General features: G+C 41.1%; 1 protein-coding gene across 1 annotated transcript; it reads left to right on the top strand.

Moving 5' to 3' along the window:
* The first annotated feature begins 58,949 nt into the window (after window positions 1-58,949).
* Nox3 (NADPH oxidase 3) lies at window positions 58,950-121,180 on the top strand. Its single transcript, XM_052751591.1, has 13 exons — window positions 58,950-59,012; window positions 59,594-59,689; window positions 59,804-59,914; window positions 61,633-61,717; window positions 70,744-70,889; window positions 73,370-73,551; window positions 79,128-79,257; window positions 84,515-84,607; window positions 86,679-86,932; window positions 92,389-92,551; window positions 106,242-106,388; window positions 109,775-109,899; window positions 120,985-121,180. The coding sequence occupies exons 1-13, from the start codon at window positions 58,965-58,967 to the stop codon at window positions 121,109-121,111; spliced, it is 1,707 nt and encodes a 568-aa protein (XP_052607551.1). The 5' UTR covers window positions 58,950-58,964; the 3' UTR covers window positions 121,112-121,180.
* Window positions 121,181-121,896: the final 716 nt, after the last annotated feature.

Raw genomic sequence — 121,896 nt, forward strand, 5'->3', positions numbered from 1 at the left:
ACATTTAAAGAAATATTTAACAACCTTAGCCATCAGGAAATACAAATCAAAACTACTTTGAGATTCCATTTTACACCTGTCAGAATGGCTAAGGTCAATAACACAAGTGACAGCTTATACTGGTAAGGACGTTGGAACTAGGGGGATGGACACTCCTCCGTTGCTGATGGGAGTGCAAACTTGTACAGTCACTATGGAAACCAATATTGTGGTTCCTCAGAAAATTGGGAATTGGTCTACCTCAAAACTCAGCAATACCACTCTTGGGCATATACCCCAAAGGACACTCCATTCTACCACAAGGACACACTCAACTATGTTCATTATGTCTTTATTCATAATAGCCAGAAACAGGAAATAACCTACGTGTCCCTCAACTGAAGAATAGATAAACAAATGTGGTACATTTACACAATGGAGTACTATTCATCTGTTTTAAAAAAGACATCATGAGCCGGGCGGTGGTGGCGCACGCCTCTAATCCCAGCACTCGGGAGGCAGAGCCAGGCGGATCTCTGTGAGTTCGAGGCCAGCCTGGGCTACCAAGCGAGTCCCAGGAAAGGCGCAAAGCTACACTGAGAAACCCTGTCTCGAAAAACCAAAAAAAAAAAAAAAAAAAAAAAAAAGACATCATGAAGTTCTCAGGCAAATGGATAGCACTAGGAAAAATATCATCCTGATTAAGGCAAGACATGGTATGTATTTCACATATGGTATGAATACATATTGTATATATTCACTTGTAAGTGGATATTAGCCATTAAGTAAATGATAAACAAGCTATACAGTATCTGTAGACCCAGAGAGGTTAGATGAAGTTGAGGGGTCTGTGGAGGGGGGAAGGTATCTCCATGAAAAGGGGAAATAGAATAGATTTTATAGGTGAACTATAGGGCATGAGTGGGGAAAGGAGCTAGATGGATCAGGTGGGATGGGAAGATGGGATGTAAAGACAGAGTTCAGAGAGAGACAGCTGGAATTGGGGATGGGGGCTTTGGGGGAATGGTGTGGAAACCTAATGCAATGGAAACTTCCTGGAATCTTTGAGGGTGACCCTAGTGAGGACTCCTTGTAATGTGAGATAGGGAATCTTCACTGGCCATCTCTTGTAACCAGGCTAGTCTTCCAGTGGTGGGGCTGGGTTGCATTCAGGTGAGTTTTTGGCTGAGTGGGTCCCACAGAGATCCACAAACAACCCAGGTTGATGCTAGGACAGAGGATTGCTCTCTAAAAAATGACAGCAGGGCCCCATTGCAGACAACATCCACACAGCTCATTGAACATGGAGAGATCAAGCTGGTGCCTGCATGGAACCTTCACCCCTACTTTTTGGTGCAGGAAGGTACTCTGCAGGCTACCAAAAGATTAACCTGAACACCAACCCAGCCTCAAAACCTTTGACCAACAATTTGTCCTTCCTACAAGATGTTCTGCAGCAATGGTGGTGCAGAACTTGTAGTAATGGCCAACCCATGTCTGATTTACCTTAAAGCTCACTCCAGGAGAGAGAGACCTTGCCCAACACTGCTTGGATGGCCAGGAACCAGAGACTCGATAGACCATAGACCTAAGGGTATAACTAAACACAACTGGTCTAAAAACAGAAATCAACGAAATGACACTCTGCTATACTCACAGACTGGTGCTTTGTCCAGAGAGGACAAAGAGGCTTCCTCTGGCAGCAGATGGGAGCGGGTACAGAAACCCACCAGTCAGACATGATGTGGAGAAAGGGTCTAAATGGAAGGATTTCATGAGCTTCTCCCATCAGAGTTCCAGGAATTAGGAGGCAGAAAGATTGTATGAGTCAGAAGTGATGGGGGACACCAGGAGGACACAACCCACTGAATCAACTAAGCAGGGCACATGTGGGCTCCCAGTGACTGAAGCAGCAAGCACTGGGCCTGCATGGGTCTGTACCAGGTCCTCTGTGTATATATTACAGCTGTTAACTTGGTGTTTCCATGGGACTCGTAACTGTGGGAGTGGGTGTGTCTCTAATTCTTTTGCCTGCTCTTGGGACTCTTTACCTCTTGTCAGGTTGCCTTGTCCAGCTGCAAGTGTAAGGGCTTTGTCTTGTGTTATGGTATTCTGTTTTATTGTGTTTGGTTATTGTCTCTTAGAGACCTGCTCTTTTCTGATGGGAAACAGAAAAGGAGTGGATCAGAGACCGGGGAATGAGGGTGGAGGGAAGGAAAACTGTGGGTAGGCTATATTGTATGAGAGAATCTATTTCCAATTGAAAAAAAATCACACTTTGAGATAAGAGACAACAATTTGAAGGCAATTTAGTGTTGTAAAAGCAAGTAAGTTCCAATGCTAGCTAAAGCCAAGTGAATGACCTTAGGAAAGTGATTAGACTTTGTATGTCTGAATTTACCCATCCATACAAGGGCATTCTTGCTCTCTATAAAGAGAATATGCCTTTTAAGTACTGGGAATAAAACACACATAAATATATGTGATATATATGTATACTTATATACATACATATATATATATGTGTGTGTGTGTGTGTGTGTGTTTGGGAAATGGTAAAAAATTGAGTAAATATCACTTCCTTTTGAAATTATTTTTTATATTTGGTATTTTACAAAAAACATCTAGTTTTTTTCTCTGAAGAATTTTGCATTATTAAAGGTACAGAAGGCAGATAAGAATTATGACTATTTCTAAGAATTTTTTAAATCATTCACTCTTCAGACAGGCTGACAATTACACATTTTAAAAATACCTTGAGCTTATTTTAAAAACACATCAGAAAGTACAATCCCTATGGGTATTTTTTGTCTACTGTAAGGCAACATAAATTGTAGGTATCCCATTATTGTTAGTACCAGAAAATTCCACATATACCAGCATGACATTCTCACATTTACTACTTAAAATTCTTTATTTCTAGTGAGAATAAAACAAAAATGTTCAATTCAAATAGGCTTTCAGGATGAAGAATTCATGTAGATGCTACTACCTTGATTTCAGAAAATCTGGTAGGACCAGATTATTCTGTACTATCCATCTTCACTCTTCCCCCGTACATAGTACTGGTTCTGATTTTAACTGAAGAAGCTGTCTATTGTCACTCATATAGCTCTGGATGAATGGGTTTTAATTTGACCCTCAAGAGTCAGTCTAGCCAAATAATAACAATGAAAATGCATGAGAACAGCAATTTCAACCTGGCTATTTCACAGACAAGCTTATTTTATGCATCAATAGCAAATAAATCAAGAAATTGGATGGACTTGCTGAATGTCTTTCACTGCTGTAAGTAAATCCATCTAGCTAGCGTAACAAGCAGTTCCGAAGATTGGAGTGTAAGCAGAGAAGAAATATTGATTGATTGCTTTATTTAGAGTGGAGCTGTAATACCCCCTATGCAAGGAATTTAGCATAGCTAGCCAGGCGGTACCATCTTGCAGCTATAACCTTAACTGCAAGGTAGGTGAGACTTGCATGTGTAGAGTCCCATTCCATAACTTCAGCCCATCTCTAACAGCACAACAGCTCTTACCAAAGCTATCAGCTTTGGGTAGATGCAGGTGGCAGCAGCCCACACTAGATGTCCACAATGCCACACTGCAAAGTAGCCTTGGATCCATAGGAATGTCAAAACCCACCCCTAGGAGCCAGTTGTGTTCGGCCAGCTTTGCAAGCATTTAAGCAAGGAGAACGTTTTCCATGGAAAAAAAAAAAAAAAACTAGTTCCAAATCTGTGCTCCATGTGGAAGACACCTACTCAAACAACCATCCCCTCCTTTGCTGGCCAGGCATCATCTTCTTACTGTAAATCATTATTTTCCAAATGAAACAAAGAAGCCATGTTCTATAGTCTGAGAACCAGTAGATGTCTTACTGAGGCAACCAGAACAGGAAAGGTTTAGAGAAGAAACACCCAGGTTAGCAGTTTATTTGCCCTGGTGGAAAGCCCACTAAAGCTGTTGTTTCGTGATTTGATTATTCTAGGAGCCACTTCCCAAAGGAAGATAGTTATGTAGACCCCCTTCAGAAGTTCTTCAAGTGTGAAGAATCAAACTCTAAACAAAAATAATACTTCACATACCTACTGCTAAGAAATTAAAATGTCCTAAGTTTATTGATATTCTGAAAGGGAAAGATCCCGAAAGCTTTGTGTATCCACAGAGAAATACACAGGGCTTGTGCTTATGAGTTCTCCTATAACATGAAACAAAGCCCAGTGATTTCTGGGATCCTTTCAGAGAAAGGTGACTCAATTATTACTGGCAACACAGAAAAACACCTTCGTGCAAAGGTGGTGTTCTAGTTTCATCCTGTGCATAAAAACAGCGTGACCAAGAGTAACTTATGAGGGCCGGTGGTTTATTTCGGCACACAGGTCACAAGTCCATCCTGTCAGGACAGGAATGCAAACAGGAACTTGAATCAGAAGTCTTGGAGCAACCCTGCTTGTTGACTGGCTCCCAAGCTCAAGCTTAACTAGTTTTCCTGTACAGCCCCAGACCACCAACCCAGGGAATGGTTTTACCCACAGTGAGCCAAACCCTCCCGCATACATCAACCATTAAGATAATCCCCTCCAGACATGCCCACAGGCTAATCTTAATTGGGAAATTCTTCCACTGCCTCTCTTTTCTCAGGTGACTCTGAGCAATGTCAAGCTGACAGATGAAGCTAGCAACACTCGGCCAACTGGACTCACTTCCTAGGGGCTGGTTTTCTCTGCAAGGTAGTCTTACAATGTACGAGATGCAAAGTGCCCTTTAGAAAGGTGATAATTGCTGCAGGTCCCACGTCTCAAATGGGGGTCCCTCGAAAAGATGCCAATCCAAATTTATTCTTGCGTAAAGCCGTATTTGCATTCTTATCAGAAGAAAGTTGTCAGTCCCCATGAGTTGATTTAGTGAGTTGGATTGGGATTCAGAGGAGCAGAATTATTGGAAACGCTTAATAGAAAACCAAGGGGGAAGTTTCAGTATGTCATACTACAATCAAACACAGGTTTCAGAACTTTCAGAGATGAATATGAGTTATCAGAATAGAACTATTTCTAAAGGCTTGGTTTTTATGTACCTGGATATGATGTCCCTCAGACACTTCTGTGAAGCTGACAATTACCTGCTCCTTGGCAGTGACACTGTGACAGCTACACTATGGCTGTGTGCCTTCTCTATATGCCTCAATCCCTACACTGGAGGGCTGCAGAAATAGGTTACACATCTCACTCCTGATTTTTATAGCTTCCAGTGATGTCAAGAATTGTTTCCAAGGGTGCTTTGTAGCTGTCTGGGGTATCGACTTCCTCTGACAGGTCCTTCAACTCCTGGGATGGTGCATACCCCACTAATCTCATCTGGGTCCACGTGACCAGATGACAAGCCTCTCGAGAGCAGAAATACATAGCAGGTCTTCATTTCCTCATCCACACAACCATGTGTCTCACATAGAAGGCCACATGGCATGCGCTCACTAGGTAGGCAGAATAATGAAGCCACCAGACATTTGACTAAGCCGCTGCCTCCAATAGTTCATCCTTCCCCCCATTTTTTTCTCATCTGAGGCCCCAGGAAACATAACCAATGTTTGGTGGGAGCGCCTAAGATTGTCTGCGTACAAAATAAAAAAGGATCCAAAATGGGAGGTTTGCGTAGAAGGGGAGTGCAGTTCCAACCAGCCATGCCCACAGGCAATCAAAGTGCATCACTGTGAGCTGTGGAAATGGGAATAGTTTATCACCTAGTAAAACAGGGGGAAATGAGCGCAAATGCTTTCATTTTCTTACAGTACAGTGTGAAAAGAAATTGAATAAATACCCTGGTTGCCCAAATCACTAGGCTTCATACTTGAAATGATTGAGTGAAAAAAAGAGAGTTCTCAGAAAACGCTTTTCTAAAATGGCCTGTTTAAGCAGCTCGCTTCCTCAAGCAAAACCACAACTTTTTGATTTATAAAGTGTATGTTGTGGTGGAAGTGCCATTGAGGAGGCTCTTTAGACTCTTCAAAGCAGGGGACTGACAATGTCAGCGGGCTGTGTCTCTGGAGAAAGAGCTACCTCCTCCAGCGTGTGGGGCTTGATGCTTGCAGGGGAACACCTTTCCCCATGCTCGGTGAAAAGGGGAGGGAATGCAATTCTCTTTAGCCTTCTTTCTGCCTGTTCCAGAGAAGAATGATCTAGAAGGTGGTGGAGCTCATTGCAGATGGGCTGGGATGGGACAGCGTGAGGAGGCTCTTGTCATATGCTTTTCCCAGTGGCTATTGTGATGACAGTACCTGGCTGTCACTCTCCCGTCCTCCTGGGGCGATGCACCCAACAACTTTCTCCTGGCTTTGTCCTTCCACACACATGAGGATGGACTCTGCCTTTTCTATTTGTGTAGCAATGACTTTTCCTGTACTTTCTCATTTGGCTTGCACAGCCCTTCAATTTCTTCCTAACGAACATCCAAGAGACAAGCATGCTGTTTACATCAAAAGGTGGTTTGGATGACTGGGTATTTTTTTTTTTTTTGCCCACTTCACACATGCATCCTATTTTACATGTTTTACTAGCTTCTGTAAAAATTCCCCCAAAGATGGCTGTAGAGATAACTCAGTGGTTAAGAGCACATACTTTTCTTGCAGACGACCTGAGTTTGATTCCTAGCACCCATGTTGGGTAGCTCATAACCACCTGTAACTCAAGCTACAGGTGATTCTGGCCTCCATGAGTGTGTGTGCATGCACACACACACACACACACATTAATAATAATAATAATAATAATGTCTTTTAAAAATCTCCCAAAGAGTATTCTTTGTTCCTTAAGTTGTTTTGTAAATGAGAAAACAATTGGTTCTAAATCTTACTCTGCAGATGTCAGAAACAGCAACAGAAAGTCCTCTGTGTAATTAAAAATTAACCTAACGAAGAACTAATTAATGACTCTAGAAAATCTTTGTCTACTTTAAATATCTTTGTCTTGAGAAAAATCTATAGTCTATGAAATTCATTTTGTCTGACAGTTCTTCACTGAAAATAAGTAAGAACTGGAAAGTGATGTTACTTTTTTTACAGTGGAGTGGGGGGGGCCTACCCATTTCTCTGTGGGAGGCCCTCTCCCACTTTTCCCCAGGGTACTCTTGAGGAGGAAGGAGGGAGAAATATTTAGGTAGATAGAGGGGAGAGAAACAGATAGAAACACAGGACAGCCTCGGGAGGGCCTGGATCACTATCCACTGGCCTCTCCTGTATCTTCTAAAGGGCCTTTTATAGGAATGCCAAGGGGTGGAGTAAAAGACCTTCCCCTAGCACAGCCAAGTGTAGACTCTTCCAATCACCTGGTAACCACACACACATAGTCAAGCCATCCCCTTATGCAGCCCTGCTGGGTAAAGCAAGCTCAGATCTCACTAGGAAACCTTTGTGGGCCTACATACAGTGGGGACAAGTTTCTAAGGTGAACACCATCCAGTCACACCTAAAATCCCACAAGAATTTTATATGGACAGAGTCTACTGCTATAGAATAAAGAAGGAACTGGCAAAGCTGTCTCCCATGAAGGACTTTCTGATACAGGAATTGCTACCTGCTATAAACAAACATAAAATTAGCAAGGCACATGAAATGAGTGTTCCAATATTGGGGAACAAGTTTAAGCTAATGAGTCCGAGAGAAAGGAGGAGGTGAGACACTCCCTCTAGTCCCCACTTACAGCCTAGAAGCAGTTTTAAGGTCCAAAGCAGTTAAAGAAAAGGCAAAGAGGCTGGAGACATCCATGTGAGGAACAAGTGTTGTTGTCTGGAGAGATCCGAGTTCCAGACTCTACACCACAGAATACTGGAGACGGGATACTGCTCAAAGAGCCAGCTACGACCACAACAACCTACAGAAGTGTCCACTCAAAGCACTGCCAGAATACTGTTCTACATGTGTGAGACGGAAGAGTCCAGAATGCCAGGGCAAAGGTAGCAAGCAGCGTGGCGAAAACTTAATGAAGAGAATGCAGGGGGCAAAAAGATGACACAAACAGATGACAGCTAACAAGATGTACATACTTAAACCAAAACATATGGACAACTGAAATTAGTATCAGTGGTCCACGTGCCAGCTGTATCCACCTCACAGCCTGTGGAGCTGCCTGTGGACCAGGATCACTGCAAACAAAACTCCACACAAATTCCTAATGTTATTTAAAACCTTATATTTGTTGCTATGTTTTTATATACGTTGCATGGTCCTCTGGTATGAACACTGTAGATGACAATGTCGTGTCACAATGTCAAAGGCTTGATCATGTCTGGAGTCTAGTAAGGAGACAGAACTGGAGAGATAATTACAAAAATAAAGCCGTGCTGTATGTTCACTCCAACACATGTCAATATAAGAGTTGTTACATGTTTTATTTCTTATTATATTTTTATTACCTTAAACAACTTTTAAATTTAATTATATTTTGAATACATTCTTCTCCCCCATCAAGTCCTTCCAGATCCTCTCCTCCTTCCTGCCCATCCAACTTTAAGTTCTTTCTCAAAAAAAAAAAAAACCCATTATAACAAAAGCCCCCAAAACCAAGAAAACAAAGTAAAGCCCCCAAAAAGAAAAAGAAAAAATCTGCAACTACATAAAAGCACACACACAAAACAAACAAACAAACAACAAAAAAAAAAACCATGGAGTCCATTATAAATTGGTCAGCTACTGAACATGAGGCCTGTCCTGGAGTAGTTGGTATACCCAACATCACTCCATTGGAGAAAAAACTGATTTTCCCTCTCCCACAGGTATAAGTGACAGTTAGTTGTTAACCTTTACCCTAGTGGCTAGGTTTCATTCATTTATTTTTTTAAAAAAATAGCAAAGTAAGATATAATAAAAATAAAAACAAATAAAATACAATAAAGCAAAATAAAATTAAAAACTATCACACCGAAGTAGGACAAGACAAACCAACAAGGAAAAGAGCCCAAGAGAGGGCACAAGAGTCAGAGTCACACTAGTTCACACACTCAGAAACATCATTAAAAACACTAAACTGGAATCCATTATATAGATGTAGAGGACCTGGTGCAGACCTGTGCAGACCCTGTGCATGTGTTGCTTTGCTTGTGTTGATGTAGAGAGCCTGGTTCTGGTGTCCTCCATCCCCTCTGGCTCTTACACCCTTTCTGCCTCCTTTCCAAGGGGTGCCCTGAGCGCTGAGGGGAGGGATTTGATGGAGACATCCCATTTAGGGTTGAATGTTACAAAGTGTCTCTCTCTCTCTCTCTCTCTCTCTCTGTCTTTCTCTCTCCCTCCCTCCCTCCCCCGCCTTTTTTCCTCCATTCTCCATTACAGGGCAGCTACTGAGATTCACAGCCTGCCTGCCTGCCTGCCCTGGAATTCTTCTTTTAAACTCTAATAAAATTGTCTTCTTTGGCTAAAAGCACAAAACAAAAACAAACTATTAAAATCTCAATTGGCTTTTGGGTAATAATGACAAATTGACTCTATGGAACTGAAAAAGTCAGACTATTCAAATATATTTTTAGAAAGAACTAGAAACTAATAAAGAACTTACTAATTAATTTCAGGACACAGATGTAGCTCAGTGGTCGACTACATACATGCACAGATGGCATTAGGCCCTCAGTTCAATCTCTAGCATTGAGAAAAGAAAACAAAAAAACAAAACAAACAAAAAAATCTCTCACTACTTTTAAAACTTTTGGGGAAATTATAGTAATCATTAAATGAGTCTTGAATGTCAGACATACATAACCAAGAAATAAATTAAATCCAAAAGTATAGTCCATGAATAACTGGCTGACTTTCGGCACAAACACCAAGATAATTCAACAGGAAAATGATTTACCCCTCAATAAATGATGTTAGAATAACTAGAGATCCATATGCAAAAGTGAAACACTTTGAATAAAGCCTCTGGCTTTACTCAAAAAGAAAGCATACACCAATACATATTTTTGGAAGAACTCACAAGAGAAAACTTAAGTGGCCTCAGGCTGGATGAAGATTTTCTAGAAAACGAAAAGCACAATTAAAAAAGAAAACAGCCCAGCCCCAGTTTGGGCCAAGCCCCTCTGCTTCCCGGCTGCTGACATAATGTCCCTAGCCTCCCAGTGCTCCCAAGGCCCCAGCCACCATATGCTCCTTCAGCCTCGCCTTCCTCAGCATGATGAACTGCCCTACTGAACTCATGAGCCAAACAAATTTCTCCTCCCTGTTTCCCTCAGATTTTTATCGTAACAATGAGAATGTCAAGACTCTGTGTCTTGACATTGGAAGGGATGCCACTCAGACACAAAAGGAAATGCACCACTAACAGCCCCAAGAGTGTAACTGATATTACGTGAATATCACACAGGAAAGGAAGCAGACACATGGTGCTTCATATACAGAGGTAACAAATATATCAGTAGCTACAAGAATCCAGGGCAAAGGGACAGCCTTTCCCACGCAAAGGACTATGGGAAAGCCTTTGGGGTTGATAATAAAACATTTTGTGTTTAGTTTGTGACGATGCTTGCATAACTTTAAAATTTTGTCAAAACCAAACAAATAAAAAACTCAAATGGATTCATTTTATTGTATTTAGAAAAGCCATTATCCATCCATTGCACAAATAACTGACCCCCTCCCTGAAAGGCTCTAGTCCCAATGACTTTATATGCCTTCTCTATGCATGATAAACCTCAATGAAATGTATTACTTATTTATTTAAATATTACATTTAAAAATTTATGTGTATGTGGTATATATCTGTGGGGGTGGGGGAGTGCAGGTACCAACATAGGCTAGAAGAGGGCATCAGAGTCCCCAGGAGTGAGAGTTATAGGCAGTTGTGAGTCAACCAATGTGTACATGCTGAGCACCAAATTTGGCTACTCTGCAAGAACAGTAAATGCTCTTAACCTGTGAGCCATCTCTCTATTCCCCTGAAATTTACTTCGTAAAACAGAAAGCCAAATAAATATAATTAAATGAAATTATCATTGTTTATTCAAACATGAGCATTAAAAAGAAATGTCTCTTGCTTCCTACCACTACACATCATACGTTTTGCAACTTTGCAAACCTAGAACTCCAGATCCACCAGTATCTGCTCCCCTGGAGTTGGGAATACAAGTATGCATGTAACATCAAGCATGGCTATGCAATACCTGATAAGTTTTTAACCAATGGTTATATTTTAGAATGCAAAGAAAACACATAACTGTAGCTCCATTGTGGAATTAGTAGTTTGGTATGCACACAGAAATGGCAGGGTCTTTAGTACCTTATCTGAATTATAATTTCATTCATAGCATTCTAATTTTTTAATCAGTGTCATTCATTTTCTATAAATCATAATGAAAGCAGCATTGGGATAATATGATGTTTACCCTTTTGAAGTTTTACTTCTAAACTGATTTGTCAAAATTTGAAAAACAAATTCATTGATTGGAATAGATTTTCCCAGCTCTGCTTCCAAACGTGTTGTAATCTATCTTGTAACATTGAGCACATTTCCTCGTCAATATGAAAATTAAACTTCAGGGAATGACCTTATAAATAGACCAGAGGAGCAGAAGGATGCTGAGAACCAGTTAACGACACTTTCAGGTAATCAAGCCCTGTAAAAATGTACTATTTAAATGTGTGATGTTCAGAATGAATCAATGTGAAAGGTCCATTCCAAAGCTGTAAAGGGGCTGTGCTGGATAAGAAGGGTACACCAGCAAGTCCAGATCACAATCACCTTGAAGTGGCCTCTATGTGTGTGTGTGTATGTGTGTGTGTGTGTGTGTGTGTGTGTGTGTGTGTGTGTGTGTGTGTGTGTGTGTTCTACAGGTTTAAATATTGGGCATAAAGGCACAGGGAGATACACACATGCACACGTGCACACACACACACACACACACACATACACACAATTTCATTATCAAATCAATTAGGACAGTATTGAATTAAACCAAGTAAAAGTGCTTTCCCCTGTCAGGACTTCTCAGAATCTTTCATGTGCAGATCTGTGTTGTGATTCTCATCAGAGAGAGGTATATGTTAAATACGGTGTCCCAAAATTATTAGTCAATGACATATTTTATCACAGATCAGCAACCAGCAGTTGTATTTGAAAAACAAACCCTGAATTATATGGCTTGAAGCATAATTTATTTTCCCTCAGAATCCTTTTCTTAAATATGTGAGCACAGCTCTCCAAGCTGCGTCTCAGCCTTTGAACGGGTACCTCCTCCCATTTATTCTGCTTCATAAATGTTAGAAGCAATTATTTTCTTGTTTGTTTTCTAATGGTTTCTTGGAAAATTCAGGTACACAGAGCAGGACAGGAAGTGGACATGGAAAAGAGACCCTCCCAAGAGGACGGGCTCCCAGTGACCTTACATTGTTCCCACTGCATATATATGTAATTTGTTTTCCATAAGTAATTATAAAGTATGTACATGTAATTTACCTTATCTTAAATGATTAAAATTTATTCTTTAAACTTAGGAAAATTGGTCCAGTACAAAGATACAATACAAAGATACTGTTTTTTTGTAAGGTGAAGGTAGGGCTGATTTGCTAGCAGCAAATCAGTTAAAAGAATGGTTCCTGGACACTTTAAAACATCAAGGTTGGGCTGGAGAGATGTAGAGAGTAAGAGTACATACTGCTCTTGAGAGGACCTGAGTTTAGTTCCCAGTGCCCACATCAGGCAGCTCACAACCACCCATAACTCAGCTCCAAGGAGAGCTGATGTCTCTGGCTTCTTCGAGCATCTATACACATATACAAACATAATAAACATGGAGTAAACTCTAAAATGCCAAGGCTACCTCACCTTGACCTTAACCCACTTGTATTAATAAATTTGGCATTGTTGTGAGCTCTATTGTTTAACAAGAAAAAAAATGAAAGCAGGCATCATTTCTTTTGGCTTGTGGTTTCTGCCCACCACACTGGGGAAGGTCTGGTGGAGCAGATCATGTCACTGCAGCATATGGAGGAGTTTGTTGACATCATGGAAAACACCAGGAATCAGAGAGTAAAGAAAAACCAGAGGTCAGATATCACCTTCAAAGACCCACTCTCAGTGACCTTCCTGGACCAGCTACATTTTTATCTCTGAAAGGATCCACAGCATTCCAGAACAATGCCACCAGCTTGGGAACACACACAAAACATGAGCAAGTATGGAACATTTCCAATTCATAACCCTACTGCATATGGCATGTGATACGTGTCACACTCATGGTTCTCAGGGTGATTGAGGGACATCGTACACATGGAGTTTATGCTTCCTACTAGACTATGAGTAATGATGTCCTTTGTCTATGACCCAGGAGTCTTGTATCTTTCTGAAGGCATTCATGAAACTCTAACACACATTCTGATTAGTTTGCAAACAGGATAAAATCTCAGGCCCCTCATATTTCCTTGACAGCTGTAACATTTACACTGAGATGACATTTTCAGGTAAATATCTTCCCATGTAGCAAGAAAGGTTTGAAGATGTCAGTGGAGGATTGAACGACACAAAATGGAGATTGTAAGGAGACTTGGCCCTTGCTCACATAACCAAACACTTAGTATGGGTTCCCAGGGGCTGCCCATGTAAGGTACGACAGAAATGTCAAAAGAATGTGAGAGAGGTAGAATTTCAGAACACAGTATTTTGACTTCATGGTCATGCTGTATGTACCTTCTTACACTAACGACTGTAGGTCTTAAAAGAAGTTGGCAGGAAGTAACTGGGAGAGTTGGTGTGAGTCTATTCTCCAGACTGGGTAGACAAAGAACAAAAAAGAAAAAGGGAAGAGGGAGGGAGGGAGAGAGGGAGAGAGGAAGGGAGGGAGGGAGGAACAGTGTTCAGAAGTTAAGTAGCTCTATGTGCAAACTGTTCTGTATCTTTATTTGAGATACCCTGAAATAATCAAAGTGCCTGTAACAGACCTATGATTCTAGAACGAAATGGGGGATTAAAAAGGTACTTTACAGGAACAAATTGCAAAGCACAAAATTCTGAAAAAATAAGTTCTTATAAAATTGGAGAAATACACACACAATGTCATTTGTTCCTTAAAAGAAAAACAAACAAACAAAAACAAGTTCTGTGTAGTGCAAATTCCAATTGGTCTAAATAATAAAAACCTAGACTCAGATATCAGGGTGAAAGCTAAAAATTAGAGAAGCAGAGCAGCCAGCCACTAGAAAGACTTCCTGCCTCTAGGAATCCTCAGACTGAAAAGGGCCAAGCTCCTATCTCCACCTGCCTTATCACTTTCTCTCTCCGTCCAGCCATATCACTTCCTGTTTCCTCCTCCCAAGTCCTGGGATTAAAGGCTTGTGCTTCCCAAGTACTGGGATCAAAGGCATGAGATCCCAAGTGCTGAGATTAAAGGTGTGTGCCACCACTGCCTGGCCTCTAGTGGCTAGCTCTGCACTATGACCTCCAGGCAAGCTTTATGTGTTAGAGCACAAACAAAATATCACCACAGCTCTGTCTTATTATTTAATATTGCCATAGGCAAGATAATAGTCCCATAAAATGGCCGTGTTTTAATTCTCAATAACTGAAAGATGATGGAAACAAGGTAACAAAATAAAAATAAGACCTTGCAGATTTAACTAAGGTTATAGCTCTTAAAATGGGGGTGATTATCCTGCATTATCTGGTTGAAACTCATCTAAATACAGGAACTCTTAATATAGGACAGAGACACATCAGCAGGGAAGGTAGAAAGATTTGTAGCAGGAGAGGGAGGCAACCCCCTGCCCCCGATCCATGGCAGCAAGAGAAGGATATCACCCACCTTTGCTGGAGGCCCACAAGTGGTCCACAACACACAACCTGTAAGAGCAAAGATTGGCTCCCAGGTCACAGTCAGTAAGGAAAGGGAGATCCCAGTCCCACAACTACATGGAACAATATGTGTGAGCTAAGGTGGTAAATTCATTTCTAGGGTCCCCAGAAAGGGTCAGCCCAGGAAACTCTAGACAGTATATCCAGCTTGTTTTCAAGTATCCCTGGACTTGTGACCCACAGAACTACATGACTCTAAATACTGGCATTGTTCTAAGTACTAACAGCATGGCTATTTGTCATAGAAGAAATAGAAAATTAACAGAGATCCCATATTCCCTCTGTAAGCACAGGGGGATAATTTGTATGACTACTTTTATATTTGAGGGTTTCAGCAGAGATGACCCAATAATAAAGCTAAGAAAATGTTGCCAGTTATAAATTCAGGTGTCAGTTATTTGCCTACAGACATTAGCCAAGTAAATAAAATAACTTGATAAATAATTGAAACTTTGCTATCTGATACCTTTTCAATTATTCAACGACAAAGGATAATGGGAGGCTCATTGCCACAGAGTTTAAATAAATATTCTCTTATGAATTTACTTAACTCTTATACTGTGACCACGATGTCAAGGCTATGACAACCGGCAAGGATGAGAAGACTTCTTTTGGATTAATCTTCAGTCACTGAACAGGAGGCCACCGTGGGTTAGCGGATCGAATAGGTTAATATTTGCATCTTGCCCAGCAAATGACCTAATCCCTCTGAAAGGATTTCTCTTCTTAGAGTGATTGAAGTTAACTTCTCTTTGAGAATAAAACCCATTGACTAGTCTAAACTTCAGATCTGAGTACTGTAATTCATGCTTTGGAAAAGTGATAATATAATAATATAAATGACTATTCTATAACTCACAGTAAGAACTTGAGCAAACTCTAAAAATGTTAATAAAGAAACAGGAACTTAGGAGAAGAGACCCTGTGGCGTACAGTGAGTGATATAGAACGACCACATCTATATGACAGCTTTGGTCAACACTCCTAAAGAGGAGATTCACTCTAAGGTCATTATGGGAGAATAGCTCTTCACACAATCTCTTACGACCTTTCTCTCTTAATGTACCTGTACAGTGGCTGGTTTGAGGTTACAGATTGTACTATGCCAAATGTCTCTATCTCAGGAGCCAAAGATTCTCCAGATTCAACATTTTTACAGCCTGCTTGTCATCAGCAACAGTAGCAAAACCAGGATAGAAAAATGTACTGGAAACTCTCTAAGAACTCGTCTAGGGCAGGCAAGATGGCCCAACGGGGAAAAGCACCGGCCTATGGATCTGACAGCCTGAATTGGATCCTGGGAACCCCTGCCATGGTAGAAGGAGATGAGAAAACTATACAGTTCCCCAGCAGCCTCCATACACATAGTGTGGCATACACAATCACAATGCATAAAAACAAGGTCTAAAACATAAATAAATAATGTCGTATCAGAGGTACAACCTATGGATGCCACTGAAGAGACACCAAGGAAATTTCAGAGAGAAAAAAGTTATTTTCTTACTGAGTTCGGCGTTTATTTCTTAAATTGCACCCAGTGCTCATAAAGGGCAAACTCAGAGTGGAGCTTTAAGGCTAAATGTCATGGACTCTTTCTTTCTATTTGCAAGAAAGACAACAGCAAATTCACCTCAAACAGATATAAAAAGAAAATTTATTTGAAAAAAGACCCCAGAAAATGGGAATTGCACATGTCCCATGCAACTCAAAGCAATGCCTGTTTTCAGAATATTTCTTTTTATACATGATTTTTCTCCTGAAAACAACTGTATCATGCACTTTACCATTCATTTGGCTTCTATTACAGCTACCCAACTCTGCCACTGTAGCATGGAAGTAGTCATTGCCTAGTATCAACCTATAATGACTGTGTTCTAGTCTTTCAAGTCTTTAAAGACACAATATCGTTTAAACCTATAAATTCTATGCTTTCTGGGATAGACGTCAATAGAAAAAAAAAAACATGATGTTTATGTCTTTAAAGACTTTCCTCATGAATCAGGTGAGCATATCGATTTGGCCACTACACAGTAGTTAATAACCTCTGTTCTACTATATTGTATCTAGAACACAATGCTGCCCTTATAGACATGTGGATATAAACACCGTGGGCAGGATGTTTCCAAGACTAGTCTACCCCATATTATAAGCTAGAGTCTCAGGTACATCTCCAGACATTAAACCAATCTAAAAAAAATGATGGGACCTTCCAATTATTTGGCAGCAACTCATGTTGGAGGGGGAGAATCACTGAAGAAGAGCAGAAAGCCACAACAACCCAAGACTTCTATACTAATCTGCTGCATTTGCAGACAAAACATCATAGACCAAGTGACTTAAACAACAGAAGTTTGTTTGTTATGGTTATGTGGTCTAGGTCTACAGGGAGAATATTAAACTATTGCCAAGACCTCTCTTCTTGACTTGTGAGTGATCTCTTCTCCGACATCTTCATAGGGAATTTTCTTTTTACTTCTCTGAGTCTGTTTCTAGTTCTCACAAGCAAGGACATCAGTCATACTGAGTTATAGCTCACCTGACTTTAACTGTGTCTTTAAAGACTCTTTCCAAATGAAATCTCATATGGTGGGACTTCAATGTGCACATTTGGGAGAGAGGACACAATATAGTCCCTAATAGCTTTTCTCAGAAGAGACCCCACAAAACTCATTCTAAAATTGCCCCCTAAAGCCTCCTTATCACCAGTCCCCCTAAGCTTTACTATCCACTCCCTTCCCCATCAAAGTTCACCAAAAACTGGTAAACCTCCCAGCTTTTCCCTTATTCCTCTATCCCAGAAAGTATGGCATTTGCAGGTTTAAAAGATAACAGAAAATATCCCTTCCCTCTTTCAACACCTAGATCTTGTCCAGAAAGACGTAGTTACTCTCAGAGATGTCATCGTGTAGATGATGAGCCAAAGAAAGAGTTGTCTATTTTCTTAGTAACTGAAGCTAACATTTATGGAAATTTACTACCAAGAAATCCATATACACACATATGTACACATACACATATACTACACCATTGCTTTGCAGCTATGGTTTAGGTGAGGAAAACAGGAAATCTTTAAATTAAACACAAAATCTCAGCTTCAGAAAGTTTCATGGATTTACCTACAGCTGGGCTTCTCAACTCAAATAGCCAGTGCTCTGGTTGACTAAGGTATGGTTGGTCCCAGGTGTTGTTCAGAAAGTTCTAGCTGCTACCTCCTTGTTTTAAATAAAAGATGGTCTGAAATACCATTTTGGTTCATAGTTTCAAACATCTCAGGAGGAGGGCTTTGGCTCCCATGACCTTGGACCTGGTGCAAAGCTGAATATCATAGGACTGTTGGAAAGGAAGACAGGCTGTACTGTGGGATGGTCTGTATGTCAAATGTGTTGCTGATTGGTCAATAAATAAATCACTGATTGGCCCGTGGCCAGGCAGGAAGTATAGGCGGGACAAGGAGGAGAAGAGAGCTGGGAAGTGGAAGGCTGAGGGAAGAGACACTGCCAGCCACCATCAGGATAAGGAAGATGTAAAGTACCGGTAAGCCACAAGCCACGTGGCAAGGTATAGATTAATAGAAATGGATTAATTTAAGCTGTAAGAACAGTTAGCAAGAAGCCTGCCACGGCCATACAGTTTGAAACCAATATAAGTGTCTGTGTTTACTTGATCGGGTTTGAGCGGCTTGGGACTGGCGGGTGAGAGAGATTTGTCCTGACTGTGGGCCAGGCAGGAAAACTCTAGCAACAAGGCTGCCTTCTGGAGTCAGAAGCAGACGGTGAGGGAGAGACTGAAGCCCAGATACCACCTTCAAAGAAAACCCAACTGACTCTCCTCCATCTAGGAACTACCTCCAAAGGTTTCCTCAACCTCTCAAAATAGCTCCACTACCTAGGAACCAAGAGCTGGAACGAGACCATTTTATATCCAAAAGGTAACTTCCCCAAGGTATGAAAAACAGATCTGATCCAAGGATAATGGAGAGGAGATAAGGCCAATGGGATGAATACACAGGAAGAGCTAAACACCAATGGAATTGAGAAAGGCCAGGTTTCCCTGTGTGGTGGTTTGAATGTAATTGGCCCCCATAAGCTCATAGGGAATGGCATCACTAGGAGGTGTGGCTTTGTTGGAGTAGGTATAGCCTTGTTGGAGGAAATGTGTCACTGTGTAGGTGGGCTGTAAGGGCTCATATATGCTCAAGCCACACCCAGTGCCTCAGAATAATTCCTATTGCCTACCAATCAAGATCTAGGACTCTCAGCTCCAGCACCATGTCTGCCTGCATGGTGCCATGTCTCACCATGATGATAATGAACTAAAATTCTGAGCTGTAAATGAGGCACCCCATTAAATGTTTTCCTTTATAAGAGTTGCCATGGTCATGGTGTTTCTTCACAGGAATAGAAACCCTAACTAAGACACCCTGCCTATTCTTACCTCTACTGATTTAATAAACTCCAGACAAAATTCAAAGTACCAACTTATAGGAAAAGGTGATGGAAACAATAAAGAGGTACCCACACTTCCCCCAAAACCAGTTCAAAAAGAAAAGAAGACTAGAGATGATCCCAAGACATGGCTGGAGTCACCCCCACAGGAAGAAGGCTTTGAGAACCATTTCAAACATGCCTAGTAGACTTTTCTTAATATACTGCCTTTGTGTGACAGACACCAGTAAGCTTGATCTGCCTGCAGACTGTTTATAGACACAATGATCTGTAGGGGATAAAGCTTAAGAAAAAAATCCTCCCATCAAAATATTTTGTGTTGAAAAGAAATTGTCCAATCCTTCCCCTGCTGTCCTCTAGAAAGGCCTTTTATTTCCTAAAGGGCATGTTGCTTAAATCATTCCAACCAAGACTGTGCAAAGCTCTTCAAAGGCCCTTCTCCAGCTGCCCTTGGGAGAGAATGCCAAAACACATTAGGTTCTGAAGCTCTGAATTGAAAAAATGTTTCTAATTCAGATCCCACAGTTTCCTTGACTAAATTCCATGGCATTACTTCTCATTATATTTCCTCTTGGCAAAATATATATCCCTACCCTTCTTCTTACCCTTCGGATGGCAGTCAGGAGTTATAGTACCTCTCCGATTCATCACTTAGCTAAGACATATACAGCGTATTGAGTTATTTCAGCCTCTTTCTTCAGGCTCAAATCCTTAATGTGATCTCTTTATTGTAGCCAGCATTCTTCTGTGTAAAGATCTCAAAGTGAGGAGGTATTTTTAAAAGTCACTTTAATCCTGCCACACAAGTGATATCCAAATCTTATCTACCCAGGAGGCCCACAGACAGAGCTCCAAATGGTCCCTCAGCCTTCAAGAGACTCAACACCTTACTAGTTAACCCTTTTCATTTGAAGAGCAAAATCTATTTTCTTATTATTTGGGGTGTTTTTGTTTGTTTGTGCTTCTGTGAAGAAAAAAAAATGTGACTTCCAACTCTTTTTCTACGCTCTGAAGGTCAAATGGAAAGCCGCCTGTTGCAGACACTTCCAATCAAATGTTGAGAACAACTTCTAAAGTCCCCGGGGATCCCTAAGACCCAGCTGACGTCAGGAAGTAAAAGCATTCATTAAGTATGGGATGAGCAACTCGTTTAAGTGCCGAGATAAGGTATTGGGGATGGGAGACAGAGAAAGGGTGGTTAAAAGACAGAGGAGTCCAGTGGATAAGATGAACAACTTTGAACATTCTATAGCACAGTAGGGTAATTATTGTGACAACGATTGATTATGCATTTCAAAACGGCTAGTTGAGAGGATTTTGAGAGTTCCCAACATAAGAACCAACAAATTCTTGAGGTAATGGATATATCAATTCACCTGACCTACTTGTTATACCTGTACACACATATTGAAATGTCACACTGTACTCCATAAATACTCATAATTATTGCCAGTTAAAATTGCAAGGCTATAGATAGAGCCCTCGCTGGGTCTAACGTTGAGAACAACAGCAATATGTCTAAGATTCTAAAATAAACCTACATTTCAAGAATGACTTCTGTTGTTTGTTTCTGGAAGATGACTCGGCGTGTTTGGCTGGCTCTGCAATCAGCTCCATGAAACTGCAGTTGTCTCTAGGAAGTAAACGCCGACCATAAGCACTAAGTCCTAGGAGTCCTCGCATGCTCAAGGACAGGAAACTTTTGGCTAATTCTTTGTACTTGTCTCTACAAAACCTTTTTTCATGTAGATGGAGAAGGACCCCATCAGCTGACTATGAAGAAGGGAAGGCCACTTCCTCCTTCTTGACTGATGGGAAATTAAAGGTCTCCCAGAAAGGAAATGACATTGCTTCCTGTGTTTACCTCTGCCAGCACAGCCTTTAAGATACATCCAGTGGATTAGGGATACAGTTCCATGGTGAAACATTTGCCTGGTAGGTACAAAGCCATGGGTTTGATTGACTCCAAGCATTCACCCTCCTGCCAGATTAATCCTTGGCATGCTAGCTCTGACCTGCTCAAAGAAACTCCAACAGATGCATTCTCATATAGAATGAAAGTTGAACCTTCACCTGGTAAGCCAAATTCTTTATGAGCCATCTTGAGCCATCTTAAGCCTGCCTCTTTCCATCATCCTCCCATGGTCTCTTCGTAGATCTCTAACACAGACAAAGATGACCATTATGCCTGGTCCCATATATACAGACATTGGCACAGTCACTGCTGTACTCTCTACCAGGATTGCCCCACACCACTTACTCCCAAATGAGTCAGTTCTACCTGTTCTTCAGAGCCTGCACAGGCTCCTCTCCAGGCTCTCTGCTACTGCTCACAGTATCTCCTAAACCCTCATGGAACTGGGTTTTGTTTTTATTACATTTCTTGTAGTACTTCCATGGCCCAATTTGCACTGTCCTATGATCCTCCCCATTATACTGGTCTCTTACACAATAGACTAGTTCTAGACCTTGAATCATGTAATGCTCAATAAATGTTTATCAAATAACAGCCAACACAGCCAATAATGGGAGGTTATGCAGGAATTTAAATTCCAAGAGAAAGGTGATCGATATGCATGTAATACATATATATATGTGTGTGTGTGTGTGTGTGTGTGTGTGTGTGTGTGTGTGAAATGTCATATTTATGTATGTGTTTGCATACATACATATAGTATATATACATTATAGATACATATATACATACGCATATATATGCATGGATATATACCATATATATTATATATATATATAATATACATATAAGCTTTTTAGAATATTGGCTCTGGGTGGGTGCTTGATCCAGAGATTTCTGTGGTGATATGACTGTATCTTTCATTACACACACATTTTGCTATGAGAAGGAAAAGAAAAGAATTCATAACTTGCTGTCATTGTGCTTCTGAGCTGATAAGCCAGGCCAGACACTGCTTCACATCTGTCATGGCTTCCTCCATTGGTGGCTTTGCATTAACTCCTCTTATATTTCTATCCTGTCCTCTTAACGGTTTGGGGATTGCTGCAAAGCTGTCATTATGCTTTATAGCTGGTGAGAAAAATGGAACAATTCAATTCCAACAAAGATAATGCTAGGTGACCCTCCTTTGCTTGCTAATTCTATGAAAGGGCCAGAAAAAAATGCAAAGAAACATCAACATGCTATTTCCTGAAATAATTCCACCCCTCCAATGCCCTCACAAAGGGAACAGCCACAGCAGAAGAGGCAAGGTGAGCTTCCGGAAACGAATGATAGGGCCACCCTCCAGGATGGCAATAATTGAGTTTTAATGTCCTGATCCATTGCTTGCCATAAATCCTCTATATGTAAAACTTGAGCCTCCACTAGCCGAGATTAATGGTTAGCAGTGTATATAATATTTATTAAACTTCTTTTTATGTTGCTTGGCAATCTGTGCTACCATCAAACAAGTTGAAGTAATTGACATTTAGTGCATCAACCTGCTTTTGACTGAGGAGCATGACATTCATGTAGATAGTAAACATTTGGCAATTGCTGTAAATGTCTCCAAATTTAACGTCATGACCTTTTCTCAGGTAAATGTTTTTGGATAAAATGTAAATAATGATTCACCGGATGTCAAATACCACAGGATGTCAGATACTGTACAATGTCAAGTTTACTGTCTTGTTACCCTCCAGAGGTTCATAGATTGCTTGGCTTGTTGCATCTCTCCATGAGTCTCATATTAAAACTTGCTTGCTGCTACTTATTATAACTCCCTACCCCCTCCCCACACACATACACACAATATTTCTGATGAAGAAATGTGGCTCAGTTTCCTTGTGTAATTAAATGGGACTTGGCATTTTAAAAATCCATTCTCCAGCATGGAAAAACTAATTCTGTTATAGAGGTCTCTGAGATCCAGCACATGAAATATCCCTCAGAATCTCTGGAAGTACAAGCCTCCGATTGGAAAGTAGGGCAAACAGATTCAAAGGGTCCACCCTTCCATCTTCCAACATCTCTATCTCTTTTCCCAAGATACAACGAATGCTCATGCTATCAAGCGTAAGGTAAGTGCACAGAATCACAGCACTCTGCAGAAGTCCACCTCACTCATCAACATGAAAAGCATCTACCCAGTAAATATCACAACCAGTCCTTCTGTGTTTACATATGTCTCCCCAAGAGTTAGCCTGTCCACAAATGTTTCTTTAGTACACACTGAGCATAAGAAATTTTGACCTGCACCTTCCACTCATTTCATTTTTAATGCTGTTGTAATTGTTGCTGTCTGGGTTCTAGGGAAGAAGGGATGATTGATGGGGGGGGGCGGAGGGATTTTTGTTTGTTTTTTGAATCAGGATTTCACAGTGTAGCTCAGATTATCTTTGAACCCCAAATCCTCCCGCTCTGACTTCTGGGTGCTGGCAGTACAGGTGTATATAGCTGGCTCATCCTTTTAGTTTTCAAATCATCCTAAATAGAATATTTGAAAACTGTTAACAAATTCAATAAGAGTATTACAATATTGCAACAGAAATAGATATATGCTGACATGCTAAACAGTAAGTTTAAATCTATGTAACATTGTTTCTGAGGTTCAAAGGCAACCAGGTATCTTGGTCAGATTCCTAAAGATTCTTTCAGTATGGAAGTCAGATGATCAGCTACAGAATAAAAGACTGGGACCAGTGAGGGCTGGGGACCAGTGATGAACTTGCTATCCATTCTTCTCTCTGCATCACTCTAGACAGTATGACTTAACTCTGAATAAGGCATCAAGACCCTTCCCAAAGAGTGCTTGCACTCTGAGGGAAACAGCATTACATGTACATTCTTCTAGTGTCCATGGTACCAAATCACCATGGACGCTATTGAACTCTTAGAGACAACATTTCTCTACACCTTCACTGTAGATGTGGAGAACCTGGGTATCAAAATATTTACACAACCTATTCAAAGTCACATTTCCCCATGGCCTCATAAAGTCAGAGCATCTCCCACTTTCTAGGGGACTTTTCTAGACTCAAACTCATCCACTCTCCTGTCCACTAAAGTGGTAAAGGTCTCAAAAAAAATGATCTGATCCTCACACAGTCATCAGGATCCAAAAATACCAGACAGTCTGAATGTACTCTTTAATATCCCTCAGAAGGACTGTTTTGGATTGTGTTCAAAATCATAACAATGATAATCATTCAACCTACTTTATAATGCCTGTTACCTTCCAGACACATTACTAAGCTCTTTGCATATATTAACACACTTAATCCTCACAACAACCAGAGTGAGGTTATTATCCACACTTAGAAGATTAAAAAAAAAAAAGTACAGCCCAGAGAAGAGGAGGATAGGTCTTAAATAAAATGTTCTTCGAGTTAATGAGTCAGTGCAGCCATCAGAGAATTAAGCTCACGTGCTTTAATGCTTTGAAATTCCCATGGTGTGCTCTTAAGTAAAAACCAATATATACACATATGTTTACACATGCATGTGTTCTTTTGTCTACTTTCTTTTACAAAACACAGTGTGCAAGGTCTTAGCCCTGACCTATCAAGTCAGAATACCCCTGACTAAAGTCTGCCCCTCTGTGTTCATAAACAGATTATTCTGATGGTAGTTGTACTATTAGTTAAGACTATCTGTCCTCTACTGATACGTTCTGGGAGAGAGGTGGAATCATTGCCTCTAGTTGCACTCACTCTTCTGAGCCTACCAGGCTCCAGCAGATCGCTCTAAACCCATGATCACACAGGGTTTTGGTCAATCTTGGTAAATCACAAAGCAAAACTAATAGAGACGAATATGAATGGGAGGGAGATTTGTAGAGAGAGGGAAAGGTTGGTGTGGTAGGTGAGAGTGTTCAGTATGCAAGGTGTACATACGTGAAATTGTGAAAATAATACAATACTAGTGATTAAAGTTAAAAATTGTTGACTGTCCTTATACTACTGGATTTGGCAAGGAAGGTGTCCTAAATAGCGTACAAGATTGGAGCCTACAGTGATAAAGTGAGAATTTTTAAATCCTCGAGGCATATTTAAATGATCTAAAAAGGAACAAAAACATTTTGTACCAAATGCAAGGAAAATATACCTGAATCTCAGCAGAAGTAGGAGTTTGTAGCCCTGGCTAATACTGGATGTCCATACACTGCCTCATGTCACCATCTGCTAGGAAAAAAAAAAATTAGAGTTGGGAACTTTAATTGTTAATTCCTGATTTAGACCCTTGAACCCCAGTGCCCTTCAGGCTAAAGTAAATTTTAAATTCAATTCACTTGAAGGAGTTCATTGGTGACCTTTGAGAAATCAATTGCATGGTGTACCAGGATAAAAGACGATCTAACTTGCCTATAAATTGGTGATTTAAAAAAAAAATTGTGTGTTATCCCTATCAAACACACTGGAGAACACTTCCCTGTTCAAAGTTCAATGATGGTCTGTTATGTCCTAATGGGAACCTTTGAATCTCTACTGTTAAGTGCAGTTGAAGAAATGAATACTGAGAACCAGGTCTCTGCACAAATATATAATGATTTTTATAAGCTTTCTTTGGGGGCTTATTCTTTGTTTTGACTATTTGAATAAAAATTGGAGTAATTGTTAAATTGCAATCTTGATTTAAAAAAAAAAACAGTGCACTTCTTTTTTCTGTAAAAGTAAAGGTAGTTTGTACATAAACAAAACTTTAGAGTTAATCATACAAACAAAATCTTCCTAAGGTGTACATGGGGATCGTCACAACTAACCAATGAATCTGCCTTTCGGGATTCACATGCTCTCTCTGTTAGGAATCCACAGGTGCTGAATCTCAAGATTCAAGACCCAGTAGCTGAACTTATTTCTTATCAATGCTAATAGACATACCCAGATAACCTGCAGCTCCCCTCTCTAGAGACTACATCCCAAGCATACCTCCTCCTCAAAGCCAGTGCATCATGTCATGTGACTCCAGTACATCGGTTAACAGCAATAGCTCTTTCAAATCACTTGTTAACTAGCATCACTACCAGTTTCCAATTTTGGTGACATTTACCAAACTGTCTTAATTACCAAGGCAACTTATACATGAAAGCATTTAATGTGGGACTCACAGTACCAGAGGGTTGACATCCACAACCATCATGGCAGGAACACAGTCACAAGCACACAGTCACAGCACTAGAACAGTAGCTGGGAATTTACATCTTAAGACACAACCACAAGGCAGAGAAAACTGAGAATGGGTGGGTTTCAGAAACCTCAAAGACCAGCCCCAGTGACATACCTCCTTCAACAAAGCCACACCTCCTAACCCTTCCAAAATAGTTCCGCCAATCGGGACCCAAGTATTCAAACATATGATCCTATGGGGGCCATTCTCATTTAAACCACCACGGTAACTTAATAGATCCACCGATGGAGTAAACAATCAAACTCAGAGGCTAGACCCAAAGATACCAACAGTCCTTGTTTGGTGAGGCTAGCATAAAGTTGGGGGAAAACTGAGAACAGGTCTGGCAGTTAATGACAGAGAGGTTAAAGTGTCCCAAGTTTCTTATCTTTTTGGGAAGCACTTCACTCAGTCTGTGGATTACCCTCAGACTTGGTAAACAACCACTCAAGCCCCATCTCCTGTCTGCCGAGCCAGCAGTTAAACACTGCTTCTCAGGGCAGTTTATATAAATAAGTTATGGACAATATATTGCGAACCTCCACCACCTAATAACATCATGTATTTTTTATGGATTGTTGGAATTTGCAGGTTGGAGGCATATCCATTGAGATGGATAATAGTTGTGCACATTTATTTTATGCACTTAGCCTTCTCATTGAGGACTGCATTAATCTTGTGTTTTACAATGGTGAATGCCAAAGAAGTATCTATTCCACTCAGGAAAAAAAAAAATCCTGTTTTGGCTTATAATGTCCTTGCTCCTTCCGCTTATCTTCTGTTTAGACATTTTTATTAGTATAATTGTTTTTTGGAAGCATAAACCAAGCTCTAGAATCTAAGAAACAGAAGTTCCTATGCAAAAGATTTATGACCCAACATGAAATTTTCCTGCACTTTGAAACTCAGATTCCAAAGTCAAGAAGAATTTGATGTCAGAATGTTTTAAGTCATTTTCTAGAAGAGATGTAATGCAAGAGCCTAGAGACACTAAGCTTCCTATAAATGGAGTTAAATTTCAGATTAATATGCCTGGATATCAGGCAGCATTAGGTGATTTAACCATCATTAGCTTCCAATTGCTACGCAGATTAAATAGCTATTTTATTCTAAATGCAAACACAAGAGCACAACACAGACCTATTATTTAATGGTTTTAAATAGACTACAGTCTTGAATATTTCTAGTATGACAGTTTTTCTTAACCCCACTGCAAAAAGCCAGTGCATGAACATAAACTAGTCCATGCCAGACATCATGACACTATAGAAAAAAGATCCAGCACACAAGAGCTTTGGGGTTTTGCATTTTCAAATATCTGTGTTGACATTCTAGCAATTTCCCTACTTATAGAACATGGGAGATGGAGGGGACCTAAGACGTAATATAGCCCAGCACATGTATTTCACATGGGACAGTTTGAACGGGTAAGTGAAGAAAAGACTAAGGCAGAATGCAAAACTTTTGGTTTCTACTACAATGCTCTTTTCTCCCATGCCGCATCATATCTGCATGATCCAGGAAACCAAAGAAGCAGTGTACACAGTAGCAACTTACATCTGTCAGTGTATTCTACGAAGCTCTGTTTAGCTTGAAACCACAGACAGTATCAAATCCTATACATGCAATGCTGTGGGATCCTGCTCTTGTATACTGGTTTCATAAAACACTGATTGGCCAGTTGCCAGGCAGGAAGTACAGGCAGGGCGAGCAGACCAGGAGAATGCTGGGAAGAGAAAGGGCAGAGTCAGGAATTGCCAGCCAGACACAGAGGGAGCAAGATGACAAGGCAGAACTGAGAAAAGGTACCAAGCCACGTGACTAAACATAAATATGAATTATGGGTTAATTTAAGTGTAAGAGCTAATCAGTAATAAGCCTGAGCTAATGGCCAAGCAGTTATAATTAATATATGCTTCTGAGTGATTATTTTATAAGCAGGTTGCAGGACCACAGGGGGCCAGGCAGGACCAGGCGGGACTTGAGAAACTTTCTGACTACAATGCAATATGTTGTTTTCCTCTGTATCCTGTAGTTTCATGGTATGGTAATAGATTTAATCTCTTCAATGTTTTACAATCTGGTACCTCCTTTTGCATTACAACTCTTGAACATTGGGACCATATATATGAAGCATGGGTCACTTGCACACATGCATAGTGATTGCAGGACAGTCAACGTGGTAAGTGTTAGGCAGATGCATATGATATACAGTGTGGATATGCTGGCCAAAGGACTTATTTATATACTGGGTAAGACAAAGTAGGACAGTGTTTCCATTATGATATACAGAACAGTGTACAGTTTGATAGTTACAAACTGTCTACCTTTTGAAATTTCTATTTAGTATTTTTGTACTACCATTGACTGCAGGTAATTGAGACCTCAAAAAGCAAAGCCATGTGGGGAAGACTGTTAGATGTGAATTATTTTATATCCTTCTGTGATAACTTGAATGATTCCATGATCATCATAATAAAATTCTTCTTGAATATTTTTTTCAATGAAACCAACCAACTGAAACTCAAATTGCCTTGTTGTAATGAAAATATTAGCCATTTTCTTTTCCTTGCTTTTTTTTTTTTTGCTTTTTTTTTGGCTCATTCATGGGACTTTCTTTTACAGCTTCTCCTTCCTCAAAATTATCTTTTTGAAAGTGCTGTTTTTGGAAGCTTGTCTGTTGTTTTCACTTAAGGTAAAAAGTGTGAATGCTTCGCTAAACTTGATTTAGAGTTGTTCTGTCTCAGCTATGCATGTAACAACTCCGAGATTTGAAAGGTCTTGTTCGAATACCCTGAATCAATTGATTCCAATGTCTTATGTAAATGAATCTACAGATATCTAAATGCCAACTCACAGCAGAGAGGGAGACCTGATAAATCCTTAATGAATGCAACCCTTATTAGCAGTCTATGGTCCCAATGAGAACTCTCCTTGTAATTTAAAACAGCATTATAATTATTCCACTTCCCATAAGCAGCTACTGTAATGACACCAAGCTTGCAGTCCGTCATACGGGTTGCAGCACCAAGTACACATGTAGCTGTTCACTTTTAATAAGTCAAACACAGTAATGGGTGTCCTCCAGTAATAACAATACAGTCTATATTTATGAGTGCTCAGGAATGTTTACTTATAATAGCACACATTAAAACATTAAATAAGAAGTAAATATGGTAGGCAATGAAATACTGCATCCAGATAAACAAAATGTTCTTAGACAACTTGCAATTCTTGCCTTTGCTACCTCCATTATTGTGCAGTTGTGCCCTGGTTTTGTCAAATGACGAATGACACCATGGTCTACACCGTGAACAGAGTTCCTCCTACTCATGTAGAAGAAGAAGTCTCTTGGTATAAAAGCAAGAATGGCACATCCAAAATTGGTAAGTATGTGTGCATCTGGAAATGCCACAAAACAGTATGACGTGCCAAAAAGTGGCTTAATTATGCAATGCTGTTGCTTTAAGTCATTTCCAATACTTCACATCACAGCCTGAAGTATTGATAATGAGGTGATTCGTGGAGAGTGATAACAGTAACCTTTTACCTTTGCTATCTCTTCAAAGGTCACTTGGTTTTATGGACTTTTATAGGCTCTCATTTGAAGTAATTGTGTACTATATTTCAGTGAAATCAGATGTTTAATGTCAGAAGAAAAGATGCCCCAGCCGAATTTGCCCTACATCTTCTAGACTGAAGGTCACCATGATGTGTTCTTCACATTAACAGTACACTCAAAGAATTATATCTTGAATACATGTTGAATGACAGAAAACTGTAATAAATCTGGTTAGTGGTCTTCATGTTGGCCCTATAACACAGTGGGTTTTCTTCTATCAAACTACTCTGCAATTGTCTATTTACAGGCCTGAACCCTCCTCTATAATGAGCAGCTTAAGACTGTGATGGTAACTTATTCCTTATGATTCCTTCAGCTTCTTATTTAGATTTCCAATTGGACATAGTACTTTGCACACACTAAGCATGTGATATGCACTTGTGAATTAAGGGTCAGGTTAGGAGGACAGATCCAGAGTGGAAAGAAGGAATAAACGAAGAAGGAAGACAAGAGGAATTCTTCCCTGCCACCCCTTTTTTTTAATTTTTAACCATTTATTTTTATTACTCTTTAAATATCTATATATGTGTGTATTTGTGTACAGTGGTTCTCAACCTTCCTGATGTTGTGACCCTTTATTACAGTTCTTCATGTTGTGGTGACCCACAACCTTAAAAATATTTTCGATGCTGCTCCAAACTAATTTTGACACTGTTATGAAGTGTATTGTAAATATCTGTGTTTTCTGATGGCCTTAGGTGACCCCTGTGAGAGAGTTGTTTGACCTTCCTCAGAGGGGTCTCAACCCATGGATTGAGAACCACCAGTATATGTGCAAGCATATGCAAGTACAGTGTCTGCAGAGTCCCAAAGAGGGAATTAGATCCCCCTGGAGCTAGAGTTGCAAGCAGTTCTTAGCTCTCTAACGTGGGTTCTGGAAACAAAATTCAGGCCTTCTCCCAAAGCAGTGCATATTCTTAAGCACTGAGATACCTCTCCAGCCCACAACTTCTTGACAAGCTATGCCACTTTATCCTTTGTGGGGGGCCCACAGAAGCTCCCTAGTAAGGCCTCACTCAAGGTCAGAAAGTCTGAGCTTGCTTTGCCCAGCAGGGCTGCATAATAGGATGATTTGGCCAAAGATGTGGTTACCAGGTGTCTTGAAAGGTCTACACTTGTTGGTACTTTATACCTCAACTTTGGAAAGGGGAATTCTTTTGCCCCTCCCCTTGATGATGTTTAAAAAGCTCACCATGAATAAACTCAGGGCAACAGGGTATTGACCCAGGGCCCTCCCGGAGCTATCCTGTGTCTCTGTCTTTCTCTCCATCTATGTCTATATTTCTTCCTATTATTTCTCAGTTCCTCACTCCTCTCTCCAAGAACCCTTCAACAGGTCGGGGCTGGACCCTGACAATCCTTGTAGTACTAGCAGTGTTGTACCTGTGAAGGAAATGGCAACATCTAGATACCTATGTTCACTCAGAAAGTAACTGTATCAAGAAAAGATGCCGACATAGTGTCCTGCTGCTATGAAATTTAGAGAAACTCTCTCTGGTTACAGTATATTTGGAGTTCCATTCAATTAAGTTAATCAAGCATGAGACCATACACATCATTTTTTAATAATTTCAAAACACTGAAGTAATGTTTATGAAGTGCCTGGTGTGTATCTGATAATATACTACCCACTGAAAGAAACGCAAAAGAAGCTCACAACCATCCATTCACTCAGCATTTATTGGGGATTTAGTAATTTGCCAGATGTGCTGAATGCTTTCCCTGCCCTTGAGATAATTACATTGTTTCTGCAAAGCCAAAGCATGCAAGTATGAGAAACACTATGAGAACAGGAGATAAATAGAGACATTTTCTAACGAAGGTAATGTTACCCAACATCTGATAAGTGCTTCCAGCAGCCAGGCGAGGTACTAAGCATTCTACTCATATTATTTTAGTTAATGTTCACTACTCTATACTTACTGAGCTGCCACATTATAGCTGAAAAAAAATCTTAGCTCAAAACAGTTAATTAGCAAACTGTCTCCATTCAATCGCACTGCTAGAACAAAAGATCATGGCCCAGGAGTTTACAGGCATTTCTTACTGTTCTGAAGACCGAGACATCAAAAACCAAGGCCCCAACAGACTGAATGTTTAGTGAGAGTCTTCTTTGTATGGATTGTCTTCTCTCTTAACTTCACATGATGACAGGCCCAAGGGAGCTCTCTGGGTCTCTCTTATAAGGGCCCTAATCGCATTCATGAAAGTTCCACTTCCTTGAGCTGATCAGTTCTCAAAGGCCCTACCTTCTAATACTATCACTCGGGGGACAAAATTACAACATAAGAACTCAAGAGAGGGGCATAACCATTCAGACCAAAATATCCCCCAAGTCATCAGCTGATGCCTCCAGCTAATGATCTTCATAGCTCTAAAGTCCATGTAGGTAAGCCCATGCTCCAATATTTCTGGTTACCTGCCTAAATTTTTAGAGGTAAACAATACATTCTCAAAAAATAAGGACCCCATATCCCCTAAAATTATAAGAGAAATTTTACAAAAGAGAGAATAATCTATACCTTTGAATGTTGACCTGATTTTCATGATTTGAATAGATGAAAGAAACAATACCAAATAGAAGCAGAGATTTCTTAAAACATCAATGAAACATTCCACAAAATGACATGTTCTGGCTGGGATCAGAAAATTTAATAAAGCTGAAACCTCTGCTCAATAAATCGGAGAAGACTAATGGATAGAACAAGAATGGAAACCTGTAGCTCATAACCTACCATGCCAACTCCTTCCTCTTCCATCCCCACTTACTTTATGATATTAAGTTCCCGCCCTGCTAACACACACACACACACACACACACACACACACACACACACACACACACACCTTTGCTATTCAAACCTCAATTTAAGGCCTTACAATTTCTTCCTGGGATTAGTGCCTCAAGCCCTACTTACTTGTAACTTCATGCAAATTCATCTCTCTCTCTAAACTTCAGTTTTCCTAAGCAGCAATAAAGTAAGCATGGTAATTAAACAGTTCTAACAGGCTACTGTGAGCATAAATGACACAATCCATGGGAAATAGCCACCTGGGGGCCTGGGAAGTAAGATGGACTTGCAGTAGAAGGAGAACATTTCTCTTCTATCTCCTTAAGTGTCTGGGCCCTGTGAATTTCATAGAATAACTGGTGGAGAAAAGAGACACTTAATGCCATATGTATCTATATTTTTAAAACTTTTCTATATCTACATTCTCATTTTCCTTCAGCTCAAAATAAGCTGTATGCCAATGTAGCAAATTTGGAAACAGCATCCAGTCCCCTTCAAACTGAATGTTTGCCTTGCCTTACTCTTATCTATTCCTTTATGATCTGTCTCTTCTATTATCCATATGCTAAGCTAAAGCTAATGGTCTTTTACCAAATACACCCTGACTCTTTAGGTCTGCTGACTCCACGTTTCTCAATGATCCCTTTGCCTGAAGAATGAGATCCAAACCACCTCGCCGGAATGCCCTCGTTTGGCTGTTAGTAGGACTCATTCTATTTGAAAAATAAGGAAAGCCTCCTCTGTGTGCCAGGAACTAATCTAGACTTATAATGGGGGCAACAACAAAATGGGTGACTCAAAATCTAGAGTTCTCGATGAAGTTGTGGAACCCAGATAGAGCACCGGGGTCCCCAGCATGTTCAGGAACCCATAGGTGTGGTTGAGAATGCCAGTGGAGAGCATGAAGCATTCGAAGATAAAGGATCTCAGGTCCTCACGGCCCCAGCATTTAAGGAATAGACAAAAGAATACATGAAGGCACCTGGGGAGACAAGCAATGGAAGTTAAATGGACTCAAAGGGAGCTGTAACTCAACCAGGAACAGAGAAGCAAAGGAGCGGTCAACATGACAGGGAGTTGTGTGCCTCAGTGCCGTCCCGGTGTGTGCTGTGGCATGGGTATAAACCCAATGGTCACAGATCCAAAAGAAGACGAAGGATGGATGAAAGCACGGGTTACAGGTTACTCTTGAGATACTTTCAGCAGGTGAGAGTTTCCACGCATTCAAGAGATGGGATTTCTTTTACATAAAAAGCTTTCTTTGTGAGATTTTTTTTCAACCATGACCGCTTTTAGAGTTATTTTAACATGTTTGAAGAGACAGTCATGGTCAGAGAAAATGACAATTAGATCAGGAAAAAAAAAAAACCCTCTGATCTTAATGATTTTGAGATTCGATCGACGTCTGGGGATTTTGCTGTTGTTGTTTGTAATTTTAAACATGATTCAGGCTTGCAGCCATGCTTAAGGACCTGTCCATGGTGTAGAAGGGAGATTAAGGAGTCCTTCTGGCTGTCTCATAGATATGGATTCCCTCCCAATCAACACCCAAGGGGAGAAAGAAAAAAAAAACTCTCCCTCTAAATTCTCAGCTGTTGTCCTCTGACAAAGAGAGATTAACAAGAGAAAAACAAACAACCTTTATTAACATGTAAATTTCATACATACCTGAGGGAAACTCGGAGAATAAGCAACTCAAAAGCATGGCTTAAAAACTCTGGTTTGTGGAGCACTTTCGACAAAGAACAGTACATGGGTGAGGGAGGTGACTTAAGTGGGTAAAATGCTCACCATGCAAGTGTAAGGACCAAAGTTCAAATCCCCAGAACCCATTTAAACCCTAGCACAGTAGCTCATATCTGTAATCCTAAGGCTTCCATGAGAAGCTAGGTGTCGGGGACAGGACAGGCTCCAGAAAGCCCTGAACCAGTCAGTATAAAATATGTAACAGAAAAACAGCAGAGACCCCGCCCCCAAACAAGGTAGATGATATTGACGTCCAATGTTGTCCTCTGACCTTTACTTGTATGCCTGTGCGTGTGTGCACTTATGCTCCTGAACACACTCACACAGATGTGTGTGTGTGTGTGTGTGTGTGTGTGTGTGTATGTGTAAATGTGGGGGGGTTTTTTATTCATTTTACATACCAACCACAGATTCCTCTCTCATCCCTCCCCCCACTCTTCCCTTCCCTCCCCAACCCACCCCTTATCCCCTTCTCCAACAGGATAAGTTCTCCTATGGGGAGACAATTAAGACTGGTATCTTCGGTTGAGGCAGGTCCAAGCCCCTCCCCACTGCATCAAGGGTGAGCAAAGTGTCCAACCATAGGTAATAGGATCCAGAAAGCCAGCTCATACACCAGGGATAGATCCTGATCCCACTGCCAGGGAATCCTCAAACAGACCCAGCTACACAACTGTGCCATATGCAGAGGGTCTAGTCTGGTCCCACGCAGGTTCCACAGCTGTCAGTCTAAAGTTTGTGAGTTTCTTTGAGCTTGATTCAGTTGTCTCTATAGATTTCCCCATCACAATCTTGACCCCCCTTTCTCTTATAACCCCTCTTCCCTCTCTCTGACTGGACTCCCGGAGTGCAGCCTGGTGCTTGGTTATGGATCTCTGCCTCTGCTTCCATCAGTTACTGCACGAAGGCTCTATGATGACAGTTAGGGTAGTCACCAATCAGATTACCAGGGTAGGCCAGTTCAGGCATCCTCACCACTATTGCTAGTAGTCTAATCTGGGGTTGTCCTTGTGGGTTCCTGGGAATTTCCCTAGCTCCAGGTTTCTCTTTTATTCCATACTGTCTCCCTCTATCAAGATATCTCTTTCATTGCTCTCCTACTCCATCCCTCCCCCAGCTGGACCATCCTGTTCCCTCACGTTCTCATCCCACATCCCCTCCCCTCTCTTGCCCTCCCTCATCCCCAGTTTACTCATGGGGATCTCCTCTGTTTCCCCTTCCCAAGGTGATCCACACATCCCTCTTAGGGTCCTCCTTGTTTTTAGCTTCTCTGGAGCTGTCACACAGGTTTTTAAAAGGGAATAGGAAGAGCAATATAATTGCATGGGAATGATAGGACAGAGAAAAGTGGTTTGAGATTCAGAGAACAGCCAATTGTGGGAAAGCACATAGATAAAGAAAAAAAAAATCAGTTGAAGAAGCTAGATACTAGAGTTTGCTCTGTAGATTTCTTGGGTGCCATCTTCAAGTTAGAAGTTAAAGCTCTTTGGACGTGGGTCTCTGCATCTGCTCCTTGGGGAAGGAAGGATTGTAGGAACCAGAGGGATCAAGAAGACTACAAGGAAACCCACAGAATCAGCTAACCTGGGCTCATATGGGGCTCACAGAGACTGAACTGACGATCAGGGAGCCTGCATGGGCCTGACCTAGGTCCTCCGCATATGTGTTACAGTTGTGTAGCTTGGTGCTCTTGTGGAACTCCTAACAGAGGAAGGGGCTGTCTCTGACTCTTTTGCCTGCTTTTGGAACCCTTTTCCTCCCACTGGGTTGTCTCATCCAGTCTTAGTATGAGGGGACGGGCCTAGTCTTGTTGTAACATGATATGGCATGTTTGGTTGACATCCCTGGGAGGCCTGCTCTTTCCTGAAGGGAAACGGAGGAGAAATGGATCTGTGGGAGATGGGAGATGGGGGGGAAGGGCCTGGGAGGAGAGGAGGGAGGGGAAACAGTGGTCAGGATATAATATATGAGGGAAGAATAAATTTTTTTTTAAAAAAAAAGTTAAAGTCGTCTTCTTGACTAACTGTTGACACTCTTGAGAGGGACAAGAAGAAAGAGTAACAACACAAAGATTTTTATAAATAATGACATAGGTGTTGGTGTGTGAGCTCCACTTGCCCTGGAATTGATGTAAATGATCTTAATACAATCAGCCCAATAAGGTAAGTATTAGACTTAACCTCTCATAAGGTTCTGGGAACCTTTACAAGGTGAATGCTTTGGTCAAGTAAAATTTAGGTTAGCCAGTCTTAGCCAGCAGGTAAGGGTGGGGCCAACCTTCACGAGAGCTTGAGCTATTGGCTCCATTGACTGTGTACCCAACTCTGTTGCCATCCGTTTATACATGATCAGTTGTCTCCCCCAACACACATACACACACACACACACACACACACACACACACACACACACACACACACACACACACACACCACAGCAGTGCCATGACTGGAAACACTGAATACTCCCCATGGTTCTAAAAACAAAAGGGGAAAATCATCAACAAAATTTAGGAGTAAACAATGGCTGTATACGGCGGGGCAAGCCCAGCACTAGAGAGGCCAAAGCACTGGGATCATGAGTTCAGAGTAAGTCTGGGTTACACACTGAGGTCCCAAGACTCTGTGTCACAGAAAGTAAATAAGAAACTATATTGTACTTCCAAGGGGATGATAGAGACCAATCATGGGTACCATGCTGTGAACTTCCAAATTGCCTGTACATCATTGACTTGGATAACTAAGCACTGAAAAGTTTTAATTCCCAGATTCAGCATAATCCAGATAAAGCATTTGACAGATAATTAATTTTGCTTAAGCTAACCCTGAACCTGAGTGGCACTTCTGTCCTACCTTCCTAAATGACCCCAAACTGAATAGATACGATGACATAAACCCAAATAATGATTTAGTAGGGCAATTACCAGAAGTTTACATTTTTCTTCTAAATTGGCTACACAATAAAGAGTTTTAAATTTGCAGATAAGTGAAAGTTTATTAATTATTCAAGACAGGTGAGCCATAGAACATCATCCAATGCAGTGAATTGTAACTCATCGTCACTCAAATTCAGTTATGTAGACACTTGCATGCATGAAACGGTCCCAACCATACATGCACGCGCGCGCACACACACATACATAATGCTTGTCCTTAAGGAGTAGCCCATGTATGTCACCATGTGTGTGCATGTACACAACAAATGCTTGTAGACACCATAGCGATGAAGGGCTGAGATCCATCACAGCATCAGAGGGTGCACTGATGGTCACAGCGGGAGAGGATGAAAATAAACAAATGGATACTTTTTTTAATTTGTAAGTGACAAGATGAAGAATATTGTAGATTTTCCCCACCAGACTGTAACAATATTAAGGTAAATCAAATTTTGCACCTCATTTATTTAACAATGTCGCTATTCAGTGGCTGCAGGTTTTTTTTGTTTTTTGACTTTCAGAATACAAGGCTGCACAAATTTCCCAGTTTTATTTTTGTAAAGAAAAAAAAATAACAGTTAGCTCTTGAACACTTAATTTTAATTGGCTACGCTTCTTTTCTTTTATTAAGTGATCATTTATGAACGACTACTTCATGATCATCTAAAACACTGCTTTGGAGAGACTGAAGCAAGTGAGGGAAGATGTAATCACAATGTAATGTAATCAGAATACTTAATTAACATGCAATCATAAAAGAAGAAAACAGTCTCATAGCATTCGTACCCAAAAGCCAACAACGGAACTCTATCTAAAAAGAGATATATGCTTTATAAATATTTTAATGGTTACAGCATCTTAAAAAAAATTCCCCCAATCGTTCTTCTATTTTAAATAGAAAACTAAAAACCTGGCACAGAATTGGGTATTGCATGACTATTGCCTCTGGTTGCCAAGCCAGTTCAGCTGCACTGAAGTTTCCCAGTTTCTACTTTGAGATGGAGAGGCAAGAGTGTGCCTCACATGTCTCCATGCCAGCCTCTCCCTTTTACATCCTCAATCTGCCACACATGTCTCTCCTGCCTATGGAACTTGGGATTAGGAGAGAAGTTATTGTCAAAAAGAAAAGTTCTATTCCCTGGAAGTTCTGATTGCCTTTTCTACTATTTAAGCAATCATAAGAACATACTTGTTACAGTTTAGATCACAAATCTTCCATAAACATTCGTGTTTTCAAAGCTTGGTCCCTGGAACAGCAGTGTTAAGTGTGGATTTTGAGAAATAACTGGACCATGAAGGCTCTGATACTGTAATCTCATAAAACCACTTACAAATTTCTAGCTTAATGGCCATTGGGAGGTGGTAGAAATTTCAAAAAGTAGGGCTTACTCAAAGGAAGGAGGTCATTAGGGATGTGTCCCAATAATAGAGACAGGAATATAAAAAATATATATTTTATATTTCTATCTCTCCTTTCCATGATGTTCTTTTTTCCCCCATTGGTCCAGAAATAATGGAGCACCCCCCCCCCCACATCGGGCCCTGCAATCTACAAGACCCACTCCCTACCACAAATCCACCCAGCCCCCTGCAACCTCAGTGCCTTCCTGAGACACAGAATCTGCCAGCTCTGACTGAACCAAGAGTGGCCCCCTGAGACACAGACATAGCAAGCACAGATTGGACCAAGAGCAACTCCCTCAGACACAGACACCTCTTGCACCTATTGAAGAGATGGATAGATGCCAGTGCAAAAATATATACAACAACATAAAGAGCAATATGGCACCACCAGAACCTATCGGTTCTACAACAGCAAGACATGAACATCAATCACAACATAGAAGAAGCAGAGGAAAGAGACCTTAAAAATAACTTTATGAAGATGATAGAGGCCTTTAAAGAGGAAATGAAAAATTCCCTTAAAGAAATTGAGGAAAAGAAATAATAGAGCAAGATGTGATTGTGTACCAAACCTCTGAAACCATGATTGAAAATAAATGCTGTCTCCTTTAAGTTGATTTTCTCAAGAATCCAATCATTATAACAGAAAACTGACAAACACAATATCAAAATCCTGTTATCAAAAACCACTGAAGCTGCTGGAAGGATGCATCATTTGATCCACCACATCATTTGGTCCACCACATCATTTGGTCCACTACATCATTTGGTCCATCACATCATTTGGTCCACCACATCATTTGGTCCACCACATCATTTGGTCCACCACATCATTTGGTCCACCACATCATTTGGTCCACCACATCAAAAACAAAACAAAAGTCAAGAGTAGAATTTGGTAACAAGTCAGACCATAACCACAAAGAATGAAATCTATGAACAGAGATCTGGAGTGAAGGACTTTTTAGGTATGCTTCTAGGCATGGAATGTGAAGTGGTTTAAAATCTATTACATTCTTAGGAAAAGCAGTACACTTATACGTAGCTCCTTGGATGCATGTATGGCAGTTTCTTTATGGTAGCACATCAGAATTGCTAGTCTTTAGGGTGTGCTTGTAATCCCAACAAACTACATACTCCTGGAATTCCAAAGTGGTAATAACAAATGGCAGTCCCCTAGAAAGTCATGAGTTCCTATGACAGTCACTATTTTAAGTCTGACAACAAAATGAAAGGGGGGGGGCAGACTTTTTCCCCTTCAACTTGGATTATTCTCCTGGTTGATTCAGTTAATTTCCTTTGATCCCTGAGCAATAAGGTTGCTTCTTCTTAGAATTGTCTAGTTTCAGGCAGAGGCAGGCAGAGCTCTGTGAGTTCGAGGCCAGCCTAGGCTACCAAGTGAGTCCCAGGAAAGGCGCAAAGCTACACAGAGAAACCCTGTCTCGAAAAACCAAAAAAAGAAAAATTGTCTAGTTTCGTTGGTCTAGTTTTCTAAAGTATTCTGTGTCTTTCTTGTGGATTTCTAGAATTTTCTTCTATTTACCTGATATAGAAGATGCGTGGCCTATAAACCCATACAGGACAACAGCCATACAGCTGCAGCTAAACAGGAAACAAAACTGCAAGCTCACCAAGCTGAAGAGCTGCCCAGAAAGCAATTAACGGCGCCACTAGTGTTCCATCTGTTTCACATTGATCAGGGACCATGAAAAGAAACTGGTGCTTTGCTGAAGAAAAATACCTAATCATCAAAAAATTTAAATACTCCAGATAAATTGAAACACATACGAAAGAAACCTTTAAACCTGATACACTGAGAAAATGCCAGACCTAGAAACAATGTTAGCTCTAGATTATTTGTTTGTTTTTGTTTTTTAAGTAGAAAACATAAAAAGAAAATGTTTTATAGACCCTGGGAAATGAATTTTAAAGTACAAGCCTTTAATTATTGTGGAATAGCTTAGAATGTGAGTTCCATTTTAAGTAACATAATTAATAACTGGACAACCAAACTGATAGCTAAACAAGAAAATGGATCTTGGATTATAAAGTTCTTCCTTATATTAATAAAAATTCCCAGGGCTGGAAAGGAGGCCCAGTGGTTAAGAGTGAACACTGCTCTCATGGAGGACTTGAATTTGGTTCCCAGCACCCACTTTGATGCACATAACTATAGTCCCAGGGAACCTGAGGCCCTCGTCTGGGCTCAGTGGCCCCTGTACTCACATGCGTATACCCACACATAGATCACAATTTGTAGTCCACATTTCTTTACAAAACTATACATTCTAATTCTGATTCTTCTCTTATTTTCTGACTAGGTACTGAAAACAAGGTTGGATGACTACAGTGAACACTTTGCCAAATGAAGTGTTTAAAGGGTAAGGATTTTAAATGTTATTATCATGTATAAGTTTCAATATAAATTATGGGGGTATTCTCTAGCTCAAAGACCCAATCTCCTTGTTTGAAAAAACATATATCATAAATGAATACTGTATTCAAGGACTTTCCTTACCTATTGAGAAGATCTTAAAGATTTTTGTGAGAATTTATTAATGTAAATAACACAAAGTACGTTTTCCCATCTTAAAAGAAGACATTCACATTTTCTCAGTGAACACTAAGAAGTCCTAACAAAACTTTCTACACAGCCAACATTGAGTTAATATTTTTCTTTGAAATTTTACATAAAGTTTGAAAACAGACTTGTCTGTGATTCTCTTTGCTTACGTTGCTTTATCTATTTGGTTCTCAAGATTACACTGGCATTGGGTAGTGTTTGTAAGACAGGGCTTTCCACATTCTCCACACACCCCTTTCTTATAAATTATGCCTGAACTATTGTCTGAGCAGTGGATCTGGGAAGGAGAGGGTGGCCTTGGTTATGAACTCACTTCTTTAACCAGCACAGTTCTACCCAGATCTTCTCATTTTCCTTGAGCATGTTACAGTCTGTCCCTACGTTTCTTGAATCTCATATATTACATCTTTTATTTCGAAATTTTAAAAATTTCAAAATGCTTGCTGACAATATGTCTGGATGCTTAAAAATATCTATCATTTAGATTGTTCGCAACTTTGGTTTCATCTTTATTAGTTTGCTCTTTGTACTTTTTAATCATTTCATGTTTCTATTTATTGGCCACCTTCCTCTCACAACTCTTGACTATTTTAAATATAATTACTTAAAATTCCCTTTCACACCTATCATTTATTTCATTATAATTTTCAATTGTGAAAATTAATTTTCAGTTAAAACATTATAATTTTATATATAATATATATATTTGTGGAAAATATTTATTGTAAAGGATAGTATCTATAGTATTATGAATCTCATAATAATCCTGGTTTAAAAAGTAATAAGCCCCAAGCCAATCATAATTTTTAATTAGAATCAGATATTATGTATTGTACCCATATGTGCTTTGATATAAAATATTAATTATCTTAAAAATAGAATCACATTTACATTGTCATCCCTAAAGATACAAAATCCTTAATATAACTACATCCATATAGTGTTGAATTTTCCTTACTATCTCAAAATGCTTTGAAGTTTTATATTTTATTGGGTTTTTATTAAGGTCCATACAGTACAACTGTCTAAGCCCTAAGTCTTTGTCCGACTGTCACTGTTCTCCAATTTTTTTATTTGTTGTTTGAGTTAAGTAGGCAGCCATTCAGAGAATCATTTGGTCCAAGTGTACCACGTAGCATAATTTTAAAAAAATAATCCCTTATATAAAAATTTGTTTTGCCTTTTTATTGATAATTCTACTTTAACTCTATAATTACAGAGTTCCTGCTTAACCTCATTAATTTCATACCCGTACTCTTTTCCCTAACACTTACAACCCCCTTTTTCCATGACAATACAAATATTCATCTATACCCATTGTTTCTTAAAAATTATTGGTTAGATCTATAAGCCTGATTAAATGAAGTTTCTATATTTTGTCTAGAAAAAAATATTCCATAATGCTAAGTAGTCCAAAAATACGTGTACTGTCTAGTCAGAATTTTGTGTGTAATGTTAGAAGCCAGTGGTGATAAACCAACCTACATTTATGTTTGGCATTAGGGTTGGGTTTAGATGTGAGAAAATGTCTTAGATTTTATTGTTGCTTTGAAGCTCAAGCTTGAACGCACTGCTCCAAAAAGAAAGTGTGATTATACGATCAATTACATGATCCCCTTAGGAACAGCCCAAAAAGATAGGGCTGAAAGTCCGAATGCATGCTCTTTTCTCTTATTTATTCATTTATAAAAGGATGAGTTGGTACCTCAACAGCTTCGAAACGTTCTAACCCAAGTGTTCGTTTTTAGTAACTTTATGGATCAGTGCACTTTCACTTATCTGCTACAGTCATATTCAAGCCTCAGATTGTCACCTCTGACCAGGGACAACCTTCCCATGCTGGTCCTAAGTGCCCTTCACATGAAACTTCTAGTCTATAATGGCAATCTTAATTTCTGATGTGACCAGAAAGCATTCATTATTTTAATTTTAAATTATAAACATATTTATAACTGTTTAAAGTAATTATGAATCACCTGCTCCAAACCTAGACTCAACCCCTCCTCCATGGACTCATGGTGTTTATAGATGAATGGCATTTAGAAACACAGACTGAGCCAAGGGAAGCTCATGACCCATATACACTTGGATGTCATATTTTTTAGAACTTTTCCATGAACATAACTAGAAAATAACCTCTTAGATAAAATATGCCAGCTTTTTACTGATAATTCTAATTAAATCCATAATTACAGAGTTTCTGCTAAGCCTCATTAATCTCACACTTTTATCCTTTCTCCCAACACTGAAAACCTTTGTGTTCAATGACAGTAATACAAATATTCATTTTCTTTATCCTTCAACAGGCAACACTTAGAATACAATTACCACTAAAATTGTTTTACTTCTCTTTGCCCTATAGAAATACATCTAATGTAAATAAATTACTTTAAAAAAAGTGGAAGGACCTGCAAAACGGCACAGCAGGAAAGAACACTTACCACCATGCCTGATGTGATTGACTTTGATGCCCAGAACCATGTAGTGGAAAGAGAGAACTGACCCCAGCAAGTTGTTGTCTGACTTCTGCAAGTATGCTGTGGCGCACATGTATATGCAAGTACACACACACACACACACACACACACACACACACACACACACACACACAAAATAAATAAATAAATAAATAAATAAATAAATAAATAAATAAATAAATAAATAAAAAGCTTAAAATAATTTGGGATAAATAATTCCTATCTGTGTAGTTATTGCTTCATCACTCTTAACCATTGAAAACATAAATTGCCAATTCACTGTCTACAGACTATCTTGATGTGTTCAAAACCTACTTACCAAAATTTTATAGTGAAGTTCATCCTACAATCTTAATGGAAACCCAGAAGTGGAGACTTTCTCTATTTGGGACATTTACTAGTGCCTCTGCCTAGGAAATTTCATGATTTCTAAGCCATTTTTACATTAATTTGTAGCTCCATGTGTCATCAATTTCCAGGACAAATTTACAGTCCCAATCCGCAAATGGTTCTGTTTCTTTCCTCAATAAGCAATGAGCCATTCTTTCCAGATTTACAAGCAGCAGGAAGCACAGCTTAGAGTAAGCACTGGAGAAACCAGGACTGTCAATCATGCAGGCCTCTTTTCTTCAATGGAAGGAAATGAATGGTACCTGGTCACGGGAATGACGGCATGAAGTGGTCAGACGACCTGGTGACGCTTTGCTATTCTTCTAGGAGCCAGCCTCCACCTGAATTTCCCGCAGATCCTGAGACTTGTTTAGCCCTAATCCTGGGATTTGTCTCTCAGTGACTAGAACTCATCCTTAGGAAGGAGGCCCCACATACTTTGCATCCTCCATCAGTAGTAGCATCCATCCTTATGCGTATTACAAACCCTTCCTTGAGGTCCTAGCCCTGAGCAGTGTTTATCAGCCAACAAAACTCATTCTTATTGTAAAGGTCACAGGTGCTTTACTACTCTGCAAGGGAATTTCTATGTCACCACCCCTGGAATTTTGTTATGAGAATTGTCATGTGGAAACTCCCCCCCCCACACACAAAGTTTGGCTGTGTTTAAGTGTGTAAGAGAATTAAACCACGGTATCAGACTTTCTAGAAGTTTTGATACAGTCTGACTGACCAAGTCTGACTGTACTGAGTTTTCATTGTCATGCTTCACAGTTCCCTGTGGTACCTACAGGGACCTCATAACAACCAGCAAGGATTTTTCTCTTCCTGTTAAGAAAAAGAGTCGTGAGTGGGGACAGGAATTTGGGAAATGGCTCAGGGGATAAAACCTTTGCCACCGAAGCATCAGGACCAAAGTTCATATTCCCAGCACATGTAGTGTGTGGTGATCCTGGTGGCCCAACTTGTAATCATTAGCACTCATTCAGAACACAGTGCCAGGGAACCCTAGAGGAAGCTAGCTAGCCAAATCAGCAAGTTCATAGTTCAAGTAAGGACTCTGCCTCAGTATGTAAGTTGGAGAGAGATTTTAGAAGATATGCAAGGTTAACCACTAGCCTCCAAATGCATAGACACACACATGAACATTGAACTCCACACGCATATGCCCACACACATGAGACTAGGCATACACTCATGCATACACCACACAAAACAAATAAATATAAATTGTGGGCAGAACTTTCTGTCCTGCCAGCTAGCTCCCAAATAACCACATGGAAACTTCTTATTAATTATAAATGCTTGGTCAACAGCTTAGACTTGTTACTAACTAGCTCTTACAACTTAAATTAACCCATATTTCTTATCTATTTTCTCCCACATGGCAGTATCTTTTTTCAGCAAGGCAAGCCCATCTTGCTTCTCTCCACATCATGGTGATTCTGCCCTTCTTTTTCCCAGCATTCTCTCAGTCTGGTTCTCCTGATTAACCTCTTCCTGCCTAGCTCTTGGCCAATTGGCTCTTTATTAAACCAATGAGAGCAGCACATCTTCACAGTGTATGAAAGGATTATTCCACAGGAATAAATAAATAAATAAGTAAATAAATAAATAAGTAAGTAAGTAAGTAAATAAATAAATAAATAAATAAATAAATAAATAGAGCTGGAATTTCTATGTTGATGTATGTCCCTTGTATCTTTACTCTCTCCAGGACGTTTATCATGCAACAGTGTTGGATTTTGTCAAAGGCCTTTTCTGCATCTATGAGATAGATGATCTTGCAGTCTGTGTCTGTCAGTTTGTTTATATGGTGGGTTACATTTACTGATTGAAGTATGTTAAAACATGCCTACATCTCTGGGATGATGAATGATATTTTTTGATGCGTTCTTTGATTCATTTTCCAAGTATTTTATTGAGTACTTTTGCATCTGTGTTTATAAGGAAACTGGTCTGTAATTCTCTTTGTCTTTAGCTGGAATTGTGGTTGAGGTAACAGAATGAATGGGAAGAAAGACTGGAGGACAAAATCTGAATGATCTGCTGGGTATCTTTGCTCTCTTGTACCTCACAATTGTTACATTTCACAAGCCTTGTTGGATAATCTGAAGCTGTATCTAAAGCATAACACTGACTAATGGAAGAAGCTGTGAAATTCCTGTGATTACAAATATCTGAACAACTGATCCCATTCCCTACCCAGAAGCCTGAATTCATGCAGTTTTTCTAAACCACTTGGGCTCATCCAATTCTTTTTCTGGTAGTCATTTCATAGGATATATAATTTCTGTTCTATCATGTTTTGACCATGAGCATAATACTTAAGCTTTCATCAGCCCAATGACTACTGAAGTCCAGATAATGTGACTTCATGTGATGCAGAGTGAAACCTTTCAAGTACTTATCCCATAGGTTTGAAAAGGTTCATCTAGGGTTCAGAAATCATACGTTAGATGTTTTATTTTAATTAGAGGTATGTGTGGGTGGGTGGGTATGGATAAGTGGGTGGGTGGGGATGGATGGGTGGGTGGGTGTGTAAGTGGGGTGCTAGAGGCCAGAGAACAACTTTGGACCAGATTCAGACTATCAAGTTTGCACAGCATCTCAACAACTCTGAAGCAGGTGTGACCTCACCAGTTTATTATTTGGTCGTTTGTTTTGAAAGTGGCGTCAAGGCTTCTTATTTGCCTTTGAATTTAAGTTATCTGGTTCCCCAAACCAAACCCTTATCCTCTCTTAAAGGTATAAAATTTTTTTTTTAATTTTGCAATACAATTCAGTTCTACATATCAGCCACGGATTCCCTTGTTTTCCCCCCTCCCGTCCCCCTCACCTTCCCCCCAGCTCCCCCCCATTCCCATCTCCTCCAGGGCAAAGCCTTCTCCACAGACTGAGATCAACCTGGTAGACTCAGTCCAGGTAGGTCCAGTCCCCTCCTCCCAGGCCGAGCCAAGCGTCCCTGCATAGTCCCCAGGTTTCAAACAGCCAACTCATGCAATGAGCACAGGACCCGGTCCCACTGCCTGGATGCCTCCCAAACAGATCAAGCCAATCAACTGTCTCACCCATTCAGAGGGCCTGAAAAGGTATAAATTTTTTTAAAAAGAAGAAAATTGTATTTTTTAAACAGTTTTTCTATGTCTTATATATAAATCTTGCCACAGTTCAAAGAAGATATTTAAAAGTTAAGTTCATACCTTGGCAATTATACTCATAGGCTGAGGAGAGCAAAGTTTTATAAATGGAAGACTTTTAAATAAATTATAATTAATTAACTATGCAAATATATCAAATAAATTTGGATACATAGTTAGATGACTAATTACAGTGCAGAAAGGTTACAAATTTTAATACTATTTTTTAGCTTAGTTAATATAATATTATAATTGAGGTTGCTTTGATCACTGGGAATGTCAGAGACAATAATTTTTCAAGCTTGACTGATTTTGAAATCATATGGTTATGAGTATTAACAGCTTAATATAAAATGTGGTGCTGTCTGCAAAGTTAAAAGAAATTATTTTTGTCATAATAAGCTATATTAATTTAATTAGTTATGTATAGGGTTATATTTTTCATTTGAAAATGAATGCAGAGTGGGAGTTGTTAGATCTGGTTCTTGAAAGAAAAAAATAAGTCTTTGATGTTTCAAATAGTTCCATAAGAAAAAAAAATTGTACACGTAAATTTTATTATCTCATCTTATAGTTTTTTACATGTCCCATAATTCATATTTTCATTAAGCAAACATTCACATGGGCTCAGCAATGTCTTAGAGACTGCCACTCCTGGAGTTAACTTTCATACATTCTTTCCTGGTTCATTACAGTAACTTCCTACATTGTCTCTAACTTCTGAGCTCACTCATTTCACCTTATCCTCCACCCTGGTCCCCAGACAGTCTTTAACTATAGTGCTCTATAGCCAGTGTTTCATATTCACACAGGTCTTACTATGGTGGCTGTCCAAATCTGGAGGTCCATGAGTCATTTCTCGCGAATAGATACGTTTCTGTTTCTTGGGCTCAGGTTGTGATATCGATCTTGTCCATGTTTTCATTTAATATTTTCCCCCAAACTGAACAGTAAGGTGATTAGGCATCAAATTCTAGAACTCTGACTTTCAAGAATTAAAAGGGACCATGAAGTTGTTCCTCACTCTTGGAACTGAGCAGGGGATGTCCCTGCAGATACAGTTGTTCAGCAGGCAACAGGTGCCTTCATCTCCTATCTAAGTGACATGGATTTGGGGGTCTTGGTCTGTGGTCCCTGAATACAGGCCCAGATACAAAACTAATGTTTGTTTGTTCCTTTCCTACAAGACTATTGTGGGTTGTGGTGTTCCCAAAGGTATGTCCACTCGGAGCATCCAGAGATGATCCTATTTGGGGAAAAGAGCTATACAGATGCAATGAAAGATCTCAATATAAGATCATCCTGGATTAAGGAAACTTTCAATACAATGAACAACCCCATAAAAGACAAAACAGAAAACACAGATACACAGACAAAGATGTGGGCCGTAGCAAGAGATAGGTTGGAATTCCACAGGCCAAAACAAAACAGATGTTATGGTGTGGATTTCAAATGTCCCCCAAAGGCCCAAATACTAAAAGTTTAGCCACCAGCCTGGGACACAGATGGAAGTGGTAGACGCTTCAGAACGTGGAGTCTCAGTAGAAGCAAGTTAAGGCAGTGAGCATGTGCTCTTGGAAGGGATAACAAAATCCTGGTTGATCTCTTCTCCCCCATGTGTGTCTGTGTGTCTGTCTGTGAGCCTTTCTCTCTCAGTCTTTCTCAGCAGCGATGAAGTGAAGCAGGTCTCTCTACCCCCTGTTCTCACTGCCATGATGATGTAATTAATATACCACCACAAGCCCAAAATGGCATGGCCAAATGACCATACCCTGAAATAATCTGTTGCTCTGTGGAAGTGGACTTTTTTGGGAGGCTTTGTCACAGCAACACGAAGCTAGCTACCACACAAGAGAACACCAACGAAAGCTCCCAGAGACACCAGGAAGAGCCCAGAGACAGAACGAATCCTGCTGATGCCTTCATGTTGGACTTCAAATCTCCAGAACAGGTTTAAGCACAAACACATGCACATACAAACTAAAAAAACACACACACAAAACACCTTTTGTTTGAAGCTGCCACCTTTGTGATAATTTGTTAGGGGATCCCAAGAAAACTCATAAGAGGCCTCAATAGCCAGACCCCCAGCCACCTCTCCAGTGTCTTCTCCCACACTCCCTGTTATCACCTTGCCTGTGTTTGTAACAGTTCCACACTCCTGCTGCTCCCAGGCCTGGGAGACCCTTTCACATTGCTTCTCTCTGATTTAATTCAAATGAGTGTTTAACGTTGGAACCCTCCTCATCCCTCACTGCTGCCCTCTGTGGCACCTGCTATCCCTGGAGCTACTGCAGCAGCTTCTTTTAGCACCTTGCAGTGTGGGCTGAAAATAGTTCAGGGGGAGGAGTCTCATGGAAGAGATTATGTTTAGTCAGATCCGTGAAGGGGCTTGAGGTTATGAGGCGTTAGTAACACAGGCCAGCTTGACTAAGCTAGGGTGCCCAGTTGTTTGGTCCACCAGCATCATGTGTTGCCCTAACAGCCGTAGTTTGAGATGACTGCCCTCTACATCAATCAACCTTGACAGAAGCAGACTGCCCTCTATAAAGTGGTTGGTCTTCCCTAATCAGTCGAAAGCCTGAGGAATAAAACTGAGGTCTTCCAGGTAGGAGGAGGCCTCCTGGAGGCTGCAACCTAGCAAGACCTGACTGAGCCTCCAGTGTGCTTCCCAGGGGAATTTGAAGTCAAGACTGTACTCTGTTGTTGTTTCTGTCCCCACTCTTTTTTCTGAGTTTACTTTTTAAATATGTTTTTAATTGAAATGCAACTGTATCAGTTTCTCTCCGTCCTTTCCTGCATCCTGTCTCTCCCCATTACTCTCCCTCAAACCCCTCCCATGGCCCCCCTCTCTCAAATTGATAGCCTTTTTTAAAAAAAATATTATTGCTACATACACGTGTGTGTGTGTGTGTGTGTGTGTGTGTGTGTGTGTGTGTGTGTAAGCACAAATACATATAAATACAATCTGCTGAAACCATTATTGTTGGTAGTACATACATATATGGTTTCGAGGATGACCAATCCACTCTGTGTTGGACAAACAATAAGGAGGGCCACCCCTGGGAGAGGCTAATTCTCTTATCAGACTTTCCAGAATGTCCTACGACTTCCAAATTTCTTGGGATTAACAACAAAGTCTGAATGAATTAAATTGTGTGTGCTCTACCTGTGTCTCACTCTTGGAAAGGGACTCTGGAATGAAAAACAGAAGGCCACAGCTAGGAATGGTAGGTTTCGTAGCTCCTGTGATCCGGTGATGGTTAAGTTGCCTGGGACGGTTGAGGCACCTGGGGAAAATGCAGGACTCAGACCACCTGGGGAGAATGCAGGACTCAGACCACCTGGGGAGAATGCAGGACTCAGACCACCTGGGAAGAATGCAGGACTAGGACCAGAAATCAGAAGTGACTCTACCACACCCAGGTGTCAACATACTTACAGGAGTCCATTGTCCCTACCAAAGATTCATTCTCACAATGCACTGTAACTTGGTTTTGCACAATGTCGATACCTTTCACTCTTGGCCAAAAGAATCGTTAAAAATACAAAGGTGGGAAAAAGAAAATTTAGTTTTAAATTACCTATCAGGGAGACAGCATTTCTTCAGGTCAATTGTCCCACAAAATCATATTCCTCCCTTGGGAAAATTCACATTTTAGATAGAACTTTTCAAAACTTTTCATTAAATGTACACTCTCTCTGAAGGCTACGCTGTCAGAGAAGATCAGCCTGAGACTGATCCTGTCTTTCCAGGGGACTGGAACACAGTTAATGACCCTGTCATTCTGAATACATCTTTTCTTTATTGGCTCAAGTTAATCAGCCAGGACATCATCAAATCTCGGCATGCCAGTCAAAGCAGAAAGTACGCGAGGTATCATCAGGTGGTTGTCACCAGGCTCCTGGGCATCTGTCTTTAAGACAGCACAGCCGGGCAGGTCACCTGGGACGAGGGGTCGGGCACAACGGGCACACAACCCAGCTGTGACCTATTTTCACTGTCACAGACTTGAAATACTTAGCACCTAAAAGACCTTCCAAAATATTTCTTCTCCAGGATTTTGGAAAATATCGCCATCTTTCCTATGAGTACTTCTCAGACTCCATTGCCTGGGACGAGGATCATGGATTTTGCCCATTGCCTCATCCTTGTACATTCTAGACTGCAAAGATATGAAAGCAGGTGTTGGGAATAATACAATGAAAAAAAAAAACAGAGTGGAATACCATCTCTAGTCCTGCTTCACTAATCAGCAAGACAAACTTAGCTTGGTGCCTTGACTTCCCTGGCACCATATAATCCCTGAGGCTTCCCTTGGTTCTTCCAAATGATGATTCTAGGCAATTTTCATTCAAAATATGTGCTCTGTATACCATCAATTAAAAAAACTATACTAATGTGTATTTTTCTGTATACATGCCCCGTGTTGTGGGGTGACAGTTCTGATGATAGTTGTATGCTTTTTCTCCTCTTTTTAAAAAGTGTATTACTTTCATTCAGTCTCCTAATGGCTCTTTGTCATCAGAAGGAGCCTCTAAATTCTAATGATACAAATATTGAGAGTCAGGTAGAATAATAACAAATTGTCCACGTGATGACAAAGGAGAAGTGAATACATTCATCCTGGAAGACAGGTCCTCGCCAGCCTGGTGAGTGACACCGGCATCCGGAAGCACAAATGCACAATGCTTTCTGCAGCTGGTATTTTCATACCTGATTTTTTTTTTTAAATAATCGTTGTTTGAATCCCCTGTTCTCTTCTCAACCCTGATCAAACAGCCTGGCAGTTTGGCAAACTCACTTATAAAGCACTAAGATTAGAAGGAAACTTTCTAGCTTGTCTAAACGAATGGTGAAAACAGAATATTTCAATAGATGTTCATTGGCTTTTTTTACTTGCTACCAGAAAATTCATGGGGGCATGTCTTGGGGCAGGGGTGGCGGGTGGGGGGTGGGGGGGACGGGTTTCTGTTTTGTGTTACCTCTCTTCTCCTCCATCTATTAAATCAAGGGGATGTAATTTACTGTTGGGCCCAAAGGAGCTTCCCCAGTGGCAGCACACTGTGGAGGAGGCTGGGGCTGAGTGAGCACACAGCCTGAAAGAGCAGCAGGGTGGGATGGTTGGAAGTGCCTTCCTCATCACAAATATGTGTCTTCAATATTTAGTTGTTGTGGCAGGAAAACGCCAACAAATACATGAACTGTAAACCATCTGGCTTGAAATATGTTCAAATATGAATGTTCATCTTGAAAAATGAAATCTATGGAATTCTGGCATCCACTTTGACTTTTGAAAGATGAACAGCTTGGGTGTGCAAAGGAGGGATTTCTAGACTAGCCTTCTTCAACTTTACATTTTCCCCGAACACAGAAGTCAAATAATTCACTTCCTAGAAAGGCAGACTTCCCTTTCATTTTGAAACTTTAATGAAAGCCACCGGCTGCCAGAAACTCCCTGTCACTGTGTCTGTGTGGGGATTTGTACAGAACCCTCTCATGTGCTAAGAAGTAGAGAAACAAATGTGGTTCTGTATGTATTATTTAACATTAAGTGGTGTCTGATGTGTGCTGGGCATGGTAAGATTAAAGAGGTGAGTCCTACCCTTAACCAGTTTTCTAAGCCAAGTGGTTCAAACAGGGACACTTTGTTTAGAGCAAGGAATGATAAATTAGTCACTCTGTAGTCCTATGTGCGGGGAACTTCAGGAAACCTAACATCAGGGCTCTCCCAAGCAACTTCAAGAATGTCTTTAGAGATCAAACCGCTTGCAAATGTGGGAAGATGAGAAAGAGGGACTGCACTAAAGCTGAGATGTTCTGGACCCAGAAAATCAGACAGAGAGTTTGTCTGAAGGCCCCAGGTGTGGTCTTTGGCCACCCAGGATGCTTCAACTTGAATCTTCAGTTCTTGCACGGGTACCTGCCACCTCCCCATCTATGTGGCAAGAAAGCCAGTGTGCAGTGACCTCAGCACACCTTTCCATTTGGAATTATGACCATGAGATGAAAGAAAGAGTTATGACACAGTCAGGGAAGGGACCTGGAACTGAGACTCATGAGCTAAACTTGTGACTGGAGCCACTTAAAAATGATAGCAAGAGAATTTTATGTTTCCTGAAATTAAAATGCAATATACTCAATTCAGCAAAAGTTGGGTTATTGTGAGTCGATTACATTTTATTTTAAGAACAGTTATATGTTGATACATATCCTTTTAAACATTTTCTTCTATTCCACTCTTCCTTTAAAAGTAGAATTTATCCAAAACATGATTGATGAAAAATAATTACATAATTACCACCATAAATGCTCCTTGAAATAATTGTGTAGGGATTGGGGGATGGAATGTGTTGTTTGCTTTTTTTATCCCCTTTGGTTTTCCATCTCTTTTCACCTCAGTATTTAGATGCTGACATGTGCATGTAGATGTTTAATTCTTAGAAGATATCCTGGCAATACTATTTTTAGGCCATATCTGCAGGGAACCTGGATTTTAGCATGCAGTAGCGAACTACTAGATGATCAATCCCGCCCTTGAGGATCAAAGTGTTTCTTTGTTGTGTTAACTGATGAGCTAAATGACTGAAAAGAGCTAACATACAATGGATTAAATTAATCCCAGGAGCATAGCATGGTTGATACAGAGTTTGTATTCAAATATGAAAACAATTAAGCTACCTTTGTAAACATTGTTCTTTTTCGTGCTTTTTCCATTTTAGAAGAATTGTTAGGGCTGAAGATACAGCTTGGTCGATAGAACTGGCATGCACAAGGCCCTGGTTCAAACCCTAGTACAGCATAACCTGTGCATAATGAATATCACATACTCACCATCTCGGCATATAGGAGTTGGAGGCAGGATGATCATGAGTTCAAGGCCAGCTTACGGAACATGAGACCCTGTCTCAAAATCCATTTGCATACATCAAGGAAGAACTGTTATTGGTGAGCTTTCCAAAAGAGCAATATTCCAACAACACGTCATCTTTTGTGGTGGACAAAAAGGGCAAATCAGTGTGAGTGCTACATTAGAAAGGGCTTAGAACTAACTAATCCAAATCTGATTCTACCTTCTCTGCTTTGAGACACTTGTGAGAAACAGGATGGTGCTAACTCTTAGCAATGGAAACAGTCATTTAAGTAGATCCAATTCTAAGCATATGCACTGTAGCTCTAGATTCTGAGTAAATTATTTCCTGTTAATTTTGTCCCAGGTTCTTTGAAAATGAGTCAGTCTTGATTTAAACCGTGTCTTGTACAAATTTCTTCTCTGAAGTAAAATCCAAGGCCTATATGCATCCTCATATATTTTACCCTCATGTCTCATTCAAAAAAACTGTTTCTGTGGAAGTCTTCATAGGTTGCACCAACTTGGACTTTGATGTGTGATACAAGGCACAATGTCTGATGCTGTATAAGTCTTAATTCTAATTCATTGCTGTAATCAGCTTATTTTTAAATATGAAAATTTTGAAAATGTATTTCCATCAATTCCACAAAACTGCTGAATTCTGAATGAATTTGAATATAATTTAGAATTAAATATAAATAGAATATAATTTAGTCTTTGATCGAAGTGAACTAAAGTCATCATAAATTCTACAAAAGAAGGATTATGAAGATAATCCTTAAGTTAAACCATGAAAACCTTCATAATATGAACGTTAACCATTTTTGTATGTCTTAAGGGATAATAGCTATAGGTTAACACAATGTCCATCACATATACGGAAATCGTCGTCTGAGACCACAGTTTCAAATGAGTCGGTCCATGGCCATTTGCCATTGCGCCTCAAGCCTGAGCTAAGGTGTATTATCATGGTGGGAGCACAGACAGAAGTGGTCAGTTCACCTCATAGCAGCCATTAGAGGCTAGGGTCCCCATACCCATTTCAAGGGATGCCTCCATCCCTTGTGAAATTCTAAGTGAACTTCTAAGACCCATATCCTGAAGATTGTCTCACCCCCTGGTAGTGCCACAGGCACCCAAGCCTTTCATCTAGCCTTTAGGGAGCATTTGAGATCCTAAGTGTGTGTGTGTGTGTGTGTGTGTGTATATATATATATATATATATATATGTGTGTGTGTGTGTGTGTGTATATATATATATATACATACATATATATGTGTATATATATATATATATATCTTGAAAGGCAGCTGTGTTCCTACCATCAATGTTATTATGTATCTTAATTGTAATATTGTATAAAGAGCACAGAAGGCTAAAAATCTCCAACTCTTGTACTCACTGAATCTGAAACTGAAGATAATATAAAACCCTGTATGTATTCCTTCTGAATTAGCATTCATAATCTAACTGAATAAGGTCTCTAAAATATGTAAATCCTAAACATTTCAAAAGTAACAAATCATTTAACCATGGAAGATTATTGGATTAAAAATGAATATGAAGATTTTATAGGTTTTTTTAGGTGTTTTTTTTTTAAGGTTTTTAAAGGTTGTTGATGTTGCTTGTATGTGTGTTTGCCTGTGTGAGTTTCTGTGCACCATGGCCGTGAAGGAACCTAAAGAGACCAGAAGATGTTTCAGATCCCCTGAAACTGGAGTTACAGGTGGTTGTGAGTCACCGTGTAGGTGCTGGGAACTGAACCTGGGCCCTTTTTTTTTTCTTTTTTTTCTTTTTTTTTTTTTTCCAGAGCTGAGGGCCGAACCCAGGGCCTTGTGCTTGCTAGGCAAGCGCTCTACCACTAAGCTAAATCCCTAACCCCTCAACCTGGGCCCTTTAACAAGAACAGCAAGTGCCCTTAACCACTGAGCCATCTCTCCATCCCCAAGACATAATGCCTTCATATTGCTCATCATTGAAGAGCAACTGCAGATCCTAACTTACATGCTGATCTCAAGCAAATGCTGCCCCCAAACACCAACGCCTCTATATATCCCCACACAGAAAAATTCTTTTAAAATTATATTTTTCTAGGAAGAAGTGAATTTGATAATTGTTTTACTGCCACATCTAAGAGAGAAAGAGACAGACTTTTATTTACCTTGTCACTCGGGGCCATGTGGGGTAACAAAGCACATGTTCAGAAGGCAAAAAAGGAGCGAGGTATAAAATGTCGACGGGGCCTTTATTGCAGATTTCACACAGGGCAAGTCCCCATGAACAGTTTAGCCAGCCTAAGATCTGATGCTTTGAACAGTTTCTTCAGGCCATGGAATGGTTCTGGCTATATACCTGGCCCTGGGCTGATTTAGTACAGAGACATTGTTTTGGTATATGAGAGATTAATGAAGGAGATGGCTGGGTTTATGCATGAAGAAATACCACAAAGCAAGCTGTTAATTATCCCTAGGAAGATGCTAGCTCTAACTGTTAGGAATTAGCTAACTACTCTAACATGAGAGGTCCCTCTCCCCTCACCACAAGCCTATAAGACCTATGCTTATGCTACAGAAATGTATTCCCTCACAGTTTTAGAGGTTAGGGCCTTGCCTCATCAGTCCACAGCAAGACAGTAAAAGGAGTGAAAGCATGAAATGGGGCTGAATTTGTCCTTTTAGGAACATGATGCTGACTTACGGCATTTATTCAGTCATATCACTGACTTGGTCACTACTTTCGTGTGGGTCTTTCCTTTCAACTCCATGTCACTGAAAATCAGATTTCCAAATAGTATGAGGGACCCACTGAAATCAGAGCAAGCCTCAGTCTATCAAAGCATCACAAAATTTACAACATAAAAGAAGAGTGATTAACACAGCAGAAGTATTTATTCAGTTTTCAATTATTCACTAGCAAATTGAAGAAACCGCATACCTAATCACACATAACAACTTATTTGTTTGTAATTGATAAGTTAAAATAAATGGATTCCTATAACTTAAATATGTCCAATTTGTAGGAATGCTGTTTGTATCTCTATAGTAGCATTTTGATACACAAATCTACATATTAATATTTCATATGGTGATGGTTGAAAATAAAAGTGCTAAAATCAGAACCAGAGTCGAGTCTGAATCATTCCTTCACCAACTTACTTCATTTGATCCTCTCCCCACAGTTGTGTGGCAACACTTATGAAATCCTCTTAGAGTCAATGTGTAAGTTAATTGGACAATAAATACTCAAACATTCTTAACTAAGTGTCCAGGTAAATGCAAGTCAACAGAAGTCCACAGCTATTCCTCTTATTAGGTTTTTAATTTTTAGACATTCTTTAAGCACAACTAAACAAATCATCCCTATGAAAACACAAATGCCATGCAATTCTCCAAATGACTTTTAATTATTTAAAAGATTTTTTGATTTAATCTTAATTTATCTGCATGGGTGTTTTGCCTGAGTGTATGTCTGTGTACCACTTGTGTGCCTGGTCCTGCAAAAGCCAGAAGAGGGTGTCTGATCCCCTGGAAATGGAGTTATAGACACCATATGGGTACTGGGAATTGAACCTGGGTCCTTTGGAAGAGTGGCAGCTGCTCTTAACTGCTAGGCCATCTCTCCAGCTCCCTATCTAAAAACTTTATAATGAAAATGTCTGGGCCATAACTAGCCAGAACATTATGTCACTTGAGAAAGCTTTGTCTTAGAATCACAGTCACTATATTTAATAACTAAGACTTACACAAAAATCAGAGAATCACCAGCCTTACTGGGAACACCAAAGTATGTGTGCTCCAAGTGGGGGGCGGGGCCTTTAGCTCATTGGTGCCAAATACACATGCACACTTATACACATGCACACTCACACTGTCACACACACACAAAGAAGTGTACAATATGCTTTATCAACTCTTTTTTTTTCTTTTGGTTTTTCGAGACAGGGTTTCTCTGTGTAGCTTTGGAATCTATCCTGGAACTCTCTCTGTAGACCAGGCTGGCCTCGAACCCACAGAGATCCGCCGGCCTCTGCCTCCCGAGTGCTGGGATTAAAGGCATGTGCCACCTCTCCCCGGCTATCATCACATTTCTTAAGCTTACAAGAGTTTTCCTATCTGGAAATTTTAGAATCTTTTTCACAATATTCTGAAAAATTGGCTCAGTCCCTATTTACTTAGCTCTTGCTCTCTGCCTTCTATTGAGAAGTTTTTGAAAGAGAGGCAGAGGAGGAAAGACTAAGTAATGTGGGGAATGCTGGGTGGAAGTTCTTTGCTATGCCCAGCAGCCTTCATAAATAAGATTATCTCTCAAATTTGCACACAGACTTATTATCATCCTGACTGCAATCATGGAGAAGATGACTGGGGCATGGGCATGAAGACAATTTAATGAAATGAGTTTCTTTTCCTTTGAATCCTTTGAAGAAGAGAATCATTAGACAGAAACTTGTATTTACCCAGGTTATGAAGCATGTCAGCTTGGTGATGTGCTCTTGGCACTAAGTCCTTAATTAGAAATTCCTTGAGAGCTGCTTCCAACAGGTGCTCCAAGACAAAAGGATGAAATGATCTTGAAGAGGAGCCCTTACTAAGCACAGAACACACAGGCTCAGATGAACTGGAAGGAATAACGTGTCGGTAGTAAGAGAAGTGTCATGACGGTGTGCTGGATTTTGAATGAGAGCATGTCCACCGTGGTGGTTGTGAGTATCACTCCTGTTAGTTGTATCTAAGAGTCACTCATTCTTGGGGTGACATTTCTAAAACAGTTAAAGTCTGGAAATGCGACATTAGACATGAGACTAAAAACTTGTTAGCAGACATCCATTGAATATATTTAATTTACCCTTATAGAATCATGCAAAGTTGTTTTCCAGTTCAGCCCATTCTTAAGTATTGAAGACAAGTAAGTTGTATTGCATGATGTAGAAGTGTAGCTCTCTATCGAATGAGGTTTTTGAATTAGCCTGTGGAGTTGTCATTTTTTAGAGTGCTTTAAAGATGTCCCGCCTCTTCTCACCATGTCAATCCCTGTTGCCTTAGAAGAGTCTATGCTTGTCCGTTGACCCCACATATTTAAAACAACTTTAACAAACTCAGTCATTTATTCTTATCTATCATCATTGCTAAGATCTAATCTGTAAGAAATAAATGTATGGAGCAGTTCTGATGAATACCGACAAGCTCTCCATTTCATCTGAAAAGATGAAGAGCCCCCAAGTGATCCTGAGTGGGAGAATGGTGGACAATGGCATTGATCATGTCTCCTTTTGTTACATCCTAGCTCTCATGGCTGACAGTAAATTTCTATCTATTTATTGACACGTTCTGTTGGTACGCCGAAGAGGAGGCTTTCTTTTATACACGAGTTATTCTGGGTGTAAGTAGATTTAATGACAATCTGTTATTGTTTCAGAAAAGAAAGTGCATTCTATTTTTCCAAGCTTCCATGTTTTCACTATCCCTCCTTTTTATGTTTCTGACTTATGGACAGTCTACACTGGCGTGGGCCCGAGCATCTGCGGTGTGCCTGAATTTTAACTGCATGCTAATTCTGTTACCTGTCAGTCGAAACTTCATTTCACTAGTGAGGGGAACGAGTATGGTAAGTACTAAAATATTTTAAGTAAGCTCAGTTGTTGTTTCTTCCTAACATAGTGCAACGGAAGGCTGGAAAGATGACCCAGCAGGTATGAGTGCTTTCCATGCAAGCCTTAGGATCTCAGTTCAAATCCCCAGAAGCTATGAAAAAAAAAAAAAAAAAACGGGGTGTATTTGTATGTGTCTGTAACACCAGCACTGTTGTAAGTCAGAGGCAGGAGGATCACCAGGGACTAACTGGCCACCAACCTAACTCCAGACTCAATAAGGGCCCTTATCTCAAGAAAATCGGGCAGAGAGTGGTAAAGTAGGCAGCCTGGTGTTCTCTGGCTTTGACCTGCATATATGGGTATACACATGCACATACATACACACATGCACCTACACCCCATACAAATATCCCATGCTCACAATCATACATACTTACACACACACACACACACACACACACACACACACACACACACACATACACTGTTTTTACAAGTGTAATTGGAAAACATGTATTTTCCTATGAAACTCCCAGGAGTTTGCATTTACACTAGTTAAAACTCAAAGTCAGTACATCCAATTTGACTTGGGTTTTTGCCATTGACACTGGACTCCGTCACTCAACCTTTTCCCACATGGAGATGAAAGGATTATGATGGTTTGAACGACAAGTATTTCTGCCTGTAGGGTGTAGCTTGAGTTCTCCTGCCTGGCCCACAGTCAGGACAAATCTCTCTCACCTGCCAGTCCCACAGCCCCTCAGACCCAACCAAGTAAACACAGAGACTTATATTGGTTACAAACTGTATGGCTGTGGCAGGCTTCTTGCTAACTGTTCTTACAGCTTAAATTAATCCATTTCCATTCATCTATACCTTGCCACATGGCTCATGGCTTACCGGCATCTTCACATGCTGTTTCTCATCGTGGCGGCTGGCAGCGTCTCTCTGACTCAGCCTTCCACTTCCCAGCTTTATTCTCCTCCTTGTCCCGCCTACACTTCCTGCCTAGCCAATGGCCAATCAGTGTTCTATTTATTGACTAATTAGCAACACATTTGCCATACAGTAACATCCCACAGCAGTAGGGAGATAAACAAAATACTGAGACAGGCACCACTTAGGAAACATCTGAGATCCTACCACAAGCACACTCACAGGACCCAGATTGAATCTGGTCATTTTAACTGATCAGTGGTAACACCTTTCCTAATTCTATTTATTCCATCGTGCCCATTACCTGCTTTCTTCTGATAATGAAAACAACACGCAGAAAAATAAGATTGCCATTCCCCTTTATCAGGAGAAATACCTCATTGTGGAATCATCACAGCTTAATGAATATTAGTCATAGATGTAGAGTAGCCTTCTTTGCATAATAAGAAATAGTGTACAGGTTACTTAAAACACATGGGCTTAGGTGGCAGTTACCACTTCCTTGTTCTGTACTAACATGCTGACTGAGACATGGCTGTAAGGTTTATTTAAGAGCTTTGAGTTATGGCCAGAGAGCTAAGAATTCCAGCATTTGGACTGAGCTGAAATGCCAGCAAAACAGCTGAAAATCTTTTGTTTTCCTGTGATCAGGTGCCACTAGGCTTTAAGTCTTGTGTCCCCACCTGAAGCAACATAGAGGTCCATCAAGCCTCAGTCTTAACCTCTTAGGTCTCATGGCATGTTAGATCTGTGCCCACTTCCCTAACTCATTTATTCTTTTATTTTGATACCTCAGTGCTGCAGAGGACCATGGGGAAGGCACCTAGACAAAAACCTCAAGTTCCACAAACTTGTTGCCTATGGGATAGCTGTTAATGCAGGTAAGAGCTTACTAATCGTCTAGCGGGTTTGGAACTGTCTCAATGTCTAACTTCAGAGTTTTGTTTGAATCTCTCCCAGTCTTGCCTCTAGAGGAAAGAAACTTTCACCCTTTATCTGACCACATGAAACCTTGTATTTACATTTTTTTCAATTTCTAATCTATACTTAAATGAATTTTTCCATAATAATGCCTCAATTATCAAAGGAAGTGAGATTTCCTTTTGTTTGTGAATAAGTGGCTTGTTTGCAATACAGTGACACATACTATGTAATGCTATTCAAATGAGCATTTTGTTATTTGTATAATCCAGAACTAAAACCGACTTAGAGCCAAAATCTCAATCATATAATAGGAAAATGGTTATTGCCATTTTAATGTTAGATACAAATAGGAGAGCATTCTTCTTTGTGTGGTGAAGATACCTTACTCTTAACTCTGACATCAGAGGCAGGAAAAGGAAAAGAGAAAAGAATGGTCATGTGAACTGGGTTCTGAATAGTGTTGAGTTAGTAGACATAAAAGGGTCATGAAAAACACAGATTGTACGGCATATGAACAGCTATGGTTACTGTTACACTTGTCATTTAAGGAGGAATTAGTATCTATATGCAAGGTTAGTCACCCACGAGGAAGACAAAATGAAAGGAGAGGTAGCAATCAGCTGACTTGTGGTTTTGCTGGGAAACAAAGACATTGAAATCAAAGGCCACCGGAACGATAGAGTTATGATTCGGGACTCTTCCTCTCAAACTAATTTAACTATAAAATGTTTTCCTCATTTGTTTTTATTCTCTCATGCATAAAAAATAGCAGAGTAAAAGGAACACTCAAAACAAATGTGAATTTAATTAAGCAACAAGACATGACAGACGGTGCCCGAGTGCCAATTAACACAACTTTGGGTGTGCAGTGAGACATGTGGAGAAGATTCTCCCCACTGATTGTCTTAAACGCCAGATCAAACCAACTCAAGATATGCTTTACAGAAGGTCTTTGTGGTTTGTGAGGAAATTAGTGTAAAAAAAAAAATCAAGTCCTAGATGAAACAGCTGGTGGACAGAGGGTTAGGGTTAGGACAAGGCTGGTCTAGCTGCATGTCTCAGGGCCTAGAACACTGCAGAACACACCCGTGTGCCTGAAAATGAGGGGCAATGCCAGTAAATGGACATTAGCTTGGAAATGGAAGTCGTTTCCACACTTTGAAACTATCAAAAATCAGCATTAGTTTCCCCCTGAGGGCACTGAGCTCCCTGCCTCGGGGGCTTCCAGGCATAGGCCAGCAAGTGGGAAGGAACTCTAGGAATCTCTGGGCTTGTATTAAAATCCTCATAATTCCTTATTTTGCATTAAGAATAGAGATTGAATGCAGTAAGAGTCAATAATGATCTTCTTACTATACATAGCTTAAAGGCAAACTCAGACTCTATAAGAAAGTTGTGAGGATATAAAGAAAAGGGGGGGCATCAAAATGCATCAGAAAGAAACATGAAGGCTACATGAAAACATGAGTTGGAAAGGCTTTCTTCTTAAACCTCTGAGTATACATTCTTTATATGTGCTCATATGTCAATAGTATGAATGCATAGGCGATATACATTGAATGCCTCGGTGCTATTTCAGGATGATGTGAAATTTAATGTGAGCAGCATTTACCTAGGATCATGTGACCAGCTTCTTTTTTAGTTCACTATTGCTAGCTGTATGAGCTCAGAGTAGGTCTCCTCAGCACTCTGTGGAATTAAAAGAGCACGATAGCAATATAGTTTCTCTACCTCTGTGAGATATGTAGATTAAATCTGCTTGGGAATCTGAAGAATGCGAGGTCATTGGTCATTTGCTCACTCGCTGTAATTGCAAATAAGATCAAGTCCCAGAGCATGGCAGATGGATTCCACAGCTAACTCGCCACACCCTCGTGGACTTTTTCCCTTGGGTAGTCTCCAGAATCTTGGATGCCTTTGCTCCGATGTTCCCTCTGCTGAAATTCCCTCTTCTTCATGGTCCTCCCTGAGTAAGACACTACCACACCGAGGAGGACCCACTTGTCTTAGACCCCATACTTCACCTACATGCCACACTCCCTAAACAAGAGTAATGATCCTGTTTCTGAGAGCCTTGGAGGCATGGGGAATCTCTTGAATCTTAGCAGCCATGGTCACTAACATAAGAAGGACTGTAACCAATTTGATCAAACCCCGGTGAGTGGTATCTAGCCACATGCAAGAGAGGCTGGAGGAATTGATAGGAAAGGCACAAGGCACAAATGCCGGAGCTCTGGGTGGATGAAACAGAGTTTGAGGGATGAATGGATTCAAAACCATACTAATCATTCAAGATTATAAATTCACATTCTGCGGCAAGGAGAAAAACCAGAATGTACTTTCTCCCTCTTCCTCTCAGAAATCTCCAAAGGGCATTAGTATTCTTTCCAACCCACTTGTCTTGAACTCCTGCTGCTCTGCTCTGTTCCTGAATATCTCCTGGGGCTCACCCTGGCAGGGTCAGAGCTGTATCTCGGAGCAAAGTACCCTCATCTGGTCTTCCATGGCAACCAGCCCCACTGCTGTGGTTTCCAGCCCAACAAAGGCAGGATGGTGGAAAGGAAATTCTCCCCCTCATCCAATCCTTGACAAAGCAATTACTGCATTTTCACATTAACTAAGAAATGTGGCTAGCCACCGTGCTTTTAGAGGGGGGAAAAAACGCTAAGCCCCGGTTTCATAGCTATACCTTGGCTTTCTCATTTGTCCTTCTGCTGTATTCATGGGGGAGCAGCCGCTGTGTTCCTGAGCTGATTTTATTAGCCTCGCCCATTATGCTGCTTTTCAAATAGCCAACTGGCTTAATAGAGGTGTGTAACCTTGGAAGAAATGCATCCGCGGAGAAGTTTGCATGCCAACCTCTAATTTCTCATCCATTCCCCTAGAAGTTGAACTGCAGGCTCTAATTGGTCGGATCATTAAAGGATGTAATTAGAGACTGGTGGATGTAGGCTAGGGAGGGGAGGGAAGAGGTGAAACAATGCTATCTCGAATCAAGGGCATCGCCGAAAAGGCAGGGACAGGAGCCGTTTCTTCCTGCCTTCCCGCTTGCCTGCCTGTGATAAGCAGGAGCCCCCTCCGACCACGAATAAATCGTGTTCAGGGGCCTGTAAGCCCACTGCTATAAAAATCGTAGTTTCACAGCCTTTACGTTCTTATTAATGTGGATCTTTCTGGATCCCCTGGTCCATGGCAGACCTTGAAGACCCCTCCAATTGAAAAGCAGGACTGGGAGCCTGGGTTTCCATCAACAGAGGTTGTAAACTGTGACCCACGCAGCTCTTTCCGCAAATTCTGCAGCTTGTGTCTGCCAGGTTTCAGGGGTGCAAAATTACCCTCAGTGCAACTCTTGATGAGTTGCTAAAATTAGCTCACAAACATCCATAAACAGAACAGGGAGGGGCAGGTTGAGAAAAGAGGCTACAGAATAAAGGGACTGAGAAAATAATGATTTGGAGCTCCCAAGGTAGAGGCAGCCCCAAAGGCACAAGCTCCTCCGGATCTGACCGCTAACCAATTGCTAGGGACCAGTCACCAGTTCCACTGGCTGTACTCAGAGAGCCAACAAGACTCCACCCGGAGTCCTGCCTCAGAGGTTTTAACGCGATTTACAAACACATGGCTCACAGTGTGCCAGAATGGATCGGTTCCCTACCATACCCGGCATTAGGAAAGTCAGTCAGATTCTGGCTTCAGAAGCATGGGGAAGATTCTCTCCTAGGTCCCCGTTTCTACGCCCGCTTTAATTAAGAAGTGGCTAACTCCAGACCCACTGTTATATCTGACAAGGAGGCAGAAGGGTACTAGAACTGACCCCTTTCCAAGATTCCCCTCAATTATATCTCCTTTGATCTCCCGGGGGGAGGGGAAGTGGGGACCCAAGAAGGCAAAGAAAGACGTAAAAGGCACTCTCTCGGGGCAACCGGCTCTAATTGTAGCCTTTATGATTTTTTTTTTTTGTCTGCTCCTCAATAAATGTTCCTCATTTGAACTCAGAAGTTCACACACCAATTAAATGCACATGCACAGCATTGCCAAGATAGCTGGTCTCTTGAAAAGTACTTGGGTGAGAAAATAGAATTGTAGGAAGACTGGCTGCCAGCCTGGTGCCTTCGGGTGGGTTATGGGAAGAGGTACCTCGAGCTCTTGCCAGGACACAACAGTGTATACCATGGAAAGTCCACAGGGGCACACGAGGAGCTCATGTTCAGTCCGTGGCATTGGATTCGGTGCAAAACTGAAGATCTCCCATTGAAACCACTCACTATGGAGTTTTGGAAACAAATTAACATACGAATTTCACATCCGTAGGTCCTTTTTGAATGAAAAGTGTTTTCAGTGAGCTTCAGAGAAATGCACAGGCATCACATGATGGAAGAGAGCTGAGATGCCATGTGGGGGTATGGGTATTATTTTTGCCCAATCTACCCATTTGACAGATGAGAAAATAGAGGCAGGAATAAATTAGGTAATTGAAAAGCATCCACTTAGGTATTCTTTCTGCTAGACACTAACACCCCATCTAATATGATGAAAGTATCTCAGTGACTGTGAAGGATAGAAACCAACCACACCTGTATCTTAAACCCATTTCAGAAATAGGTACTGTCATACCACAATGGTCTGATTGTTCATATTAAAAAGAATAAGATGTACTGTTTTAAGAAAGAGAGAAAATGCAATGTCTGAAATGGAACAAAAGCAATACCTTTCCTGTTACCTTGAGGCCCCAGCAGTCCTGAGTTCAACAGCTCATAGATATAGTTCTAGTTTACAGCCTAGATCAAATTGAAGAGGAAAATAAAGTGTTTACACAGTCAAATGGGCTCAGGTGATTTTTTACCCAGGGGGTATCTGTGATAACTAAGATATTACGCATTTAATCTACTGTGTTAAACCAAACCAAAGGTGGAGAAGGCAGAAGCAAGAGAAATTTAATATATAAACTTTAAAGTACATGAAAAATACAAGTAACATAGTTCTAGCATAGTCCCTTAGAGGCCACCTCTTGAGGGATCCCTTGGGTTTCCTTGTGCCTTCAGCTCAAACAGAATACACATGGCTATAGAAGGGAATCAGCTGCTCCATGTCCTGATTCATCGATTCCACATACTTTAGTAACACTGTTAGATTCTCATGTGGAAATCAACCTAATAGGAAACAGACTGCGATCAACAACTCATTACAAGGGAAAGGAGTGCTAGAAAAACGGTTTCTTCCTGACGGTTGGCTATCGATGGCACATTGGTAAGCCAGCCCCATAATATAATAGGAAAATCAGTTTCTAATCCTGTGAAATGGGAATGCCCCCAGTACCTGTCTCCATGGAGAGAGAATGAAAGAAAGCAAAGGGCAAAGAAGTGAGTGGGGAGAGGGGTAAAATGGAAACAAACTCTTAGGACAACTGCGGCAACGACCTCAAACACCAGGATAGAGCCTTAGCCTTAGAGACAGGGTGGCGCCACACCAAAGGACCCAAATAAGACCATCCGAATTTGATCTAAGTTCACAGGAGGAACTATTCAGAATAAATAGCAAAGTCAGTCAAAATAAAGCCTATAGTCCACATGTCTAAAGATTGGCCTTGAGGTCACATAAGCAGGTTTTCATCCATCCTTCACCATTGTCCTTTTGAATACTGGTCTGTAAAATGGGGCTTAGTGCCTACAAACCAAACCAAGTCTGGTAGGCGGTAAGCACTCCGTATAGGTTAGTTATGAGAAATACAACCCGATTTTAAAAATTAGGTCAATTATCAGAAATTTAGGAATTATGGGTGATGTCTGTGTTAAATTCAGCAAGCAGTTCCCATTTTACCTACACCAGAAGGTTGATGGCAAGTGAGCCTTCCTCTTCTTGGATTCCTGGGCTGAGCAAGAGACCCCCCTTTACAGACATGGCCACATACGGTGATGGAGTTTGAGTATTGTCCATTTTCATTCCTCTGTGGAAATACCTAATGCTGGGTATTTTATAAAGAAAATAGACTTGCTTATGAAGTGGAAATACTAAATAATGTGGTGCAAGTTCTTTCAAGTGGCCGCGAGCTGTGCTGCATCAGGACAGACAGCATTGTGTCTGGACCACACACACACAGAGGGAAAGATCACTGTGACCCCTGAAGCCAGAGCATAGGAAGGGCTAGTAATGATCTCTCCCTTCAGGACCACCTCTTAAAGGTCTCATCACTCGCCGGGCAGTGGTGGCGCACGCCTTTAATCCCAGTACTCGGGAGGCAGAGCCAGGCGGATCTCTGTGAGTTCGAGGCCAGCCTGGGCTACCAAGTGAGTTCCAGGAAAGGCGCAAAGCTACACAGAGAAACCCTGTCTTGAAAAACCAAAAAAAAAAAAAAAAAAAAAAAAAAAAAAAAAAAAAAAAGGTCTCATCACTCCTCAACATTGCCAAATCAGTGTTACCATGTGAACCTTAGCAGGGACAAACTACATACAAACCATGACCGTTCCTAAGGAGAAAACACACTATTTATTGGATGAAAACCTCACTGAACTCATAAGAAGGCAATAAAGATGACAGCTATATATCACAAGCTTTACTTTGTTTGGGGAGCTTCAGAAGTATGCTCGACTTAACTTTCAACTTAAAGCTGAAAGAAAATCACACCAGAAATATACATCAATAAATATTCGTCTCCAGTCAGAGTATAATCAATTGATTTCTTGACCCTTTCTTTTTAACCCCTCCATTTTTCTGTAATCTCATTGTCATTTAGCAAACAATTATGAAATATTTACCGAGGCTAAGCAGTGTGTCAAGCTGAGGTTTCAAGGAGGGACAAGTGTCGAGGAGTTGAAGTCCTTTGGAGACATGCGAGCACAAATAAATGATCAGAACAGTACTTTCTGGGAAGCTGTAATCAAATTATCATGTGTGTCAGTGTGTGTGTCTCTCTGTGTGTATGTGTGTGTGACTGAAGAGTGTGTATACAAAAGAACTTTTGAATGGAGTCTTAAAGCACGAGCAAGCAGAGCTTTACTACTCAGAAAAGGAACTGATTTTGATAGAAGGAGCTCAGGTAACAAAAAAAGAAAATTCAGCTAAATAGAAGATGGCATGTCTAAATCAGTGCACAGCTATGACCACAGGCACCAAAATAGCAGCAGTGTTCTCAGAAGTCTTGTGTGTGTGCATTCACACATACACACAAGTGTCTATGGAGGCCTGAAGTTGGCATTGGGTGTCTTCCTCAGTTGTTTTCTGCCTTTATTTATTTGGTTTTTTTTTTTTTTTTTTTTTTGAGACAGTCTCTCTCTGTGAGCCTGGAGCTCACCATATTTCTTGGCTAGACTGGCTGGCCAGCAATTCCAAGTATTTACCTCTTTCCCCACCTCTGCCCCACCCAGCATTGAGGGTATAAACCTGCACTGCTGTGCCCAGCTCCTATACAGGTGCTAGAGACAGAGCTCAAGTCTTCATGCTTACATGGCAAGCCCTTTCCTGACTGAGCTTTCTCCCCATCCCCAGTACTCTCAGAAGCTGCTTGGTTTTAATTTCCCTTCATTGTGCCCCACCTCTAATCACAGCGGACAATCATGGAGGATACTATAACACACCCACAATGTGTACAGACTATAATAGCAGCTGGCACAGCTACTTCCCATTGTGGATGCAGAAGTTATGAAAGTGGGAAAACTATATAACTATATAATGAATCCTGCATTCACACTTGAGTCTGATCACAATGGTATGTGTCCACTGGCCACCCACCTTGGACTCCATGGAAATAACGGGACTGCTGGCTTCCCAACAGAGTTCCCAAGCTAGGAGAGAGCAGCGTGGATGCAGAATCTTCAGGCCAGATCATACTGTATCCTTGAATTTGTCCTGTTTACCTAGAATTGAAACATCAGCTCTCAGAATTAGATAGCACTCTGTACTTAACAGCACAGAAAGAATGTTCGGTTCCACAAACACTGGCTCATTTAAATTCTGTGAGAATCATTATGTGTGTGTGTGTGTGTGTGTGTGTGTGTGTGTGTGTGTGTGTGTGCATGTGTGTGTGTGTAGATGTATAAGTGCATATATATGTATGTACCTATACACACATACATGTTAAAGTATATAGAGAGGAACAGAAAATATGTCTGAGAAAAATGCAAAGACAGTATCTCCCTGGTATCAACCTATATGTCAAATAAACATCTATTGCTGTGTGTGATGCTTGGTATTCTGAAATAATTCTTTCTGACTTCTTCAGGAAGCTTTGCATTTCTATATCCAACAATATATCATCTTTCTTTATAAATTACATTGTCTATAGAACTGTCTTGTTAGGACTACTGTTGTGCTATGATGAAACACCGTGACTAAAAAAGCAAGTTGGGGAGGAAAGGGTTTATTTGTCTCCATCACTGAGGAAGTCAGGGCAAGAGCTCAAACATGGCAGGATCCTAGAGGCAGGAGCTGATGCAGAGGCCATGGAGGGATGCTGCTTACTACCTTGCTCCCCATGGCTTGCTCAGCCTGTTTTCTTATAGAACCCAGGACCACCAGCCCAGGGATGGCTCCACTCAACAATGGAGTAGGCCCTATCACATCAATCACCAATTAAGAAAATGCCCTGTAGACTGGATCACAGCTTCCAATGGAGGCATTTTCTCAGTTGAGATTCCTCCTCTTAGGTGACTCTAGTTGGTGTCAAGTTGACATAAAACTAACCAGCACAATAACCGTGTCCTGATATTATGACTTACATCACTTCCAAAATGATTATATATATGAAATTAAATCATGGCAAATTGAGATTACTTTATTTCTTAATATAATTAAAATGCATGTGGTAAACCATACACCATATGTCCCACTCCATTCAAGACACCAGGGAAAATGCACAAATAAGTCATTTATCCTTGGCAATTGCCAAAACCATAACAACAGAGAAACTTAAGGTGGCAGCATGATGTTTTGAAAGAATTCAAAGGGATGAGTTTGATACGGCCTATGTCCGATGTCCCTTCATCCTCAGTGATCCACATTGTGGCACATTTGTTCAACATGGAGCGTTACCACCTGGGTCAAGCCAAGGATGCTGAGGGACTGCTGGCTGCACTTTCCAAACTTGGCAATGCACCAAATGAGAGCTACCTCAATCCAGTCCGCACCTTGTCTACGGTGAGTTCACGCATGCTAACCAGTCTCGCTTCTGCAGAATCCTTCTCTTCCAGTCCCTGAACCAAGAGCAATAGATTTCAAAAGCTTTACATAAAAGAGCTAGATAAAAGAGGTTCCTGCCAAATGCTAATATCCATTTCACCTTTCTTTTTGAAAAGCTAGTTTTCCAACCATTAATGTGGCTGGAAGGATATGAGCAAGGAGAAAACATACTCTGCTTAATTAATTTATAGTAAATGTACATACATGATATTTTAGAAATGCAAAGATCTATTAAAGCCCTAATATTATGAATTTTAAAAGTGGCTCCTGATCATATTTCCTTCATTGATGTTAGATTCATAAAGCATATAGCATCTAAATCCAGAAATGATAAATTGAATGCTTCATTTTCAACCTGCAAATCATTTTCTGGGTCTGTTCTCTGCACTTCCTATTCTGGCACATGTGTGAACAGCTGGTTTGCCAAACCAAATAATGATCGAAGGAGGTCCTTTCAGAATGACAACCACGTGGCCAGTGACTCCATTAGTGCTAATATCTAAAGGCATAGAGCAGTAGTGTCTCTGGGAAGAAAAAAGTAAAATCAGCCACAGCATCCTATGGTAGAGGCAAAGACCTTTCTCTCCCTCAGCTCACCCTTACATCTTCTCTTACTGGTTTATCCAAACATTGTTCTATGGACTGCCATATTGGAACAAAGACCAATTTGTTTTGTCTAGGAAAAAATAATTCATTTTCTAAGAAAAGTCTTAAGGCCATACACCCCATCAATAGGGGTCTCCCTGACTGCTATTACCTGGGCTCTATCTATAAGCGGTGGATTTGCTCATGTTCCTTTATTTGAAAAGGAAAATTCAGATTCTAGTTAGGAGGAGATTCTTCCAAGTCAAATTCTTGATTCTCTCATGAAGGCTTACAACATCAGGCCATTAATAAACTGAATTCCCTTTTCTTAACTGACAGCAATTAGAAGCACAAATTTCATAGCTACAAATCAAAACTACAGATGCCCTAAGCATGCAGAAATGCCTTTAATGCCATTTTGTTGAATCTCAGAATTTATCTGGCCACCTGTTTGGGTCTACATTTTCCCCTACTAAGGCTTTACAAAATTCACTGCTCACCAGAGACTCAAGAATAAATCTCAACATCTTGAAGAGACTATGCAATAAATAGTATTTATTATAAATAACCTTTAAAGCAATTTAACAAGCTAATTAAGCTACTTCAAACACAGTTGTTTCAAAATTTTAGAAGCAATATACTATGTAAGTACTAATTAAGCTCAGAAGCCCCTCTAATTTGGGTATTTGAAGAGATGATTATCAATAACTTGAAACATACATTGAAGCAATTCATAGGCAAGGCACTGGGATTGCCTTAAACTATTCATGGCAACTCAGACCAGTCCATAAATGTATCACATGGAAACAGGAAGAAATCTGCTTTAACAGTTTTTAAAAAAAGATTTTTAAATTAGCACATCAAATGCTGTAAACTGACTTCTAAAGTTCTGAGTGTACTTATAAAAAAATCTTTAAAATGTTTTCCGTATACCCTTTTTCAGCTTTATTCCACTTTTCTATTCTGTGAAAAGAAGAAAGTAAACAATGGAGAAGTCCCTGTCCAAATTACTTCCAAATCTCAAAGCAGCCTAAATTAATGAGGTTTTACTGACAAAAGATATAGTGTGAGTTTATTGAGCTGGTAGTTGGCTCAGTGATGGGAACACAGGATATGAATACTAATGACAAAGCAAGAATATGGGAACTCACAATAAAAACAAAATGCTTTGCAATTAATATTCTTAAAGGCTATTTAACTGCCCCTCATACTCATGGGTCAGAATCCTGCCCTTTGGGGAGTACCCACCAGATAAGAATAGCTGGACTCTTATTGATCACAGAGGATTTACCAAGCCTTATTCCAAGGCCCCCCGAGATAATGTGAAGGAAATGCAAGTCATGGTCCTTCCAATTAAAAAGCTAGAGCAAGGCATAACTACCAGGGGAGCAGAGCATGCGACTGCTTTATTAGGAGTGCCCCTAAGGAACCTCTCCCCCAAAAAGTGTTTATTAATGTTAAGATGCAATTAAGCATGGCGAGCCACGTTTTTAAATCTTAAAAAATTAAAAAACTTGAAATTTGAGCTTATTCTGCAGCAAATTGCTCTTCAAATGTTTTCTAGTACAAAATAGTAGCTTTGACAATAAAATTAATTCATGCAAATGGAAAAATATGTTCTTAATGGCATGGCATTTTATAAAATTTGAGCAAAGTAAATACCCAGGGTAAGACAGGGGAAGAAAGAAAATTTTGCACAGCTGGTTTCTTGAAGTGTACCTGGACCTTGTTGAGGTCCTGTGTGCTGGAGCAAAACACTCTAAATTGCTCTTTGCCTGGGTCCTCTAGTACTGATCCTGGGATCCAAGTGCAAAAATCCAAAATATTAATTCAGTGATACTTGTGTCTCCTAGAGCACAACCACTGAGCTACTAATGACAATCTCAGGGATTACTGGCCTGGTGATCTCTCTGGCTTTGATCTTGATTATGACCTCTTCAACTGAGTTCATCAGACAGACTTCTTATGAGCTCTTCTGGTATACACACCACATTTTCATCTTCTTCTTCATCAGTCTGGCCATCCATGGAGGAGGGTAAGTCCATGTTATACTCAGGGTGCTCAGATCTGTGTCTCTATGTATACACATTGCCTGACTATTGTGAAATTGTGAATAGAGCATCATTGAACATGGTTGAGCAAGTATTTGTCAAGTCCTTTGAGTGGTATAGCTGGGTGGTATGGCTGATCTACTTTTAGTTCTTTGAGAATGCTCCATACTTATTTCCATAATTGCTGCACCAGTTTCCAACCACACCAACAGTGAATGAAGGTTCCCTTGCCCCTGCATCCTCACCAACATTTCTTGTCAGCTGTTTTCTCCATCTTAGCCATTTTGACAGGCTCAAAATGAAATCTCAGAGTACTTTCAATTTGAATTGCTCTAATTGCTAAGGATGCTAAACACTTGGAGATATTTCTTTTTTTATAAATATTTTTATTTTATAATTAATTTAATTTTACATATCAGCCACAGATTCCCCTGTCCTCTCTACTCCTACCCCCATCCTTCCCTCCCAGCCCACCCCCCATTCCCACCTCCTCCAAGGCAAGGTCTCCCATGGGGGAGTCAGCCCAGCCTGGTAGATTCAGTTGAGGCAGGTCCAGTCCCCTCCTCCCTGCACCAAGGCTGAGCAAAGTGTCCCAGCATAGGCCCTAGGTTCCAAAAAGGCAGCTCACTGCCTGGGGGCCTCCTAAACAGTTCAAGCTAATCAACTGTCTCACTTATCCAGAGGGCCTGGTCCAGTTCCATGGGGTCTCCTCAGCTATTGATTCACAGTTCATGTGTTTCTGCTAGTTTGGCTATTTGTCCCTGTGCTTTTTCCAATCATTGTCTCAATATCTCCTGCTCATACAATCCCTCCTCTCTCTCGCTGACTGGACTCCTGGAGCTCCACCTGGGGTTTGGCCGTGGATCTCTACATCCACTCCCATCAGACACTGGATGAGAGTTCTATCATGACAGTTAGGATGTTCGGCCATCCGATCACCAGAGCAGGTCAGCTCAGGCACTCTCTCGACCATTGCCAGTAGTCTATAATAGAGGTATCTTTGTGGATTTCTGGGGAACCTCTCTAGCACTCTGCTTCTTCCTATTCCCATGGGGTCTTCATTTTCATGGTATCTCTTTCCTGTTCTCCCACTTTGTTCCTGATCCAGCTGGGACCTCCCACTCCCCTAAGCTCTTTCCCCCGATCCTTGCCCTCCATTACCCCCCACACACACCTCACCCTCAGTTTGCTCATGTAGATCTCATCCATTTCTCTGTCGCTGGGTGATCCCTGTGTCTTTCTTAGGGTCCTCTTTACTGGGTAGCCTCCCTGGAGTTGTGAGTTGCAGTCTGGTTATCCTTTGCTTTACATCCAGTATCCACTTATGAGTGAGTACATACCATGTTTGTCTTTCTGAGTCTGGGTTACCTCACTTAGGATGATATTTTCTAGTTCCATCCATTTGCCTGCAAACCTCATGATGTCATTGTTTTTCTCTGCTGAGTAGTACTCCATTGTGTATATGTACTACATTTTATTCATCCATTCTTCAGTTGAAGGGCATCAAGCCATTATCCAAACTAACCAAAAGGCAGAGAAAGAGCATCCAAACTGGAAAATATAAAAGAAATGGATAATTTTCTGGATAGGTACCACATACCTAAGTTAAATCAAGACCAGATAAACTATTTAAATAGACCAATAACCCCTAAGGAAATAGAAACAGTCATTAAAAGTCTCGCAACCAAAAAAAGCCCAGGACCAGATGGTTTCAGCACAGAATTCTACCAGATCTTCAAAGAAGAGTTAATACCAATACTCTTTAAATTGTTCCATACAATAGAAACAGAAGGAACATTACCAAACTCCTTCTATGAGGCTACAAATACCCTGATTCCCAAGCCAAACAAAGATGCAACAAAGAAAGAGAACTACAGACTGATCTCCCTCATGAACATTGATGCAAAAATACTCAATAAAATATTAGCAAACAGACTCCAAGAACACATCAAAACAGTTATCCACCATGATCAAATAAGCTTCATCCCAGAGATACAAGGGTGGTTCAACATATGAAAGTCTGTCAATGTAATACACCATATAATGGTAATGCACCATTTCTTTCTTTCATGAAAGAAAAAAAACCACATGATAATCTCACTAGATGTGGAAAAGGCCTTTGACAAAAGGTCTTGGGGAGATCAGGAATACAGGGAACATGCCTAAACATAATAAAGGCAATTTACAGCAAGCCAACAGCCAACATCAAAGTAAGTGGAGAGAAACTCAAAGCGATTCCACTAATATCAGGAACAAGACAAGGCTGTCTGCTCTCCCCATACTTATTCAATATAGTACTTGAAGTTCTAGCCAGAGCAATAAGACAACATAAGGAGATCAAGGGGATACAAACTGGAAAGGAAGAAGTCAAGCTTTCACTATTTGAAGATGACATGATAGTATACAAAAATGACCCCAAAAATTCGACTGAGGTATTTATCTGTTTTTAATTTCTTCTTTTGAGATCTCTCTGTTTAGATCCATAGCCCATGTTTTAATTGGGTTGTTTGTTTTAACCCTGGTTTCTGAATTCCTTGTATATTGTGGACATTAATCCCCTATCAGATGGACAGATAGCAAACATTTGCTCCTGCTCTGGAGCATCCTTCTCACTTAATTGTTTCCTTCACTGTACAGAGATTTTTAGTTTTTTGAAGTCACATTTGTCAACAGTTGGCCTTAATTCTTGAGTGAAAGAAGATCTATTCAGAAAGTCCTTTCCTACACCTATGTCTTGTAGGATTCTGTCTGTTTTCTTCTAACAGTATCAGTGTTTCGTACTCAAGTCTTTGATCCATTTGAAGTTGATATTTTTGCAGGGTAATACATACGGGTCTAATTTCATTCTTCTGCATGTAGACACTCCGTTCTCCCAGCATCCATTGTGGAAGATGCTGTCTTCCCTTCAGTGTGCATTTTGGGCATCTTTGTCAAGTACAAGATGATGTGTAGTTATGTTTGAGTCTTCTAGTTTGGGTCATGGATCTACAGGTCTGTGTTTGTTGCAGTACCATGCTTCTTTTATAACTATGTCTCTTAATGTACTTTAAAATAACATATGGTAATCCCCTCAGCATTGTTCTTTTTTCTCAGGATTGCTTTAACTAGCTGGGGTCTTTTGTGGTGCTATATTAATGTTAGGATTTTTTTCCTATTTCTGTGAATAATGTCATGGGAATTCTGATTAGGGTTGTACTGTGTCTGTAATGTGAAAATGGTTGCTTTTCACAACATTAATTCTATCAATCCATGAGTATAAGCAGTCTTTCCACTTTCTAGTATTTTCTTCCATTTCTTTCTTTAGAGATGTAATTTTTTCACTATAGAGGTCTTTCACCACTTTGAAAGTTTAATTCTAGACATCTTTGAGGCTTCTGTGAATAGGAATACTTTCATAGTCTCTTTTTCAGCTTGTTTGCTGTTAGTATGTAGGAAGCCTACTGGTGTTTGCAAGTCAACTTTAGAAATCTCAGTGTGTTCCAAAAAGGCAGCTCATGTACTAGGGACAGGTCCCGATCCCATTGCCTGGGGGCCCCCTAAACAGTTCAAGCTAAACAACTGTCTCACTTATCCAGAGGGCCTAGTCCAGTACCATGGGGGCTTCTCAGTTATTGGTTCACAGTTCATGTGTTTCCACTACTTTGGCTAGTTGTCTCTGTACTTTTTCCAGTCATGGTTTGGAACCTAGTGCCTATGGCGAGACACTTCCTGCAGCCTTGGTGCAGGAAGGAGGGGCTTGGACCTGCCTCAACTGAATGTACCAGGTTCTGCTGATTCCCCATAGGAGACCTGGCCTTGGAGGAGATGGGAATGAGGGGTGGGTTGGAGGAGAGGCTGGAGGGTGGGAGGAGAGAGGACATGGGAATCTGTGGTTGGTATGTAAAATGAATAGAAAATCTCTTTTAAAAATTATTTTAAAAAAACAATGACAAAAAAAAGAAATCTCAGTGTGATCCTCCTTTTAACGTGGAAAATCTTTCTGTAACCCTCTAAACCCATATCCCCTGCACCCACAGCCCTTCTATCAGAACACAAGTGGATCCCAATGGTCAGTAACTTGCTGAAAATGTTTTTGTGCACAAATAGTATCTCATAGGAGGATGTTGGAGTTATCGCAACCTTGCTGAAAGGCTCATTTGGGGATAAGGACCTTATTTAATCTCATCTTGACATATTCTGCAGCTCCTGTTTACATCAAAAGCGATTTGCAAATTCTATACAAAATGCCAAGTAGATGTAGGTTTGCTGGAAGGCATTAAAGCTCACTAATCTACCTATTATGCAATGGTATAAACAGAGAAATTTTAAACTTTTTATTTTTTTAAATAACGTGCATATGGAATGATTTAGAACCTCCTGTAGAAAGCCTGGGGATGGTTGCCTAACATCTAAGGATGAAGGTACCGAAATGCATGGTGTCTACAGTATGCCTCCCATTTATCATTCACCCACCTTCGCTGACCATCATTTGTGCCCTGGGGATTCACAAATAGTCTTGCTCACCTAACTCAAAAGAGTATTATCAAGTTTGAGTGACTTACAAGGAACAGAGTCAGAGGCTAACGTGTCATTTCCAACTGACATCACACTATTCCCAAGAGCATCATTGTTACTTCCCTACCACACACACACACACACACACACACACACATACACACACACACACACACACACCATGTCCTGTAATACCAAAGGAGACTACTACTCCACAGCCAGGATATGTGTCTCTGAGATGCTATTGTTTCTCAGTCTATGAGAAGCTAGTTTCTCAAAATAAACCAATGCATCTTCTTCATAAAGCAACCAGGAATTGAGCAGCTCCCAGATTCTATTGCCTCAGTGATGTAAAGTCATCCTGCAAGTTGATGCCAAAGCAATTTGCAAAGGTCAGTTAGTCATGCATCTGTAACAAATGCAATACAGTAGGATTACAGGACTCTTTATCCAGTGCTCCATTCATTCAGGACTCTCTTTCTACTTTTAAATGTATCAATACAGCCTCAAAGACACCTTTCAAAGTGACCTGTTTTGACCTTGTCAAATGCTAAGCCCACTAGTGGTCACTGGGGGGGAAAAATACCATTATTCTGGGCACTTCTTTTGACTTATTCACTTGAAACTTCTAAGCGCTCAGAAACAAGCTAAGAAGGGTAGAAGTTAAATCAATCTGCAAAAGGAACCAATCGTACAAAGTTAGCCAATTAGCCCAAATCAGCAATCAGAGCAAGATGAAACCTAATTAAATTCAACAGTCTACAAAAGGATGTGTTCAAACAATTTCCTTCATTATGAATTCTCTAATATAGACACTTTCAATGTGACACAGGAGACCACAGAGGGGCACTTCTTTTCTGGGATCTTCAAAGTTATCCAAAGCTTTTTAAATGCCTATTTTTAAAGATGCCGAGGGAAGTGAGTGGCAGCCCAAGTTTCAAGAGATGGGAGTGCTTTTCTGGAACCCACTGCAGAGTATAAATCTGTGTAAAGACACCGCACAAAATCAGCTTGACATGTTTTGTTCTTTTTGTTTTGGTGTGGTGTATGTGTGCGTTTTTCTAAGTCGGATTGTTCGAGGCCAAACTCCAGAGAGTCTCCGGCTCCACAATGTCACCTTCTGCAGAGAGCACTATGCCGAATGGGAGGCAGCTGCTTTGTGCCCGGTACCTCAATTTTCTGGCAAAGAACCTTCGGTAAGAGTAAACCCAGGAGGTTTTTAAAAATAACTGTCCCCACAGTTAAAATAACGAGAGCTTTTATAGACTTGAAAAAAGAACCGCCCATGTCACCACTAGATGAAGCCAACTTTTTATTAAGTGGGCTAATGGAGAAATCGAGTTATGGATAATTTTAAAAGAGATTTACTGCCAAAAGCACTTTATTCGGCTTTGAAATGTGTGCTACTCGGGCTTAAATATGGATGTCTGATATTGCAGGACTTCATAACAGCAGAGTAATGGCTCCGAGGGAGCTAGCCTGGTGGCTCACCACCCTCTGCCCCCTCACTAGCCCTCCGCCTGTCTCCTGAGTAATTGAGAGGACCAAACCTCTTCATAAGCTTACCTTCTTTCTTTCTACAACTTTTTGCAATCCAAAGAATTAGGGGTGTCCACTTACTTTTGTTCTAATGAAACTCAATGTTAGCCAAGAATAGATTTAATTAATTTGAGTATTAATGTAGTGATTTTTGAAAGCGATGTTTTCTGGGTATGCAGCAGGCATTGCAGTCAGTAACATCAGTGAACAGGAACAATACTCCTGTTGGGTCTCCGACATATTAGGAAAGTACAAACCTTTGGTTTAACTGGATGATTGACACGTGGCAGGAAGTACATGAAGTACCTACATTAAAAGGAGAAGGCGGAAGTGGAGGCTGTAGTTGGTAAAGTGCTTGCCTAGTGCACACCAAGCCCCGAGTTTAAACCCCAGCACCCCAGCAGGCAGGGAAGTACATGTCTGTAACCGCAGCACTCAGAGCATAGGAGCAGGAGAATCATCGGCTACAGAGGAGGTCCCCCAAAAGCCTAACCATCTCGGAAGATAAGAGACCTTGTCTCAAAACAAACAAAAATGGAAAATGAAAACGAGGAGGCAGCAAGCGCCCAAAATATGTATCATTTAAAATGGGATAATAGAATATAATAGCATATAAATTGTGAGGATTTGGGAAATTAAACAATGCCATCCGAAGAATATCAATAATCATTTTTTTTAAAGTTCTCGAATACAGTAATTTCACTGTCATATTTTAAGGGTGAAACTGCTTGGAGAAATGTTTAAAACTGAGAGACGTGCCCATTAGACTGTGGTTCCTTTAATGGCTGGTATAGATTGTCTCTGTCTTAAACTCAACTCTCGGTAGTCACTATCTGGCCTGCATATTAATGAAGAACATGAATACCTCTCTAAAATTTTCAGCCACAGCATCTCCATTAAAAAAAAAAAAATCAATACTCTCCCACACCTCATGAATACAGACCAGGGCCTGCTTCCAGCAGCGTATGTTGGCATTAATTATGATTAAGAGGGGGGAACTTCCCATCTCTGGCTAACTCCCCCGTTACACCTCTTTGCGCACCCAAACTCACAGCGTCACTCTTTCCCATTATCTTTAATGGATCCTGATCCAAAGCGTGTGTGGGCTGTGCAATTACCGCTCGGCTGGGCTGTACAATATTCCCTCTGATGTCTTATAGACGCTGAACCAGAAAGGCATTCCAAGGACACTGAGGGGTCCTGTGCTTCACTGCACCGGACCTAATACTGCTTAACAAGACTCAATTCAGTCCTCTTTGCCTCTCTTTCCTGGGGCATTTTTATGAAGATTCTGTCTGTAGAATATTCATCAGTGATGCAATGTTGAATCAGAGAACCTTTTGTCCATCACCTTGTATAAACTGTCCAAAGAAATCCCCTGCCCTCTTTTCTCCCCTAGCTCACAGGCATACAAGCCTGCAGGTTTGAGTATTGCTCATGCATTCAGTCTAGCTTGGTTCTCCTTAACCAAGGAATTGGTTCACTTTTGCTGCAGAACGTAATCATACAGCTCTGCTCTTTTCACTTTCTAGGAATAATGTAAATGGTAAGAGGGAAAGTTTGGACCCGGGTAGAGTCCATCAAGTGGTATGTCACCCTGCTTCCACATTAGTAAACAAACACAGGACTTGGGCATAAGAATCTTACCCAAGGGGAGGTTGTTGTCTATAAAAAAAATAGTTTATCCATAACCACACACATAAAATAAAAGCAAAGCCAGCCTGCCCTTCTCTTCTGGTAGGAATGAAAATGGAGGAATCAAGTTTCACGGTTGTTGCTGTTAAATCAACGTGTTTTCAATTCTGTTATAATGCACTCACTGTATTGTGATTTTTCTGAACCGTTTTGGAGTAGGAAACAGGAAAGCTAAGAATTCATCCAGGTTTTCAGTACTAAAGAAGCTGACACACTAAACATTTCAGACCCTTTAAGAGATGGAGACGGTGAGGTTGAGGGTGTTCCAAAGCGTTGCCTCTGGTTCAAAGGCCATTCATTCCAAGCAAAGCCACACCATGAAAAAAAAAAAAACTCCTGACTTTGTGGCAGCCTGTGGCATTTCTTCCCCACATCCTATGACATTCCTTCCGAATCTCTGACCTTCTTCCAAGACTTCCTTTCCGTGTTCCCAGCATCATTTTTATCTCTGTGAATAAACCCAAAACATTCAAAAGCTTGGCAGGAACTTAAATAAGAATGTTCTCCAATCATTTTCCAGTTTGAAAAATACAAAATTCAAATATACAAAAGCCCAAGACGTGAGCTGGGGAGACGGCTCAGCCAGTAAAGAGCTTTGCATGCGGGTGGGAGGACTTAAGTTCAGTCAGTCCCCAGCACCTACTCAAAAGCCTGGCATAGTAGAGTGTGCTTGTAATCTGAACACTGGCAGGTGGAGAGAGGCAGCTCCTTGGGGCTCACTGGCCAATCAATCACCTCAGCCTAATCAGTGAACCTCCGGTCTCAGTGAGGGATCCTATTCCAAAAAACAATGTGGAAGGCTCCTGAGGAACAATACCCAAAGTTGACCTTGGCAGGCAGGCAGGCATGCACGTAGGCGCGCACACACACACACACACACACACACACACACACACACACACACACACACACACTTCATGAAGTATCTAAAAATACAGGATAAAAGACAGGAGCATGATCTCTCCATCTATGCTGATTGCCACAGCTGGAGCACTTTCCTAATATCACTGGTTGTATCTCACCTCACTCCTGAACTTCTAAGGGACTCTGGGAGTATCACAGTATAAATAAGCTTCCCTATCTTCTCCTGGAGCAATTTATATAGTAGCATAGAGCTAGAGCCAAGGATTAATGGCTTACATTCTCTTTCCTGACTAACCATGGAAAGAAAAATAACTCATTCCATTTCATCAATGTGGAAAAATCAGAGGCCATGGCTGATTTGACAACACCAAAATGAACTTTGTGATGTCTAAAATGTGTTTTCAAATGGCTATGGAAGATTATTTGTGAAAATACACAAAGACTACGTGAATGTCTTTGCAAATCTTTCTCTCGTGTAGAAAGAATTGTTGCTGTCATATCTCTAAATATCCAAACCACAGCTTAAAATACTTTCTGGCCTATTCAAGCATGAGGAAGCCACGGCTTCACTGACTTGGTCCAGCTCCATCTCCACCCTTCCGCCACTTCCTCTGTGTTCCTCCTCTGGTCAACTTCACTGCCTCGCCATAGCACAAGCAGACAAAAGGGTTTACCCTCCCTCCTATTCTGAACACGTTGCTGAATCCCACTCAGGCAGAAAAAGTGGGTCAAATTGATTGGTGTTGCCTGAATAAATCCTCGTGTTTATCAAGCAAGCAAGAGGCCCCCAGGAAAGAAGCAGACGGGCTGATAGGTGAGGACAAGTACCATGCAAACAAAGCCAGGACTAACAGAAAAAAAAAAAAAAAAAAGGAAGGGAGGGAGGGAGAGAGGGAAGGACTAAAAATAAGAAAGATAATTTAAAAGAAATAAAAATTATATCGAAAAGCTATGGTCTTGGAGATGGATCCAGTAAGGACATAATGAGTAGTACGCGTTTAAAGGACACACCAACTCAAAAGAAGGGTGTGCCTTCCCTGCTCCCAAGATCTTATTGAAGAACTTAGATCATGGTAGATTCAGAATGGCGAGAAAGAAATTCAAGAACATTTTCCAAGCCTTGAGGTCCAATGAGGCTCTCTGATATCCAGCCAAGCTTCCGTCGGCAACTCAAACCCATTCCCAGAAAATCAGAGCTCATTTATGTTTTGTTTTTTCTATAAGATTAAGGCAAGATTTCAGAAAAAAAAAAAACACCTTGACATCTAAAATTCAATAAGCTCAGGAATCGCTGCTGTTTAATAAAGCAAGCTTCGGGATCTATTCTGGTGTTAGTCAGGAAGTAATGGGACTCCATTTCTGCAGTATAGTTAGTACTCAAGGGAGGCAGCTGAGATTCTGTAAAAACAGAACCTGTGTGCTGGGTCCACCCACATCCATATCCTCACCAGATACCTTATCATGTCAAAGGAGTGGCTTGATCAGACTGAGCCTCCATTTCTTCTTCTATGAAATGAAGAGACTATATCATATATCAATGCCTGACACACACAATGTAAGGATTGTTTAACACTGAACCACAAAATTTGTAAGTTCCCATTCCTTCCCATCTACTAGAGAAACAACTCTTACGTTATACACAGCACCTGAGATAAGAAGAGGCTGCCAAACAGTGGGTCATCTATAATGAAGATTATACTCAAAAAATAACATAATAAGTAATATCTTAGTAACAGTAATTTTTTAAGCATGAAAATTTTCATTATCATAGCTCTCCAGACAATTGTTGATGCCTTTGTTCTGATCCTCTGAGTCTCAAGGTGTTCAAGAAGCTAGCTTGATTTTTTTTTTCATTCCAGATAACATTGTGTGTATGGGGGGGGGCAGGGAGACAGTGGGTATCTGTATTCAGACAGATCACCTAGTTGTGAGGCACTTTTGGCTCCCAACACTACTATTTGAAACTCCTTACATTGGCTGAAAAAACACTCTTTTGTAAGCCTTGACTTTGGCTCAGCTTAGGAGCATTTACAACCCTATCATACATAACATAAACACCAATCTGCCTTTCTTATTTCTTTGAAAATTCAATTATTTCTAATTACATAAAGGCATCATTGATCAAGTAAGCATAAAAACCCATAGAGGAGAATTTAATCTCCTAAATAAGATTGTAGACTTTAAGGAATAATTAAATGTTATCGTATTTAGTACACAGAGACATCTTGGTTGTTGATAGCTGCACCAATCTTAAGGGAAGTATCTTAGTCCCTTATAGTTATCATTACTATAAATTGATATGATGCAAATTAGAAATTTTTGGATTTTCATCTCTCTCCTCCACTCTCTCTCCAGGCCTGGAAATGGGCTTTGGGTCCTGTGGTCTTGTACGCATGTGAAAGAATAATTAGGTCCTGGAGATTTCAACAAGAAGTTGTCATTACCAAGGTATGCTTGTAGCTTTATGTCTGAATAAAAGCCTGAGTGTAGATGAAAATTTTTTATTAGCCCAAGTTTTTAATTTGCCATTTTTATTGCAGAACGGCTTGTAATTTAGAGGCTCATCTTCTGTTCTAATAATTGCTTGTATCGGAGCATCTTTCAGTGCAACCAATTTTACTGGAGACAGGGATCAAGGCTCCATGCTGGCACATGCAATTCTGATCAAAGCTTATGGCATGGCACTGGAGTTAGCTATATTTCTCTTTATTATGGTTTCTCTCTAGTGAGGAAAAGACAAGGAAACAACTAAGAATGCTTTACACTGACCATAGTAACTTCAGATACCATATCAAGGTGAAAATTTGCAAGCATACCAGTATCACTCACACTCACACAGCTTCAAGCATTCACAGTCCTACCTGGAAGTACTGAGCTTGAGATGAAGCCACAGGTTCAGGATATGAAGGGTGCTGGAAATTTAAGATGGAGAGGGTGGACATACACAGTGTTCTACCCTGTTTAGTGGTGTGCACCATGGTAGGACTTTCCTGTCTTGCGATTCATCCTTATGACTCTTTAATTTTTGCTTCATGCTAAAGGAATATAGGAACAGACAGGCAGAAAAACCATTACCCCCAGGTTGACAGAAGTTCAAAGTACTCAACTGTCCTAGTTGGGGTTGCTATTGCTATGACAAAACACCGTGACCAAAAAGCTGATGCAGAGGCCATGGAGGAGTGCTGTTACTAGCTTGTCCTCCATGGCTTTCTCAGCCTGCTTTCTTATAGAACCCAGGACCACCTGACCACGGATGGCATCACCGTGGGCTGGGCCCTCTCCCATTCATCACTAGTTGAGAAAATGCCTTACAGCTGGATATCATAGAGGCATTTCCTCAACGGAGGCTCCTTCCTCTCTGATAACTCTAGCTTGTGTCCAGTTGACACACAAAACCAGCCAGTACATCTACCCACTCCCAAGTGTTAGCTAGTACAATTTTAACAGAACACTACAACCCTTCACTGTCTCATTGAAAGAAGATGAACAAGGGAATGCTCTCGTGTGTTTCTATCTTGCTGAGTTCAGCTTATTACCACGGGATGTCAACCCAGACTGGAACATGTACGGGAAACTACACCTGTCACTGGGAAGACCATTTTGCAGCTCCATCCGAGGCAATGTCAGAAGGGAGAGCAGAAGCCCAGAACTAAAGAATAAAATGCTGTGAGGGGCTCCTCACATGAAAAAGTGTCATCCCAGTATTCACATACTGGATTGTGTTCTTGTATGTGTTTACTATAAAAGACGTGGAGGTATGTAGAGAGTTTTCATGAAACAATGGATATCTACTGAGGGCAACTGCTTCTGTCCTCAGACGGGCCATTAGCATAAAATCCTTGTAGAAGCTTCACAGGGCTTCCTTTTACCCAAAACTTAGAACCCAGACAGTACTTAGTAAAAACGCAACAAATAAAACATTTTGGGGAGAAGTGGAAGGCTGGTATTTTTTCCTTCGCCGTGAAGAAAATTCCAGGGTTAATTCTCAAGAGATTGAGAAAACATGCAGGTAACTGCCAAACATAACAAATTACTGCTAGGGGGTTTTGTTCTGTTTTGTTTTGCTTTTTAAAGTAAAGATGGTGTGGCAATTATTTTAGTAAGCTCGAGTAAAATTTTGGGCTATGCATTCATGCCCGCTTATACTCAATTAGAAATGGTTATCTGGGCTCAGGGAAGTTTGGTCACGTGGGGCGTGGGGTCACGTGGGGCATGGAATCATGTGGGGCTTGGAGTCACGTGCCTGCCATGTTGCCTGCCACCACCCACCCACCCCCACCCCACCCCCCGTGCAGTTATTAAAAGTCAAGCACAGCGCCCTACACAATGAACTCTATTATCGCTCAAGTTGCAAGTCCAGGCATGAAAGCGGGGACAAATACCAATGGTCTAAGGAAATTATACCTTAAAAAAAAAAAAAAGGCAGTTAACGATTTTGCAAGCCTTTGGTGGAATGAAGACTGTGCTCTCCTCATTTTACCTGAGAGAGAATCCCTGCAGCTATCTTGCTCTGTTGTAGGTGGTGAGCCACCCGTCTGCAGTCCTGGAACTTCACATGAAGAAGCGCGATTTCAAGATGGCGCCCGGACAGTACATCTTCATCCAGTGCCCATCCATCTCCCCTCTGGAATGGCACCCCTTCACGCTCACCTCCGCTCCCCAGGAGGACTTCTTCAGTGTGCACATCCGTGCATCCGGAGACTGGACAGAGGCATTATTGAAAGCCTTTGGGGCAGAGGGACAGGCCCCCAGGGAGCTCTGTAATATGCCAAGGTGAGATCCCGCCCCCAAGTCACTGTTTCATTCAAGTCGCAATACTTCAAACAGGAAGATATCTAAATGCATCAATACATTGTCAATTTCGGAGATTGCTTTATACCAGGCTTTAAGCTTGGGTTCGTTTAAAAAAAAAAAAAGGAGCCGGGCGGTAGTAGCGCACGCCTTTAATCCCAGCACTCGGGAGGCAGAGGCAGGCGGTTCTCTGTGAGTTCGAGGCCAGCCTGGTCTACAAAGTGAGTTCCAGGAAAGGCGCAAAACTACACAGAGAAACCCTGTCTTGAAAACCAAAAAAAAAAAAAAGGAAAGTCTTCATAAAATGTATAATTTAAGAGAAGCAAGTACATTTCTGTAAAAATAAATAAATGTTCAACAAAAGTAGGCGATGATCCAGGAAGAACAGTTTCCTTTCCAGATCTAAAAGCAGCTCTTGTCTAATTATGTACAGCCTGCCATGAGTCATGAGCTCTCTCATATCACAGACTGGGGTTTCAGACTGTATTTGCAAAGGCTGGTCTCCTGAAGAAGGATGCTCTATTCTGGTCATTGCTGGACTTGACCTGTACTGTTCCTACATGACCACATGGTAATATATAGGAGACATATAGAGAGACTACTCATTTCTGCAACCCTATTTTCAAATACATAGTATAAGGCACTGAAGTCAGGGCTTCTTCTCATATTAATCATGTTTCTGCCCACACCGCTACTCTATTCAGAGCAGCCCAGGCATTTGACCCAAGACCCTGTATGCATGGTCATGACTTGGCTCCTTTAAGTGAACAAGAAGGTCAATTCCCACTCCTATAAAATCATCCAATAGTACATGAAGTCCATGGAATAGGGCCAAAAAAAATGAGACAACAGAAAAAGATGAGAAAAACAATTTTCAAACTGAATATTTTAATGAATCATTAAAAAACAAAGTCTACTTGTGCTATTCTCAGGGGACAGAAGCCACCACATGTTGACTTTACTTATAAAACACCATGGTGCATAGTTACATGGAAGTTCCTGCGGGTGAGATGTTGTCATCCCTTCTGCTGCATCTCCAGGGTTAAGAACAATGTCAGACACATAAAGATAACATAACAGAAAACAGTAATACCTTCAGCCTAATGTATATTCTTTAGCTCACTTATGACAAGTATTTATTGATGACTAAGTAAGCACCATTACGAGTATAAGTCATGAAATGAAGTGAGCCTTTTGCCCCCTTTCCCGCTCTCCAGGGAAGGTAGAACCGTAAGGATGCCACACTGGTTTTTTCTAGTGGGTGGAATGGATGCATGCCTTCCTGTCAAAGATGAGTAATAAAGAATAAGCAATGAAACAGGATTCTAAGATTTAAAATGAAGTGAAAATGCCTAAAATTAGGGACAAGTGTAGAAGGAAGTAACTCCCCCCCCACACACACAAACAATACAACACAATTACTGTGTCTGCTTGCTTACCTCGTCCCTGCCCTTCCCTTCCTTTGTTAAGTTTTATACCTTCAACTTCTTTGTTATCCTTGCTTCAGCTCTGTGTGTATCCAGTTACTTAGTCTGCCAAACATTATTCCCTTTGCCACCCAACTAGCTTTCAATCAACCCACAGAAAACACTGCATGCTGCTTCTTGTCTATGAAGTGTCCCTGGGAGGTCTGACATGATTTGATCTCTGGGGCCTCTCTGGGTACATCTGCTCCACCCTTGTCCTTTATGGATATAACCCTCCTAGCCTTCTTAATTTTTGGTAGCTGACAGACAAAATTACATGTGCTGGTTGTTGAAGTACACGTTACATTGCATTTTTATATGCACATTATGTTTATGTATGCATACTATGTTTATATATGTACTTTATGTTAAGTCTAGTGAGCAGTTGTTTGCACAGTTAGCCCTTCCACAATGAGAACACTTAGCGTGCACTCCCTTTGCATTTTTCAAGATTATAATAGATCCTCACTGATTACAGTAACCTTGCTATGCCATGTGATCTCTCCAGTGTCCTTCCTATATGGTTGTGTTTAGATCTCCTTTCATGGACATCTCCCTCTCCCCTTTCCCCATTTCCAACCCTCCCCAGCTAACTATCATCCTACTGTCCAATTCTATGAGAACTACACTTTTATATTACACTTAAGAGTGAGATCACAGTTATCTTACTATTTGATGTAGGATTAGGTTCCATAACGGCCTTGGCACAATGTGTGAGTTCCCAGAAAGACTTAACCACAATTGGCTGCAAAGTCAGAAAGGCCAAATACCCTAGATGATACCAGTGGTTATGTTAGTTACCAATGGCCCTCAGCTCAGAAAACTGAGGAAGGAGGCAAGACTCGGCTGCTGTGAGAGGAATAACTTCCTGCTTTACATTAAAACACCAAGTCCAGATCAAAGGGATGACAGGTGAATAAACACAGACGCCAGAATTTATCCAGGGCTCAGGAGATGGCTCTGCAGATAAAGTGCTCACTGCAGAAGTGTGACCACCCAAGTTCCCATCCCAAGGACCCACATAAATCTTGGGTTGGCATGGCAGCCTGTTTGTAATCCCAGTGCTCCTGGGGTCAAGACGGGTGATCCTGGAGTCAGCTTGCTAGCCAGACTAGCCAAATCAGTGAGCTGTTGGTTCAAATAAAAGATCCTACATTGGTATATGAGAGGGAGAGTGATCAAGGAAGACACTTGGCATCAAGTGCTGTCTTCTACAAGCATGCACAAACACATATGTGTGCAGACACAGGCACACATACCAAGGCACATGCAGACACATGATTCCAGGAACACGCATAGTCACAGCACACACAAAGAAAGAAAGGAAAGAAGGAAGAAAAGAAGAAAGGAAGAAAGAAAGAGAGGAAAAAAGAAAGAGAGAAAGAAAAAGTGTCCAAATGATACCTATTCTAATTGTAAGGGATAGAGAAATGTAGCCCACTCACCCCCCCAAAAAAAAACAAATATTAAGTCATCAAGACTTGATATATAGGAAAGAAGAAAGGCAGGAAATATACTCTAAATGAGGCAAAAGGTGAGAGCCTTACAGATTTCAGTAAGACATGAAAATGAATTATTTCAAACTTAGACCTGCCCCCAGTATATCAACCTTGCAGGTTGATGTCAGAGTATGGTCATTTCTCAGACAAGGCAAGTAAGGGCTCCCAATTCTAAAGAATTAGAAAGATAGATAGATAGATAGATAGATAGATAGATAGATAGATAGATAGATAGATAGATATGTGTGTGTATGTGTGTGTATTTCTATATATATGTATATATACATGTATGTATATATGTATTTCTGTGGGCTTTGGGACACAGGTGTCCTCTGAATTTAATTGATATCTTTTTTTTAATTAGTGTCAAATAAATCACTGATCACTAATTATAAAAATAATCAACAACATGACATCTTAATCTATGGGTAAGGTCTCTATCTATCATCTATCTATCTATCTACCTCTCATCTATATATCTATCATCTACCTATCATCTATCTATATCTCTATCATCTATCATCTATTATCTATCTATCATCTATCTTTCTACCTATCATCTATCTATCTATCTATCTATCTACCTGTCATCTAGCTAATTATTTATAAAATAACTTACAGTGGGCTAAAATATTAGTGCTTTCTGGTTAATGGTCTTTTATTTTTATTCTTCTATTTCCATATATCAATATGTAATTAAGCCTTAGTAATTAAGATTAACTCAAGGAAAGTTCGTTTGAATTATTAGGAAGTCTGGGATACAGAATATTTTTAAATAAATCCATTTGAACTTTCATGAACACAGATTTAATGCCCAAATGGGTTAACCCCCATCCCCACCGTGTAGGTGACAGGCTCTCCTCAGGGAATGGTTATGAATGACTTAGAAACCTTTTAATTAGCATATCTTTGTTCATATGTAAATGTGTACTTTTGGAATAGTTGGAGTAATTTAATACATTCTGCGTACTGAAATGCTCTAAATATTCCCTTTACAATTGATTCAACAAATTGTTATTGAACAGCTCCAGGCTGGGTAGTCAGCAAGGCATCAGGTAAGCAATGAGTAAAGACAGACCTGCTTCCCACATCCACAGACCTGGAAGCTTAGGGGTCAAGATGGACATAACGAAATCATGAGCACACACACACACAGTATAAATGGTAATATTAAAACAACAGTGAGGAAGGAGGGATGAGGGAATTTCACCTAGTCAAAGGGGTCCAGGAGGACTTCCCCAGAGAGACAGTGTTTAGACAGGCCCTAGAGAAGGGTATCATTTAAGCAAGTGAAGAGAGAGAATAAAAGCAGCTGAGAAGTCCATGTGATGTGCTATACGGCAGAAGACAATACTACTATGCATTTAGGAAATAGAATAAATGCCAACATGGAGACATGGGGAAGAATCCAGTGGCCTATCCATGTAAAAATGCCTTATTTATTCAAAGAATACGTTTTATCATTATAAAGAAAAATGCTAAGCAAAGGCAAGACATTTTTACTGGCCCTGGGGTGATGATCATAAAGGAACTCTAAGATTGTATTTTAGCAAATATAAATAGTGAGTTTTACAAGTTGCACATAACTGACAAATCATTTCAAAATTATATTTATTCCAAGCAAATCACCTCTATGTGACTAAAATGGTATAAATGTATGAAAACATGGCCAAACAAATGAAAACAGGGGATTTCACCCTGAAAAGGAAAAGCAAATCTTCTAAGCCACTGTGGAGTGTCTCCTTCGCTTTCAGCTGGCAGCTGAGGGAAGAAAGTCAGGGAGGCAGCTAACAAAGGTGTCAGAACTCTAAAAAGAGCAAGCCATGTTGACGAGGTGAGCCACAGCAGGGAAAGGCACACTTTGCCTTCCATAAATTGTACCTAGCCAGGATCCCCAGGTAGTGTTCTTCCAGTGGAGGGGGCCCCCAAGTTATAAAGCTTATTCCAAGCTCTCCAAATAGAGCAGTGTGTATGTCTGTGTGTGTGTGTGTGTGTGTGTGTGTGTGTGTGTGTGTGTGTGTGTGTGTACTCACGTGTGAGTGTGCATGTGAAGGCTAGGTGTCAATGTCAGGTTGCTTTTCTGATTTTTGTTTCTCCACCCCATTTTTTTTTTTTTTAGATAGTCTTTGATTTGCCTGAAAGCTGCCATTAGGATAGACTAACTGGCCAGGGAGCTCCAAGGACCTGCTTGTCTCTGCTTCCCCAACACTGGGACTACAAACTTGCTACCACACTCGGCTTTTTATATAAGTCCCGGGAACTGAATAAACTGAGGTCCTCATGCTCATGCAGCAAGCACTGATCCAACCAATTTATCCATCTCCTCTCCCTAAATAGAGAATCCTGATACACCCCACCAACCTTTCAGCCTGCATTTGCTGACCCATCCTATAAAAGCCACCAACTTGGGATGGCTTTGCGTTCAAGAGCAAAACATTCTAAAGGTCAAACAAACTGCATTCTGTGGTTCCAGGCTGGCGGTGGACGGGCCCTTCGGAGGCTCCCTGACAGATGTGTTTCACTACCCTGTGAGTGTATGCATTGCAACAGGAATTGGAGTCACGCCCTTCGCCTCTCTTCTGAAGTCCATGTGGTATAAGTGTTGTGAGTCACAGAGCCTGCCTGAGCTGAGCAAGGTATGGAAAAATCATTAGTTCACCCTTCCATGGAGTGAAAGGTTCAACGCCCTTCTATCTATCATCTGCCGATTCCTGGGGAGGATTTTAATTAACTATGAGGGATAAACTTAAGGATCCTTAACTATACTTATGTTCTTAAAAATCTCCATTCAGGATTACATTTATGAGCGGGGTTATGTCTAATCTTGTTAAAGATGACAAGACATAAATTTTATTGCTTCATTGCCATTACAGGACATGTAATTGCTCATCTCAATAAAATGTGGACAGGCTGCAAATGGCTATGTGACTGGGTTGCAGTTAGTCATATTAACAGGCAGGCTTCCCCCTCATCTCTTTAGATCCATTCTGTGGTTGCAAATGTCCAATTCCATCTTCCTTAGATGGCCTGTGTTAGTAGGACTTGTCAGTCCTTCCACAATGGTCTTGCTACCCAGCACCCTTTGTGATTTCTTAGACAACGATTCTCCCTCCTTTTGTCCTATCTAGTATGAGACACCATCTTTGGCCCTGTCAAGGTAAAAGGAGCCTTCTTGGACATCCCCTGATGGTTTGATAATCGAGTTTACAAGGCAAACAACAGCATACAGATGAACAGGAGAAAAGATACACAAATTTGTTGATGTGTAAGAAGATGGGAGTCACACAAAAGTACAAAAACTCAGAGAGGCCAGACGGTTGAAGCTTCTTTGTCATGGGCCTTTTTGTCGTGGGCTACAGGCAATTTTATAGTAAATTATTTTTAGGGGAGATGAAGGAGCCTGAACAATAAATACTTGGAACAAAACTCACCCGTGCTCTGCCTATGGTGTCAACTTGGTGTTCTCCATGAGGCTGCATTCTAGAGAATCTAGCCTCTAGGTCCACAGGGGAGTTACAGAGACAGACCCTTCCCTCCCCTCAGGAGGGAAAAAGTGTGACAGCTGATGAAGGTCAGGGAGACCTTGGTTCTCCTCAGCTCATAGAACTCATCATGCTCATGTGTCTAACTCTAGACTTTTATTCTCTGAGCCCAAACCCTCTCGGGACCAGCATCAGGTACTACACCAGCCGTGCAAAGATGGCCGTGTGCCTTGGCTGGGGTTTCTATCACTGTGATAAAACACTGCAACTGACAACAACTTGGGGTAAAAGGTTTCTTTCATCTTACAGTTCCACATCATAGTCCATCATGTAAGGAAGTCAGGGCAGGGACGCAAGGGAACCTAGAGTCAGGAACCGAAGCAGAAGTCATGCAGCTCTGCTTCCTGGCTTGCTCTGCCTGCTCTTTTATACACCCGGGACCACCTGTGCTGGGCTCTCCCATGTCTATCACTAATTAAGACAATATACAACAAACTGGCCCACGGGCCAATCTAGTGGGAACACTTTCTCAATTGAGATGTCTTCCTGCAGATTAACTCTAGCTTGCATCGTGTTGACATAAAACAAGCCAGGACACTGTGTGACCATGGAGCATTGAAATGCATGAGGGAGCAGGACACTTGGCAAGTTTAGACCTGATCCCGTCCTGCCCATGTCTGCTCTGGGCCGCCTTTGGTTATGGTTTCCCACTGGACCGAAGGAAGAAACCAAAGTCATTAAGTGGATCCCAGTGTCGAGTCATTATCTTTTCTTATTGCCCTGATCAAATACCTGACAAGAAACAAGGGCCAGGGGACTTGGTTTGGATCATGATTTGAGGATTTAGCCCATCATGGTAAGGAAGTTATAGTAGTGGTGGATGGCTCTGTGGCAATAGGAGCATGCAAGAGGCATTTGCTCATAACTTAACAGGCCAAGAAGCAGAGGCTGTACAGGAAGCAGGACACAGCAATAAACCTTAAGCTCCTCCCCCAATCCAATTCTTGTAGGTAGGTACAACCTTCCAAAGATCCCACAACCTCTTAAAACAGCTAAGGACCAAGTGTTCAAGCACGTGAGCCCGTGGTGAGCATTTTACACTCACACTGAAGCACAGTGTGTGTTCTGTGGAACATTAGTTGTATGCAGCATCTGTTGAAAAGAATTTTGTGGCCCCATAAAACCTAAGAGATGCTCCTTCAACATTCCATTCTAGAAGATTCACAGTATCTGCTACCCTCTCAGACAGGGTCTGCAGAAAAGAATCTCAGGAAGTCTTGTTCCATCCATTTAGCCACAGAACCTTCCTTCATCTGCTACCTACTCAGGAATTGTGTTCTGTGATACTCTGGGGGAAATGTGACTGAAAAGCTCGAAAACTGATGTCTTCCCCACTAAGAAAGAAGAGTAAAATTGGCTGCTTCGTGAGGTCCAAAGTGACAGGGGCTGGACGTATGTTTTTCATTGGATCTTATGGCTGGCTGATCATACAGCTGGGGGTCAAATGTTTGACTGCATGATCCTGTGAGTAACATTTCAAGTAACATTCAAGACTGCAGCACAGTAGAACAATTTAAGTTCCTTTTCCGGGATACAGAAATTGATGTTTAGATGTAAAGTGACCTTACTAAACAATGCACAGACAATCAAAGGAAGAATCCAGATCCAGGTCCATCCAGTTCTTTCTATGACACAGTCAACTCATAGTAGACATGTCCCTGCACCCCACATGCACACTACTACAGGATCTCTATCTGCCTGCCTGCCTGCCTGTCTGTCTCTCTACACACACATACACACACACACACACACACACACACACACACTCATGTAAGTGCACCTGTAGATTCAAATTTCAAGCACAGAAGTACAACATGTGTATCAGGGTCAGAACAAAGATCCAAATACCAGTCCTCAGGCATCTCTACCTTCTGTTGGAGACAGGATTGCTCCTTAGCAGGCTATTTGGCCTGTGAGCTTCTAGGGATCTGTTTGTCTTACTGGGATCACAAGTGCACACTGTCATGACTGGGTTTTTATGCAGATTCTGGGGATCTGGTCTCAGGTCCTCACGCCTGCAAGGCAAGCACTTGACTAACGAGGCCATCTCCTCATCTCCACTGTTTCTGATCAGAGAATCTCTGTACCCGAATCCTGCTCTCCCAGGAACTAAAGAAACACTACCTGCAATGCTTCTGTTCATCGCTTTGGGCTGGGATTCCTGTTCCCTCCAGTGAAGAAACAAGAATCCTTATCAAACAGGGAGTGTTTTTTAAAGGCAAATAATGTGCAGTACAGAACTACTGTGCACATGTACATAAAACAATATGAATATGAATCACATCCACAAACATATAAACAGATTGCTAGTGCTACCAGAACCAACCTAGATTCATTAAGCATTTTCTACCCAGCCAGTATAAAGCTGGGCATTTTACATATTTGATATCACACAATCTCTTGTAAGTAATTGTTATTTATTTCCATTTTACAGAAGAGAAAACACACACCAATCCCAAAGCTAAAGAGAATGATACAATTGTCTTATTGGAGTGCCTTAATTAAAATAACTAATACCTTCACTGTACCAATGAAGGACACAAAGCACAGAGAAGAAATGAACAGTAGAACTAGAATTCGAATTTAGGTCCTTCTGGTCCCCAAACAACCCAGTTTCTTTTTAAACTGTCATTTATTATTATAGGATATATGGTGGGGGTGGGTGCCACAGCATGCCTGTGGAGGTCAGAGGACAACTGTTGAGAGTTGGTTATCTGTATCCACCACAGATCCCAGGGATAAGAGCCAGATCATCAGGCTCACACCCCAAGCACTCTTACCCACAAACCTGTCTTTCCTTCACAGTCAGTCTAGCAAAGCGAGAAGAACAGCGACTATTCTGTAGGTTCAGATCTCAGAGCGAGGCCTTCTTCATCTTCATCCTGCAGTCTACCAAGTGAAACCCACCTGGAGAGGTGGCTTGTTGCTTCACAATCCCCATGACACCTGAGTCACATGATGCTTCACACAGAGAAGGCAGAGCCTGTGAGTCTCTCCTTCACTTGCTCACTCAAGCTCACTCAAGCAACATATATTCAGCACCTGCTATAAGTCAGACTCTCGTACTGACGGGCGAGTCTCTCAAATCTGCCATAGAGACCCAGCTCACATCTGACTTAAGACAACCTCTCTTCTTTCCATCTCCCCTGCCTCTCTGCTATCCTACTGTATGACCCTGCTCCCTCCCTTATATTGACATTCTTAAGGCATCTTATTGGTCTGAACACACTGTGAGCTCCTTAATCCTGTTCTTTCCTTTTCATTAGTGAATATGTAGAATGTGTGTGCACTGGTGAGCCACTGAGTCAGCACCAGACTGTGTGATTCCAATGTCCACTTTAGCGCTCCCTGTAAGAAGAGGCAGCATTCCCAGGCTATTCAGAGTTTAGACTGAAAATTATGCTTAAGACCTGACTCCTAAGTCACAGGGTTAGGAAGTTTCTGTCCTTTGAAGCAGGTGTGTGTGTGTGTGTGTGTGTGTGTGTGTGTGTGTGTGTGTGTGTGTGCGCGCGCTATCACCAGGCTTATGTAACTAATATTTGTCAGAGCCGCCTACATGCTTTTGAGATATAAATACTACTCCTTCCACTGAACTGTCAGCGTCTATATAATTTTGAAAGTGCAGCGGAGCAAAGTGGTGTGCATTTATCTAACAGCATCTTCACAATTTCAGGTCTAGGCTACAGCTTTCAGATTGTTCTCTTTCATAACTAGAGGAGAGGAACGGGAGCAGAGAAATGCAGAGCTGAAGTTTTCAGTGTAAATTGTTAACTGCAATTAGGTAGGATTTTTTTTCTCTTCTAGATGCAAAATACCCCCTGGCATTAAGGTACACATTTCTATGTTCAAGCCGCAAGTTGTAAATCCACAGCAAAAAGAAATTGCTGCAATTTTCCTCCATTGTTACCTTTGCACACAATCTCTCCTCCTCCTGCTGCTCCTTCTCTTCCTCCTCATCTTCCTGTTCCTCCTTCTCTTCCTTCTTCCATTGGCTTTTTGAGAAAGGGATTTTCACTGTAGTCCAGGTTGATCTGGTACTATATGACCCAGGCTGACCTCAAACACCTAGCAATCCTCCTGCTTCTGCCTCTTACACGCTAAGACTACAGGTGTAGGTCGCTACGTCTAGCTACATGGTAGCTTCTTCACCCTTCTCCTCTGCCACGTAATTCTAAAATCCTTTTAGGTAAAGGTACTCCCGTAGCCAGTAAGGTCCAGGTTGGTTCTTGGCAGGATAAAAGAATGTTGTCTATTTGAAGCATACATTTTAAAATGTCTTTGTTTCTGTCTTTATATTTAAAGATGTCAAGTGGGTTGGGGAGATGATTCAGTGGATAAAGTGCTTGCCACACCAATGTGAGGACTTGAGTCTGAGTCCCCAGAGATCCAAGCCTGAAACTGTGTATCTGTAACCTCATTGTTCCTACTGTAGATGGGAGGCAGAAACGGGAGAATCCTTGGAACTTCAAGGGCCAGCTAGCCTGGTATATGTAGTGACAAACGAGAGGCCCTGATGTCCAACCAAGTAGAAGGTGAAGACACAGACCTAAGGTCATTCTCTGAATTCCACACACACCCGTGGATCTGCACTCAGGCACACACACACACACACACACACACACACACACACACACACACACACACACAAAACCCACACACGTGCACCTTCATACACATGTGCACGTGCACATCATTCACAATAATAATAATTTAAAATAAAATATATGGAGGGGGAAAAGAGAAAGGGACAAATTACCCAAGGAGGAAAATTAACCACATGCATAAAGCTGGATTGATTGAAGAAAATGAAAGTAAAAGTGTTGCCTGAAAGAGATATTTTCTGCACCGAAGTAAGCGTAAACGTCACCAAGATGAATGGAGATGAGAGCAGGGACCCCGTGGGTGAGGGAAGAGATGGAGGTGGGTGAGAAGTCTTTGGTGCAAAATGGAGGAAGCCATGTGCTGAGAGTGTAAATGCCCCGGGGTGATAAAAGTCCTCCAACTCCTGCCTAACAGCTATGATTAATTCTACATCACACTCAATTTGTGAAAAGAACTCTTGAAAAAAGTTGGGACAGTTTGCTTGTGCAAACTGTCAAAATGATGAATGAAATAGGTGTGTGTGAATGGGGAAGGAGGGGGAAGACTGCTGACATAAATGTATTGGCTTACACATTTTAGTTCTCCTTAATATCACAGCCGCGGAGACGGCGCCCAGGGAAGAGCCAACTGGGAGATTTGGTTCATTTTCTTAACTGCATATGTAATCTTCAGGACACAATAAAATAGATTATAGAAAAGCTGAGATAATCTAATTCCTTCATAATTGTCTCTCTTCATCAACTCAATAATAGATAACAGTGATAATGGGTATTTATAGTGTGTCCCGTAAAAATGGCCTTTGGGTTCCTAACCTAATATAATAAACAGATAATTCAAATAAAAAGACAGTGCAGGCCAGTGGGAACAAGGGAAAGAGGCCAAGAAAGACAAAAAATCCATACTCTACTTAAAGATATTAATAAAACAAAGAGGGGCCTGCTCCCTTTCCTAATGAATGAAAAATGCATTTAATTTAATCCGTTTACTTTGAGAAATTATTTACTTGCACTTCCCCTCACACTGGAGCCCTGGCTACGCCTGGAATTGATCACCTCTCCCAGGCCCAGAAATCAGCAATCAATTGCGCAGGGTGGCTCAGGCCACAGTCACCTCTACCAAGCACACATAGGTGCCCCACTTTTATTAGGTGGCCTCAAAAGACTCCGGTACCCCATTAGGCCTTGCCCTTGTCCTACAGGAAGGTGATAACCCTAGCACTTGCCGTGTCTTGATTGATTAACCATACTAGCTTTGGTGATTACTCTCCTTGTCTAAGGAGAGATTTAAATAAAATATATAATTTAAAAAAATCTCCCCTTATTGATATCACTTCTTAAATTAGACAGAGACCTGTAAGTCCCCGAGGAGTCTTCATAAGGCATGCCTCGTTCCATTGATTTTCAATGCCTTTACACAGCTGACTTGTACATGGATGGAGTGGCTGTTTTTACCTAATGTACACATGTGGACCAAGGAGACAGAGGGAGCTGTAACGTTTGTTTTGGTGTGGGCCTCCATTGGAACATCTATTAATCTATTCCATTTTATTTTTTTTTATTTTTTTGTTTTTATTTTTGCTTTGAGACAGGGTTTCACTCTGTAGACCAGGCTGGCCTCACACTCCCAGAGATCAACCTGCCTCTGCCTGCCCAGGGCCAGTATTAAAGGTGTGTGTGCGTCAGCACCCCCCGGCTGTATCTCATTTTATTTTGATGCCTTTGAGTAGTCCATAGAATACCATCCAGATAATCACTCTGCCACTGGTAGAATGTGTCAGTAAGGATTACTGACTATAATTAGAGCAGTCACAAAGATGTCTTGTCATGGACCAGATGACAGAATAGTAATAAAGTTCTGAGGTAGTTAACAGGCAGAATAATGGCTTTAAGAAAAAGAATCTTATGGATGAAAAGTGTTTTACAATGGCTGATCTAGTCTTATTAATAGTATTCCAGAAAAATAATATTATAATTGTATTGCTTTAAAGCTATACATTTTAAATATTAGAGAGTCCCATATGGAAGAAGAAACTCATTCTTCTATTTTTTTTTTTTTGTCTCTTCTATACTGTTATACTCATTCAGGATTACTTCAAAAATAACAACAGCAAAATAGAACCTGGGAAATAACAGCAGCTATTTACTGGGGAGATAGTACATTTTCTAAATGGCATTTGCAGTCTCTCTCTTTCCAGGGATAAGCATTCTTACTTTTCACAATTGTCACTATGCAGAGTCTCCATCCCAGAACTGGCATGGCGCTTCCCTTTATTGTATCTCCTGTACAGTGTGGAGACAGGGGTGTGCTGCTTGGATAGAAGCAGTATATCACACTGCTACCCATTGCCCTGCTCCTTGGGTAGAGGCAATGTCAAAGTAGCAAGATCAAGCCCCAGTCCCCCACCCCCGCACACACACAACCGTAGAATGCTGCCCTATGGATTAAGCACGTACAGAACCTGGGGTGCACTTTCCACAGCGAAGGGATCCTCTTGAAAAACTAGGTCATTTGATCCATACTGAAGTTTCAATTTTAAGACCGATCCTCAAAATCAAGGCTTTATGTCTTCTCAATGGCCATCTCTAAAATTCTTTAGTAGACAGTGAGAAGAAGACCAAGCAAGGCCATTGTCCCTGTTTGCTCTGTGGTATAAGTACATTGTACCCATTCTGCTCATGGCTCCAAATGGCAGCAAACATCTTTGCACTATGGTATCCCTCAGACATTGACCAGACACTTCAAAGGGACGGATTTTTTATTCTCACAGAAACCTCATGAGTGATGCTATGTGTATGGGTGTTTTATCCACATGGTAAGAGAAGCTTGAACTAAATAACCTGCCCCAGTTCCACAGTGCCTCCATGGCGAAGCCAGGATTTCAGGGCAGGTCACAGAACCCAGGGGTCCATTGTATTTAGTGGCTGCGTTCTTCTCATTTCTACATCTGTGTCTGCCTGAACACTTCCCTTCTCTGCAGTGGGTTATAAATAAATACTTTTTCCATTCATTCTTGGGAAACAGATTTTGGCCTCACATGTTATATATGTAACGGAGCCATTGTGTGGACTTCTGAGATGGTATAGCCTGAAAACAGTACACTCTGCTTGGAGAATCCAAGAGGCCAAATAGAAAAATTAATTAGCAGCTCTATCTTTTTTATTTTCAGGACTTGCTCAAAAAAAATTTTTGCAAAGCTTTATCTCCTACTGACCATAGATCATTCTGACCTGTTATACATGAGCTACTGACCTTTACAGAGGAGTTGGGCTTTGGAATATGAAAATGTGTCGAGATATGACAGAGTACACTATAATGGATATAGCTCAGACCTAGACTTCCATGATGGGCACAGCTGAGTTAGGTCAGGCCTTTAGTGCCCCCAAAGGATGGGATAGTGAAAGCCTGTATCAGGCCATGTGCACAGAGAATCTCATGATCCCAGAATGAATTCCTAAAACGCCTGAGCCTACACTGTCTCTACAAGAATGTAGGGTAGCTTTTGTTGCCATGAAAGTTCAGAACGTTATTTTACTGACTTTCTGCTTAATAAAATCTTTTAACCTCGGGTATTTTAGACCTCTAGTATCTACTGTGGAATTCTCAAAGCCATGCTTTGCACAGAGAGCTGATTCCAGGTTTGTTTTATTTTTGGAGACTAAGGAGGGGAAGGCACAGATCACAGAGCCGCCGTCCATTGTTTAGGACACTTGTTCTTCCACTGACCATGTCCTTTCTCCTGGGCCAAATGCAGGGGTGGAACTCTGATGTCTCTTCACAGTAAGTGTCCCCACCATTAGAAACATGAAAGGGAGTCAAAGTAAATACCCCCTTTCTTCTGTTCAAAGTCTCCTCTTCCTTTTGTCTGCCTGAAGCACGTCTACAGGGCCAATGCACTCTCCTTCCATTGTCTCTTACACCAAAGAGGCCAGTGTGCCCAGAAGTCAATTATGGAGGGGAAAACTCACAAGGCAACAGCAAGGGAGGAAAAGCATGAAAGGCCCTCGAGCTCTAAGAACACTGGCACACTGCTATACCATGAGGAAGCGGGGACAGTGACAATTCCTATTTGAAAAGACAAAGAGTAGAGTGTGGGGAAAGCTAAGACGTGGCCATTGTTTCAGATAAGAAAGGTTGGAACAGGCTCTGAAACTGGAATTTTTTTATTGTCCGCTTTGGTTTGATTTTTTTTTTAATTATTTTTGGAACACTGGGCTAGAATAGCCATTGAGTGCTCAGAGCTTAGTGAACTCTTATGGGATCTTGGAAGCTAACACGGAGGGAGATGTGGATGGTGGAGGCGTGGCTCATGAGGTTTCAGAAGATAGCAAGGACGTAATTAATAACTGGACTATGGGCCATTCATGTAGTATTTTGACCAAGAATTGTGATCGCTGGTCATGTGGAGTTGAAGAAGCAGCTGTGATTGTCAAAAAGGTGTGATTCCATTGAGGTCAACCCTGGGCTTCACTAGGACAGTGGATGCTGATCATCAGGGGCTAAAGAATCAGCTACAATTAATAAGACATCAGCATCATTCTTGAAATCTTCTGGGAAGTGTTTCCTCAGGGTCAGCCCATAGTAGCTATGGTCCAGAGGGTCAAAGCTGCATCTCAAGCCGGCAGCTGAACATGGCAGTGTATAAGGATCACCCACCTAGTACCCTAGTACTGACTTTTAAAGTATAAGAGGTGCAAGATTGAGGAGTCATGAAGTGTATGTTTGTGTGTGTGTGCGTGTGTGAGTGTTGTCTGGTTTTGAGTCTTTGTGTATATTTTAGGAACTTTCTACTGTATTATGTTTTCATACTATCCCTCAAATGGCCCTTAATTTTAACTGTCTCCGTATGTTCTCTCCATCAACCTCCTCCCCATCCCCTTCTCCACTTGATCCTCCAATTCCAGCCATTCATCCATCCATAATTATGTATTCTATCTCTCTTTCCTAATGAAATCTGCCTGTACCCTCCAGTTCCTTACTGTAGGCCTACCTTCTTTGGTTCTGTGGAATGTAGTTTGGTTATCATTGACTTAACAGCTAATATGCACCTATAAATGAATACATATCATATTTATCTTTCTGGGTCTGAGATACCTCACTCAGGATAATTTTTTCTAGTCCCAACTATTTGCCTGCAAATTAAATGACTTCATTTTTTTAATGTTTGAGTCATACTCCATTGTATAAATGTACCACATTTTCTTTATCCATTCTTCTGTTGAGGGACATCTAGGTTGTTTCTAATTTCTGGATATTATGAATAAATCAGCAACAAACATGGTTGAGTGAGTGTCTTGTGGTAGGATGGAGCATCCTTTGGGTGTATGTCCAAGAGTGGTCTAGCTGGATCTTAGGTAGATGAATTTCCATCTTCCTGGGAAACCTCCACACTGATTTCCATACTGGCTGTACAAGTTTGCAGTCCCACCAGCAGTAAATGAATGCCCCCTTATTCCATATACTGATCTGGTTATTTTTATTCCCAGTTCTTCCCTTTTGCAATAACAGCATATATAACTTGTTTATATTTTTATAAAAGCCCACCATTAAGAGATTTTAGATTTTTAACAAGACATTAAACTTTTAAAGCATTGGAATTTTTAAATACTATGGAACTTTTAACTGCAGACTGTGTTTTATATTATGATATTAACATGAGATCTTGGGGATATGATTTAACAGTGATATTTTTGTGTCCACAAGGAGTGAAGTGTCTTGGTTAGGCTTTACTGTCAAGTTGACACAGCCTAAGTCATACGAAAGGAGAAGCCTCAATTGAGGAACTGCCTAGATCGGGCTGGTCTGTGACTGTATCTGTGAGGAATTGTCTTGATGATTAATTGATGCAAGATGGCCCAGGCCACCATGGGCAGATGGTCCTGGACTTTATTTTTTTTAAAAAAAAAGGCTAGGTAAGCATGAGCCTGTGAGAGAGCCAGAGAGCAAGCCAGCCAGTAGTATTCCTCCATGATTCCTGCTCCACGATCCTGCTTGGGTTATGGATCTTACATCAATGACAGACTGTGACCTGAAAGTTTAAGCCAGATAAACCTTTTCTTCATCAAGTTTCTTTTGATTCAAGTGTTTTTATCACAGCAACAGAAGGAAACTAGAACACCATCCAACACCTTCTTCCCCTCCATGGCTCAAGTGTCTCCTCAGTGAGGTCCCTTTGCCATTGGAGTCAATATCATGACCTTTCTCAGATTGCTGTTTCTACACTGCACTGATTACCATCTGGCATATTCTATACTGTATGTATGTACGCATCAACCTCCTTCTCCAAGACACAAATTCCAAGGATGGGCATTTTACACATATGGCTATCTGTCTGCCTGTCTGCCTGTCTGTCTTGTTCACTATCATAATTCCAGAATGTAAACTGGTCACTACCCATAGTAATTATTGTGCAAGCATTTGTGAACCAGTGAGTGAGTAGATAGGTACTGCCTTCTGTCCATGAGGACTCTTGAAATATTCAGCAGGAGGCACTTTCTTCCCTGTTCTGCTTTGAAGCTACCTGGAGGGACTGTGGACTATGCACTTCAGGGAGGGATGACAGCCAGGAAGATGAGAGAAGTCTTTTAGAGGTGGTAATTGTGCCTAAGGTGTAAGGCAGTGGTTCTCAACCTTCCTAATGCTGCAACCCTTTAATACAGTTCCTCATGTTATGGTTAAAATGATTCCATTGCTACTTCATAACTGTAATTGTGCTACTGTTATGAACTGTAAATATCTGATAGGCAGGATATATGATATGCAAACCACACACACACACACACACACACACACACACACACACACAAATGGATCACAACCCACAAGTTGAGACCCACTGGTCTTTCTCCTTGGATTAATATTTTGAGTTTCATCTGAGCAGAAGCTATCCAGAAAATATGCAACCTCTGATTTTGAGAGGGAGGTCTTAGATTCTCACCTCCTGCTCTTCCTGACTTGCTAACATTGCAAAGACCTGCATAAATCTGAGAAGAATGGGCAAGATATTCAGCCATGAAATACATTCTGTGATTTTCTTTTCCTTGTGATACTAATTAAATCTCATCTATAAATCTGATTGTATGACAGTGAGCTTGCAAGCTGATGGGGGAAGAGGGAGAGAGAAGGAGAGAGGGGGAAGCAAACACTGGCCATTTGAGGGAATGTGTCAGGTGGTAACACACCAGACAGTGCCTGGAGTGGGGACAAGGCCCCACAGACACTGTTGAGCCCCACAGATGTCCCTTTGGGTAGACATCAGGGGTAGACACATGGGAGTGGAATCCAGAGAATGAACAAATTCGTCTCCTGTTTGTTTGTTGTTGTTGTTGTTTTTGTTTTTTGTTTTGTTTTGTTTTTTTCTAGATACAATTATCTGAAACTCAAAGCACAAAGCTAAGCCTTTCATTTAGCAAACCCAAACTGCTTCTTGTCACCTGCCATTTGCTCAACCGGGAGAAAATGTTTTCAAAAATAAGTAAATAAAAACAGATCCCTTCCCAGAAACAGTTTGACTACATCAGTCCACACACAGGCACAGCCTCCACTCCTCACCGGCTTTTGAGGACACTGATAAGTCTCACCGAGAGGAAATTTCTGTCTTGTGAGGTTTCATTCTGCAATTACCATAATCTCCATTCTCCAGAGGCTGTGGCCGGTGAAGTAGATTGGTGAAGTGGATTAGTGCCCGACCCTTTGGGAGGGTCTCTGGAGAAGAGAGTTGAAATCTTGAGCTTAGGTCATAAGTAAAGATGAAGGGGGCTGGTCTAGCAGCGTATCCCCTTTGGGGAGCAATAAAAGGCACCATGAGTTATGATTATTAATCTTGTTCAGAAGAAGGCTGGCCAGAAGTGTGGAAAGTTGATCCTCATCCAAAGAGGCTGGCACAGCCCACGGAAACCCTGACTCCTTGAATTCAGTCTGGGCCTTTTCAAACACAATGGGATTTTTCTCTTCTTCTCCTCCTCCTCCTCCTCCTCCTCCTCCTCCTCCTCCTCCTCCTCCTCCTCCTCCTTCTTTTCCAAAAGAAATCACAGTATGATGGTTTGTTCACTGGTAGAGAAAAACGTGTGGTTTAACAGAACAGCCCATTTGGGCTCAAATCATTTAATGGACATGAAGTAGCCTGTGATTATGAGCACACTGTGGAAAGAAGGACCGATGAGCCTCCCGCCTTCTCTCCTGACAGGTGTACTTCTATTGGATCTGCCGCGATGCCGGGGCATTTGAGTGGTTTGCCGATCTGTTACTTTCCCTGGAAACACGGATGAGTGAGCAAGGGAAGGCTGACTTGCTGAGTTACCATCTATTTCTCACTGGCTGGGATGAAAACCAGGTACCAGTAAAACCCAGGATCTCTAATACTGTCTCCCTTCTTCAAAGAACCCATTTCTGAGAATGAGCTGCGGGCTTACCAGGCAGCACCAAATAATCATTCTAAAATTCTTCAAAAGGGAGAGAAGAACAGAACCAAACTAGACTGGAAGCAACTAGTTAAGATATAGCAATAAAAAGACCTCTAGCTATCTTACTGTGGAATAAAAAAGATAAACATGCTGGGTAATAAACGACAACCCAGATATTAGGAGTCTTAAAGTTTGAATTTGTCACTTTTAAGAGTGGCATGGGTGACTGTCACTAATTGGCTGTATCATCTGTTGAATTCCTAATTGGTTCTGATTCTATGCTGCTCAGAGTAAAACAGAAAAGATTCCCTGTTGCTTTTATCCAGCCTTTCATATTGAAAAGCATGTGAGCCAGAAAATTAGTATGGACACAGGATTTGCATAGAGAGTTCTCTCTCTTAAGGGGTTCTCAGAAAGCAGGTTCAGTGTGTCTTCTCATCTGAAGCTGAGATGACCTTCTGCTTAGGCAGGTGTTCTGCAAGCCACTATAGTCATGGAGTATAAAGATGGAGTCTGGCAAAAATTATGTATCAACTCGCTATTCCAATACTGATTAAAAAAAAAAAACTATCACAGTCAGTATGTCAATGATGACTAGTGTATCAGAATCCGATTGGACTCCCCAAACATGGGAGTTAACAAAGCCATTATACTAGGTTACAAAAATGTGTGTTTTAAACAGTGTTTTCTGTAGAGGATACGTAGATGGTATCATTGATATATACTTTTAAGGGAAATATGTTTAAGCTAAAGAGCTTTTCACCAATCACCAAATTTACAGATGATTGCTCTATCTGTTTTGTGAATGCCCCCCCCCCTCAACTCCATTGTACCTTGGCTTTGTGCTTCTGTAAATGAGTAAGACCCTGGTTGAAATTCTAAAGTTTTATGAATTTTTATGGTCTTAATTGTAGTCCTCCTTAAATATTTAACCCTCTGGGATCATTTGAATTGCAGGTTTCTTGGGAACCAGGCTTGAGAGACCTTAATAAATTATAAAGAGTTAATTATGTTTTCCAAACAGACATTTTCCCTATCCCAATGGGATTGTTGACTGATGATCCCTTTGGTGAAACACAGCCATGATTTTTGTTTTAACTTCCCAGCCCCTGGGTAGCTCTACCACTTCTAAGGCAAATTGGTCCCAAGCATCCACTTAGCCAATCCCTGTTGCTTGGGATTTATGAGACTCAGATTCTCTAAACAGAATTCCTAAGTGGATTTTGTGACAACACAACCCTGCCCTGCCCTATCTTTGCCCCTTTCAAGACTAAGATATAAAATATACTTTTTTTCCCTAAATGAAAGTAAATTAAAGTTGGTAGCTTCTTAAGTTTTTCCCGTGGCATGTCAGAAATTCTTCACACTTCCAGATTTTGAGCAGGAAATCAGTAATCTCAACATTTAAGGAAAAGAAATAGTTGGTGCATTCTGTCAGTAACTCAGGCACTGAGAGGCTGTTTTAGAAATAGCCGGTTCTGAAGCTGAATCCAACAACCTCAAAGTGGCAAATTGACAAGAACAGAAGGGACAGATGGGAGAGGTATTATGAAGGGCAACTCAAAAGAGTTTGAGATTAATTGAACAGTGGGCTGAGAAATATGGAACAGATAGAATTCCAAATGTTTGAACACCAGAGATTGGGCGTTCCCACAGACGTAAGTATGGAAGGTCTTTCTCCCCCCATGAGATAAAACTGTAATGTCTTCACAAGTACTTTAGGGGCCTCCTTATCCTGACCTGTTTCTAGATGAGCCTCACTATTTTCCTATTGCCCCAGAGCTGTTGACTGATGGATGCTTGTGCATCCTGCTGTGTGCATTCAGGCTTTCAAGTCTTTTGCTCCTGGTGGTTCCTCTCTCTGACATGCCGGTCCACATCCTCTTCCACTTCCCCATCTTCACACTGCATGGAGTCCTGGTTCCAAACTCTTGCAATATGAGCACTGTTACCTAAGGTCAGACTTGCTGGACAGCAATTCCCTGTAGCCTGGCATTCCGAAGGCCAGTCTGCCCCTGTCCACTGGTCTGCGGACAGCCACTGTGACTTGGATATGAACCTCTGGCACTGGCTGCCTTCTTAGACTAGGGAGAGAACCATTCAGGCAAGTTCCCTTCAAGCAGGAAGCCACTGCCGCACAAGCCGAGTGCAGCAGGGCTGTCATTCAAACTGCCACAACTATTAAGAGTTAGAGGGTGAGGTGAAAATCGGTGTGTGAGCTCCAGGGTTGGTGACGGCTCTCGGGGGTGGTGCAGAGCACACATACCCAAAGTGGAAAGAACAAGGTAGCTTCTAGAATCTACAGGGGCTGAAGCCAATGATCGTGCTTTAGTAGGTAATTATAAGGATTATTGTGCCCCAAGCTCTTATTTGCGGGCCCCTAATTACACAAGGGCTGGGTGAAGTCACTGGATTTGAAGTCAGTCACTTACAGAGCTCCATCCAGACCCCTTACTCTTCAGCATCCTATCACACCTTCATCAAGTGTATCGTCCAGTGCTTAAAACCTAATACTATACAGTTGGCTCTCCATATCTTTGAGTTCCACATATGTACATTCAACCAACCAAGGACTGAAAATATCTTTAAAAAAATATATCTGCACTGAAAATATAAATCCTTCTTATTTCTTTACATTATTCCCTAAACAATACAGGACAACAACTCTTTACCGAATAGTTGTGTGGCAGTAAGGCTTTATAAACCAGAAAGATGATTTAAAATATATGAAAGGATGTGGGTAGGTTACACACAAATATTCTTAAGCTTCTGCAGACTTTGGTATCTGGGGGAGGGGCCAGTCCTAATATCTGGGAATGACCGTCCATCAACCATGTCAACTCCGTAGGCAAATTCAATTGTAAAACCCAGCTTCCTCCTGGGCATTTCATGGCACTTTAATCTGGAAATGCCCCTTCTCAAGTCCCCTAGAGTTAATATTAAATGAATGGGGACAGCAAGGGGAAACTGATTTTTGAGAAGTTTGGCAGAAAGAAAACTAACTTGTTCAGTATTTTCACTTAACCACATTTACTGTATCACTCTCATCCTTTCAAAGAAAGCCATCCTTTCCAGGCTATGTTTTTGCATATCTACTATATACAGAGAAGAATTTTGTCCCAACAAGAATAAATACAAAGACAGATGAGACACAATACTTGTAAAGCACATTGGGGACATCTGCTAATAAAGCATTTCGAGCCCTGTTAAAAAATATTTTAAATATACAAATGATGATAGTGAGTTCATCTTTTATTTATAGATGGTTCTTATGGTTGTTCTTTAATGTCAACTGATACTACAATTTTTAACTTAGGCTATTCACATAGCTTTACACTGGGATGAAAGCCTGGATGTGATCACAGGCTTAAAGCAGAAGACCTTCTATGGGAGACCCAACTGGAATGATGAATTCAAGCAGATTGCCTACAATCACCCCAGGTGAGCAAAGCCAGCTCCCTTCCCCTAGCCTGCCGGGATCCCCCTGAAGTCCATACAAGCTGTCGCTGGGAAGAAAAGTTCATCTGCAGTCAGAATTGAGAATCCAAGATAAAATATCCACCTTAGAAAATATGGCCATGGCTGTCTTATATTTCAGGAACCACAAACCTCTGTTTAACTGCCTGACAGACTCAGACGATCATCGATTACATTGAAAATCTTCACACTTAACCTCAATTTAAAGATGGTATTTCTTAAACAGCATATGCCTTCAAAAAAATCTTTGGAGCACAGTTAGTCTCTAATTACCCAACTAGAGAATTCAATTCTATCTAGCGCTACAGTGTGTCTAGCACGTCTAGCAGAAAAGGAAAAAGAAAAAGTTTTCTCAGACAAAGCAGGGATTCGACAGGGTGCTAAAGGACCCAGATCTAGAGCTGGGCTACTTAAGTGTCTGTCCTAGCTCTACCATTCCTGCTGGTAGAGCTAGGTCCTCTAACTACCCTGTGCTGAGTCTGTCTCCTCCTCTAAAAACTGTCAGTAATAGTGCTTGCCTCCCGGGCTTCCACAACAGCAACAAAAAGAGTGAAACATCTAAAGTGCCCCAAACAGTGACCTTTCGCTGCTGCTGCTGCTGCTGCTGCTGCTGCTGCTGCTGCTGCTGCTGCTGCTGCTGCTGTTTTCTTGATTTCAAGTGTTACTACTATTCTCATAACTCTAGAACAAACTGTAATGCATGGAGGGCCTTGCCTTGGGGCCAGAAGCCTGGAGTACTAGAAGTTTCTATCTTGGACAAGGAAGCTTAATTTATCTTTCTTTTTTAGCGTAGACATAAAGCTGAGGTGATAAATTCAAGCTCGGGGTTGTTTTCTTAAGTTAACACACATGCAGTGTGGAAGAGCTTGGTAAAGGGTAAGTCACTAAGACAGAGAGTTATCCATCCTCACGACTAGGTCATTCTTTGTCCTGACCTTCATCATCTATGCACTGACACTGTCTTCATATTTGAGGAAAGACTACAGGGAGGTAAAGAAATGTGCCATGTGGGCAACTGGAAACAAGCAAGGGCTGAGGTCCTGGGGCAAGGGACATTGTTCCTGTCATGATCGGAGGGGGGGGGGCAGTGAGTGGCACAGAGGAGATAAGAGGAAGAATCCTAAGAGATGGCATTTAGGTCAGGTGTCGGGGGACATCTGCAAGTCATCATAAGACTTTGGATACGATTGCCAGAGAAAGACCACTTAGAGGTATAAGTCCAAGACTGACATGAGATCACCCTTGTTGCTGTAAGAAAACAGACTGTAATGGGCCTAGGAGCAGGGTAGGGAGGTCAGTGAGGAGCAGGCAGTGGTGGCAGTTTGGTAGGCAGGGAACACTGGAGCAGTTTGATTCTGAACGTTTTCTGAAGGCATGACTTGTTGATGGACTGAGGCACGACCCAAGTTAGAATGAGCCTCCACTCATTAGCATGGACATGACCATGAGAATTGCTGTGTAGTAGACAAGGGATATGGGAAGCTTCATTTCTGACGTTTCACATAAGATACTTCTTAAACACTCAAATGTCCAGCAAGTGATACATGAAGCAGGATTTCAGGTGAGAACTTCAGTTGAAGGTATCAACATGTAAACTGTGTGTGGAGGCACAATATCAGAATAAGTGATCAGGGGCTGGAGAGATAGCTCAGTGGTTAAGAGCACTGATTGCTATTCCAGAGGACCCGGGTTCAATTCCCAGCACCCACATGGCAGCTCACAGTTGTCTGTGACTCCAGTTCCAGGGGACTTGACACCCATAGCAAAACACCAATGTACATAAAATAAAAATAAATAAAAAATTGGACTCTGACCTTCATAGAATAAATGATCAGAAGAGAATGGCAAGGGTCCTAAGCTACATTATATCCAGGGAACGAGGAACCATAATCTCTATGTGTGCATTACAAAGTTTGATATGCATTACAAAGTTTAATATGCATTACTCTTATCTATCTTAGCAATCATGCCACTTAGGGGTTCTGGGTTTTTATCTGTTCCCTTTATCTGTAAATCAAAAATCTACTCCTGTGTTTCTGACCACGTCTCCATTCTCCAGGACTGCATATGCATTTTCTCACTGGTCTTCCTTCACAGGAGCCATGCTTCTTCAAGCTCTCTGTAGTTTCCTTATGCTGGAATTCTTTTATGGTGAGTACAAATCATCTTTTGGTCAATTCAGCTCCTTTTCACATTTTTTCCCTATATTTTCTTTGTTCCAGAACTATGCCATTCTATTTTTATTGGCTGCCTCTGTGTCTGTCTGGCTTTAGTGAACCAGCTATTCTGACAGGCGTTGGGTGAGGAGGGGAAGTGAGAGAGAAGTCGTCAGGTAGCAGTCAAGGTTCACGAGCATCCATCGCAGTATGTGAAGTCGCGCTGGCTTCCACTGCCCCGTGTGCTGTGAGACGGACCTCTGCAAACTGAGGGTACAGCTTGTCCTCTCGGCCTGCCGGGGAAGCCTTGCACCCAATACAAGGATGTTCTGTGAGCGGTTCAAGACTGCTGAGCATGTAGTGGAGGGGAGAAACGAGCAGAAACTTGCATCCATCTAAGAGGGGCAGATTTCTAACTAGAAAGTCAGAGACAGTTTAACTTCTCACTGAAAAGTCAAGGGGAGGTAGAGGGATCCATTGCACAATGTGGCAACCTAGCTTCTTCTCCATGGACTCAGCTACAGGTGACTTGTCGGAGCTGCCAACCCAGGGCAGGTGGCCTTGGGAACTCTCCTCTGCCATCACATCCTGGCACTCACTTGTTTCCTGTGCTTCTTGTGTTGGCTCTTGTGGTACCCAGCTTTGAACGCTGGAACCCCACCTTGTCTCCAAACAGGTGCCTCCATCCCAACAACCCGCCCCCAGGAATCTCAGTTCCTCTCAGCCCTTACTCAACCATGGCTGCTGGGTCGCAACCTCTCAAGCCTCTCTAAGGCCTGAGAGAAGTGCCCCCTCACCTGACACCTACCTATCTGGTTCTTGTCCAGAGAAAACGGAATAATTTCATATGCAATTCCTTTAAAAAGCTTATATGTAGAAATTTTCATGTTATATGCTCATATGGAAAACCTAGGTGGTTTTGTTCTTATTTCTCATTTTGGAAAAAAGTATGGCTTTAGACAAATCTGTACCTTTAGTTTTCATTGATCACATTGATCACAAATGAATTTTCTGCTTCCTGGCTCCATGTGTGTGAGAGAGAAATGAGGGGCAATGACATGCACACATCCGTGTGGAGGCCAGAGGACCACCCTGGGTGTCATTCCTTAGGCACACACTCCTAGATTTTTTGGACAGGGTCTCTCCTTACTAGCCTAGAACCCCATTTTCCAAGTACATTGGGATGGCTAGCTGGCCAGTGGGCCTCAAAGATTAACCTGTCTTCACTTTCCCAGCAACTGGGATAACAAGCACTCTCCACCAAGCCTGACTTCTTTCATCTGGGCTCTAGCAAGCATTTGTCAATGAGATAGCTCCCTAGCCTAACCTCAGATTTCGAGCTTTTGAAGCGGACATCTTTAAATTCATGTCGATAGCTCAGTCTTTAGTATGATTGTCCTGCATTGATACTGCATTGTTTATCTTTGTCACAATATAAAGTTTGCAGCCCCATGGAGAAGGCCTTTCAAATCAGATCATTTAATTGTCTCCCTTCACTTGGAGGGTGCAAGCTAGACAGCCAGAATGTCAGGAAGTCAAAGGCAAACGCAGCCTTGTGCAGTCCCTGCTCAGAAAACGCTGTTCTGTAGACCCTGCGAGTTGAGGACAGTTCTATCTAGGTTGGGAAAACTGCGTCACTTTTCCCTGCCACTGTTGTCGGGGACATGTTCACCCCATACCAGAACCCACCATCAGAGCACACAGTTGCCCTTAATGGCTAGCTGCATTTCTCAGCATGGCAGCTGTGCAAACAAACTATCTTACTCAGGTGCATGACTTCATGTCTGTGAGGGGAGAAGAGACCCCTGGACTTAAGTCACTTCCGAACCAAGACATTACTGCCTACTTCCTACCTGAGGAAAAAAAAAAATGATTTAATATCAGATTTGTAAAGCTTGAGACTCTGGAACACATCAGCTTATTAAATAGCTTCAAGCATCAATATAATTAATATTAGATAAATCCATGCAAAATCAATCATTATTTCATCTCTGGAATGCCAGGCCCCTGGAACACGGCAAATCTGTGTGAAGCTTAGCGTCGCCCTTCTAGAAGACTTTTAAAATGACCTCCTGAAAATAATTTTTTGTTTTTCTTCTGTGTAAAAGGAGATTTATGCTTAATGAAGCTTTTAATGAAGAAATCACAGAAGGAGAATGCCAATAAAATCTAATTTTTAAACAAGAAAATCTAATATTGAGAAGTATTGCAATACGCTGGCCTTTGTCCAGATAGAAATGAAACACACAATCCAATCACCGCTCTGCACAAAGGACAAAGTAACATTAATTTTCCTCAGGATGGTTATTAGCGAGATAAACAGTATGTTCTCCCCTTATTATGTCATGGGGATGTTTGTTCCCAGCCCACTTGGCCACTCTCACAGGACAGGCTTGTCCTGCCATTAGCTGGTATCTCTTGGCAAAGATGGGTCAGGAAGAATTGCTGGATTTGTTAGTGGCCTCAGAAAAGGTTCTTTGTTCTCGAGAGCCTTTGAAGTAGGCTCTCAGCCATTGCTATTCACCAGCACAAAGCTAGGCATTCTTAGCGCAAACCCCTGTAATCACATTTACCTGTTCACTCAAAGCTGGAGTTTGTTCCCGTCCTAAGAAAGAGTTGAATCAAAAGAGCTGAGGGGAGAGGAGTGCAAAAAAAAAAAAAAAAAAAAAAAAGTTACAGAACATGAAAAACAGCACCAAAAATAAAGCTTGAAGGGAAGCAGATCAAAGCGGATTGAGCAAGTTCTAAGGGAGCCAGAAAATTGCAAAAATAACAGTAATAGGGAAACAAATTGATGGCATCAAAATGAATACAAATGAGGAACAGGAAAGACAATTTTTAAACAGATCAAAGGCTGGGAGAAGCAAACAGGAAAGTATATTCTGCTGTTTTTATCTGTAATTAATTTTGGTAATTATACAAGCTGATTTACAAAACCATGAGTATAGTTCTTAAGACAATCAACAAATAGCAAATGAACACATATTTAAAGAGGTCATTTCTTACTGTGCCCAAACTCTCCGACATGTGACAATTGCCAATTACTTCAATTACACAAGTGCAGAAAAGTATTCCAAGCACACAAGGCAAGTCACCCTCCCTTTAAAGTACAGTGGGCTAATTAATGCATGCATTGACACCTGGGACTTACTAATCTATAGAAATGTGTTTTGCGCAGAAATGGAAGCTGTGTTTCATTTTCTGTAAGCATTCTCAATATGCTGCCAACCTTTACACAAGTGTTCAGAAAGCAGGAGATCATCTTCAAGAAGACAGGCAGAGTGAAAACAAATATAGCTTTGTCATATCTAGCTATTTTTTGACAAACACACATTGTACATCTACTCACCCTTGTGGCTCAGCTGTTGTGAGCTAATTGACTAAGAGGTTTTTTCCACGGGGCTTCAGTTTTTGATCTTATACTTCAGAAAATATTTATAGTCTGCTGCTTTTGACTTACCTGTTAATATCTTCACCATGCCTTACAGGTGTGAACTTTATGTAATTAATTACCACAAAAACTTCCAAGATTTTCCCAGTTTTCAAAACTTCAATAGGAGTGTTTTTTTAATCATGGAGGGGGGCCCAAAGAAGAATGTCATCGTTTGTTAGGACAGAGGAACCCAACCCAGACATGAAGGTGTCAATGAGGGGGGGCTTCCAATCCATCTGACATGAATGTATTTTAGACCCCCATTGTTTTCAGAAGTGTAAAAAATACCTTTTTACTAAATTGAGTAATGTGTCCATCTGGAATCACATTTGCTTGTGTGCACACCCTTCAATTCTCATTTGTACATGCATATGTGCAAAAATGTTGTTAAGTGATATTTTTAGGAAATTAGCATTCTGATTATAGCATACAAGGGTCCTTTATCTAACAGGGTATCCTAAACATTCATTATATGACTAAAATGTTCACAACACTCAAAGAAATAAATTTAAATGTAAATCTAGCACACAATAAATTATAGCTTTGTAAGAAAAATAAAGCCACCATCATGGATGAGGGAAAATTGCCCCCATATCTAAATGGTACCTTTTCCACCAGAGGGCATCCAGCTCACTGGTTACATCCTAGTAAAAATTCAATGAAAATTGCTAGAATTGTTTGTTGTAGGGAGACTAAGGATATAAGTAAATAGTGGATAGACTTATTACTCTGCAAACTTACTTTTGATGACTTTATTTCAGCAAATTAACAGTTATGGAAACATATTTTTGGTTATTTATATCTTTACATGTCTTAGTGGAATGGGGGGTAAAGGAAAAGACAGAATGAAGAAAAATTATTCCCCCCTTCTCTGGAATCCAATACTATGAATCAACTACCCCTCTCCTCCTCTTCCTCCTTCTCTTCCACTTCCTTCTCATCCCCACCCCACTAAGGGAAGCAGCTTTATTCTCTCATACCTACTGGTAAGCATGAACAAGCAAGGGATGATGAGGCAGAGGAAAAAGAGTCAAGAATCCTAAGGACACAGCCCTGTGTGTCAAGAGACAGTTGGAAAGTGGGACAGAGAAGAGGCGCACAGGCGTTTTGTTAGTGGCATCTGCAGATCCAAATGAACAACAACTCAGTAATGCGAACACTGCATTAGTCACTTTTCTTATTGCCAGGACCAAATAAATACCTGGCAGGAAGCGACTCAGAGAGAGAGGGTTTATTGGGGTTGGTAGTTTGCGGATGCAGTTCATCATGGCGGAGGAAGCAGGAGGTAGGTGGTTGCTCACATTGCACCCATGGTCAGGAAGCAGAAGAAGATGGTTGTCTCTGCTCAGCCAGCTTCCTCCTTTGTGTTCAGAGTGAAAGCCCAGCCCCTTCAGGGAGTCTTCCCTCCTCCTCGGTTAACTTTCTCTGAAAACACCCTCAGACCTCCCTTTAGGGTGTATCTCCAAGGTGATTCTAAATCAAGTCGACAGTCAAGATTGACCACTGTACACTCGGAGAGAATCAGTACTGTTGCTGCTGGGCATTGACTGAGACATGGGTTACAAAGGGAGAGAACTGGCCAGCAGGACTATCATCTGTAGTTATGAAAAAGATGGTGCTGTATAAAGTGTAATTATGTGATAAATCATTTGGAGGCATTTCTAATGAAAAACATTCACTGGGAAAGATTAACCAGAGCTTGTGTGTCCACTGTCTGAAACAGTTTGTAGCTCTCAGTGCCTGCGTCCTAAGCCTTCATAAATCCGGAGGAAGCTTCTGTTTATCGATTTTATTTGCAGAACACACTCAGGGTATAAAGTAATTTGATTTTTTTTTTAAAACAGGGTTTAGGGTCTGCCCCAACAGGGTTATAACTTACCAAGCATAAAAGCCAACACATAAAAACAAACATACAATTTAAAGAGAAAGGGGCTCGTGCCAGCAGAACGCGCGAATCTGGGGAGGTGGTGGGATTACTCCCAGGCACACACCCACACTCCTATCTATCTGCTAGGCTGAGATCTCCTGGTGGGCGATATTTTGGATGCCTTGCATGCATGGCGTTGCTCAACTGTTTTGAGAGGAAAAAAAAACCCACATAAATCCCACAGAGAAGAGCATAGTGGTTATTTAACAAGTACAGGGGTAGGTAGCCGGGAAAGAACCTTCTTTGCTGTTTATCAGAGCTCAGAATAATTACTTGAATGTTAACCATTTTTTTCAACCTCTGTGAAATCTGTCCTTTTCTCATCAAAGTCAGCCCCTCAGACTCGCCATTGCCGTTAATGTTCTCCTTGATCCAGCCCCACACGTGTGTGCAAGATCTGCGGCTTGCAGGCTGTAAACCAGAGGATAAACGGTGTCTAGTGTTTTTATATTTCTTTTGCACAGAATCTTCTTTTTTAACTCTAAGCAATTGTGGATAATTAAATTTTTATAGAAGAATTTTTTTTCTTTAGCAATCCCATTAAGGCTCTGCTGTACTTGTCCATTGCCTCATAAAAGGGGGTGGGGGAACTACCACATCTGTGCCTTCACCATTCTGTGCAGATTCTCTCAGCTCCATGGTTTATGGGATGCACTCATGACCAGGAAACCCCAGACTTGGCGTCATAAATGCCAAGGTTGGTAAAAATCAAGGTGAGGACAATACCTTACTTGGGGACAGCAATGTGAGGAGAGATGGTGAAGGGCTGACCTCTAGGTCACAGTCAAGGGTGGATAATGAATGGCCTTTTTGAGACTTTCTGGTGACTGCATAACCATGACAGCTATGGACCTTGAGGACAGAAACGTTTGTACTTAGCTGTGCAGTGCAATAGCCTCAGCTTCAAAGAGGCAGGAGAGCTGTGAGGCCCTGGAAATACCAGTGGTCCACCTGGCAGCCCACAATCAGGATGCTTTGAAGTGGGGTCTTAAAGGCAGCTTATCAAAGCACACCACCGGCTTCTCAAACAGTGACTGTGGCTACAAATGAAAGGGCAATCACAACCTGTTGGGAACAGGCCAGTGGCAACCTCTTTGGTGACATTCACGCTAATGGGAAAAATATCACCACCCATAACAGCACCTTTGAAAATGAATGTAAGGATACCTCTGCACATCATGCCCAAAGCAAAGCTATGACTCCTCATCAGGAAGGGCCTTGCCTGACCTTTTTCACTCAGATGTTTCTGTCCAGAGCTCAAAAGACCAATCCCCTTCATTGACACCCCACTTCCCATCTTCTGTTCAACTCTGTGGAGCAGGAGAAGCCCTGCAGACACGTGTGATACTGGTATCCGAGAACTAACAGCTACAGAAACCACCACGGACTAAGAACAGGGCCAAGGCAGGCTTGCTATGCCTCCTTTCATCCTCAGAGAGAAGCTGAGAGTGCAGAGGAAATCCTGAGAGGAAAGGTCTCAAATGCTCCTGACTATATATATGAAGTAATAAGGCTTTGGGGAAATAATTATGTGCCCAATGCTTGCAGTAGCCAAATGATGGAGACATCAACCTGTAGCCTGAAGTTTCTCTGGTTCTGCCGGACCAGCAGTCAGGACAAATCTCTCCAACTCAAGTACCACAGCCACTTGGTCCCAAGTAAACACACAGAGGCTTATATTACTTACAAACTGTATGGCCTGTGGGTCAGGCTTCTTGCTAGATAGCTCTTATAACTTAACCCATTTCTATTAATCTATGTTTTGCCATGTGCTCCATGGCTTTACCTGTATCCCATTACATGTTGATCTTTGGACGGTGGTTGGGTGTCTCTCCCCACTCCCCTTTCTCATTTTACTTTCTTTCTTGGATTTTCCCACGTGGCTCCATCCTGCCCTGCCGTAGGCCAATGCAGCTTTATTTATTAGCCAATGGGAGTAACACATATTCACAGCATACAGAAAGACATTCCACATCATCAACCTCCTTAAACCATTCACCTTCTAGTTCCATAAACACCTGTAAATTGCCTCAAGTCAAATTATTTAGTACAAAACATCTTTTGAAAAAAAATTTCATAAATTAAGTCATAGAAAGGATATCTATGAAAGTAGCACTTAGACATTTTGGAGATATTCTTATTTGTAAATGAAACCATTTGGTGAATTCCTTTGAAGGTAGCTTGAAACGTGATTAAACCATCACCTTCTACCATGGGCATCATGATCCTGGAGCATGTTGTTAAAACAGGGCTCTGATATATGGTAGAGAATCATGCCACTGTATAATCGAAGCAGAGAAGGGCTATACAAACACTAACAAAAGCCAGGTGGAAGGAACAGAGGCAGTAGAGTGGGCTGGCCCTGGATCTGAAGAATTTCTCTGAGGCAGTACGGCTTACAGGGCCATCTGCCTCAATATTACCTGGCTTCACACCAAACACACTCTTCATGGATCCCAGCCAAAGAATCTGCAATTTAACAGTCTGCCTAACAATTTTATACTCAGTAATACAGGTACTTCTGATCTGGACTTGAGTAACTACTTCAGCATATACTGGAGACTAGGAAGAGAAGATGCCACAGGGCACAATAATATTGAATACAAGGGAGGAGAGCTGTGGCCTTTGTACTTTCCAATAGAGGTCGGTGTGTCCTGACTTCAGGAGACAATATGAACCCCTGAACCAGTGCCCTGTTGATACAGGAGCGGAGTCCCAAGGGACAGGAGCACTCTTGTGATGTGATGCAAAGCTATGTCCTCTCCACTATTTTCTGAAGTGCAAGGGTCAGAGATGACAATGTCTGGGAAACTGCATCTTCAGCAACGCTTTGTCCCTTCCATTCTCTTCGTTTAAGTCCAAATTGAATTCTAGTAGGATAAATAAATCAAGTTGTTATGGCTTTAATATAAATTTTATTATCTATAAAAATGGCAATGTTGAACAAGACGTTAGTCATAACTAACCCTTTTAAAAACTTTTTGAATACACTGTCTTATTTTGCTCTCTTTAAAACACACAATGTAATTGTTATCTTTAGATTATATATATACAAGGCCTCCAGCCCTGCCCAAGACCATGCAGGCAATAATCAACATGACCATTTGTTCATTCCTTCAGCAAATGTATAGTCTTTGTCTACTTAAGCCAGGTCCTAGGATAAGGACACTGGTCAAAAGTCCTGATCCTAGAATGTACATTTTATCCACAGATCCAAGAAAAATGTTGATCAAGCTCACCTGACCAAAACCCACTGTATCACAAACCCCTGTACTATTATCACAGCCCCCTCCGGCCTCTGGCCTCTTGAGTCCCTGGCTCCTGTGATTCTGGGAATCAAAAAGCTCTGGAAATCTTGATGGGAGCAATGTACTGGAAGCAGAAAGGATGTTAAGAAAAAAGGAAGTTGGTACAGACAAGAAAATAAATAAATAACCTTGCCACCATGCTGCTTCCTAATTGCCTGGGCCTGTCATGGCTTCCTGCTGGCCTTGCCCAGGTAACACTCTCTCCTTTTCTTACCGCCCCTGCAGCAGCAGCATTGGTGTGTTCTTCTGTGGACCCAAAGCCATGTCAAAGACTCTGCGAAAGATGTGCCGTTTGTACTCATCAGCGGACCCTAGGGGTGTTCATTTCTATTACAACAAGGAAAACTTCTAGATGCTGGAGGTAAACTTAATGCACTGTGCAAATGACTGTAATCAGAAAGGTCAAGAGTCAGGAGATGTTTCTCCCCCAAAGGACCAAACAGCAATCATTTTAGACTTCACGAATAGTATGGTTTTAGCCTAATCTACACTGTGGTTCCAAGATGTTAAAGTAGCCACAAATGAGAACACATCAGAACGGGCTAGCTGAGTTTCTGTTCTCATAAGAATTCATTATGGCCACCAAAGGTGAATCTCATATAATCTTTTCTGTCATACAATTTGTATTTGTGATAATTTAAAAATGTAAAAGTCGGGATTGGGCATATAGGTGAGTGGTTGAATACTTAACTAAAATGTAGAAATCATGGGTGTTTAAACTTAGGACAAGGGCCAGATTTAGCCTGTGAAATGTTGATATGTTAATCAACAACATGGTTAGAACTGGGTAGAACCACTGACAGTTTTCTGCCTTGCGTGACATATACATAAAAACTAAATTTCGTGTTTGCCTGTCCTCTCTTCTTCCTTCCTTCCTTCCTTCCTTCCTCCCTCCCTCTCTCCCTCCCTTCCTTCCTTCCTTCCCCCTCTCTTTTAACAAATAGTTATAGCTTAACTCAATGTCCATCCCATAAAATAGCTGGGAATGTTTTTAAAATTTCACCAATTTAGTCTTTCCATGCCCTGTTGCTGGTTGCAAAGTATTACTCACATCTTATAGTCTTCTCCACCAGTGTTAATGTTTTATAATCATTTCATCAAATATATCAAGACTGATTTGAAAATTATTGAGCCCCA

This window comes from Peromyscus californicus, unplaced genomic scaffold (genome assembly GCF_007827085.1).
Source record: "Peromyscus californicus insignis strain IS unplaced genomic scaffold, ASM782708v3 Scaffold_22__1_contigs__length_63687245, whole genome shotgun sequence".
NCBI lineage: Eukaryota > Metazoa > Chordata > Mammalia > Rodentia > Cricetidae > Peromyscus > Peromyscus californicus.

Bases quoted from the DNA above. Each gene is read 5' to 3' on its own strand.
- Nox3 (XM_052751591.1), top strand. From the start codon at position 58,965: ATGACGGTGTGCTGGATTTTGAATGAGAGCATGTCCACCGTGGTGGTT. The intron at 59,690-59,803 runs GTAAGTAGATTT...ACTTATGGACAG, and splicing joins ATACACGAGTTATTCTGGGT to TCTACACTGGCGTGGGCCCG. The intron at 61,718-70,743 runs GTAAGAGCTTAC...CTTCATCCTCAG, and splicing joins TGGGATAGCTGTTAATGCAG to TGATCCACATTGTGGCACAT.